Here is a 133,442-nt window from a genome sequence, read left to right as displayed (position 1 = left end):
CGACAGATTTTTGCGACCGTCATCAATACGTAAATTGTTCGCAAAGTGGCACAGCTCGAGAACTGTTCTACGGATCGTGACATATAAGGTCTTGTCGGAAAAAGAAAAAGAGGCCAAAGGGGCATTTCATTAGATCTGCGTTGTTATTGGTCATATTGCAGCGTGTAATACATTAAATAAAAGAGGATGGGATAACGATTATATTAAGATAAAAAACAAACAAGGCGACTACCAAAAAGGCACTGCACAGTATCTTGATTATTAATGAACTTATAATTACATACGAGATATAGGGCACTACGGATGAAAATTGATCTACTAAAAACCTACTAAAGTTAAAAAATTTTGATTTATTGTTTGATGATTTGACTACAAAAAGTGCACTAGACAGTATATTCGATCTTAATGAGTGCAGAGTTATATACCAGATATCATATGTCACTATAAATAAAAATAAATTTACTATATAAGACAAATTTTGATTTATTGACTTAAGAAGGCCTCTGACTGAGCACAAAATAATCAACTGATCGAATCTTAATTTGCGACATGGGATATAACAAATATATTAAGATAGCAAAAACAAACTAGGCGACTACCAAAATTGCACTACACATCATCTTCGTTATTATTGAACGTATGGTTATGGTTATGGTAGATCGGAGCAGGGCCCAATTGTGAGCCCTTCAGACATTTAGACCTGACTAGTACTAAATTGTTCTCCAATCACAGGTTTAAGTCCCACATGCAGAGTATATGAGCCCTGTTGTAACGATGCTTTAATCGTTTAACAGTTCGAACCGTGGGAGTGTCAATATTTGCGCATCCACTTCTACAACCTGACGGTGAAGTGGGATTCAAACGGCTATTTAAGGCGCGTGAATAGCGGAATTAGACAGTCTTGTAGCTAGCGCTCTAGGCTCCCTGACTCGCCGGTGTAGTGAACCAGCGAGACATTCTGGACAGAGATAGTTCCGTATTGAGGATCATACTCTGTCCCTAACCAAGCGGAACCCATCGGTATTGCGTATTGAGCATTACCGTGGATCTGCACAGAACCAACCGGGACAGAGATTTCCGTATTGAGGATCATACTCTGTCCTTAGCCAAGCGGAACCCGTCGGCATTGTGTATTGAACATTGCCGTGGGTCTGCACAGCTAAATATTTTGTTTGCGAGCATATACGGAGCTTTCTCTGAATTGAAGCGAAAGCGAGTATATTAGTAGTACTAATTAGTTTCTTTTCTTTTATAGACGTTTGCCGGGGAATTCATTTTATTTTTGTTTTATAAGTATACAACGTAGGATTCCTTTTTTTTAGTTTTTATTTATTGTATATATATACTTAATAGATTTATTTTTATTTCAAACCTGTGTTTTACTGAGTCTGTTGCCCCGAAAGAGCTACCCATCACAAACTGGCGCCCGAGCAAAAATTAATAACATGCCGACAGATAAAGACACAGACTCAGTAACAGGTACGTCGTGGATAAATCGACTTTGCAAAGAGGAATTGCAGAGTGAGGCCGAAAAATGCGGCTTAGATCCCAAGGGAACCGTCGACGAATTGAGAGCACGACTCAGAACCTATTTTAAAAATCGTGAGGAAGCTACAGGAACAATCCCAAAAGAAAAAACTTCCAAGGGAACAGAATCCGACACACTGGCCCAGGAAATTTCGGGCATCCGAAGACAATTACAGGAATTAGCAATAACGAAACAAATGGGGCAACCAGAATTGCTAAATCAAGTACGAAAGTGGAACACACACTTCGACAAGAAACATTCGGATGCAATAGAATTCTTAGAGAGGATAGACGAATTAAGCTTGGCCTACGAGATCGATAAACAAGATCTACTAAGAGCATTACCAGAATTATTAGGAGACCACGCCTTGTTATGGTACAGAAACAATAACAAAAATTGGAAGTCATGGACAGATTTCAGCGAAGATTTTAAAAAAGCTTTCTATCCCAGGGGATATTTGCTACAACTAGAAGAGGAAATCCGAAACAGAAAACAGAGACAGAACGAACCAGTAGATAGATATATCACGGAGATTCAAACATTAATCAGACGAGAAGGATCTTTTTCTAAAAACCAAGAACTCGAAAGGATATACAAAAATTTGTTACCAGAATATAAGCTTTATGCTCGCCGCCGGGATTTCGGAAACTTAGCCGAATTACAGGATTTAGCCCAAGAATACGAAGCTCTAGAAGACGAAAAGACCCGAGCAAATCAGATTTGCCGTGGAAACTGGAGACGCACGGACCAAGCAGAGTACGATGTGAAAACGGCATGCTTTAGATGCAAGATGCCAGGTCACAGCCGTAAAAACTGCAAAAACCCATGGAAAAAGTTTTGTTCGCGTTGCGGCAGAGAAGGAGTTTACAGCAGCGACTGCTGTTTCAGGCGTCAGGGAAACGAATTACAGACTGGAGAAACAAGGAGTCGTCCCAGTCTGTAAAACAAGATTCGACTCCATTCGTTTTCGCCGTTACACAGCCAGCAAGCAATGACATTCGACTGTTCGCATCACTAAAAATAGGGCAAAGAACATACAGAGCGCTCATCGATACAGGAACTACTAAAAATTACGTCGGGGATAGAATAGCTCAGATATACAAGGACTCTCTAGATAGCTACAGCGGGAGAACAAGACTAGCAAATGGAGCGTCAATTGAGCTTAACCAGAAGTTGACAATTGAATGCGAGATCGATAAGTTACAAACCCGACAAACATTCATAGTAATGCCAGGGTTGACGGAAGATGCATTAATAGGAGTGGAATTCCTCAGGAACCATTCTATCGAACTTAAATTCGATAAACATACGAACAAACAATACATACAACATCAAGAAGAGACTTGTAACACTTTAAAAGACTCCACTCAAAATACGGAGTTAGAAAGGTTCCTAAGAAAAGAACTAAGGGAGTTTGAGAACATAACAGGACCCACCAACTTAATAAGACACGAAATAAAATTGAAGAAAAAGTGCGATCCAGTCAAGCAGCCTTACAGGCGGCACAATCCCGCAATGCTACAGATCATCAACCAAGAAGTGGACAAGATGTTAAAAGAAGGAACCATCGAACCCTCCACAAGTGGTTGGAGTTCACCGATTGTACTAGTTAGGAAAAAGGATAACTCGTACAGATTTTGCATTGACTTTAGAAAAGTCAACGAACTATCAGATAAGGACGCATATCCGTTACCCAGAATATCGGAAATTCTGGATAGACTTAAGGAAGCAAATTTTATATCGACCCTCGATTTGAAACAGGGATATTTTCAAATACCCCTAGAAGAAACAAGCCGCCCAGTAACAGCATTCAGCGTACCCGGAAAAGGCCATTTTCAGTTCAAAACCACCCCATTCGGACTGCATTCCGCAGGAGCCACTTTCCAACGCCTACTGGATAAGGTAATACCTACCGATATGGAGTTCGCGTTTGCCTACTTGGATGATATCGTAGTAATATCTAAAACGCTCCAAGAGCATTTAAATCACCTACATGAAGTTTTCCGAAGACTGAAAGAAGCCAGATTACAGCTGAACTTCGAGAAATGCACGTTTTGCCAGTCAGAACTCAGATACTTAGGACATGTGGTTGGAGCAGAAGGAATAAAAACCGACCCGGAGAAAACCAACGCTATAACCGGACTTACAGCACCGAGAAATGTGCGTCAACTCCGCCGGTTCCTAGGAATAACATCATGGTACCGCCGATTCATAGAGAACTATTCGACAATAGCAGGACCGCTAAACATGCTTCTGAAGAAGAAGATAAGATGGAAATGGACCGATAAGCAGGAAAACGCGTTTGAAGAGCTAAAATCAAAACTTACATCGGCCCCAGTATTAGCATGCCCCGATTTTTCGAAAACATTTTACCTGCAAACAGATGCGTCGAACTGTGGACTTGGAGTTGCACTAACACAGAAATACGACGGCCAGGATAAAGTAATTGCATATGCTAGTCGAACCCTCACACCAGCCGAGACAAAATATTCCACAACGGAAAAAGAATGTCTATCCATCGTGTACGGGATAAAGCAAATGAGGCCGTATATAGAAGGATACAATTTTAAGGTCATATCAGACCATCAGTCCCTCAAATGGCTAAAGAACCTTAAAAACCCGTCAGGTCGGTTAGCCAGGTGGAGTTTAGAACTGCAACAGTACGATTTCGAGGTAATATATAGAAAGGGAGTCCTCAACAAGGTAGCAGATGCTTTGTCACGACAACCACAAGAAAACCAGAGCGAAGAACCAGAGTCGGAATTATTAGCATCAGAACTGGAATCATGCAGTTGGTACGATAATTTATATAGGAATGTACTCCAGAACCCAGACGATTTCCCGGATTTACAAATATCAAACGGGAAATTATATAAACACGTTTGGAGCAGCCGTAATTTAGCCGACCCAGAGTTTAATAACCCATGGAAATTATGCGTACCAAGATATAAAAGGAAAGATATTTTGGAGGAAAATCATGACTCGACCACAGCAGGCCACTTAGGAATTGCAAAAACAATTTGCCGAATAGCGCAAAAGTACTATTGGCCTAAGATGTTTAAACAAATTGCAGACTACGTTAGAGCCTGTACGAAGTGCCTCCAATATAAACCGTCTCAAATGCAACCAGCCGGGAAAATGCAACCGTCCACTGTAGAAAAGCCTTGGCATACTGTCTCAGTTGATTTAATGGGACCATTCCCAAGATCTGCAAAAGGAAACATTTTCTTAATAGTCGTGCAAGACCGGTTTACCAAATGGGTCGTCGCTCAGCCAATAAGAGCAGCATCTACGAACTCAATCATCGACACTCTACGATCAAAGGTAGTCATGCAATTCGGTATTCCGAAGAAAATCATCTCGGACAACGGCGCGCAATTTACAAGCGGAAATTTTAAGGCGTTCCTAAAATCCTATAACATAAATCACATTCTAACACCGCCGTACTCACCTCAATGCAATCCAGTAGAACGAATGAACAAAGTACTGAAAACGATGATAGCTACTTACGTGGAGGATAACCATAAAGACTGGGACAAATTCATACCAGAATTCTGCTACGCCATAAATTCGTCAAGACACGATTCAACAGGATTTTCACCAGCGCTTCTTAATTTCGGAAGGGAATTAGACATAACAGAGGCAACAAATGGACAAGATATACAGGGGTATGCAGAAAACTTAAACAAGTTAGAAGCGTTAAGAGAACTAGCAAAAGTGCACATGGAACACGCTTTCGAGGACCAAAAGAAACATTACGATCTAAGACGAAGAGACTGGCAGCCACATCCAGGAGATCGAGTCATGAAAAAGGAACACCATCTACACAAAAAAAAAGGTATGTTACTTTTTTTTTTTTTTCAAAGAGAAGGGGGTGTAACGATGCTTTAATCGTTTAACAGTTCGAACCGTGGGAGTGTCAATATTTGCGCATCCACTTCTACAACCTGACGGTGAAGTGGGATTCAAACGGCTATTTAAGGCGCGTGAATAGCGGAATTAGACAGTCTTGTAGCTAGCGCTCTAGGCTCCCTGACTCGCCGGTGTAGTGAACCAGCGAGACATTCTGGACAGAGATAGTTCCGTATTGAGGATCATACTCTGTCCCTAACCAAGCGGAACCCATCGGTATTGCGTATTGAGCATTACCGTGGATCTGCACAGAACCAACCGGGACAGAGATTTCCGTATTGAGGATCATACTCTGTCCTTAGCCAAGCGGAACCCGTCGGCATTGTGTATTGAACATTGCCGTGGGTCTGCACAGCTAAATATTTTGTTTGCGAGCATATACGGAGCTTTCTCTGAATTGAAGCGAAAGCGAGTATATTAGTAGTACTAATTAGTTTCTTTTCTTTTATAGACGTTTGCCGGGGAATTCATTTTATTTTTGTTTTATAAGTATACAACGTAGGATTCCTTTTTTTTTTAGTTTTTATTTATTGTATATATATATACTTAATAGATTTATTTTTATTTCAAACCTGTGTTTTACTGAGTCTGTTGCCCCGAAAGAGCTACCCATCACACTGTATTACCAGGGCGTCGGCCCGTTCGTTCCCCTACATGCCTGTGTGTTTCAGTACACATACCAAGTTAACCCTATTGGTCAGCGCATTATCAGTAAGTGCTCTTGCACTTTCTGATGATGGTTTTTGCACTTTAAAACTCAAAAACCAGTTTAGAGTATCCTAAATGATGCTAGAATGCATCTAATACATTTCTTCATGTTTTTCAAGAATTTAATATGGATTCTTTAAAACTCGTATAAGGCTGTATAGAACACTGATAGTCCCCGTTCTCACATATGGATCAGATGCATGGACGCTAACGAAAACAGATGAATCCGCTCTATCCATTTTTGAAAGAAAGGTGCTACGCAAGATATTCGGAGCGGTCTGTGAGAACGGAATATGGAGGCGTAGATATAACTTTGAACTGCAGAATATCTACAAGAATACGTTTGGTGGTAAAGATATTACCACTATAATTAAGCGAAACCGCCTGCAGTGGGCAGGACATGTAGCCCGGGCCCCTGAGTCAAACATGATAAAAAAGATACTAACAGCGCAACCCATGGGAATGAGAAGACGGGGTAGACCAAAGCTGAGGTCGGCAACTGGAAAATGCAAGCGAGAGACAGAATAGAATGGCGTAGAAAGCTTGAGAAGATCGAGGCCCTCTAAGGGCTGTAGCACCAAGATGATGATGATAATATGGATTCTTCGATAATTCTTTGCCTTAGCTTTGCAACACTTGCTGGTTTAGTTTTATAAATTTTACTTTTTTCTTTAGCATAAAAACGAGTGAACGAGAAAACATCCGGAAAATGCCTGATCTAAAGAACGCCGAACAGTTACACCAAAATAAGCTAGAGCTTCGTTTTCTTCAAACCGCATCTCATTAAAATTGGCTCCAAACTTATTTTTCGGGGCAGATACAATTTCACTACTAAATAGCAGTTCATAATTATTTAAATTTCCTTTTATAAAAAATGACCCAATTAACTGAGTACCTACTATTTCCGATCATACATTCAGTTCTGGTGGTCTTTGAATATTGTTTTCACGTTTCCACTGTGGATTTACCTCACTTCAATACTTTAAATTTACCCGATTTACATTCCCACAGAGTGTAAATATTGCTTCATCGAAAAAACATTTTTACCAAAGTTCTCATTATTATTACACCACTAAAATGTAGTCTTCAGTCGTAGTCAACTTCATTTAATTCTTGCAACAACTGGATTTTCTAGGGTTTAAATTAATTCTTATGTAAAACACGTAAGTCTGAAGAATGACCTACATCATGTATTTGTGCAGTTTTGCGTGAGGATGTATGTGGATTTTTGTCGAAACTCTGCATTAAATCTAATGTTTTTATTATTTAAATGGGAATAAGCCACAATTAAAGGTTAAAGTAAATTTATTGACGTTTCAATTTCCACTTCGAAATCGTTCTCAAAATACAAACATTTCTCAAAACTAATGTTTTAGTTAATAGTTAGTAATAATTAGGTACTTTAAAATGTCACAAGAAAATAGCTTCAGAACAATATCTATATAATTCGCTCTTTTTTATTAAAAACTTTCTTTCTTCTCTAAAAAATGTTTTATTCCGGCAATAGTGCGCGAATTGTCAGTTCTTTATTTAGCGTAAGATATCGCAATAAACCAATTTCAAGTCATTCAACAATTCAAAGGATTTTACAAAATTTTGAAAATACTGGGACCGTGATTTCTAATTGTACCTGTACAAACAATATTGCTGAGATACCAAGAAATTTAGAAAATCAAAATTAAATAAATGTATTAACAGCAGTTGTAGAAAATCCTAAAATAAGTTCTCGGACCATTGCAGACCAGTTTAATATTCATAATTCCACGGTCTTAAAAATTTTGAAAATGAATAATTTCCGTTCATATAAATGTCAATGTCTTCAAGAACTAAGAGGAGATGTTGAGTGACGAGCGGAATTTTGTTATGAAATTTTAGAGAGGAGTAATGCAGACAGACAATTTAAAAAAAAACATTTTGTTTAGTGATGAATGTACATTTACATTAAATAATGAACCAAATGTTCAAAATTATAGGATTTGGTCGACAGGAAAGCCTGAGGATATTATTGAAAGCCATACTCAATACCGTCGAAAAATAAATGTCTGGTTAGGAATATTTGAACACAATATTATTGGACCATTTTTCTATGAAAATTTTAATTCAAAAAAGTTTTTAGACTTGCTACAAGAAGAGATTTTACCCAGACTTGCAGAAATAGCTAAAAATGAAGAAGAAATTTGGTTTCAAATGGATGGATGCCCTGCGCACAATAACTGGGTGGTTAAGGAATTCCTTAAACACAGCTTTAATAATTGTTTGATTTGACCTGACTGTAACATTAAGTGGCAGCCGAGATCGGGAGATCTAGCTGCAAACGATTATTTTATCTGGGGACATCTAAAATCAAAAATTAATTCTGACCAAAAATTTACGGAAATAGAAGCATTAAAATTAAAAATGCGAATTATTGAAGAGTGTGCAAAAATAACGCCACGTGTTCTGGCTAATGTTAGATGAGAATTTTACAATCAATTGGGATACTGCTTAGTACAAAATGGCTTATTGTTTGAACATTTGTTATAGTTTTATTTTTAGAAATTATCATAAATTATTTTTAGGAAGGATCACAGTAAAACTATATTGAAATTCTTTGAATTGTTGAATAACCTGAAATTGAATTGGAGCGTATTATAATATCTTACATTAAATAAATATCTGGCACTATTGCCTGAATATAACATTATCGCGATTTTTCGTGAACTCAGTACATTTCATCAACTTTATTGCTTTGTAAACAATATAATTTATTGCCTACAAAATACTATTTATTATTAACTAGTAGTAGTACTATTTGCGAAAATTTGTTGTTTATAATTTAATCATAAAATAAAAATATGAACAATTCAAAATTCAAATATTGTCAAATATCAATATGATCAAACGCAACATGTCATACACATTCTTGTACCGCCTGTGGCCTGACTTTAAGGGATGGCCTGTAAAGTATATTATTTTTTTGCAAAATTTTGGATTACGCTTAATTCGTAGAACAATTTTAACACTTGTTTTTAATGCAGATTTCACTTCTCTATAAAATGTTTCTTATAACTTTTGATGTAAAATAATTGGGGAAGCAGGAATTCAACAATTTAGAATTTCCCATTGAGTTTCGTATAGCCGATTTGGCGATTCACCACCCGGTATATATATATATATATATATATATATATATATATATATATATATATATATAATATATAAAATTAGTTTTTCTTGGGTTTAGGTTCAATAAATTATATTACATGTGGAACTAGATTTTATTTTCCATAAAAATCAACGTTTCGGCAGGAAACCCTTGCCTTTGTTTTGTCAAGATTCTAAAATGAACAAGATTAAGAACAAACAGTTATTGTAAAATATGTATATATATATATATATATATATATATATATATATATATATATATATATATATATACAGGGGTGGTCCTTAAGTAATTGTACAAAAAGAAACCGTAGATTCTACACTTTAAAATATTACGATTTAAGCCAAATTGCTTTATTAAAATGTTGATATTAAGAAAGATACAGGGTGTTAAAGGGGACATTTAAAATATTAATTTTTGCTATAACTTTTATGTTTGTGAACACTTATATATCAAAATTCATAACTGGGTACTATTGAACATCGTAAATTATAATTTGATGCATGCTTTAATGTAGCTAATAGAGGGCGCCACATATGCCACATATGTGGCATACATTTGCACTTAACATTTTTGCTCTTTAAGTTACCGGTGTTTGTGATATAAAATATTAAAGACACATTATTTTAACAAAAAAACGGTATACTTGTTAATAACTTCAAAACTCAACAGTTTTCGAGATAATCGCATTTTACAAATCAACTACATAGTTCAGATTTAACGCAATTACTCCAAGCCATGAAAGAAAATTAGACAAAAACATCAATACTTCTGAATTTTGGTATAAAATACATTTAATAAAGTTAATAGTTAACGAAATATTAAATAAAATAAATATATTAGCAGGATAGAATAGTAGGATTTGACAAAAAAACAGAATAATTGGATTTTACATCAAACATTTTACGTTTTGTAATAAATTAAAGTCATAATCAAAATATTTTATTTATAAACCAAATTAAGAAATAGTCAAACTTAATAACATTAAACTTTTTGTCCACCACATACACCAGTAAGTGTTCGATATGTCCACCATTTTCTTTAATTCATTTGTCAAAACATTTCATAAAAGATCGTCTCATATTAAATAGCATCATTGGTTCTAAAGAAACTGTTGCAGTATTTATAATAAGTATTATAAGTATAATATATAATAAACATAATATAATAATAAAGTATTCATTTGGGAATATCTCACTACATGACCAAGGAATATGACTACCACGAACAATACAACGTTCAGGAAAGTTGTATTTAATTATGTTCTCACTGCACTTTTCTCTATAATGTGGTGGTGTACCACTCAATAAAATCATTTAATAAAAAAGGTAAATAAATCTCACCATTCAAATTACAAGGTAATTCGCATGTCCGTAAAAAATAATTTCCAATTATTCCAAACCATACGTTTCTTTAAAATTCATGTTTAAAATGCATATCGTATGGTTTGGTACCATTTGTAATTATTTTTTATGGACATGCGAATTACCTTGTAATTTGAATGGTGAGATTTATTTACATTTTTTATTAAATGATTTTATTAATTGGTACACCACCACATTATAGAGAAAAGTGCAGTGAAAACATAATTAAATACAACTTTCCTGAACGTTGGACTGTTCGTGGTAGTCATATTCCTTGGTCATGTGGTGAGATATTAATATAATTATTTAATTCATAAAAATCCCAAACTAATTCTTTATTATTATATTATGTTTATTATATATTATACTGATAATACTTATTATAAATACTGCAGCAGTTTCTTTAGAACCAATGATGCTATTTAATATGAGACGATCTTTTATGGAATGTTTTGACAAATGAATTAAAGAAAATGGTAGACATATCGAACACTTACTTTGACAAAAAGTTTAATGTTATTAAGTTTAACTATTTCTTAATTTGGTTTATAAATAAAATATTTTGATTATGACTTTAATTTATTACAAAACGTAAAATGTTTGATGTAAAATCCAATTATTCTGTTATTTTGTCAAATCCTACTATTCTATCCTGCTAATATATTTATTTTATTTAATATTTCGTTAACTATTAACTGTATCATAGGCATTTTATAAAAAAATTCAGAGGTATTGATGTTTTTGTCTAATATTCTTTCGTTGCTTGCAGTAATTGCGTTAAATCTGAACTATGTAGTTGATTTGTAAAATGCGATTATCTCGAAAACTGTTGAGTTTTTAAGTTATTAACAAGTATACCTTTTTTTTGGTAAAATAATGTATCTTTATTATTTTATATCACAAACATCGGTAACTTAAAGTGCAAAAAAGTTAAGTGCAAATGTATGCCACATATGTAGCATATGTGGCGCCCTCTATCAGCTACATTAAAGCGTACATCAAATTATAATTTATGATGTTTAATAGTACCCAGTTATAAATTTTGATACATAAACGTTCACAAACATAAAAGTTATAGCGAAAATTAAAATTTTAAATTTCCTTTTGAACACCCTGTATCTTTCTTAATATCAACATTTTATTAAAGCAAGTTGGCTTAAATCGTAATATTTTAAAGTGTAGAATCTACGGTTTCTTTTTGTACAAATACTTAAGGACCACCCTGTATATATAGCTTACTAAAACGTAAAAACGGACACTGACATTAATGAAGTGACAAATAAAAGTTGATATCTGATATCTCATGGTTTCAGGTCGTTAGTAGGTAATTATTTTTATATGGGCGTATCATTGATGTTTTCAAAAAAAGTAAAGTGGAGATATGTTATGACTTTAAGAGCTTTTTATGGTGTTATATTTATTATTATTTAAATCAGATTGAAATATATTTTATTTAGGTTTTGTGTATCTTTTTTGTCATTTATTGCGTTGAAATTTCTTATTATTTCTATTGATTCGTGTATCTCACTCTTCTTTTTTGTTTTGTTCGGTTTTTAAAATTTTGATGTTTTCGAAGTCAAATTTATGCTTCTTCTCATTTTCATGTTTTGTGAGCGCAGTGACATTGTTCTTGTCATATTTGTGAGAACTAATTCTGGATTGAAGCAGTTGACTGGTTTGCCCGATATAGACACCTTCACAGTTAATACATGGTATCTCGTAAACAACATGTGATTTTTTGAGTTTTGGAGTTTGTGTTTTTAGTTTAGTGAAATATTTGTTTAAAAGGTTGTTGCCTTTGTGGGCCACTGTTATGTTGTGTTTGGCTAAAAGATTTGTCAATTGTTTGGATAAACCTTTTATATATGGAAGAGTTGTATAAGTAGTTTTAATACTGCTGGGTTTATTGTTATTTGTATTGTTGTAAAATTTATTAAGTCCTGATTTGAAAATAGTTTCGATTAGATGTTCGGGATATGCATTCTTTAGAAGGGCATTTTTTGCTTTTTTTATTGCAATTGGTCTGTATTCTGGGTCTGTTAGTTGTATAGATTTATCAGCAAGACTTACCACATGGTTTTAACTGTATTATTAATGCTATGTAAGATGATATTCAGAAAATTTATTTTATTATTTAACTTTGAAAAATTTTCGAAGGGTGATTGAATGCAGGAAACGATAGGACGTAGAGGTATATTCGAAATCTTTCAAAGTTCTTGAAAAACATTATCTCTAATATCACAAATAAAAATCCTTATTATATTAAAGATTCCAATGACCTTATTTCTAAAATTAAAAACATTCACGTACCAGATAACTATAAATTAATATCTTTAGATGTCATTGCACTATACACTAACATCCCAATAAAACTTGCCACTGAAATCATTAAAAAGAAGTGGAATGACATAAAAGAGTACACTAACATCCCATTGCAAGAATTCCAATCATCTGTAGAGTTAACATTAAGCTCAACATACTTTTTATATAAGGACGAAATATACCAACAAATGGATGGATGTGCAATGGGTGCAAGTATTTCTAGTGGCATTGCTCAACTGGTTTTGGAAGAATCTGTCATGAGTTATTTAGATTTTAATGTACCATTCTTCTACCGCTATATCGATGACTGTATCTGTGCTATTCCAACAAATAAAATGAACCAAATTTTAGATAAATTCAACAGTTACCATTCAAAACTAAAGTTCACTATAGAAATTCAACAAAATAATAAAATAAATTTTCTGGATATCACCTTACATCGCATTAATAATACAGTTAAAACCATGTGGTTTGCAAAAGAAACATGGTCTTCACGATATCTCAGCTACAATTCTCATCATTCATTCTCCCATAATAAGTCTGTAATTATAAGTCTTGCTGATAAATCTATACAACTAACAGATCCAGAATACAGACCAATTGCAATAAAAAAAGAAAAAAATGCCCTTCTAAAGAATGCATATCCCGAACATCTAATCGAAACTATTTTCAAGTCAAGACTTAATAAATTTTACAACAATACAAATAACAATAAACCCAGCAGTATCAAAACTACTTATACAACTCTTCCATATATAAAAGGTTTATCCGAACAATTGACAAATCTTTTAGCCAAACATAACATGACAGTGGTCCACAAAGGCAACAACCTTTTAAACAAATATTTCACTAAACTAAAAACACAAACTCCAAAACTCAAAAAATCACATGTTGTTTACGAGATACCAAGTATTAACTGTGAAGGTGTCTATATCGGGCAAACCAGTCAACTGCTTCAATCCAGAATTCGTTCTCACAAATATGACAAGAACAATGTCACTGCGCTAACAAAACATGAAAATGAGAAGAAGCATAAATTTGACTTCGAAAACATCAAAATTTTAAAAACCGAACAAAACAAAAAGAAGAGGGAGATATACGAATCAATAGAAATAAAAAGAAACACTAAATCAATCAATGACAAAAAAGACACACAAAACCTAAATAAAATATATTTCAATCTGATTTAAATACAGTATACTCCCTTTATAACGAACACGGTTATTACGAGGTTTCGCTTATAACGAGGTACATTAGATGTCCCGTGAAATTTCTATTGAACTATAACCTTTTATAGCGAGGTAAATTTGCTTATAACGAGAGAAAATAAGATTGAAAAAGGTGTTTTTTACGTTTTGGCCCGGCCGTAGCTATAAATAAATACCCTTTTTAACTGCGGGCCGCCCGCAATAAACTTCTTACAATTTATGATTCTTAGTCGGAAATGTAAAATTTATGATTCACAAGTGTCATTGTATTGGCTTGACCATTCACGCCTAATAATATGGGTCCTAATAGACAAGATGTGGAAAGTGTTTTAAAGGTTGTCAGAAACTATCCAAGCACAAAACGCAAATGAAGAAGCATAAAACTGTTTCACATCTTTAGAAAATATGATAGATAGAATACTGGACAATTTAAAGCAGTCAAAAATGACAAAATAACTTTATACGCTTTATACATATTTGCAGAATACAGATTTTTTGTTTTAACGTATATCATTGAGAGTAAAAGTAAACAACTCTTTTTGACAATAAAAGTAAACAACTTTGTTTTAAAAACGCCATTCAAACAATATTTATTAGCATCTTATATTGCTCCGAATGGCTTCACTATAGAAAGTTAATGTTTTAGAAAACTACATATTCATATGTATGCACAATATTATAAGCGTCTATATTCTTTGATATTATTGTTGTTGGATATAACGAGATCCGCTTATAACGAGGTAATTAGTCTGCCATTTCAGTTCTCGTTATAGAGGGAGTCTACTGTAATAATAAATATAACACCATAAAAAGCTCTTAAAGTCATAACATATCTCCACTTTACCTTTTTCGAAAACATCAATGATACGCCCATATAAAAATAATTACACACTAATGACAGTAAACCATGAGATATCAGATATCAACTTTTATTTGTCACTCCATTAATGTCAGTGTCCGTTTTTACCATGAGTTAAAGTCATCAATTAAAAAATGGTAAAAGAGAGAAAACATTATTGCTTCTAACGCCCCAACTCATCCATCATCATGTGACATCTTAAATGAAAAAGACGATTTTATAAAAGTCATGTTTCTTCTACCTAATGTTACTTCATTATTACAGCCCATGGATCAAGGCGTTATTGAAACTTTCAAACGGTTTTATAGAAAAGAATTGTTACGTTACTTTTGGAGTAAGCTACTTTTGGAAAAAGAAGAGGAGAGAGAAGAAAGAAATGATAAGAAATCATGGAAAAATTGATTTGAAGGACGCGTCCTACATGATCGGAGCAGCATGGAACAGTGTAAAACAGCAGAACTTGTAAAGAGCGCGGAATAAAGTTTTGTGTTTAGTGGAAAAAAGAAAATATGTAAAAGAAAACAGGAAGATAAGTCTGAAATGATAGATATGCTAACAAAACTGAATTACGACGGATGTGATGAAGAAGAAGTTCAAAGATTGAGGGATTTCGACGATGATGATTCCTGGTACTAAATTATGCAAGATAGTGAAATTATAGAGCAAATGAGTAATAAAACTGACACCCCATCTAGCACCTCATCAACTGCAAGTTCAGATAATGAAGATGAAAACATAATTGGTGCTTCAGAAGCTTTTACTTGCTTAGATATGGCCTTGCGTTGGTTTGAAACACAATCTGAAAGTGACCAGTATCAAATAACTGTCCTTAAAAGTACGCGACCTAGCCGCTGTAAACGGGTAGGCTTGCTTCGGCATACGAAAATTGAAGATTTTTTTAAGCGTTAGTAATTAACGCTTAAAATATCTTCAATATTGTATCTAAAAATATGTTGTTGCAAAGACTGCACTTTTTTGTTTAATTCCTATTTGTCGTTAAAGATATACTCGTAAATAAATATGTGGGTATATAAATATGGCTTTCCTTCCCTTGTTGATAAATATGTATGACTATAATCAATATGGGATGCAAGGGATAGTGATGCGCAACGTATAGCCTCTCCTATCCAAATGTCAACCTCACCTGCCCGCGTGATGATCTTGATTATGGTCATCCGGTGCATCCTGCTAGATAACAAATGAGGTTTTGACGTCCGAGTGATTGCCGGTATAAGCAATCCTCCACTTACTGACCAACGGCTTGGGGCGGATGAGTTGGTGAGTGGTAGGGCATTCTTTTGTCCTGGGGTTGAGAAATCGGCCCCGAAGGCGGATGAATCAACAAATAATGGTCAACGGCATAAGAATGCAGAAGGCAAAGGGGAACCACTGCATTAACGGCTCATAGAGCACTCCCAGGAAAATCACCGTAGAACTGACAATCCAATTGCAAATCGTTACAAATCATGGAATGCGGAGGCCAAGATTCGGCAGGAGAGGAGAAATATATTTATACCACGAGGCCTCTCAGGTCGTAAACATGCGAAAATCTCGTGAAGAAATCCTAAAAATAAAGAAATCTTGTTTTAGAATGCGCACATGGAATGTTAGGTCTATTTGCGGCTGGGAAACTTGACAATGCAATTCAAGAAATGAAAAGAATGAAAATAGACCTACTGGGAATCAGCGAAATGAGATGGCCAGAGTCAGGATCATGTAAAAAGAACGGAAGTGTATTATATTATTTATTCCGGTAACAGCACAGAAGAATGAAACAACGTCGACTGATAAAATTTAATGAAGAACACCTGCAGAGAAGAATAAAAAAGGAGATCAAATTAGCCAAAGAAAAATGGATGAGAAAAAGGTGCGACGAAATGAAGCATGTAATATCTAAACACGACTTATTTAATGTGCACAAAAAACTAAAAGAAATGAGTAACATATTTAAAAAACGAGTTCCCTCTGTACTCGTTGACAATAATAACAAAATTACTGTAAATGAGCACGAAATAATTATTTTAAATGGCAGCTCTACATATCAGAGTTGTTTGAAGATGACAGGAATAATATTGCCGAATTCTACCAAAACTGTACTGACGGCCCAGAAATTATGAAATGCGAGGTGGAACACACTATAAATAATGCTAAAATTAGAAAAGCTTGTGGTCCAGATGATACACCAACTGAGTTGCTGAAACTAATAGAGGATGATAACATAAAAGTAGTAGTAATACTTTTTAATTCAATATATAACACCGGAGTGATTCCCACAGATTGGCTCAAATCCATCTTTATCGCAATACCTTAAAAACACAATGCGAGAAAATGCTCAGAATATCGATTAATTGGCCTAATCAGCCACATCCTTAAAATTTTCGTAAGAATACTTCACAACAGAATTAGACGCAAATGCGAAGAAGATCTCGAAGATACCCAATTTGGTTTTAGAAATGCTATGGGAACCAGGGAGGCACTTTTTGCACTTAACATCCTATTACAAAAATGCCGTGACCAAAGAAAAGATGTATTTGCATGTTTCGTGGACTTCGAAAAGGCATTCAATAAAGTACAGCATGTAAAATTAATGCAAATACTGAAAAATATCGGAATAGATGACAAGGACATTCGTGTCATTAAAAATTTGTACTGGAATCAAACTGCTATCGTAAAAATTGGAGATAACTACACCGATAAAATCTCCATACAACGAGGAGTCAGACAAGGTTGCATTTTGTCGCCAACATTGTTCAATGTTACCTCGGACCAGTTATTTAAAAAGGTACTTGAGAGACAACCATATGGAATAAAAATCAATGGGGAACTACTTAATGTGATTAGATATGCAGACGATACAGTAATTATGTCAGATAATATTGAAGGTCTCCAAATTCTGCTTGATCGTATTCACGAGGTAGGAGAGGAAATGGGCATTAAAATAAACTCAAACAAAATCAAATTTTTAGTGTTTAGTCGTGACCCACATCCCGATACAAAGCTTCAATTAAACGAAGTCCAAGTTGAGAAAGTCCACAAAATGACATATTTGGGAACTGTGATAACGGACCAAATAGATCGAGACATAGAAATAAAACGTAGAATAGCAATGACTAAAACTACTTTTATAAAAATGGAGTCATTTCTTTGCAATAATCATATCAGTTTAGAACTAAGACAAAGAATGGTTAAGTGCTATGTTTGGTCCGTACTTTTGTATAGTGCAGCTAAACGAATGCTGAAGATATCTTGGACAGCAAGGAAAACTAATGAAAAAGTACTAAGGAGCGTCAACAAAGACAGAGAACTGCTAAAGAGTGTTAAACATCGAAAAATGTCTTATCTGGGACATATAGTAAGGGGAAGTCGATATAAACTATTACAACTGATCCTTAAAGGCAAAATAGAGGGCCATAGAGGTCTAGGAAGAAAGCAAGTTTCTTGGTTAAAAAACATTCAAAGTGAATGGACTCAGATATCAATCGCAATGGTGATCACCAAGGTCGGATAATTCTGATATGGCACGCGAAGAAGAATAATCAATATAGTTCGATTATCCGAACAAATCGGTTTTCCGAACACCTATGTCCCCCAATTAGTTCGGATAATAGACGCTCTACTGTATTGTATTTTACCCATTTTATGTATAACAGATTATCAGAACCTTTCTTTTTTTTGGAACCTTTGGAAAACAAAAACAAGTATCTGCACGAACATTACTTTTAATAGATAGGACATCACAAAAATATAGGAAGAATTATTTGTTTTGTATAAAATTACACATCATACATTATAAAATTGTTTTAGGTATTAGAAAAGAAATAAAAATTACTAGTTGGTGTTTAATCGATTAAAGTTAGTCAATAGCATAAATTAACTAAAAACAGTTAACAGAGAACCTCTAATAAATGCAATAGTCTATGATGATTTCGGTAAAGCGGCGGCAACAATATCGTAGTAGTAGTTGCAAAAAACGGTGCTGTTGTGTGATACTATTCTTAGAAATTGACCAGCAATTTCAGTTAATTCTTTTTGTAAAGCTGATAATCCTGATGGCACCTTCTGGGGAGCAGCTGTCGAGGATTCTATTATATCCAAAAAGAAATCCTTTACCCTTTGTTCTAGAACAAAAAAAAAGCATAAATATTAATAATTTCACCAGAAAGTTAAAAAATATTATAAATTATTATCATTCACATAAAAGAAAAGGGTAATTTTCATTTTTTTTCTTTTTAAATATATTTAATCAAAGAGGTACGATATGCCATCTCGATACAGAAATATGGCAAAGTCGTAGGAGGCCATGAGGTACATACCGAAACACTGAAACTCTTAAGGAGGGCGCGCATTAGATCGGCTCAGACCTGTCGGCACGGAACGGTACGATCAGATCAGCAAAAAGTACCGCGCACTGTCTCGGTCTCCTCGGCACCGGCAGTTTCGTATACAGACTTAAATTATTATAAAACTGAGTTCTAGTTCATCAGAAGATGATGGAGAAGATGTTATGATTGCATTAGCGTGCAATGAAATACAAAAACAGAAGCCAATATATTGGATTCATAACATTAATTTAAAACTAGAAACTTATGGGGAGTTAAATACAAAAACAGAAGCCAAGATATTGAATTCATAACATTAATTTAAAACGAGAAACTTATGGGGAGTTTAATCATTTGTTTCCCGACCTACTCGAAGATGACGAAAAGTTCTTCAAGTATTTTCGAATGTCTAATGTTAAATTTTATGAACTGGTCGTGCTATTACCCCTTAGAAAGCAGGATACAAACTTTCGAAAATCAATATCTTCCTGAAGAAAGGCTAGCGGTAACTCTAAAGTAAGTATCCTAATTTTCAACTAAAATAAATAGGTAATACATAATTTACAGAAAAACAATTTATTTTTTTAATCAAATTATAATTGATAAATATCGGAGTTTAGTGGTGGAAGGATGAGATGCAACAGAAGGTTAGAGAGAAGAAAGAGGCTAGAAAGAGGTATGACAAGTCTAAACGAGAGGAAGATAAGGATATATACAAGGTAGCAAAGAAGGAAACAAAGCGCGTTGTAGCCACTGCTAAGGAAAAATAATCATCTGTACAGCTTTATGAAGAGTTGGAAATACGCGAGAGAATGAAAAGTTTATAAAGCATTGCTAAAGCAAAGTCATTCATCAAAGGACTTGACCCACGTGCGGCAGATAAAGAGAGCGGATGGAAGACTGTTAAGAACCGATGTTAAAATAAAGAAAAGATGGTATGAGTACTTTAGTAAGTTGCTAAATGAAGCACACCAGAGGAGAGACAGAGGATGCGGGAATGAGAATGTATTATTGGGGCGTTAAATAGAGCGAACAACAGTAAGGCAGTAGGACCTGATGGAATACCTGTGGAGGTTTGGAAGGCTCGAGAAGAGGAAGGGGTTGATATTTTGTGGCAAATGATGAGCAGATTATATGAGGAAGAAAGGATGCCCAATGCACGGAGAGAGAGTATGATGGTATCATTGTATAAAGATAAAGGGGATATTCAGGACTGTAAGAACTATAGAGGGATAAAGTTAATGTCGCACACAATAAACATTTGGGAGACAGCTGTAGAACGAAGGCTAAGAAGAGAGACATCGGTAGGAGAAGAACAGTTTGGGTTTATGCCAGGAAGGAGGACAACGGATGCCTTGTTTTCGTTGAGACAATTGATAGAGAAGCGAGAAGAGAAGAGAGCTACATTTGATATTTATAGATCTTGAGAAGGCGTACGACACAGTGCCTAGACAAGAGCTATAGAGATGCCTGAGAGAGAAATGCGTTCCTGAAAAGTACGTAAGGCTTGTGAAGGATATTTATGAGGGGGCGTACACCAAAGTAAGGACTGCTGTCGGATTGACCAAAAGTTTTCCAGTAACGGTTCTTTTGCATCGAGGCTCTTCACTGAGTCCTTACCTGTTTAATCTTGGTATGGATGTACTGACAGAGAAAGTAAGGGAAGAGGCTCCTTGGTCAATATTCTTTGCTGATGATATCGTGTTAGTAGAGGAGAACAAAGAAATGTAGGAAAAGTTGGAGTGCTAAAGAAGGGCTATTGAAGAGGCAGGGTTAGCAGGTCAAAAACGGAGTATATGTGGTTGGGAGGAAGAGGAATAGTTGGGGACGTAGAATTGCTTGGAGAAAAGCTAAATGGAAGATGGAAGAACTGTGTGGCAGAGGACTTGAGAGAGAAAGGTTTAGATGAGGAAGACCCGATGGACAGAAATGAATGGATGGACCCGTAAAGAGCAGCAACCACTGAAAAGGAAAAGCTGAGGAAGAAGAAGAAAAAGAAGATAAGTTAGTAAATTGGAAATATATACTTACGAACTATTCCTTTTACTTTGTGATCTGTTTTTCCAATATCTAAAATTTGTTCCCTGAGATTAGATTCGGCTGCTTGTGGCATTTGTGTAAGGTCATACTTTTTCTGTGCCTCTTTTAAGTCTATTATTACTTGCTCACAGATATTAGGTAAAGTAGATTGCAGTTCACTGAAAAAATTCAAAATCTTTAATTTTAGGTTTCTAAAGCTCTATCAATTATTTTCCAATTATTTTTTTTATAAGATTTCGTAATGGCAGTCAGTCAGAATATGTTATATTTACTGCTTTTGAAATCTAACCTTCAACGCTTGACGTAAAAAAAACAGAATGTGATACTCCAGGAGTGACCGAGGAGGGGAAGCATAGCTTTCTTATCGTCTAAGCACGAAACGGTTTTTAATTTTATTTAACTTCATATATATATATATATATATATATATATATATATATATATATATATATATATATATATATATATATATATATATATTTTGATTCGATTCGATATTTGATTTGATTCGATATTTCGATAGTAGTTTAAACAACTTCCCTAGCACATAAAAGGCTAAAAATGAAAGACTAGCTACTCCAAAAGATATTGCTCAGCTGCTTTCCTGGACATGTCTCAGTCATTCGATAAAGTTTAAGTTTAGCTTGAGGTTTTAGGTTTAGGTTTTTTTCCGTGGCCTCCCTTTGGATGTCGCTCGTCCATACTATTGGTCCGATAATAGTTTTGTAGACCCTGATTTTCGATATCCAGTGTGTGTTTTTGGAGCGGAACACATGGGAACCCTTTACTATTCTTCTGGGGTGTAATCTAGCTCGCGTCCGTAAAAGAATTTTACACGTGCACCCTGGGTGCTAAATGAGCTAGCGCGATAGTTGGCGACTAGTCTATCTCTTAAGATCTCCTAATTATCGATATACATGGAAACAGCTACAAAAACTAGTTCTTCTCAGAACTATATGACAAGAAGCATTGGACCAATCCTCCGAATATGCCAACTAAATATAGAGGCACTTAGTAGATCAAAGTGTGAGGTACTATCTAAAATCCTGCTAGAAAATAACATTGACGTGGCTACCATTCAAGAAACTCATGTAGGTGATGAAACTGATCTAAAACGTAGGGGCAAAGTACCAGGATATGAAATTCTTGGTGTAACATATCACCATATATACGGCTGTATAACATACATCCGCATCAGCATAGAAAATGCCCATCTAGTGGACACCAGTACCAATGGAAACATTCAAATCATTACAGTAATAATCGAAGAACTTACAATTGCTAATATAAACAAGCCTCCAGAAGTATTGCCTCATCTTTGCCATCCGGCAGTTTATGTGGGAGATTTTAATAGCCACCATACGATGTGGAAATATCACAGCAATGACCAGAACGGCGAAGCACTTGTAGAGTGGGCAGAAGAAAACAACCTTAGTCTAATATTTAATGCAAAAGACAGGGGAACACAACCCAGTCCTCTGTTTCTCAACCCAAAACTCTCAAAATCAAACTGTCAATATAACAACAAAAGTCCTGAAGAATTTCTCACACAGCCAACATCGCCCAATAATATATGAAGTAGGTATCCAGGTCCCGATAGTCCGATCCACTCCCAGACCAAGATGGAATTTTCAGAAGGCAGACTGGCAAACATTCTCTATTGAACTTGATAAAGTTATAAGATGGGTTCCAGCTACACCGGTAAGCTACGATAGATTTGTAGGTTCAGAGATATCAATTGCAAAAAAGTGTATACCAAGAGATTACCGCAAAGAGTATATCCCAAGCTGGAATAATGAATGTGAAGAACTCTACAATGACTCTATAGAGAATGGTGACCCAGATGTAGCTAATGACCTATTGCAAACATTAAATGAAGCCCGGAGAGATAAATGGATAAAAACAACGGAGACAATCTTGGAATCAACTTAGAAAGCTAGGGGGAAGTGAACATCTGTGCTAAGTTTGGTTTATTCTGTGGCAGAGTACTGTGCACCGGTCTGGCTAAATAGACGTCATGTGAAAATAATTGATACGCAGCTTAATATAGCAATGAGAATGATTAGCGGCTGCATCAAGACTACTCCACTATATTGGCTTCCGATCCTTAGCCATATTCCTCCGTCTATTCGACGAAGACAAAAGGCCTCGATAAAGGAGTAATCGAACGTAAGTAGCAACTTGCAACTACCAATCCATGAAGACATCCCGAATTTAGCAGCAAACCGACTCCCATCCAGAAAACCACCCATAAGAACAGCTCAACAGCTAACAGCAGATGATTTCAATGTTACCTCCAGATGGCGCACGCTGTGGACTAAGGAAGCCCCACCTGAAGTATCCAACCTTATTGACCCAGTCCAAAAGCCTGATGGCTTCGACCAGCCACGAAACATATTAAAGAGCCTAAACCGAATTAGAACGGGACATGCAGTAAGCGCACACAACCTACATAAATGGGGAAAACAGCCTACCTCCAGCTGCGATTGTGGAGCTCCAGATCAAACATCCAACACATAATGGAGACATGTGAATTGAGGGCATATCGAGGAGACCCAAAAGACTTTTTCAAAATTACGCCTGCAAGCCTTGAATGAATAGCTCAACTTGACTTAAAGATATAACCTTATCTGTTTGTATTATCTTGTATTTTATCTGTATTTTGTCTATGTTCGTTTTTATATAATCTTATGTTTGTATTTTTGAATTATGTACTTGCGTTTTTTACAATTATTACTGTATTTACTCCATGTATTGAGCCATACGCTAAATAAATAAAATAATACTATACTTCTTTGAATTTCTAGTTCTTCTGTTCCATCCGTGTTTAATCACACTCCTAAGTATGTGAAACTTTCTACAGTTTCCGTCTGCATATCATATAATTTTAATTTCATTGGTCTCCATTCTTTCTTTATTGACGCTCTTTATGACTTCATTCGTGACTAGATTCAATAGCAAAGGGCCTTATTTTAGATAAGAAATATTTAGTATTAAAATAAAATGAGCTTATATGTTTCAAATGATCCTTATTATCGGAAATGCTGGGTATGGCCACCCAATTCGTTTGATATTATTGAAATTTTAGTGAAAGATACACTGTTGCAAAAACTACAAAACCAACTAATCAAACTGGTTCACGAAACGAAAATAATTTTATTTTATATAACTTATTATGATAATGATAAAATACTCCCTAAGGAAACTTGACTTAAATAACCAACACCAACAATTTAACACAATATGTACTTGGCGAAAGCCAAACTAAGACTCGAAGAGGTTACGGTTAAAGTTCACAAAGCAAATATCTATAAATACGAATACCTAAGGAAGAAAAAGAAAATCCGTTAAGAAATAAAATGTCAGAGTTCTGAATTGTTTTCAAAACTTAATCAGTAACCATATAAATAATTTATTACTTTCACTGAATTGTATAGGTAGCTTAAGAATTTTAAGATATATTCTCTGATATGTAACAAAAATAACTTTATATGAATGTACATCTTCAAATTACCTTTCATTGTTAACGTTTTCTAGTAAAATGCAAATATGATCCTTCAAAGACTGCTTGAATGCTGCTATAGATTGGAGGTCGGTTCCTACGTTGCTAATGGTGACTAGAAGAATAGTTGCAACGTATACTAGACGAAAACACCTTACCTGTAAATCTTTAAGTCTGTCCACGTCTAACATAAAGGTCTAAAAAATGAAAATACATATAAGAATTAATAAATTATTAAAAATAATAATAAGAATAAAATAAGAATCAATAAATATTAATAAAAAAAATTTTAAGATTAGTTCTGGTTGATGCTCATAATTTGAGCTCTGTATAAACCATTCTTCTATTTTTTCTACTAAGAAAATGTTTTTATTAACTCCAATTAAAATTACAATCTATCCAAAAATAAAGAATATTAAGTAATTTGTTTGTTTAGATGGCGTGTAGGATAGAGACTGCCAGTGGAGAGTTCCTTTTCTTTATTTAGCAACTAAAAGGTTACTAATTTATTATAAGTAGTTTAATTAAAAAGTTAAAATAAAACAATAAACACAATCACGATTACACATAACTAAGGTAGAATTTCAAATACAGTTGGTTTTGCTTAAACATTAGATCTGTTTGGTAGATCATTTGGTTTAAAACGTTTTAGCCTAGATACTCCACTATTGTCGTCCAATGGCAGCTAATCTGAAAAGCTCAACGTAGGTGGCGCTTGTGTAGTTGGAGGTCACGTCAACTCTTTAAATCAATTTACTTGTAAGTAAATAGTGGGTTTATTTGGCTGTGTGAATTTAATTTGAGAAAATAAAATGCCTCAATATTGTGTTGTGCCTTTGTACTCATCGAGAACATCAGGACAGAGGTTTCCCAAAAATATTCTGATGACAAAAAAGTGAATTCTAGCAATAAGAAGGGATAAATATGTGCCGACAATAAATGCACGTATTTGTTAAAATACTTATGTTTTTCTGGAATATTTAGTTGCAGCCATATTTACTAAGAATTTAACAGGGAAAACCCTGTAGTTGGCTCTATGCCATAGGTATAGCATATTAAAATGAAGTAAAGACTTCTGTTGTATGTTTTTATATTAAATTAATTTAATATACTAACATACAAAAGAAGTCACCACTCTTACGTTACATGACTGTATTGGCTCAAACCCAAATACAAATTCTTCACTATAAAACTCAGATGAACATAAATATTTTTATTTTGGTCTGAGCTATAGAAATAAAACATTCAGAAGATGATTAATATAGTTTACCTTTCGATAAGGGCTTCCTTTTTTCCAGTAATTTTGGCATTCCTTCTCCTTAATTCGTTTTTTAACACACAAACAGTCCAAGATCCGTATTTTTCTGCCATAATTTATTATTTTATTATTTATTAAATCGTAAACAAAAACACCATATACAAACTTCACGAACTGTCATAACGTTAACCATAGATAAATAATATTATATGACGTTGACCCCCAACTACACTAACGCCGCCAAGCGGGAGCAACGGCGTACATAGCTGCCATAGCCGCTTCGCGAGTGTATTGGGATGTACTTTTATCCGTTCACCACATTTGACACTGTAACTTGTTATAACTTTTATTGCCAAAGGTACTTCCAGATCTTTTTCTATAGAGGAAGATGTAACATGCAATGGGGTATTTACTATAGACCTCGGCACTTTATTCTGAAAGCGTTGGAGAATTGCTAGCTGTGCGCCATAGCTGAATACCATATGTCCATATGGGCTTGAGGATCGCCTTTAGCATATATATAAGCCGTATATAAGCAGTTTGTTATCCAATGTTAATTTAGAGTTTCGACCAATCAACCAGTATATATGTCTAAATTTAATGCCCAGTTGTTTACTTTTGGTAAAGATGTGCTTCTGTCAGGTTAGTCATTTGTCAAGATGGATAAATATTTTGTGTCGTTTACCTTACTTAATTGCTTGCCATTGAGTGTGACTGGTGGGCATTCACCTCGTTTCATTATGAAGGTTACATGTGTTGACTTGCGTCTTATTTACTCTAATTCGCCATTTTTTTAGCCAAGTTTCTATTTTATTAAGGTTTTTTTGTAAATTTTTTTATGCTTTTGTGGGACTAGAGTCCGTGGTCAGTATTGCGGTGTCCTCTGCAAAAGTAGCAACTTCTGTGTGGCTGCTGAATGGGAGTTCTACAGTGTACATTAGGAGGAATAAAATAGGTCCTAGTACACTTTCTTGCGAAACACCTGCTTTGGTAGGATGGAGCTGAGTGTATTCATCGTGCTGCTTTATTTTTTGATTTTTTTAGTGTTCTGTGGACCTGTTGGATTGTCCCATGCTTTAACCTGAAGTCGAATTGGTGGTCCGGGATAAGTTTATTTTTTTTCTGAGATTGGAATCAATCTTATCAATAGAAGTTTTTCGAATAGCTTTGATAGAATCGGCATCAAACTTATAGGTCTATAGCATTTTAGATCTTCTTGTTTTTTTTCCAGGTTTTGGTGTCAAGACAATCTGTGAAATTTTCCATTGACTCGGAAAGTAGCCTGTTCCGATGAGGGCGTTGAAAAGGCGCTGCTGATATTTGTACCCTTTTATTGTACATTCTTGCAACTTGCCTGTTATCAGATCAAACCAAGGGGCTTTTTTGAGTTTATATTTTTCATACATAATTGTATTCTCAATTCGGTAAGCGTGAAGTTTTTAATCGGTAAGTCCAGTTTAAGTGGGGCTTGTAAGAAGTTATGAATCTAGCTATAATTGTCGTGGGTATCTGGTTCGTTTGACTGCGGCTTTTTCTTTGTTATTTCTGTCCCATTTACCCGGCATGTCTCTTATCGGAGGACAATATTGCTGTGGTTGTATTTGGCCAAAGTGAGTAGTCTGTATCTTCAGAGGCTGCAAGAGAACCTAGGTAATCCTGGATACCTTTGTTTTTTATATTATTTAGTAACTTTGTTAGATCTTTGGTAGTTCTGTTTAGTTTTGCTTTATCGCTTGTGGGGTCAAGATTTTTTCCGGGTTTAGTCAATAGTCGGGGTTACTGCACACGCTGCTTTCTGTATAGCTATTGTGAATTATTTTTTTGCATCTCCTATTTCTTGTGGCGTTTTAATGAAATTTGCAGATTGACTTGTACATCTACGTGTTCCCTAAATTTTGCCCAGTTTGATTTATGGTTACATAGAGTTTTTTGCCTTTGTTTTTCACTAATTTTATTTGACAGTCAAGTTATAATTGGCGAGTGATCCGAAGATAAATCTAGGAAAGACTCTACCTGAAAATACTTTTTGCTGATTCCTTTTATGATCCAAAATTATAATAGATCGGGCAGTTTTTTTGGATCGCTGAGCCAATAAGTTGGTTGGCCAGTACTTAAGTATGTTGACTTGTTATGACCCTAGAACCCCATTGTGTATGTTTAGCGTTCTAATCTCCACCAGCTATATATCTATTACCTAACGATCTAAAAAAATCTTGGTATTGTTCTATTTTGTTGTTATGTTTTGGAGCACAGTATATGGCAGATATTACTATTGGTCCCGTGAAGTCATGAACACAAACTGTTGTTGCATGTAGATAATTTCGTTTATATCCTTTCATCGTATGATGTTTGATATTTCGTTTAATTATTGATGAAGTCCCTCCGTGCGCGGTCCCATCTGGATGTTCGGTATGATATGTATCATAACCTGGTATTTTAAAGAAGCTTTTATTTGTACAATGTGTTTCACTTCAAGCATTATGTCTAAATTATTAGTTTGTATAAAAGCACGGATTTATTGAGCGTGCTTGCATAGGCCGTTTGCGTTCCATTCAGTAATTTTTATTAGGTGAGTCATAAGGATATTTTATTGAAGGCAGTAGAAATCAGATTTATCATTGTACCAATTTGATTTCAAGTTCTTTCCTCATGCATTTTAATTCTGTCGTATTAGTTTGTTGTGCAGCTAGATTAGATGTGGTTTGGTAATTTATTTCGCATGTGTGTTTGTGTTCTCTGGGCATATGTGATTCCCGGCTGAATGTTGGGTATTCTATTGTTATTTGGTATTGACTACATTTTTTCTACTAAGAAATGAAATAACAAATTTATATGGATTCTACCAGGAGCATGTAGAGTATTGCGAATATAAAATGTATATCTTTTTATTGTTCTTTGCAGTAAATGATTATTGTTATTTCATCATTGCACTATAACTGGGGTATGGCGGTAAAAATAAATATTATATCAAAGAGCATAACGTTCAAAGCTAACAGATGCAACTAAGAATGTTTGTCTACAAATCAAGTAAAAGAGGGACTGATTAAAGTACTTGAGCTGGAAACAGCAATTAATACATGTATGTACCTACATGTAAGTTGTATCCTTTATCATAATAAAGAGCTCCATAATAAAACAACTACATCATCAATACAAGCAAATTCAGATTCTAATTAAGAAGGACAACGAATAGATGGCGGAAACATTTCTAATGTCGAAAAGTCGAAAAGAGTCTTTTCAAAGACATATTGTAGAATATGGTCCTTTAGACATCTTAACCCTTGGGGAGGAAAGTTCCTTATCAAAACTGTAAGCAAAATACTACCTATGGTATCGATCGAAAATGTCACATTTCTATACGACGTATCAGTGATTCTTCTATGTTTTCACATGTTTTCTACTTTGTACCCAGTAAAACTTTCTTTAATTCTTTATAAAACTGATATCTCTATGTTTAGGTTTAAGTCTTCTGGAAGAAGAGTTTGTATGGTCTTGCCTTATAAAAGATATCTTTATAACCGATAAAACCTTTCTTATTTATATATCTACATATATACAGTACAGTATATATATACGTACAGGAAAACATACGTAAGCCTCATATTATGTTTCTCACTGATTTATGGATGTCGAATCCTCAGATCACTATTTATTCTGTATTCGCTAGTTAGTGACTTAAATAATGAAGTGGAGTGTATACACGATTATATACTATTTTTTTAATCGTATAAAATACATTAAAATACACCCTTTTAGGTTGGTTAGACGGAAGAAATATATTTAAGCTGGGAAAACATGAAGTCTAATTTAGTGGAAATATACTTACTTCCGGATATTCCTCGTCACTTGGCCAATCGATTAATTCTACACAGGCTTGACAGAAAGACCATTTGAAAACACCTTTTATAAATTTTTCATATTCCACATTCTCCGGTACAGCTTGGCCACTATTTATATATCTTAATAACCATTTGCGAGTTTGTTCAAGACCATCTAAAACAGACGATTTTTTATGGTAAATCATAAAACAAGATATCAAAAACAATACGTTACATACATTTTAAATAAGTATTAATGTTTATTTTTCTCAACATTCATTTCATTAAAAAAATATAATGAGAAAACTGGGGTAATGTGTAACTGGTAGCTCTAGTAGACACTATACTCAGTAAAACGCAAGTTTAATATAAAATATATTCAAATAAATAACAAAATATATGTACAATAAAATAAATATACAAATCCCAGTGAATAAAATCGACGGCGCTACGGTCCGCTGTTATATCAGCGAAAAATAAATATTGGCGATACTAGGATGGTTGGAACGCAAATGACGATATATTGGTCAATACCCAAACTCCGAGGAATACTATTTAATAACTAGACTCGTTAGAGGTGGCCGATCGTTCACTACTCGATACGGACAAGGAACGGAAAGCAATCAATGAATACTTGGTCGCCGACGGGAAGAACGTTTTTGATCAATACACAAAGACGCGGATCTCTTACCAGATCAGCGCTCCAGCTTGAACTCCTAGGACGGTTGGCCCTTGATCGATACTCAAAGGCCAGGAGTTGGAGTTCTTACCAGATCAGTTCTCCGGTTCGAACTCGGTTCTCTGTTACGGTGTACGGCGTTTTATATAGTTGCCGGTGTTCTATCTCCAGCGTGTGTCGATGGTAGTGGTAGCTGTCAATGGGAGATGACAAGTCGACGGCGAACGCTGGCTATGCCATTGTTACAAATGTTAACGTGGATATCACTCTTGGTGATATAAAGATTAAAAATGTAGAATATGTGTAGTGGGGCATAAAATAAAGCAAGCGCAACACAATCAAACTGCAGAAATTACAACAAGAATACGAATTACTCGAAAAGCAGTAGGTAAACTAAGCTTTATTATAAAAGATACAAAAATCACAATTTATTTAAACCAAAGGTTTTTGGCACATGTATCCTTCCTGTCACGACTTATGGAATGGAGATCATGACACTTACTAACCAATCTCTCAATAGACTTAAGAAAATTTAAAGATCTATTGAGAAAATCATGGTAAATGTAAGTTTTAAGAGATTATGAGGAACCAAGGTCTAAGAAAAAATCTCAAATAGAAGATCTTATAGAAGAGATCTCGCAAAATCTAAGTGGAAGAAATGGGCAGGACATATGGCACGACAGCAAACAGAAGTGGACAAAGAGACTAATACTAGCACCAGATAGCTCAATATAGACGAACATGGAAAACACACGGAGAGGCTATGTCCAGGAGTGGATCAGAAGAGGTTACTAAAGTAGATTATTGTGTATAATCATTATTCTTTATATTAGATTACGGAAATTATTTTTTATCGAAAATTTTACGGAAATATTTGAACCAACCTAACTGTGCCGTTTTTCTTATCAGGGACAACGTAAATCTCTCTTCCCTTAATTAATTTTACTTCTAACTCTTGCTTTTCTTAGCCTCCTGACATCTTTGTGCTTTGCTAAACGTGAAGAAGATACTATAACCTAAGAATACTAAGTATTTTAAAACTTCTAACGGCTAATATATTTTTTAAATTAATCCGGCAGAATTTCCACTGATGTAGAAGTTAAATGAAAACACCTCGCAACGTGTTCTCTAGGTTTCTTTTGTGAAAACTTATGATCACGCTCTATGTCCTGGTAAGTCAGTATAAAGATAGACTAATGTTGACTGACATATAGACAGATTGTTGATCAGGATTTCCTTAGTCTTAACTACATGAATGCACATTTAAATATTATCAACTTCGTCCTCCTTATCTACTAACGTAGCCTATATGCCTTGAAAACTCATCCCAAAACACATGAATAATATTACGATTATCTGAACCATATATAATCGGCCTGCTCGACTCTTAATTTACCCGTATCTTACTTTCCTATCAACATGGTCAATTGTGCGGTTCGGAATAAATGTCGAAAGGATCTTGTCGGGCATGGAAAATAAGTTATACCCCTTTTCTAACAGTTACAGTAGATCAAATCTCCACTTTTACATAGCTAATTTTTACATCAAAATTGTTCTATTCTATTTTGCGAGTAGAAATTCACTGTTCGAGTTTGCTTCAAAAGGGGTTTTCACTATTAGCTCTAGATCTACATTTACATCTACCAAAACAACAAAATAGAAGTCAGAATAGATGGACGACTTACAAAACCTATAGACATAGGCAGCGGAATAAGACTCATTCAGCCCTAGGCTCTTCAATTTAATCATGGATAAAATAATCAAAACTGTCAACAAAGGAAGAAGATACAGAATGGGAAAGAAAGCAGTTAAAATACTCTGTTACGCAGAGGACGCAAAGATTAGTCCACAGATTTATCGGAATAGCAAAACAATTGAATATGACAATATAGGAAACTAAAACAATAGTAATACGAAAAGAACCAAAGTACTCAATAAAATATAAAAATAAAAAGCATGGAAAAATATATTGGATATATGAGGCGTTCAGAACCATAGTGGATTAAGTCCACTTTTTACGAAAATTAAGTTAGCGGTGTATCTATGTTCTACAAATAGAAATCTTTTCGGTGCTATAACAAACCACGTCCAAAGTTACCGCAATAATAAACAGATGACGTTAGTTTCCTATGTCTCTGAACAATGTGTCATATTATTTCGGGACAGAGTGGATCAAGTCCAGTTGACTAGTCAGATTGTGCTCAGTGTATTTACCGTGATCGTTTATGATTAAAAATGGATTCAAATGACGACATTAGTAATTTATCTGCATCATCATCTGATAATTATCTACCTCCAGAACAACAATCGTCTGCAGAATCGGAATTAAAAGGTAAGTTTAAGTAGTTATGAATTTAATAAATTTATTTATTCTAACCTAATTTTTAATAGTGTGCTTTGTCAAGAGTTCGTAAATATAAGATTGTTTATTATTTTTTACGACGTAATTAGGGGTAACTTTACATTGGTATCAAGGCGTTGTTGCCAGATCTATTTATAATATTTGTATTTAGGTATTTATATATTGATATAAATCATTGAGTGAATGTGAAGTAGGTTCTTTGCATACGTTTTTATCTTAAAATTCGTGTGGCGCTTTCGACACCGGACCCTAATTCTGTTTATTGTTTACAGTGGACACCCCACAAGAACAATCTGCAGCTACCCCTATAATACCACAACCAGAACCAAGCGAAAATCGCGGAAGAAAACGTGCTAAGAATCAAGACAGTGGGATAAAGAATACTAGAAAACGTCTGAGGAATAAAGGCGAAGCGTATCGTTCAGTTACAGGCAAAAATTTACCGAAAAAAATTTTCAATAACATAAACTGTGCAAAAAGAAGTGCTATCAAAAATTTGAGGAAGAGGAAAGAAAACGTATATTTCAATCTTTCTGGAATTTGGGCGACTACACTAAACAGAATATTTATATTCGGAGCTCTGTGTTGGCTGTGAATGTGAAACGTAAACGAACCAGGGATGGAACCGGTAATGCAAAAACAATGTCATACGAATACATCTTACGAGATGGTAGCAAATCTGAAAAGGTTTGTAAAAAGTACTTCCTAGACACGTTCCACCTTACACACGGTAGAGTTTATCGGTGTATTTCAAAGCCTGATATTATAAGTGCTGTGACAGATCTCCGTGGTAGACACTCAACCAATAAGATCGACGACTCTGATATCGTTGAACATATAAAATCTTTCCCAGCGCATCAAAGTCATTATAGTAGGACAAAGAATCCTGAAAGAAAGTATCTTAATCCTGATTTAAACATCAGAAAAATGTATGACCTGTATGTAACAAAATCCAACAACGAAGGCAAAGTATCTCAGAAAAAAAAACAATACTATCATGTGTTTACAACTAAGTTTAATTTACATTTTAAAATACCATCCAAAGATACGTGCGCCAAATGTGATCAACTGTCCTTAAAAATAGCTGCAGCAATTGAACCTGAGACATCAAATTCCCTTATTGTTGAGAAAAATGTTCACCTAGCAAAAGCAAAACAAGCTCGAGATGTACTAAAATCGGACAGTGATGACGCATCAGATGAACACTATGTTGCTACTTTTGACCTCCAAAAAGCACTGCCATACCCGAAATTGTCTACATCCATTGCATATTACAAAAGAAATATGTATGTCTATAACCTAGGAATTCATTCCTTCAACAAAAACAATGGCTTTATGTATGTGTGGGACGAAACAGATGGTGGTAGAGGATCTCAGGAAATATCTTCAATATTGACCATGCATCTGAGAAAACATGCCAAAAATCATAACCACGTAACTCTTTTATCAGATTCATGTATAGGACAAAACAGAAATTTTAAAGTGGCTGCCACGTTACTAAATCTTGTTCAAGATCCTTACATAAACATAAGAACGATAGATCACAAGTTTCTTGTATCTGGCCACTCTTTTTTGCCAAACGACCGAGATTTTGGGGTTATTGAAAAGGCTGCCAGAAAATCTTCTCACATCTTTGGGCCAGACGACTGGATTGATGTAATAAAAACTTCAAAATTGACAGTGCCTTTTGAAGTAACCAACATAAAAAAGAGCGACATTGTGTCGACAAAGAACATAGAAGATGTGCTTGTAAATAGAAAAAAAGATAGTGATGGAGCACCTGTGAAGTGGTTAGAAATGAGATGGATGAGGTACGAGAGAGAAGATCCTTGGGTTTTGAAGTACAAACCTACGCTGAATGAAGAGTTTCCGTTTTTTACTGTCTCGATGGCCAAAACAAATGTCTCAAAATTCATTGGTAATCAAAGTCATCTGTACTCCACACCAAGACTCGTGACAGAAGCAAAGAAAAAGGACATGCTGTCTCTCCTCCCGTATCTGCCACCAGTCACACACTATCATTTTAAAAATCTCTGCATCAACACAGGAAGCCGTTCACGAATCCAGCAACAGGGTGAAGAAGACGACATAGACGATCATGAACTGGTCTATGATGATTAAAACTAATGCCACTTAAGCTGTTAGAGTATTATTCAACATTGTTGTAATAAGTTTTTTATTTGTTATTATTTTTTGTAACTAAAATTCCAGTTTTGTCATACTTCGCTTTTTAATCCATTTTTTTCCACCAAATATTTCAGAGTAATAATGGATCAAGTCCAATTTTTTTCAAGAATCTCCAATTATTTCCAAAAAGGTATTGTATATAAGTACATATTACATAAGAGGTTTTCACTTAGATTAGATTCGTTAGTGTATTATGTAATACTGAAGAGCTTGTTAACTTTAACTCTAAATATCTCTGACTTATGTATTATGGACTTGATCCACTATGGTCCTGAACGCCTCATATATCTGTGGTACTTTCATACATTACCATATTGTACAGCAAGATAATCGGCAAACTTCTTTCTTTCCAATTCCACACTACACGCAATAATGTCTGGTCGAGCCATTTGAAGTGTAAAGTTAGCCATATCCAACTGCATGAGGTCTAACGTCTAAAAATTCATGTAATAATTTAAATTATTTATTATTTTTATTTATCATTTTAATTAAATAAAATAAGGTCAAGTCATTTTCGTTGAACACTATATAGTTGCTGCATTGTTGAGTTCTTTAGTGTTAGTTCTTCAGTTGATATGAAAATTTTAAAAACATGAAACAAATTACCTCGAGTATACCTTGGAAAGTCTCTATGACATCCACTGTCTCTGATAACTCAAGTATTTTATCGTCACGTACAGGTGCACACAATTTTGCCATTACAGATACCACATATTGAGCATAGTTCTAAAAATAAAAATATTCCAAATTGAAATGTAAATTAATTAAATACGATAAAAAGTATATAACAATGATTTATTAAAAAAAACTCACCTTAAAATCCAAAGTACCATTTTCTGCTTGTTGTTTTATCAAATCAGAATCCAAAACTTCCGAAATTTGTTGCTTAATTCTTGTGTGTTGTGGTAATAATACAGCAAACAATCCTTCTTTAATTTCTTCTAGAAGATTAAATGCCTGTAAAATAACTATTGATAAAAATCTAAAACAAACGTATGTATGTACTATGCTGTAATACTGAATACAGTCTATACAGTCTAGCCAAATTTTTTCTGTGTTTCTTGATACCCTAATTGATAACCTAAACAAATTTTACTATATATATATATATATATATATATATATATATATATATATATTTGTTTGTTTAAAATATTTCAAAGTTCAAAAAAACATTAAAATAATTCAGAAAGAATAACCAACAAACATTTCGAAGAAGGAAAGTTTTTAAATTCTTGGATTACCTGTATTAAACAAAATGTAAGCTATGCATAAATTATTTCTTTGTTATACTTGAGTGACCCGCATAATTTTAAGTGAAATCCAAAGACAATTGAACCGGGTTTTCCAAATACATTAATGCAGTGATTAAAGACAATAGAAGAGATTTTAGAAAGAGGTTTTTGTTAGTTTTTAAGAATTATAGAAAAATATTATTTGTAAATAAGTTTTAGGAAATTTTATAATTATAGGTAAAAATTTGTTTGTTATCGAAATGAAAAAATGGGGGAATTGTGACGAGTTTTGATTGGCGGAGATTGAAAAAGGTGGGATAGGTATGTAGGAATGAAAGTTTAGCTAGATTTAGGGGAGAGAAAAGATAAGAAGTTGGTTTTCCAAGTCTGTAAGACGAACAGTGATTGTTCTCTGGCGGTTCCCGAGAAGTAGTAAGCAGTAGTGTTGAATGTTAGTGAGTTTTTGTGGAGTTAGTGTATCTGACAGAAGCTGAAGCAGAAAAATATTGTAAGTCATATTTTTCTACTTATATTCCAAGAGTCACTGTTCAGGCCAACGAGAGATTCAGTTTATCGTAAAGGGAAGATATTCCAAGAGTCATTTTTCACTCGGGCCAACGAGAGATTCAGTTTATCGAGAGGAGAAAGGCTATCATAATTTGAATGATTTGTGCTTTTGAAGGAGATCATTAAGGACGATATACTTGCAACAATCTGTTGTAAGATTGCTGATTACATAGGGAGCGGTTGAGAGGAGATAATATAGTCTACAAGGAACAAGGATTTGGACCACTCATCATCAGAGAGAGATATTTTTGTTTTTCTGCAGTTTTTTCTTTTATTGATAACACAATTTTTACACTTAATTTAGAAAGGATATAAATATTTTGATTAGGAGAGTTAGAATAGTTTGGGATTTTGAGATTTCAATTAATATTGTTTGTACCATTAATTTTGATTGTTCACGTACGTAGAACAAAATTTTGAGAATCATTATATGAGATTTGTTTATTGAAAACTTTTGAGTGTGAATTATTTCATTATTTTTATTTCAATATATAGTGTTAGATCATATGTGTTTTTTATTATTCCGGTATTCTTTGGACCTTACCTTTCACATAGATAGCATAGATATTGAAGCACGAATTTAACCCTGAGATAAAAGAATTAAAAATTGTGATAGAGTCATAATCATATCATTTAAATAATTTTAATTAATCAAAAAATTAATTAGCTAATTATTGCTTGGCGCACCAAGACTTTAAATATCACAATAATATATATATATATATATATATATATATATATATATGAAAGTAAAAGATTGCATTTCATTTCAATAGGAACTCCACCATTGCTCTACACGTGTTTTGAGTTATTCAACTCATCAGGAACACTTGTGGAAGTTCAACTGAAATGAAATGCAGTCTAGTATTTGGTCATTATAACCAAAATAACAGCCAGGTACGCTAGCAGCGACATCTATACGAAGTAACAAGAAGTCCAGAGACCTCTCTCTGATAGTAAATTAGGTGAACCGCAAATTCAAAGCCTCTTACTAGAGACTTTTAACGACGCTAGAAGTATCCTTTTACTTCAACATGCATCTACGATTCACCTTTGAAAATTACTATCTTTTTCGCTCTTTACGTAGAGAAAAACGTTTAAATGAAAGTAAACGATTGCATTTCATTTCAATAGGAATATATATATATATATATATATATATATATACTATATATAAGCTCTCCATCGACACCAGATGAACTTCTTATTTGGCCCTAGTATGGTTATATCATGGTTCTTGTTTTGGAAGTTAGATCAAACCTTCTCATAACAACAGTAAGTACTACTGAAGTTTCCAATCACCCCTGTTTCCAATTACCCTGTATTATTTTGTGATACTCATGAAAAAAATAACAACTGCTTGGAGAACAATTTTTTATGCCTGTTGGCAACTAATTAATGAAAGTATTCCAAGCAATGCAACTCAAAAAGCTCAATACAACCAATAACAATAGTTTAAAATCATATATGTGTATAATATGTATTATATACAAGTGAATGTTCACCTGGACAATATAATCAGGTTAATTAGTTTACATAACATCTTTATCTGTATAAATTTATCTGTATAATATGTCATATATATATAATATACAGTGATGAGTGCCTTAAGAACCGGCAAAATAACGCAAAAGATAGAAAACATAATACGTTGTGAAATAAAAAGAGATGAAAGTAGTAGAGGTGGGAAATTATCGATAGAAACCTCTAATTTATATTAAATTACATTAGGACTATCGATAGTTTCCCACCTTTAGACGTTAGCTTATGAGCTAGTTGACATCAGTCATAATATTACACGTATGACGTCGAACATTTACATTTTTTAAATTTCGCATAAAGTAAAAACTGATTGAAGGCAATAAAGCAAATGTAAGTAAACAGTTTAATTTGTAGTAATTTGATAATTAATTCTGTGTTGACGAATACAGAATAACAAGCTACGATAATTCTGTATTGAGAAGAGTGTATGCGACGTCTCAAATCATAGTTTATTATTGATCAATATTTTAATTTTGGATAAAAAAATACTCCTACTTAAACTGTTTTACTTACATTACGTGATACGTATTACTATGACTGAAGTCAACCAGCTCATAAGCTAACGTCTAAAGGTGGAAAATTTTCGACAATTCTAATGTAATGTAAAGTAAATTACGGTTTCTATCGATAATTTCCCACCTCTACTACTTTCATCTCTTTTTATTTCACAACGTATTATGTTTTCTATCTTTTGCGTTATTTTGCCGGTTCTTAAGGCACCCATCCCTGTATATAAATTTTAAACTTTATAAAATACCTGAGTATAAACTGGAGGGTTTTCATTTAACTGTTGTTTTAAAATATCCCAAAATGCTTTGTGCATTGTATTCTTGATTATTCCCTGGACACTATTAGGTTCTGGTTCTGCCCTTTTTAACCTAAAATCCTTGTCAACCACTATTTGATGTACCAATGCCATATCTCTCATACCATTAGCTGCTTGCATGATCTCCTCCAGTGAAACAAATTTTGGTGGAGATGCAGCAGTCAACCCACTAGCAACCATGAATTGATGAGAAGTTGTACGTTGACTGTAAAAGATTGAATCAGTAATCTAGTTAAATGAAATGTTGAGCCATATTTCATATATATTTATTAATACATTAATTATTATGCAGTTTGCAGGTCATGGTTCAAAGATGTAGGGATATAGAACAATCAGTATATATGTGTTTTATTTTATTCGAAAAGGCCTTTGACCAAGTAAACCATGACAGACTTATAGGTGTCTTGCAACAGGTGGGAATTGATGACTGAGACCTCGGTATTATCAAAAATTTGTATTGGCATCAATGTGCAAACATACGACCTGGACACAACACGACGGAAGCAGTGGAAATACAACGTGGAGTGAGGCAAGGATGTATTCTATCGCCCCTACTGTTTAATATCTACTCCAAATTTATTTTCAAAGAAGTCTTAGTTGAAGATACAGGCATTAAAATCAACAGAATTAATGTCAACAATCTCAGATATGCAGACAACACGGTACTTATTGCCTCCAATGAAGAAGACCTGCAACAAATTATAAACAGGGTAACCGAAGCATGTGATGAATATGGGCTAAAACTTAATACTTCTAAGACAAAACTTATAGTTGTCAGCAAAACGGAGTTACAACCAACGAACATCAGAGCGTATGGAATAGAGTTAGAAAGAGTCCACAATATGACTTGGGTGCAAACGTTAACGATAACTGGGATATAAATAAAGAAAAAATAAGAATACGCATTGAAAAAGCCAGAGCCGCCTTCTATAAATTAAAGAAAATTCTAATTAATAGAGACATTACGTTAAACCTTAAAATCAGATTAATATGCTGCTACATATTCTCCACATTGCTATATGGTATGGAAAGCTGGACCCTTACAGAGACATTAATGAAAAAATTAGAGGCCTTTGAGATGTGGATTTATCGACAAGTATTGCAGATAAGTTGGGTAGATCAAATAAGAAATGAAATAGTTTTACATCTAATGAAAAAGAGCACAGAAATAACAAAAACGATAAAAATTCGAAAGTTACAATATTTCGGTCATGTAATGAGACATCCAGAGAGGTATAACCTTCTACACCTCATAATACAGGGTAAGATCGCCGGAAAGAGAGGTCCAGGCCGATGAAGAAGATCCTGGCTCCGAAATCTCTGAGAATGGTATCGAGAGACCACCGTTAATTTATTTAGAGCCGTCGTAAACAAAGTTATTATTGCCAATATGATCGCCAACGTTCGATAATCAGACAGGGTACAGAAAGAAGAAGAAGATTAATTATTATTCATCAATAATAAGTATACATTTATTTATATATAAGTGTATGTACAGATATATTTAAAATGAGTATTAAATGTGTATTAAAGTCTTTTAAGTAGCAATTGTGGCAAATGGATTTAGTGTCCAAAGTCATATAAATCTGAACAAACAAGTAGTAACTTAAGGGTAATGATATACAGTTATATGATAATTGTATATTAATTATTCCACTATAAACATTATTAAACAAAAAGTTCATCAATTCAGTGTGTGTAACCAAAAATATGAACAGATAGAAAACCAGTGTAAAAAGAACAATATCATTATCAACCAAGCAACACCACATAAGTAATTTTCTTCAACTTTACAGGAGAGCAATAACAAAACAACTTACTTTTGTTGACAACGAAACCCAGCAAACCAGCCCTCAATAGTTTTGATATGGGAACTGAATGAGATATGTGGTGTTGTGGTTAGAAATGTTATATGTGGTGTTGCTTTATTGTGATTACAGAGAAATCTGTTGAGATTTTTTTAAATCTAAACTCATTAAGATATTCCGTGTGAGATTTCCCATCAAATGAAACAAAAACCCCATTAGTCAAAAAATTGAGTTATGTGGTGTTGCTTGGTTGACGAAGATATGATCCCTGAAAGAACATCAACATTGGGATGTTTAAAAAGGGTGAACTAATATTTTAAAAGATAAGATCTACATTTGCTGTGAGCAATAACTTCTAAATCAAGTCACACAGCCTAACATATTAGCAATCATATAACAGTTCATCAAAAACAGCATAAACACCAGCATTTTATTACCATTCTCAAATCTACAAATCATTTATTGAATTTTTGATGTGTTTTAGTTGATGTTATAAGTTTTTAATAATTAACAAAAATTTTTACTTTGTTCTTAAAGGTGTGAGGTAATTATAGAAAAAGTTCTGTTATTATAACTTATTAAAATAATTATTTTTATTTAAAGCAGTCCTAGTCCACCATGTATTAATATTAAATAATAATTAATCATTTCTAATTAGAGTTAAGATGGTAGAATGAAAATTTATATATTTTAGATTAACCAAAAATGTTTCATTGACTTATTAAGGCAGTTTAATAGTAAATTAAAGAAGTTTAATATTTACCGTTTTCCTGTAAATCCAGACGATCCATCGTCACTTGTATAAGAGCACTCACTGGTAGTTCTAATTCTAGATGAGCCTTGTCCCTCATTGTTACTTTTATTTGGAATATCTTTATTTTCACTCATAGCACCAATTCTCTTTAAAACTAAAAGAAACAATGATAGTAATGATAGTTCGAACCCAGAAATGTATTTTCAGCTACACAATGAGCAATGTAAGGAACAAGGAAGACAACAAGGTTAATAAGCTATGCAATGCAACAATGAATCATAGGTTTAAATAACCACTTTCTTTTGTTGTAGAAATGGCATGGTTGGTAGGTGTTAATTTCACAAATTACATAATAGAACAGTATTAATTTGTTGCTTACATTTAAGAAAATGTTTCACAAAAAATTTGAATTTCTTTATCCAAAATATTTCTGTCAATTTCAGTTATTTCTTTAATCTCAGCTGTTTATTGTTTACCAACAAAATCCTTCTCAAAAGTTGTTTGCATTGAAAACTAATTTGTTGTCTGGGGAGTTTTATTTTCCTAATATGGTAATTCAATGTCAAGTCAGTTCAGTATTATTCATGGGCGTAACATTTTTTTTTACCTGCGTAACTTATTTTATTTGTGAAAATATTTGTGTATAATGTATAAAATTAGAAAAATTTGAGACTCAAAAAAATAAAAAACAAGCAATATAACTTAAAACTTTTATGTCAAAATTTTCAAACTAATTGTTTTTCTCCGAAGATATAATTAGATAAAATTCTTTGCGTTGAATAATGAGATGAGTAATATAGGAAACCTGCATCCTATGAGACTAGTCGGTCTAGTTGAAATGCTAAAAATAGCAGAATAAGCAGTGAGCACGCAGTGAGGGCAGGAACCGCTTCGAAATAGAATTCACAAACTATAAAGCAGCAAATAAGTTCCGCAAAAGTGAGGTAATAAAAGAACAAGGATGGGAAACAACAGTACCATCAAGTCTAGTAAGAGTTAGGTAGGAGATTGGTGAATGGTGTAATCAAAACCCTAATGAACGAGCTAATAGAAGAGACGCAGGCAGTAAAGAAGAAAAAAATTACGATTAATTAATTAATTAATTACGAGCAATTTAATGAACGACATGTTCACCTAGATCGCATGTTAAGTACGAGGCAGCTAGCAGCTTTATCTGGAATCAACCGAACTAACGTCCACACAATTTTGAGAAGAACCAATTCCATCCATATAAAATACAATTAGTGCAAGATCTTAAAGAGGATGATTATGACCGCCGTTTACAGTTTTGTGATATAATGAGTGAGCGAGCAGTGACCGATCCACAGTTTCTCTTTAATATTTGTTTCTCAGATGAATGCACTTTTTTCATAAACGTAACTGTAAATCCTCACAATTACCATTATTGGTCTGATTCAATGATGAGCTGGTGGGATTATTTGTTTACATATCAATTTGACTGGCGAAATGTATTTACCCTTACTTGAAGACGTGATTAAACGTGCCTTAAAAACAGGACGATGCTTCTCCTCATTGTGCCTTACTTGTTTTTTACTCGCCCATATTCATAGTGATCTTGTTACTTTTATTTGATTTCATCAGATCTTTGCGTTGGTAACAGAAACATCAACGTAATACTTGTATTATTTTGATATTCATAGTGGTAGCTTTTAGCTGTAAAAGAAGCATTTGGTCTGAATAGGCTATAAATGATTTTACATAGTGTTTAATTTACTTTGTAAATTTGATATCTACAACCGTACTGGGTCTTCTTCTTTATGTGCCGTCTTCTACCGAAGGTTGGCGACCATCAAACGATAGGTTTCTCTGTTTTGTGCCGCATGTATTATGTTCGCAGCTTCTGGTATTTAAAACCATTCTCTCAAGTTTCTCAGCCAGGATTTCTTCTTTCTGCCCATACCTCTTCCTCTGTCCTGGGTCTGGGATCAATATTACCCGAGTCGTATACTTTCAGTTGAAAAGTTGAAACATGGGTCTTCATACAAACCATGAACGATGCTCGAATAGATTCTAGATATACAAACCTATTAAAACATATATACAAAAATGCCACATTCCATTTTAAAGTCAATGAGTTAAAATAAATAGATGTGTACGTTAAGAAGACACTATATCTCCAAAGTTATTTACCCTGGCGCTGGAAAAGTCTTCAAATCATTACAGTGAGAAACTAGGGGCATAAATATTGACGGCTGCCATTTGACTCATCCGATTTGCCGATGATATCATCCTAATAAGCAAGAATACATTCTTGAAGTGAGAATGTTAAAACATTCATGTCGTAAAAATGTCAAAGACAAAAGTGATGAGTAAGGACGATGAACACATATACATAGACGTCACAAAATTGGACAACGTAGAAAAACATGTATATTTAGGATATACAATTAAAACAGACAAAGAAAATCAGACAGCTGCAATAAGACGAAGAATAAGACAAGTTGGGAAGCATTTGGGAAAATTTAGTATATACTTGGAAATAATAATTCCCTACAAATCTGAAAAGTTTTGTGATGCCTGTATATTATCAGTATCAACCTATAACAAAAAAGTCTGCAAATCAATTTAAGAGTTATGCAAAGAGCAATGGAACATACAATGCTCGGTATTAGTCTTAGAGACAGAAAACAAATGAAGAAATCAATCAAAGAACCAAAATTGCAGATGTGTTAGAACGTATTACAGAATTGAAATGGTAGTGGGTAGGAGATGTAGTTTGGCAAGATCAAACCAGATGGACAGCTAAACTGGCACACTGGCGACCAAGTCAGACAAACCGTAGCGTCGAAAGACCCCAGAAGGGATGGAAGAAGCTTTATGATATCAAAAGTATGCAGAAAATAGGTTGTTTCAAATAGGACAGCATCGAGAAATATGAAAGAGGCCTATGTTCAGGGGTGGACAGAAAGTGGCTGAAGAAGAAAGGTAAGTATACTTCAATGTTTTATGTTTGGTTAAACATCATGTTTCGCTTAAACTTATTATTTGACAACAGCGTGTCACAGCATTTCTCTGATAATATTGTGGATCTTTCAACTATCATACGTGATTTGTACTTTATAAGTTGAAATTTGAAACATCCGGAGAATTTTAGCAATCTCTGTGCATTACATGGCTGCCGAGGACTGACGACCATTTCGACCGCTGACATGTTACGCTAATTATTGTACTAGGCAGTTATATTGAGATGTTTTCTCGCTGTCTTCATCACTACAATATTTGTTTGAATCGCTTCGACATAATTTGCCCCACGCTTCAATGTGTTTCTCTCGCATTGAAATATAGCACTGTTTATGCCTATTGGTTCGAGGTAAGGTATTTAATTTCCCTCCTACCACTCATATCTGAAGGGCTCTTCCCAATCTGCCATCTAAAGACGATTTGTCTTTCCATGCTTTAATGTTGCTTAAAATATTATGGTATTGTCGTTATTACTAATTTTTGCGTTTTGGGCATTCTTGGCTTTGGAATTTATGTCTATTCATCAACTGAATAATTAATTAAATCTAAGAATTGCTTCCATTTAACCACCGAGCCTATGGTTAATATTTATGTTAATGAACATTAAACTACTATTAAATTACTACTATAAGTTATGACCATTAAGAGCATTCATTAATATAATTGAAAACGTTTCATTTTAATGATTATTTCTATTGTTCAGTTATTTTTTTACAGATCTATCAGATTCTTTTTAACGACATAGTATCATTCGCGAATCGAATAATACCTGAGCCTCGAAGAATTATTTAATAAAGAAAATACAAATAACGTTGATATTATTATAAATCCATTCGTCGTTATCTTGAGTACTTGCAAGTCATTTCGCCACATAGATGTGAACATTTGGGCATATCACATGTTTAAAACAAACGATTAAAGCTACGGACAAAGGATATTCTATTAGGAACATGGAATGTACTAAGTTGGTACAGACCTGGAATTGCCACGACAGCGATAAAACAACTAGAAAACTTGATCTATGATGTAGTAGCCATTCAGGAGATGAGATGGACAGGGTCTGGAACAATACACATGGAGAAGTCATTAGTACTGTGGTCTGGACATGAAACTCGACATGAAAGAGGATGTGGCTTTGTAATACATGAAAGACTACAATCAGAGTTATTAGACTTTAAACCAATAAACGAACGAATCTGCATCATGAGATTAAGAGGTAAATGGTCCAATTTAACTATATTTTCAGTGTATGCACCAACCGAAGACGCATTAGAGGACGATAAAAATGAATTCTACGACTCTCTAAATCAACTCTACACAGAAGCTCCTAACCACGATATTAAAATAATACTAGGTGATCTAAACGCAAAGGTAGGCACAGAAGACTACGTAATACCGGTGGCAGGAAGATATAGTTTACATGAAGTTACAAACGATAATGGATCACCTTTGGTCGATTTTGCGACAGGCTGCAACTTAGCCATCAAAAGCACCCAGTTCGCTAGCAAAAAAATCCCCAAGGCAACATGGAGATCAAACGATGGAAGAACAAATAATCAAATAGATCACGTATTTATTGATGGGAGACATTCTAGCAGCATAATAAGTGTAAGAACTATGAGGGGGCCGGACAGCGACACACGCCATTTTCTAGTAAAGGCCACGCTCAGAACAAGAATTTCAACACAAACAACAGATAAACACACAAAGATCGAACGATGAAATGTGGCGAAGCTGAAAGAAAAAAATAATCAAAGACAGTAACAAGTAGAATTAAGAAATAGGTTTTAGGTTTTGGAAATAAATGAAAATGAAAATATAGATCAGCGATGGAACTCTATAAAAACAACTATTATAGAAGCAGCAGAGAAATCTATCGGAAGAACGAAAAAGACAAAAAAGAAAAAATGGTTCGACGACGAATGTGAAAGAACTCTAAAAGAAGCAAACAAAAGATGAATTGATTATCTGTCGAATCCATCAGAAGAAAAACGTATACGATTTCACAGAGAGAGAGCCGCAGCTAGAAGAACAGTTAGACAAAAAAAGAGACAATATATGCAGCAACAAATTGAAAAAGTAGAAGGAGAACACAGACGAAATCAAAATAAAAATTTCTACAGAGAAGTAAGAGAACATAAGAGAGGCTCGTACATAAGCACACCCAACTTCGTAAGGGATAAAAATGGACAAATGCTGGCTGCCGAAAACAAAATAATAGAAATATGGGCTGAATATTTTGAAGAGCTCCTGAATATCCAAAATTTTACTGATGAAAACAATGAAAATGGTGGAAACAACGGAGAACATGAGTATCAAACGGTCGAATTAGAAATACCCCCACCAAGCATGGAAGAAATTACGCATGCCATAAAAACGCTTAAAAACGATAAATCCCCTGGTCTGGACAATATTGATGCCGAGCTAATTAAAACAGGCGGTCATGAACTCATAAGTAAAATTCAATCAATTACTAGAAATGGCCTGGCAACAAAAAATAATGCCGAAAGAATGGTGTGGTAGTATTATTGTACCAATACACAAGAAAGGAAAAAAGGAATCATGCATGAATTACAGAGGAATCTCACTAATCAACACTACATATAAAATATTGGCTTCGATATTATTAAAAAAGATTAGTACCATACGCCGAAGAAATAGTTGGTGACTACCAGTGTGGTTTCAGGCCTGGCAGATCGACTATTGATATATATGAATATTTACAATAAGACAAATGCTTGAAAAGTATTGGGAATATAATCAGGACGTGCATCAGATTTTTATATACTTCAAACAGGCTTATGATTCAATTAATCGTGCAACATTATGGAAGGCAATGATCGAGCTCGGCGTACCCAAGAAACTAGCTGCGTAACACAAATGTGTGTAAGTAACTCTTTTGCACAAGTTAGAATAGGGGGAAAAATATCAAATGCTTTCTGCGTAAATTCCGGACTGAGACAGGAAGATCCGTTGTCCCCATTGTTGTTTAACCTTGCCTTAGAATGTCATGCGAAAAATATATCCAAAAATCAAACCAGACATAACTGCTCGGGGAGCAAAAATCATACTCGACTTTGCCGATGACGTAGACGCAGTAGCACAATCAATATTAGAAATTAAGGATATTTTCTCGAGCTTTGAAGAAGCTGCATTAAACATCGGTCTAAAAATAAATGAAGACAAAACAAAATACATGGTCGTCTCAAAACAAGAACGACGGCGAATAAGGCAAAACATTACTATAAATGATCACAACTTCGAAGTGGTTAAAGAATTTAAATATCTAGGAGCAACAATCACAAATGACAACAAATTAGAGCGAGAAGTTGAACCGAGAATAATGGCAGGAAACATATCTTTCTTTGCAATGCAACATCTAATAAAGTCAAACCTTCTTTCACGAGACAAAAAAATCCGGATATATAAGACCATAATACGACCAGCAGTCGCGTATGGAAGCGAAACATGGACGCGAACAAAAGGAGAAATAAATAAATTGCTGGTGTGGGAACGTAAAATTCTTCGAATGATATATGGCCCTTGCAGAGACAGCGTGACAAACGAATTGAGGGGCAGATACAATAACGAGCTAGAGTCTCTATTCGGAAAAGAAAATCTAGTCAGATATATAAAGGCCCATAGACTCAGATGGGCAGGGCATGTGATACGCAGTAACGACAATCGCCTTATTAACAATGTGTTCTGGGAAAGACCAGAGGGAAGAAGGTCTGTAGGGCGGCCTAGAAAAAGTTGGAAAGATGCAGTCAAAGAAGATCTAGAGAAAATGGGAGTGCGACAATGGGAATTACTGGTACAGGACCGACAAACATGGAAGGCAATAGTAAACGCGGCAAAGACTCACGAAGAGTCTTTCCAGAGTTGAGATCCATTTAATTTCATACCAATAATTCCATTTATAAGGAAATCAAATAAAAAAGCAATTAAGAATTTAATTTTATTGATTATCACATATTTTTTATTATATACAAAAAAGATTATAACAAAATAAAATAATAACAACATATCCTTATATTTACGTTTTTATATAATGGATTCTATATAATCACGAATCATATTTTACATTATATCAGATTGGGCATAATACAATATATAATAAAAATATTTCGACAGGCTGTTTCGGTTATGTAGTCCAATATTTCTATACATAGTAGAAATAAACAATTGCAAATTTATTTTAAACCTTGTAAACGACATATCATTTTTTGTCTTGACAAGAGTAGTGAACCACATCTCCATTGGGATACCGTACCAAAGCACTAAAAAATTAAAAATTCTATCAACATTTTAATTCAATAATATATATATATATATATATATATATATATATATATATATATATATATATATATATATAAGAATAAGAAAAAAGAAGTACTTGTGACTCGTTTGGAACAAATATATAACTGTTTTGGATGGGTTGGAGTCAATAATAGGGCTATTGGTTAACTATTTTTTTATTCTCGAGCTTTCAATTGTGTTTACAATTATTATCAAGAGCTAAAAAAGACAAAATACTTACAAGGTTGAACTAAAAAGAAAAAACAATTTTTGTTAACTTACCAAATAAAAATTAGTTTGGTAAGTAAAAATCACTGCTTACATGTTCAAAATATTTAATATAAAAATGTTTTGATCTAACAAATGTCTCTCCGAAAATTTCTATAATTTTGAAAACATTTTTTTTTTTTTAATATAAAAATAATTGAATTTATAAATAAGTTCAAATAGCAACCAATTACAAATAGCCTCAATGTCATAAATGCCAACATAAAATTTTTATTTTTGACAATTATATTGCCAAAAGTAAAACTTCGTTTAAACATTCTTTTTTGTTTAGTAACAAAAAGAAGAAGATTTATTCACCCTTGACAGATGTCTGAAAGAATGTGATAGATATATGGAGAATTAAATATGACATTTTACAAGTTTTATATATAAATCATAAAGAAAGAATATAATTATAAATTTTACTTAAATTTTGAATTTCAGATCTTTTGTTTAAACTCTTATCATTTTTGCTAATACAAACCATTTCCAAAAAAGTCCTTTTAAATTTATTACTTTCACTACATAAAATTTTAATGTTATCAAAATCCATAATATGGTCTTTATCGATTACATGTTCTGCCAAAGCACAAGATGGTTTTTTAATTCTGCAATCACTTTTGTGAGAAATAATGCGATTTGAAAGATTTCTTCCGGTCTCACCAACATATTCAGCCTCACACTGAGTACAACTAATGCTGTATACTAAATTCGTTTTTTCAAATTTGTCTATAGGATATTTAGTTTTAGAATATAAAGATGAAATAGTTTTGATGTTCTTTGTTGCTATTTTTATATTGTCAATAACCTTTAGTGTTTGTATTAATTTAGGTGTTAATGATGGTATAAAAGGTAGTGAATGATAATAGATGTTCTGATTGTTAGATACAATGTTTTGAGATTGAGCAAAAAATGGTGTTAAATTATTTATATTACCAATATTAGAAAAAAGCATCCTATGTAGCATATCTGGAGGATAAGAGTTTTCAATTAGAATATTTTTTAATAACTGAAGATCTTCCTGTAGATAATCTGGATGAGAAAGTTTTAAAACACGTTCTTTTAATCCTGTTATAAGGTTCATTTTCATCTTATTTGGATGGTGAGAGTAATAGCTTATAAATCTATTACTACATATGGGTTTTCTGAACCATCTGGTTTTTAACATATTGTCTGTATTTCTTACAATTCTCATGTCAAGGAATGGTAGAGAATTATCTACCTCTTCCTCAACTGTGAATTGTATATGCTGATTATGACTGTTGAAAATGTTGACTGTTTCATGAATTTTGTGTTTAGGAAGTGCCAAAACTAAATCATCTACATATCTCTTAATAAAAGGAATGAAAAAAGTGCAATTACTGATACAATCACTGATAACATCATCCATGACATAGCTACTTAGAATGGGTGAAAGACTAGATCCCATAGGACTACCAAAAATTTGTTTATAAAATACACCATTAAATATAAAAATATTAGAATCAAAAACAAAGTTGATAAGTGTTTTGAAATGTAATAAGTCAATATTAGTGTGTTGTGAAATCTCATTCCAATGTTTTTCAACACTACTTATGATTAAATCTAAAGGCAAATTAGTAAAAAGAGATGTTACATCAAAACTAACTAAAACATAATTTTGTGGTAATTGGAAATTATTAATGAAAGAACTAAAATCAAATGAATCTTTAATGTAAAAATTGTTGTTTAAATTATAAGCATTAGTTAAGATGTCAGTGAGGAGCTGTGCTATTGGTCCATTAGGAGGGCATAAAGATGAAACAATTGGTCTCATAGATAAAGTTGGTTTATGTATTTTTGGCAGAGCATAGAACCGTGGAGCAATAGAATTATAAATTTTGAGCTCTTTTGCTTTTTTATTATCAATAAATTTCTTTATGTTTAATTTAGATACTAGACAATTTGCTTTTTGTTGCAAAGTACAAACAGGACTCCTTCTAAGTGTAGTGTAATACTTAGTATCATTTAAGAGTTCTCCAGTTTTTTGTAGATAATCCTCTTTGTACATTACAACAGTTACGTTACCTTTATCGCTTTTAACAATATAAATTTCAGGATGGTTTTTAAGAAAAAGTTTAGTTTGCATATAGTATTTATTTAAAAAATGATCTTTGACTTCTTTATGCAAAAAGTTTGTAATAACGTTTGTACATTTAGATCTAACAACATCCTTTTGACTATCATTAAGTGGTCTGATTATTGATTCAATATCAGAAAGTAAATTAGGAACTCTAATATCAGATTTGGAAGGACATAAAGAAAATTTAGGTCCTAATGCTAAAAATTTTTTAATTTCAAAAGGAAAATGAATAGATGTTAGATTTTTAAACCATTTTTCTTGAAATTTTATCTTATCAAAAGCTTCTATTTTTAATTTATTGAACTTATTAATTTGTATTTTTTTGATTTTATGAAATTCTGTGTTGTATTTAATTCTTTGTCTACGATTAAATTCATTAAATGTGTGGAAATTTAAGATATTGTAGGCCTTGGTACGTAACTCATGTAATTTTCTTTCAAAAAAGTTTATATCAGCAAAAGCGATTTTAATTTCTAAATTAATAATATTTCTTCCTAGTTAATGTAAATTCCCTTTTACATCATCGGACTGGGAATATTCACCATGATGCTTGGAAATTATGTGACAGGTTTGCATCCAAAACAGTTATATATATATATATATATATATATATATATATATATATATGATATTTCCATGTCCATACTAGAAACGCTGGATGTGGAAATTTGGCATCTGTGTAACTGATTTCATCAAATGACCTTTCATCAATGCGCTGTTACCGATCGAGGTACAAAATCAATTGAGAAACGGGGTAATTTTCGTCGAGTATTCTTATAAGTTATTGATAAATCAGTTATATGTATAGTAATAAATAAATTGTACAAGTATTGCAAATAGTTAAATACCTTTGATTTCCAAATCGTTTCCTACACACTGGACAAACATTAAACTCAGTAACTAATACATGCTGACTCTGCAGTTTTAATTTCATTTCTTGGCATTGTAAATGTTCAGCGTATAGCAATCCTTTCATCAATTGCATATTCCTTCTTTCTTGGGTGACCTTCTGCATAGCGACTAGTAAAAACTTATGAATTCTAGAAACAGGAATATTGTCAGGAAGTATAAAGAGAGCTTCCAAAGGATTCATGTGATTTGCATTTTCTTGTAATAGTCGTAAAGCCAATTCGACGTCAGGCTGGGCAGTTTTTGGAGACAGAGTTAGACCGGGAAGTGAAAGAGGACAACTGTCTGGATCCAAGATAAGTTTTATCAGAGATACGTACACCTAAAAACGATAACTGTATAATTTAACATAATCTAAACAGATTAGTTGAATATTTATTTGTGGGTAACTTTTATTATTTGTTATTTAACGGAAATGTCACATCAACGAGGATTACTAGCGGCTAAAAAAGTGTTACAATTTACAACATACTACTACTATATAATATTTATACATTTATGATAGTTTATAAGTTTTTTCGGGGCATATTTCACCTAGGATAAGTTGTTGGGTAGACCATGGCAAGATCTTAATTACCAGGCAAAAATGCCTAATATTCATTACTTAGGAGGTATACTTAGTACACTTAGGAATGTTTGCAAGTGACGTTTGTTGATTTTATTATTCTCCAAGGCACTTTTTATGGTGGATTTGCAGATTGGTAAGTAATTGATTACAATTGAGACCACTCGCGCTCCCACGGACACTATTTCGACTGGAACCACGATTTTATGTCACATAGTGCGCATTCACCCTCTATTTCGCATACCGTGCACTTGTCTGCTTCTTTTTACCGTATGTGCTGGAATTCACAAAAATTTCCTAGGCATATAGTTGCTCCTGTATCTTCTTTACGACTGGAGGCTTTTTTCTTTTTTGGAAGCCGCCTGTTTTACACCGGTCGTACTGTAGTACACTGGCTTACTTTACTTCTTTTTCAGCCTGTTTGAGTTGCACTGCACTATTAGACAAAGGCCTCTCCATGAGTTCTCCACCGAGAACTTACTGTACATCTTCCATTAAGTATTATATAAGTCCTCGGGACTTGAATCCAACACCCGATGGACCTTTTATTTGGCTCTACTATACCTAGCGCTTTTGTAACAAGGCGACATCAAACCCTCATAGCAACAGTAAGTTCTGCGGAAGCTCCGTGTGCCGAAGATTCGCCTGTAGGGCTCTGACTCTCCGTTCGGCTCGCGGAGATAAGAATACGGCCGAGGTCAGAAGGCCCTGCCTGTCGTAAGAGGCGACTAATGGGTAGGAATTGAGAGGTGGAGAGCCGTCGCTTGAGGTGTCGGGTTTGTAGAAACGCACACGGACGCTTAGGCGTCACGGTCACCGGTCTACACTCCTAGTATCCGAGACGAGACTCTCGTGGGACCACTCTACTCTCATTCCAAGCGAACCAGGCGAGGTTGAACGAGCTGGGTCCGTACATACCTTTCTTGGCCTTGTGTCAAGCGTGGTGTTGGTGTCCCGGCACGTACCCGCCAGGAGATTTAAGAGTGGTAGAGGAGAGATCCTCGGCGGCGACCTGTCTACGTGCGAGGTGAAAATTCCTCTGCCTGCGTCATCTATCCGCCTGTGGGAGGGGATAACGGGTAGGTGAGGTAATCGCAACACAGGTACTACGGGGAAGGTGGAGCCCCACGAAACGTGCCTGGCGTACGTGGCGTGGTACCTTGATTTTGGTGTCGGACTCGTAGGGGCAGTGGATTCGGTCGTATAGCCGAAAGGCCAGGAAGACCAGGGTCCTGCCAATTTTTAAAATTGGAGGGCACAAAGCATAGCAATGTAGGGCTCTGACTGGTGTCATTAAGACCTATTTGAGACAGAGATAGAGTCAGCGACCGTCGTTCCTTTAAATTTTTGGTTGAGTTTACTGAAAATACAAGCTGTTTATAGCTGCAAATGTCAAACATGGAACAAAAAATTTCGGTTTAGTAGTGTTGGCATGTTTTTATAATGTAGATGCTGTATGCTTCAAATATACAAAGATAACGCTTTAGAAAAGTACATTTTGTTTATATTATGTTATGAATTCTGCAACTTTTGATTTATATAAAAGAAGAATGAGTAAATATTTGTTTGTTTGGAGATTAATTGCAGTTAATTATTAGAAATTTTTTTGGCAATTACCCTTTGATAGATTAGGGAATAGATTTGGCAATCGTTAAATCAGCAGTTGCCAGATTGCAACAGATCATTGCAATTAATCTCGAGAGAGACAAATATTTACTCGTTATTGTTTAATATAAATTAAAAATTGCGGAATCCGTAAAATAGTATAATCGATATGTACTTTTTAAAAGCTTTCTCTCTTTATATTTGAAGCATTCAACAGATGCATTCTAAAAACATCCCAACACTGCCAAACCGAAATATTTTAATTCTTGGTTGACATTTGCAGCTATATTCAGCTTGTACTTTCAGTAAACTCAATAAAAATTTTTTTTGTTAGTATGAATTCAGATGTATTCCTCAGATAACGCTGAAAATACTTTAGAGCTCTTAAATTGGCTATTAACTTATTGTTTTAATTCATTCCACTCCTTTGGTTCCTTGCAGATTCTCAAATATATTTGTTCTGGTCGCAGAACTGTGAAAAGTATTTTTGCAAATCTTTGTTCTCATAAAGCTTCTTTCTTAACGTGTTTTTGAACTCTGTTTTAACGTGTTTTATTAAGTAGATATATGAGTGACACGTTGAAAGAAATTTGAGGTAGTACAGGGTTACCAAAACGATATACAAGAAAGCTACGCCGAACACGATACGGCTACTATGAGTGACATACCAAGAACAAGGAGATTTAGAAAAAACCACTGGTTCGATGACAAATGTAGAGCAGAGTTAAAAAAAGATCAGATTGAAGATTAAAAAGTTTGAGATCGCAAAAACAAGACGATCTAAAAAGGCATGTCGAACAAAGAAAAAAAATACAGAAAATCCTAAGGGCGAGAAAGGAAAGTATATGGATGATAAAGTAAAGCATACTGAAGAAAATTACAAGAAAAACGAAATGAAAAGTTTCCACAAAGAGGTAAAATACATTACTAGAGAAGAAAATTATAATGTTCCTGAACTACAAATAGTAGTAGAAGAAATACCAAATCCCACAAAAGAAGAAATTGAAGAAATAATAAAAGATATGAAAAGTTAAAAAAGCCCTGGAGAGTGCGGTATTGGGACAGAGAACTTAAAATATGGAAACCAACTTCGTGAGTTAATAGTACAAGTGTGGAAGGCCAAAGAAATGCCCCAAGACTGGAACAAGTCCATTATAATACCTATACACAACAAGTGAGATAGAACTACATGCGCAAACTATAGAGGAATATCCCTGTTGGGAGGTAATACACAAAGTGCTCGACATATTAATTTAAAAAACGACTAGAAATATATATGGAGAAAAATCTAGGAGAATATCAGATGGTATTTCGCAAGGGAAGATCAACAACCGATTAAATTTTTATGTTAAAATAAATCCTGATCAATTGCTATGAACGCATTTCAGCACAAGTATCTTTCATTAATTACAATGCCGCCTATAATACAATAGTCAGAAACAAATTAATAGAAACGCTAAAAGAATTCCAAGTACCAGAAAAAATAGTAAGATAGGTAAACATGACAATTAGAAAAATCATTTGTGCTGTTAAATTCAATGGTAAAGACTCAGAAGAACTCGAAATGAAAAAAGGTGTTTCTCAAAGAGACCCGTTGTCTTCCTAGCTATTCAATATAGTACTAGAAAAAATTGTAAGGAATAGTGGGATAAATAGGTCTAGTAATCTTGTCTACAAAGAGCACCAATACTTAGAATAGGTTGGATAAAACCATATAGAGTGGAAGCATGAGAAAGAAAGATAATTCGCAGAATGTTTGGTGGAAAAGTAGTAGAGGAAGAATGGAGAAGATACACTAATGTAAAAGTATACCAATTGTATGGCAATAACAAAAGTAGTGAAATAACGTAGATAGAACGACTCGGAGATCTAGAAAGAATGCACGGTAATAAACAAGTCAAGAATATTGGTTGGAGAGTACCTGAGGGCAAAAAAAAGAGAGGAAGGCCAAGAAAAAATGGAGATATGTAGTGATGGAAGATGCCAGAGAGATGGGAATCAGAGATTGAAAGCTGACAGCTAAGAACAGAAAACGATGGAAATTATCCATCCAGCAATGGGCCTTAAAGACCTGTTAATGGTATACATACATGTAAAATATTACGATTTATTTAAAGAATACCTAAAATCATATACACAATGATAATTGGAGAAAATGTTAATTTCCGAATTGCAAATCGACACGTCAACTAACGATTATAAAATATTATTTTCATTACAATAAATAGTGGCTTAATTCTATATAAACACGATATTTAACTTACACATGACACAAGAAAACAGTTTCAGAACCTTTTTAAAATAATTCATTACTTACATTTTGGCTTCCAGGTGCATTATTTTCAAAAACTTTTTTGCAGTATTTCTCAGCCTTTTCTATATCTCCTAAAGCTCTAACGTAAATTGTAACAGCTTGCTCGTGTTTACCAAGTCTTCCGAGAATAACGGCTCTCTCTTCTAACAATACATCAGTAGGAAAACTGCTCAGTATGTTCTCAGCAGTGTACTGCTTACTATTTTCTAAAAATTGCAACAATTTTTTTCTTGTAGGCTCGGAAGCTGTCGGGCCTTCAGCAACTAACTTTTCTCGATACTGGTGAATCAATGCGTTGTGAAATAATGGATTAGTATCTTTCCAAATATGAACCACGTGTTCTAAATAAGGAATAACTACAGACTTGTGCGATTTAAGAAGAAAGTCTAGAATACGAGGTCGAGGAAACGATTCTACTTCTGCTACATCCTCAGTAAAGATCTAAAACAATGTTTATTTAGACTATATATACTGTTATGATTCATTTTATCAGCCAAAGAGAAAAATAAAAATTAATAAATAGACCATTTAAATAAATTTTCAAGACATCCTGGTAAACAAAATTTATGTATTATATTAAGATAAGATTAGATTAACGGAAAGTTTTGCCTGTCAACAACTGATTTTTAAACACTCGCAGGTAAAATATTTTTATATAGAATTAGAAAGCCCATACTCATTATAATATTTTCATTGTTTGTATATGACCTAAGATTAAGATATTGTAATTAACCTTTTTGTTATAGGAATGAATTATGTATTTGTAACCAAAGAGAATCCGACACCCTGTTAGGGTAAAAGGAAGGGGAGAAAGAAAGTAACCAAAGAGAAAGCCAGTTTTAAAGCAAAAATTTTAGTTTCTCTGGAAACAGTAATGGGGTTTTTTCTTAATGATTGTAAACAAAATAAAGCTTTTTGATTGTACACTTTTTTTTTAATGAGAGAATTGATAGTCGATGAAAAGATATCCTTGGATCTAAAGTGGGCAGTTTCTGGAATACGTAGGAAATAGTTTGGCGGCACCAAGTTGACAGAAAGAGGTCCTTGTGTCATTGAGAAGTAGCTGAGTGTTTTGGAGAATTAAATTTCAAGTGTTAATTGTTGGAGAATTGAGTATGGTGTTTCGTACAGTCGCTGCAGGAGGATTGCAGATACGAAAAGAAGATAGCCGAGAAAAATAGTGGCAGAGCACATTGCTGTGGAGCGTAAACGATTCTGGGTATGGTTCAAATACAATCTACGAAGGAAAGGTCAGTGATTTTCTGTTCAGAATTGAAAATTGTGTAACTGTGAATGAAGTTTGTTGACATCATTGTCGTTACCATTTTAACTCAAGAGTAGACTTCATTTGTAAAACGTGTTAAAGTTTTGTTTTTGTAATAAAGTAAATATTGAAAAATCAGAAAGATAAATTTTTTTAAAGATATTCATTGAAATTGGCTTTAAATTGGTTTTGTCTTCAAGAATACTTAAAATATTCTTTTTGTGTAAATTTTATTGAATTCATTTACGCTGATTGATAAGATAATGGCAAAATTTGATAATTGTTTTATTCTTCTTTAAATAAAATTAAAGAATACCAATTTTTTGTAACATACTATTTTTATTATTATCCTTTTTTCTCTATCCCGATAAAGGACAACTAGGAAATCTTTGGACCCACACAATATAGGTTAATATAAGAAAGATTTTTTCACCCTGAGAACAATTAAGTTATGTTTTTGATTTGCTCAATTAATCAAGTAAAAAAATTAATAACATAATACTACATTACATTGACAACGCTGACACATATAAAATATTTAATTCTTTACTGAAAACATTCAGCCTAGATCATCATCTGAGCTATAGTCAGGTTAAAATATCACTATATAGAATGTATCACAAATATTAAACCTCCTATAGTCTGTCCCTCCTTGACTTTACAGTACACGAACATACGCCAATGCAATCCTTATGGGAGTTTTTAGCGCGGCGATGCCGATTTTCTTCAATAGAATTTTCAATCGAACATTACTAGGATCCTAAAAATGTCGGGCCCTAAAATTGTTAAATTAAAACTAACCCGTTACAGTCAATAGCATTGTAGTAAAACAATATTTTTCATTGTTTTTTGTGAGTGATAGTCATTTTCGAAAAGTAATCAGCAATTTTATAACCAATATGCGTAATAACTTTTTTTGGTAAAGAATGTTAGACCACAGAATAAATAAAAATCAGAATGCCCACTCTCAGATGCCGCCTTTGAAGTTTGTCAGCACGCGATCGCCATATTTTAGACGGAAACATAGACTCGCATTGAGAAATTTGTGACAAGCTACGACAGAACTGTAATTTAAATTTTTAGAGATTAATAATTTAGTACATTTGAAATAATTTAATCTATTCTTTAACTAAAAGTACGAATAAAATAGTGCATATTATGTCTATCGTTGCCGTAAATAAATTATACCGGGTTAATTTTTCTATGCACACTAGATAAAATGTCACTGCACAGCACTGGTTCCGTTTAAAACATGGCTGATTCCGTCTGCGCAAACGAGATGCGCGTACTTATTTTTTCAAGCAGAGTGGGCATTCTGATTGTTTATTATTCGGTGGACTATCCAACATTAAAAGTGGATGTTGTTCTATGGTTGTTAATTTATGTATTGACAGTATTCATCAAGAAGATGGCAGAAAGTCACGAGCAACGACTTCATAGGCACGAGAATATTGAGGCATTCCAGCTCCTCGATACTACTGGACAATCTAGAAGATTGAAGAGGACAAAGCCTTTTGAACTAGTTTGAGTGATAGTAAAAAGCAGAGCATAGTGCTTGTGCGTATGTGCATGTTAGAGTAGTGCACTATCTTGTTAATTTAGATAAGAGACGCTATGGGGTAAGCTCTTAATTTTAAGGAACAGTAGTAATTTAGGTTAAATTAAAATTGCTCATTGGTCACTTATGACCAGATTGTAATAATCATCATCGTAGTGATGATTATGGAATAATAAAAAAATATATTGTCGTACAGTTGAGAATAAATAAATTATAATTGTTGATGGTCAGTTCACCTAAATTAAATTATAACAAACAATATCAAATAAGCTTATAATTATTACTGATAACATTGTATTGAGTAACTCATTGCTTATTTGGAAAATTTGGATCCTAATTGCAGTTTTTTGTTATTCTTAACGAGTGATTTCCAACCTGAAATTAATCAGTCAGTTTAATGTGTTTACACCCTCATTAAAATTTAGTATAAATTCTAAACTTTAAATTAATTTTAGTTAGTTCATTTTTTAGTTAGTTCATTTGATTTGTTGAAGTTCATATCGACTATAGTTATTATTGTGGTTTTTTGTGTTATAACGATTGAATTTACTAATGGAGAACAGTATATCTGAAATATCCCCAGGGCAAGGCATTGTCACTAGGGGAGAAAAAAATCTTAGTCAACATGGTGAATTATCGTGTAAATCAAGGATATGATTCACTTTCAAAAATAATACAAACAGTGGCAGTAGAAACCGGCATTTCCGAAAAAACAATTTACTCTGTAATAAAAGAAAATTCCTCTGCACTTGCATTACAACCAACAAAGAGACGATCCAAAAACAAGCTAACTTCATTATCGAGTGATAAAACTTACAATGAAGGAACAAAGAGTACCATTCGTCGAATAGTGCATGATTCTTTTCGAATGATTCGAATACACCCCCAACATTACATTCTCTATTAGCAGTAGTAAATAAAGACGAATATCTACCTAATTTTTCTAAAACTACACTGCATAAACTAATTAAGGACATGGGATTTGTGTACACAAAACGGGACAGAAAGTCAATGTAGATAGAAAAACCCGAAATTTTTTCTTGGGGCCATCGATATTTGCGAGAAATTCGTACATTTCGGGAACAAAACTACAACATTGTATATGGACGAATCATGGGTAAATATTGGTCACAGTCTCAATTATGAATGGAAGGACACTTACGTATCGTCACATAGGGATGCATTTGTTCGTGGACCCACTTCAGGCTTGAAACCCCCTACTGCACGTGGCCCACGCTTCGTTTTACTGGTTGCAGGAAGTAAAGATGGTTTTATTAATGGAGCCGAACTAACTTTTTTAGCAAAGAAAAATACAGTAGACTCATGACGAAATGGATGGACCTCTTTTCTAAAATTGGTTTAAAACTAAACTTCTTCCAAATATTCCCGATAAAACTGTAATAGTAATGGACAATGCGTCGTATCACTCCAGGAAGTTGAAAATAATTCCGAACAATTCTGACAATAAGGAAGAAATAAAGGAGTGGTTGCGTTCAAAGAATATTTATTTCGAAGAAGATTACCTAAAATCCGAACTGTTGGACGTTGTATCTCATTTTAAATCGCAGTATGATGAGCGTATCGTAGATGAAATTGCAAAAAGTAAGAATGTTAAGTTGCTAAGATTATCACTGTGAACTAAATCCGATAGAGCTGGTATGGTGTGAAATAAAAAGATTCGTGGCAAGACATAACACAAACTTTAAGAAGGAACAAGTAGAAAATCTAATACATGAAGCGGACTCTCAAGTTACTCCACAAAAATGGAATAATTACGCGCAACACGTACTTAGAATAGAAAAAAAGACGTGGAATATCGATAATTTACTGGAAAATATCGAACCAGTTATAATAAACCTTAATGACGACAGTGGCAGTGAACGTAAGGAAGACGGGAGTATCGAAGAAATGTAAAATACACAGTTTAAATACATTTTAATTATTTATGTAGGTACTTACGTATTTATTAAGTTTTAACATATTTATGCGCTTAAATACATTATTATACAAATGTTTTATACCAAATTATTTTTATTTTTTTCACATAAAGGTATTTTCAAAAAAAAGATGTTTTAGAACCCCTGACAGCCACAAAATGTCAATAATATTAATTCCTAAGTGTTTCATAGTTATCCTATAGAACAGAGTTTACCAAACTTATCTAAACCGCGACCCCTTTTTGCTAAAGAATTTGTTCGCGACCCCCCAATTTCCCCCCACTCATTTATTCAATATTATTTGACAGAAATAGCGTGCCTAATTTACAATTATCTGATGGTTTCTCAAATTTAATTTTACTTTACTGTTTAAGTTTAAATCAAAAACAATTATTTTATTTTAATACAATTATTTTAGTGATTGCGATCTGTCCCACTAGTAATTAGTAGTAGGTACTTCTGCCAGAATAGCATTTACAATAAAAATAAATAATAAGAAGTCGACTGCACATTGTACACCGCGACATATTAGCTTGTGTCTACATCGCAAAACTCTTCCATGATAATCGCGAAAGCGCTCGCTACTAGATGGCACTCTGGAACGTTCTCGTAGCTTCGTTTTGGCTTTATATAAGCGGCGATGCGCAACGAAACCTCAGTTCGAATCCAAACAGCCTATGGTGGCGAACGCGGTGTTGAGTAATGAGTAAATATTTTACGACTTACGTATTCCCGTTTACGTATTTACGTCTACGATAAATTATAAATTATAGATAAGTTTTTAAAAAGAAGTGCAGAACCATCTACGTCTGAAAGTGGCAGTAGCAGCAATAAAAAGAAAAACAGATTCTACATTGATGAATATCTTAAATATGGTTTTACCGTTATTTCCAATAAACCACAATGTGTTATTTATGGACAAGTCTTGTCAAAAGAAAGCATGAAGCCATCAAAGTTACTTCGACATTTAAATAGCAAACATCCAGATAAAAAAGACAAGCCCGTAGAATTCTTTGAAAGAAAGCTGAACGTCCTTCACAAACAGCAAGACAGTTTCCCCTTGGCAACCACTACTAATACTACACTACAATACTAAAGTTGCTTATCGTGTTGCCAAAACTAGTAATCCGCACACAATTGCTGAAAATCTGATTTTTCCAGCAGCTGTTGAAATGGTACATATAATGTGTGGGGAAAGAGAGGCTGCAAAATTAAATACAATACTTCTGTCAAATAATACTATCCAAAGAAGAATTAGTGATATGGCAGAAGATATTCAAGCGCAAGTTGTGGAAAATCTTAATAAATGCACGTACTTCTCTCTTCAAATGGACGAATCCACAGATATATCTAACTGTGCCCAATTCATTACGTTTGTAAGATATGATACAAATAATGGCATTCAAGAAGATATTTTATTTTGTTCCCCATTGGAGACCAATACCACTGGAAAATGTTTACTCGACACTTTTGTGAAACGTACAAGTAAATATGATATTGACTGGGGTAAATGTATTGCTATATGCACAGATGGCGCTAAAGCTATGACAGGACATTGTAAAAAAGGATTTAGAAAAAAAAGATAATGTCAATGACTCAACTCCGTTAGTATTAATCCAGTTTTCATAAAATAGTGTTTACAATCGGTCCACAAGCAGAATTAATCTCAATAGACCAGGACGTATCTGTGAAAAAGTCTACATTTGGATTTGAAAGGTGGGTTTGAAATGGGGGAGGGGGGTGTAAACAGTCCACCAAATTTCATTAAAATCAATTTAATATTTTTCACATAATAATGTTACAACCTATTTTTTTTTTAATTTAGCAAATTTAACAAATAGAAGTGTGCCAATTTTTTTACATATAAAAAAGCACTCTACCTATCCAATGTACTTATAATAGAATTCAAATCGGATTATTTGGGGGGCGGTCTCAGGAATTTTTTAAAATTATAAACAATTTTTTGGCTTATAAACAAATATAAATCACGGTAACTATTAGTTTAAATTAAATACAGAAGTCAACATTGGAAAAGACTCGGTAAGACGCTTCTTTTAAAATAAATAAAGTTGAATTTCGGACAATGGTTCCTGAGATACAACTGAAATTATAAACAATAGGATGATAATCATTGAACCATTACTTTTTTTTTCGTAGCTCTTTTCTGATAAAAGTTTTCATATTATCAAGATATTTATAGCCTATATTATAATAATAAAAACCTGGCTGTTTAATTTAAGAACGCACACGTTAATACAATAAAAAACTCTAGGAAGCAACCTATAGTTAAAAATGTTACCTTTAGACCTTCTTCAGGCGACTCATTTAATACCCAATCGGCAATATCGAGAATTAAACCCATATTCTCGGATCCTAAATGTTGTAAATATCCAACTATACGTTCTATGCTACCTTCAGATTGAAGCAATTCTAAGGCTCTTCTGTGTTGTCCTTTTGTTTGATATAATATGATTAGTTCGTTATGTTTTCCCATTTTCTTTAGTATCTTTTCCGTCTCAACAAAGTGACAACGATTTAATCTGATCAAAGGCACAACTAATGCGTCATTTGTTTGTAGATAACATTTTAGCAAAGTTGTATCAATTATCTGAAGCAACTGATTAGTGGATTTGTTGGTGACTTTATCACTGAGGTTGCCGCTGGCATTAATATTTGCCTACAAATTAAAAAAAACATGAGATTAGAGAAAATTAATTTGTTAAATAAATGTTGCATAAAAAGACTTGTAGTCCAGTGTACCATGGCAAAGGACAAGAGCCGCCCCAGTTGTAATTTGTATCTGTAATATTGAAGCGGTATAATTTGCCTACCACATTAGGAATCAATTATAGGGGGTTGAAAGTGGGGACTGAACAATTACTGGGCTGGAGATAGGGTAAGAAAACAAACCGAAACGTTTGCGAACAGTTGAATAAAAGAAGAAGTGAATAAAAGAGAGACTGTACTATAGAGGGCTATACTAATATTAGGAACATTTTTGAATATGGATATGACAGAATGAGTTAGACCATTAATAAAGGGAAGTTTTTTATATTTGATTGATTTGTTGTTAGAATCATGGACGGGACCGTCATAGAAATTAGTGCTGTAAATCAGTTCTTTTAAAATTTGTTTAGAATATCCGTTGTTACGAAAAATTTTGTATATTATGTCCAGATTTTTTTGTAAAAAGTTGTCATCAACTAACTAATAAGTTGTCTAACTCATTCTGTCATCTCCATATTCAAAAATGTTCAAAATGTTCAAATGTTCAAAAATGTGTATTAGTATAGCTAAATATAATACCATGAACAGCAAACAACTATTTTCAAAAAATCAAAGACCCAGTACCAACCTTATATAAAAGTAATGTCGTTTATGAAATACCGTGTTTAGGATGTCAAAATAGCTACATTGGTCAAACATCACAATGGCTAAAACAACGCATCACACAACATAAAAGTGATTGCCGCTTGGGAAAAAATACTTGCGCAGTGGTTGAGCACTATGAAAACACTGGTCGTATGCTAGACTATAACAAAGCTCACATTTTGGCACAGACTGATAACTACAAAAGTAGATTATTTCTTGAGATGTATTACATTAACAAAAATAAAAACACTTTAAATTATAAAACGGACACTGAACAGTTAAGTAACATATATTGTAACATATTGAACAAAATTTGTAAATATTCAATATAGCCAACATTCATCTTAATAACAACTAACCTTAATAATTCATCAAAGAAATATCATTCTTTTAACGTTTCTTTTATTGTTATTTTTACATTTGAAATAATTTTAATTTTTTATCGTATAGCTGTAACGAACGTGCTTAAGACAATTTAATCTTGACATCCAATATTTCAAATACTTCAATGTCAGTTTTATTTGCGAAATCTTTTAAATTCTGTGAGTGTTTTAAAATGTATTTGTACGCCATTTTTTGTAATGTTCAAATTGTTTTAGTTTACTCCTGAGGAAGCTATTAAATAAATGGCGAAATATTGAGTATCTCAGAAAAAAGAAAGATTTTCATTACAGACCACTTTACCCGATAATCACGAACGTATATATATCTATATATATATATATATATATATATATATATATATATATATATATATATATATATATATATATATATTGTGCAAGTTGTACAGTTGTGCCAAATATCGATAATAATAAAACAGAGAGGAATCTATCGCATTGCATTATGGTTTCTTCTTCCACCATGTATTAGCTATAAATTTAATTGTTATCAGAACACTTACCTGTACATCTGTTGTCTTCAAACCATGTCTCATCTCTGTCAAATAATCAATAAGAGCTAAAAGACTTGTTTCATGTTCCGTTTCTGTTAAATCTCTAGCTGGTTCTGGAACCTCGGTTCCTTGCTGTTGTTGTGGCAATAAATCCGGAAACAACCGAATTACGTCGTAGGCATCGGTTCCTAATTTCAGAAATTCTTTCATGCTTTCGTGAAATTGTTTCTTGTGAAATAGATCATACGCCAACAATGTTTGGATGTGATGAATTTTCTCTTGCTTTTCATCTTCGGATTCTTTCGACATTTGCTGACAAAAAGAGAAAAGTAGTAAATAAAGTAATAATGTAAGGAGTATTAATAGTATTAATATAAACCACAATTTCAAAATCGAGAACCGGTATTGTTGGGAAGTTTTGTGGGGATCTCTAGATGTAAAAAAATTTAGAAAAATAAAAGCACTGATATTATTGGGTAGGTTATCAAGATGACGAAAAGGAGTGATGTCAGAATGGAAAGGACCACGAGTATTAAAAGGATATCAATTTTCTACCTGTTTTTACTCTTTATGGTCATTTATTACAACTTCGAGAAATATATTACAAACATTTGAAGTGTTTTATATACAATTTGATATTTAAATCATTAATGTGTTGCTTGTGTGAGTCCATTTCAAATAGGTAAAAGAAATAAAATAAGACTTACTCACAATAAATTTAATTTTACTACCAAAACGACCGGTTTCGCTTTTTACACTTTGCAAAGCATCTTCAGGTCAAACGGTACAAAGTAAATTAAATGCTGAAATTATAAAAAAGCCCATATTAGGGTGCTGCCTTATAACGATAAAGATCAAAAAGGTTATAGTAATTATGCCAATATTACCTGTCTGTGTATATTAATATGCATAAAATTGATTTAGCAGACAATGTGAAAACCCACAAATTGGTAAGAAATAAACTATTGCATTGTAATAAATTAGTAACAAACAAAAAAACAAAATACTACTTACATTCCGGTACAAGAAGTTTTAGTTATTGATTCGTGATACATAGTTTAAACTATCCTGTATTGCTAATGTTGAGTGATCTTCGGTTAATGTTGTAACTGTCTGACAATTAACGAGGAAGTTTCTTGAGGGGAAAGATGTTAACAGAGAGGAGATTGATTGTGAGTAAGTCTTATTTTATTACTTTTACCAATTTGATATTTAATTAGTCTCTAATAAAATTCGAGAGCACAAATTGTAGTATAAAATCGCTGACATCAGCACGTGGTACCATGAAACAATACAAGCAATACAGGTCGTAGCACCTTTAAGGCAGTTAATGTGGGCGGACCTTTCCCAAAAAATAAAAAGAAAATCGGTTTATGCTGAGAATAGGCGATTACTTTAGGAAATGAACCGAAGCCTTGATAATCAGGAAACAGGTCAAAAGGTCAAAGCTTTAATTGATAATCTGTTCGCCCATTTTCGAGTTACTATGGAGTTTCACGTCCAAGGATTTACCGCGGATTTCGCCAGACCAACATTGGACAAACTTGGACATAATTGGACCGGCATTGGATTATACTTGGACATTGGAATTATGTTTAGACATTGGACCCTAATTAAACGAGAAAAAAAAACAAAGTGCAATAGGCAAAATAACAGAAGATAAAAAAATAAAGGAATTCGAAAAGTATCAAAAATATCTTACCTTTTGACAGGGGTCTCCCAACATACAATATCGAACTTAGCTGCATACTGGCTCAGCAGAAAGTGAATTTAGATAAAAAAATATTTCTTTTTATAGGGAGCATGGTCAAAAATGGATACCGTTATTTTTGGCGTGTGGCCAAAATAGACGAAAACATTAAGGTAGCTATAACGGGATATTTTCGTACGGAACTTCTAAGGGACCATAATAGATTAAAACAGACCTACGGTACTATATTTGCAAACAAAAAAACTACCGACAACCTTAGTCAAAACAGCGACGGTTGTAGTAACGGAAAATTATATATATTGTGAATTCGACATCATAGCATTAAGTGAAACATGGTTACGCAGTGATGTTTCGAGTATGGAACTCTTTCCGAATAATTATGTCGTATACAGAAAAGACCGAAAATTCCATGGGGTGGACAAGGTGAAGGGTGGTAGTGTATTGCTCGCGTTAATTGATCTTATTATTGTCAAGTGCCGGATTGGTTACAAATATTTTTATATAGTTGTTGTTCATTTACCTGATAGGTTAAGTTTGGTAGACTTTGAATATTTTCTCGATTGCTTAGGGCCATTTGATTACTTAAATAATGACTGCATAGGACTAGCGATTTCAATGTTTCAAGGTTTATAGATAATGTCTGATTTCAAAACTTCTGTAGTTTTAAGTTTTGCGGGCTCTACTGGCCTTAGACAATTTAACAATGTTGTTAATCATTTGGGTAGACTGCTAGATTTGGTCTTATCGCATTTCAGTTGTGAAGTGAAGCATGATGACTCACCTTTGGTCTATGAAGACTCTAATCACCCAGCTCTTCTAATAACATTTACGGATATATTTGTAAAAGAGCCTAAATTTAGGTATGGTTTGGAGCAATTAACTTACAAATTTAAAAAAGCAAATTTTCCTACTTTATATCGAGAACTGTATGAAACGGAGTGGAATTCTCTGGATACTTCTAATGACGTTAATGAAACTTTAAATAACTTTTATGATAAGATTTTTTCTGTGTTTAATAAATATATTCCAGTTTTATAAAAACTTTGGCCATAAATACCCACCCTGGTTCGATGCTGATATCATTCACAACATCAAATTAAAAGCAAAGTTTAGAAAAAAGTTGAAACGATTCAAAAATCATTGTGATTTGCTTTAGTTTCAACGGTTAAGACACCTTGACAAATCAAAAATCAGTTTAGCATACAATGTATATGTCGAGAATATTCAAATTGCTTTATCCATCAACCCCAAGAAGTTTTGGTCGTACGTAAATTCGAAAAATAATAGTTCAAGAATTCCTGGTGTGATGAAATATAATGGCACCTCCGACCCACAAAATATTGTGAATGTGTTTGCAGAATTTTTCAAGATGTTTTTCTGTCATCAGATATTAATTTCAAGGCTAACTCTTCCTCAGTTAACGCAGATTTCTTAAATTTTTATCCTATTTTAAAGCCTGAGATAATTTTGGCTAGTAAGAAATTGAAAGACAAAATGACGTGTGGACCTGATAATATTCCATCCTTTTTGGTTAAGGATTGCATAGGTGCCTTAACTGTACCACTATTAAAAATATCCGAGTCTCTGGAAGGAGTCAAAAGTGTGCCCAATATTCAAAACTGGTGAAAAGGGTCAGGTAGAAAACTACAGACCAATTTCCATTATTTGCAATCTATCGAAAGTCTTTGAAATAGTTTTGTATAATCGTATTTACTCACGCACTCGTAATCAGATGTCTCAATATCAACATGGATTTGTCTCTAATCGGTCCACTGTGACAAACTTATTAATGGTCACACAATATATCTCAGCGGCCCTAGATAATAGAAGTCAAGTTAACGTCATATATACTGAGTTTACGAAGGCGTTCGACAGAATTCACCACGGCCACGGCGTATTACTTTCTAAATTGTGTCTCTTTGGTCTTTCTGAGGATGCCGTGACTTTTATGAGGTCTTACTTGTCAAATAGAACGCAGTTTGTTGCTTATAATGGTTACAAATCGGAAAAGTACCTAGCTTCTTCAGGGGTTCCACAAGGTTTTAATCTAGGTCCATTATTGTTCTTGTTATTTATTAACGATCTGTGTGAATCAATTTCTGCACCATGTTTATGTTATGCCGATGATTTAAAGATTTATTCATTGATAAGCGACCTTAATAATTGTCATTTTCTGCAGAGTGAACAGAATCGTGTTCATTTGAATCATTTGAATCTTAATGCCAATAAGTGCAAAGTAGTTAGTTATTCTAGGAAACAGTCTAATATATACCATCCTTATATTATCGACGGCAATGAACTTGAACGTTTAAATAAAATTAAAAACCTTGGAATTACATTTGATTATAAACTCACCTTTGTTGAACATGTTAATTTAAAGGTTAAAGAAGCGCTTAAATCTTATGGATTCATAATTAGAAATAGTCGAAATCTCACTAATATTAAGGCAATTAAATTACTTTATTACACTTTTGTACGCTGTAAACTGGAATATGCCTCTGTCATTTGGTCACCTTTTTATGATGTGCATATCCAAATTATAGAGCAGGTGCAGCGTAAATTTTAAAAATGTTTGTCTTTCAAAATTAACGGCATATATCTCAAGAGGGACATCAGCAATAGTGAGTTGTGTAGCGGTTTGGATGTAGTATCATTAGAATCTAGGCGAATTAATGCCTCCCTAATATTCATGTACAAGCTACTACATAATCTCATTGACTGCCCTAATATTCTTCGACAAATAAATTTTAACGTTCCATCTTATCCAGTGAGAAATTCGATTACGTTCAGAAATACACAAGCTAGAACTAATCTTATGTTAAATTCTCCTCTATTTCTCATGTGCAACCATTAGAATTCCTTAAGTGCTTACTGCGATATATTTCACTGCAGTTTAAAGCAGCTTACTAGGATGGCTGAGATCTACCTAGGTGATTGAGTAGTTTCTTTATGTTAAGGTAAAATACTCGAAAAATGTGTTATTTAGTTAGTACCTATGAATTTTTAATATTTCATTTAACTTTAGTATTGTATTTTGTCCTATAAATGGATTCTGTTGGACAATAAACGCTATTATTATTATTATATTATGGCAGTCCAGCGGTAGTTTTTAAAAAGGTTTATTACGGAATAAGTACTGATGGGCCTAACAGACTCAGAATAGATAAGTGGGTGGTTTTACGAACTGATCTCATGGGAAAATGTTTACTGAAATTTAAAATGATGTACGGGATGATTTGAAATTTCCTAAAAAAGCAAAATTTGGACAAGATGTCACGTATCGCAATTTTGACACGTTACAATGTTGTTATTTGATAAAGGATAAATAAATACAAACCACGTCTTTATTTATTTACACGTAATTACTAATAGCGTATAATATTATGTAATATTTGCAAGAAATTAAAGTTGTTAAAAGGTGCTAAAGATAAACGTAGTGTAATAAGTTTAAATAAGCGTTTAATCGTCGTACATTTAAATATAAATACTTACAGTCAGTTTTAATGCAAGTTGAAACTGTTTTGCAGCAACGAGGCTTTCTCTTTGTTTCTCTATATCCACTGCTTGAATACTCCATATTTGACTTATGGAAGCTGCATACAATACGCCTTGTTGTGCGGCAACGATAAATCTTACTTTCTGTAGATCACTTAAAGTTTGGACTAGTCCATTAGGTTCCAAAGTAAGCACCTAAAAAATTTTGTACAATTTACTATAGATTATTTAACTAAAGAAATTATTACTTTGTTATAAGTCTATTTGCAAGTTGCTGCTAATTACAAAGGTAAATCTTCAAATTAGGTTAAGGGTTATTGTCAAGTCCTCACACCATTGCTGTAAGGATGTAGTTGAAACCAATACGATTTTTTTTGAAAAATTACGAGTTATGCATTAATTTGTTTAGTTACATATATTACTTGGTATAACAATATACACACAAAAAATACAAAAAAATACAATATGCACACAAGTACAAAATAAAAACAGAAAGTAAACACATTAAAAAAAAAAGAGACAAGTTAATAAAATTTAAAATTGAGTCCATTACTTATCTATTCATAACATTTTTTAATATCCCTTACACTACAGTTAAAGAGGTCTATATCAAAGATCTTTATTAACGCATTACACTGATATTGCATATAGTTTATTATTGCACAAGAATTATATGGACTACAAGAAAATACGTCATTACTGTTTACCCTTAGGTTGACCTTTGGCACATGAAACCTAATAAAGTTGATCAAACCACATGTCTTATATTTAACATTGTTAATAATATTATGAATAAACATAACACAATGCATATTTCTTCTTTGCTCTAATGACTGCAAACCAAATATTTGAAGCAACTCTTTTGATGGTGTAACGTGAGTATATACATTGTATTTTTTAAGGTATAAATACCTTAGAAATCTTTTTTGTACCTTTTCTATATGATTAATATGAACTTTGGCTTCAGGAGTCCATACCACTGATGCATATTCCAAGTTTGGTCTGACTAAAGCGTTATATAGTCTAATGGTTGTGTTTATACTAAAGTGTTTGGAATTTCTTATTACAAATTCCAATATTTTGTATACCTTATTAACAATATTTATATAGTGTTCATTAAATTTCATGTTAGCCTGTAGGTATATTCCCAGATCTTTAAATTTGGTTTTCCTAGATATTACACAATTGATAATTCTATAATTATTTTGAATGTAGTCGATTTTGCGAGTAAAAGATGTGACCCCACACTTCTTAATATTCAAGATCATATTGCTGTCCCTAAACCATTCTACAACTGAGGTCAGGTCCTCCTGTAGTAACTGACAATCATTTGGAGTATGTATAGTCTTAAAAAGCTTAAAATCATCAGCATACTAAAGAAAATTTAAGAGATTGTGGTAGTGAGTTGACAAAAATTAAGAAAAACAAAGGCCCTAAGTTGCTCCCTTGGGGGACACCAGATGTAGCCTGAAATTTATCTGAAAAACACCTACCAATTTTGACTCGTTAAAACCTTGATTCCACATACGATTTTATAAAGGTACAAGCATCATGCAAAAAACCAAACTCATTCAATCTCGATAAAAGAATGCCATGGTCAACCATATCAAATGCCTTTGAGCAGTCAGTCATTATTAAATCTAATTGGAGTTTATTATTTATTGCCTCACTAGCAAAATTAGACAGAATGTACAGATTACTAGTTGTGGATAATCCAGGCAAGAAACCATGTTGTTCTGGAGCAAATTCATTTTCAAAATTTTTCAGTATATTCATATAGAGAATAGATTCAAATATTTTAGCCAGAGAATTAAGGATACTTATAGGACGAGAGTCTTCTATATTGTTTCTATTACCTGATTTAAAAACTGGAGTAATGGTAGCCTCTTTGAGTTTGTCTGGAAAGGTGTTAGTTTTAAGAGATAGATTAAATAGATGTGATAATGGTTTTTGAAATATATCAGAACATGCTTTAAAGATATAGGCAGGGATATTATCACTACCAGTGGCCTTTTTTGGCTTTAATTTTTTTATACTAACCTTCACATCAACTTTAATTTTTTCACGAAGCAACTTCTCTTTTAATACTAGTACTATTTTTGGATTTATAAGACATACATTACATTCAACCACCTTACACCTCTAAACGATTAACGGAATTCGCAGAAAGCCTTTCGTTGTAGTAAAAGGCACAATAAACTGCACTGGTGTTGTCCATAATGTTTAACACTTTGCTAAATTTTAGGTATAAAATAAAGATATGTATCATTAATCCGCTGTTCATAGTTTTACATGTTACATTACTTCTTAACGTTTGTTACATTATTTCTTAATAAATAATATTCTTGCATAATGTTATTTAACGTAAATTTCTTTCACCTACTTGTTTAATAATTTTTTTTTAAACAAATACTACCCTGCTAAGGATAATTTATACTCAAAGTAGATATACAAAGTACTAAAATATCACTTCGTGATACTTCGTGATATACGAAGTACTTCGGAGTAAACTAAAACATTTTGACAATTTAAATAGTGGTGGTTAGATTGACCATATGTCTATGTCTAATATTCTATTAGAATAGACCGTTTTTGAGACGTCTGCGACTACGGGTTAAAGTTAGGGTTTTGGTAATATATTTAACTTTTTATTTTCAAATGAAAATACTTGTACTAAAAATAAAATAATTGTGAGAAACATTATTTTAATTTGTTTATGTACGGTTTCCACCATTTGTAAACTGTTTATCAAACATAATTAAATTACAATCGGCATTCCTAATGATCATTAGGCTAATTCGCTTAATGTGTTTAGGATCTTTGTAACCGGTTATATTATATTTTACCTCTGAAGCCCAACAGTTAGAAAGTTTCTGTCATATTGATCTAAACTCAGTATATTGTAATTCAAACGTGTAGTTTCAAGTGACCATCATGTCTAGACGTAAGTTGGATATTGATGACTTAATTGCAAATGTGCATAAATACTTTACCATGGAAAGAGACAATGGTGTACCTTTAAAGTCATTATTATGTATAAATCAACGCGTTTGTAACGCACTCGGGATAAGTGAAAGTAAGCTAAAAACTGTAATGAACACTGTCAGAGATTCTAAAGAAGATCTTACTGTGACTGAGTATCACGAAGACAAGAAAACAACTCGTAAACATTCTAGGAGCATTGACTTACCTAATGGAGAAAAATTTGAAATTCGCAATATTTTGTATCAAATACGTGAAAACAATCAACATGTCAGTTTAGATACTTTACTGGTCAAAATAAGAGAAAGACAAGTTTCTGAAATTAAGAGGACTAGCCTTTGGAAAGTGTTGAGAGATTTAGGATTTAAATTCAAAAAACAAAAAAAAAAAAAATAGGTTACTTTTATTCGAAAGGAGTAGTGTGGTTCACAAAAGAATTAAATTTTTGAGAGAATATACTAGACTTAAATCTAAAAATGCAACATTCGTATACTTAGATCAGACATGGATATTTACAAAGGGTGTAATTAAAAGAATTTGGCAAGACGACAGCATAAAATCAATAAAACACACAGATAGCGAAAGCAAAGGCACATCACTCTTCATGCAGGAGGGAAAGAAGGCTCAAAATCTGCTGATTACCATGAAAACATGAATGCAGATATGTTTGTTAAATAGCTTGAGCAGAAACTGTTACCTAGTCTGAGTGAACCATCAGTTATAGTTTTAGATAATGCACCTTACCATTCGGAGGTTTTGGAGAAACAACCAAAACAGTCGTGGAACGTAACGAGCATAAAAAATTGGTTAGTTAAAAATAATATCAATTTTCCAGAATACGCCTTTCAATCAGAATTACCAATCATCAGTTAATCAGTAGTTACGGAAATTTGGAAACATAATGAAAAACCAACAGTTTATGTAGTTGACCAAATTGTATCAAGTTATGGACATCAAGTACTACGGTTACCGCCATATCACTGCAAGATTAATTCCATCGAACACATCTGGGGTATATGTAAAACGTATTATGATAATCACGTTGGATGCAGTACATACAGTGGCGATGCAGTTAGGGAAATGTGGCAAGAAGCTCTTAAAACTGCAACTTCAGAAATATGGGCCAAACTGTAAATAAATGTGAAAAATTAATAGAAGAATGGTGGATCCGGGAAATTAATCCAGTGATGGGCGACTACGAACTCCCACACGCTACCTAGATTTTAATGGGTTCAGTTTTATAGTACGATTAAAAGCGACTACGAACTGCCCCACGCTACCTAGGTACTTAGATAATATTTTTGTGAACATATAGTTTTTATTTTACTTTATTGTATTCAAAAAGGAACGCAATTCCCAAAGCATGAGCGAAAATTTTAAATGATTAAATAATGAAACTATAACAATATAATCGAATAAAGTTTATTTATAAATCTACATTAACTTATATACAATAACAAAAAGTACAGTTAAACTATAACAATGCTTAATTCTAATCTCTGATTAGTGATTAAAATAAGTAAGAGTGAACACTATATTTTATATTTAAAAAGTTAGCTGCATAATAATTGCAAACTGACTTAATGAAGTCTAATTTAGTAATGTTTTGATTAACGTAATATTATATAATATATATATATATATATATATATATATATATATATATATATATATATATATTTATTTATTTATTATATAATATTTTTCGTAGATAATAAAAAGTTTTCACCTGTATTTGTTTTTAAATTTAAGTTCACTAACACTTGTAGAACTACTTCTATGTAGAACTAATCGCTTCTTCCTGTGACTTGGGCAATAATGGTGTGGATTTTCGTCTTGCAGCATAGATATTTCTTCAAACGCAAGAATTGTCTTTCGTCGTCAGCGGTAAATTGCTGAAATTTTCCTTCCTCAATTCCTTGTGGACAATCTTTAAAGGTCTTTCACATATATCTTCTACAGCTTTCCCATTAGTAGAATTACTAAAAATTTGCCGGTCAACGTGGATATCTGGAGCATGATTATGCTCCACCGATGATTTTTTAAGAATAACGTAATTTTCATCACTTTTTGTTGACACCCTTTTTTGATGCATCGCGATCTAACTTTTCCATCTTTGGGCATTTGAATACATACATGGGCATTTGAATATTTATATTCATTAATTATTAATAAAAGTTCTCCTCTTTGACTAAACATAGTCGTTGGATTCGCCATTTAAAAGTTAAAGACTAACGGACAAAATTATACCGTAATACTTGCAACTGAAGTGAATAACTGAAAACGCCGCTAGGGATTTGTACAACTGTACAATTTTTAAGCTGGTAAACAAATACAATGAATTTTTATTTAATTAAATTTTCAATTAACATTTTTTTTCTAAACTTGCGTCGAATGTTCAGCAAAAGACGCGTATTTTAAGAAAAAAGTTCCACATCCTCATCGAAGAAGTGTGTTCGAAGAAATGGCTTCGAGAAAAAAATATTCCATATACTGCTTATATGTTGAAGCCTGATCTGTATAACATAATAAAATTGCATAAAACCTCGTTATGTAAAATATGCAATCGATAAAATTATACGAGCACAAGGACATGATGTATTTAGACTCCCACCGTACCATCCCGATTTGAACCCTATTGAAATGGTTTGGGCAGCTTTGAAATCCTATGTGGGAGCCAAAAATGTAGACTTTACATTTAAGTCAATACAGCAGCTATCGGACGAATTTTTTTAAACATTTCCTGTGGAAAAATGGAAAAAATAACTAAAAAAGTCATCGCGACTGAACGTGAGTTGATATCAAAAGAGCCATTAATTGATGTAGTCGTGGACATTATGGTTATCAATGTAGACGAAGGTTCAGACACCGAAGATTTTCAATCAAATTCTGACAGCGAAAATAGTGATTTTGATGAAATTTGAATAAAAACTGGTAAGTATATTTTTATAAGCTTTTACGACTACCGTTGAAAACAATATATTTTACCTAGATATCTTATTATTAGCTTTCTAATTTAATAGACTTTTGTTCATTTTAATAATTATGACGAATACTTCACCTAATAGCATATTTTATCAATTACCTAATTTTACAGTTGAAAAAGAAACCTCTAAAATAATAATCGATTAGGCAACACCGCATAAGTGACTGGTGGCAAGACCGCAAATTATAGTACTAACTTAAAAATTAAAATTATCGTACTGTAACTTAAAATTATAAAAGTCTCACCTCTATAGAATCGTTTAAAATTCCTAAAGCGTAAGGTTCGTCCCATGCTAACGTAATTGGAATATCAGACCATCTTAAAGCTTTATTTCTCTCCGTTTCGCCTTTCACATTGACTAGAACTGTTTGAGTTTCTCTGCACAGTGCAAATGTTGTATCAGAAACTCGCGTCATACACGGCTCATTCAATCTAGTACTGCTCGTTGGAAATAGTGAAGATTGTTTACCATTTAGCTGCAAAGTAAAACATTGTATATTATAAAACCGTCGCGTCTATCTTTCCTTAGTTATTTAAATATTTTTTTATATTCCATATTATTTTATATTATATAGTATTTTTTGCAAAACTTTATGCTAGATTGAAGCTATTTTCTAGTGACATCCTAATACATATTACTATTTTTATTGAGAATAAGTCGTAATATTACTTTAAAATAAGTTTATTATGGTAGATATGGAGAATATTGAATAGAAGAGATATAGAATTTTTCTTATAAAAAAGAGTGCACGTCACACAAACACACTGGTCAATTAGATTTTTAAAATGAAGAAAAAAATCACATTTTTAAAATTTCTTTTTTCACTTTTAAATAATGTGAAAAAGAGTTTCTGTTTTAACTGAATAAGAGCACAAACAACGCGACTATTCAGAACTAAAAAGAGGAGCTACCTAGAACAGCAAATCCGGGAAATGGACGGAAGTGGCGAGAGGAATCAAATAAGGAAATTCTTTAGTGAAGTGAAGTCAGTCAGAAAAGGTGCAAGTGTTGGAGTAACACAGCCTATGAGAAATGAAACAGGTGAACTTATAATGATAGAAACGGAAATCGTCGAACGATGGAAGGAATACTTTCGGAATTTACTAAATATTGAAAGTGAGACGGAGGAAGCAGATAATACGTTTAATTCTGCAGATATTGAAATACCAGCACCAACACTTGAGGAAGTAAGGAATGTGATCGCGTCTCTAAAAGACCATAAAGCACCAGGAAATGATGGCATACATGGAGAGTTGTTAAAAAAAGGAGGAAACCTTTTACACCAAAAATTGTATGACATTATTCTCAGAGTATGGCAATAACAGAAAATGCCTAAAGAATGTAATGGAAGCGTTATAATTCCCATATATAAGAAAGGAAACAAATAACAATTCCGAAACTATAGAGGCATATCGCTTATTAGCACATCATATAAAGTGCTCTCAATTATCTTGCTAAAGAGACTCACACCATATTCGGAAGATATTCTAGGCGACTACCAATGCGGCTTTCGTGCTGTAAGGTCAACTATAGATCAGATATTTACCATACGATAAATATTAGAGAAAAACTGGGAATTCAACCGCGATGTGCACCAAATTTTCATAGATTTCCAGCAAGCATATGATTCCATAAAAAGAAGCAAATTGTGGATAGCAATGTTAGAAATAAGAATACCAAGAAAATTAGTTGAATTAACGCAAATGTGCGTGACAGACTCATATGCACAAGTAAAGATAGGAAGCAGAACATCGATGCCATTTGGTATAAATTCAGGACTTAGACAGGGGGACCCCTTGTCACCGTTGCTGTTCAATTTTGCTTTAGAATATGCAATAAGTAAAATATCGTCTGAGCTGACAGGAGGATTTGCTGATCAAGGATCAAAACTGTTGCTGGCCTTTGCTGAAGATATAGATGCAGTCACGCATTCTACAAGAGACGTGAGAGAGGTGTTTTCACAGCTCGAGGAGGAAACAGGTAGTCTGGGTCTCCGAATAAATGAAGAAAAGACGAAATACATGGTAGTAACCAAAAATCCAAGACCAAGAGTTAGGCAGAACATCAGTATTAATGATCACAAATTCGAAGTAGTAAAGAAACACATAGAAAAAGATGTCTCAGCACGGATAGCTGCGGGAAATAGAGCATTATACTCCTTTTCAACATTTGGATTAAGATCGAAGCTGATAAAAAGAAAATCTAAATTAACGTCGATTATTCGCCCAATTATTACATATGGCAGTGAAACACGGACTCTCAACCAGCGGGAAATCAATAAGCTTCTAGTATTTGAAAGAAAGGTTCTCAGAATAATATTTGGCCCTCAAAGAGATCAATTCACAGGGGATTGGAGAAGACGCCGCAATGCTGAATTGGTGACTCTGTATGGAACTAAAAACATAGTTAGACATATCAAGGCAAACCGAATAAGATAGGCAGGTCACGTGGTACGACCAGAGTGTTAAAGACAGTGTTTTTTGAAAGACCAGATGGTAGATCAGTAGGCCGACCGAGAAAAAGATGGAAGGATGATGTTGAGGCCGATTTATCTAGAATTGGGGTACAACAATGGGAAATAGAAGCGCAAGATCGTAGAGGATGGAGGGCGATAGTGGATGCGGCGAAGACTAACCCGAGTTGTAAAGCCAGTGAAGAAGAAGTATACTATTACTTGTGTTTTACATGTCGTAAATAACATCACGGATACCACTAACATTCAACTCTTCTATATTCGTTTTAGTCTTTTTGTGATACCATTTTTTAAGAGGTGATTTTAAAAGTTCATTATTTTTAACAGCTTGAGAAATAATACTAACAGTAGATAAACTTAGTTTTGAGGCTGCTGCAATACGCTAAAGTACATAATAAAACATTGTAATACAAAACTATATATTTTAAATTCTTTAAATTACCTTTCTCACAGCATTCAATGGTAAAAAAGTGCCGTCATTATTTCGCTCTTGTTCAAAATAATCTATTAAACAAGCAGCCAATTCTCGACAACGATTATTTAGTTGTAACAAACATATAGGTAAACAGACTTAGTATGGTTATAAAGTATTGACAACACTGTACTGTGACTATCCCATGTTTGCCACCCCACCATCATATTATTGAAAAGTGAAGTATTCCCGTATCAATGGCGTACGGCTGTAATCTATTTAATTAACATGATTATTTGTTGAATAATTAAACTTAAACAATTGTTGCATAAAATTTAAATTATTAATAATAAGAAATAATTTTGTATATTTATTCAATATAATTCTAAAATTCTGAATGTAATAATGTCGTATTTTTAGCTTTGTTAGGGAAATTTTAACTCTAAGGTTGATGTTCTGGAAATTTTAAATACAAGTGACGTCACTTTGTATAAATCATGACGTGAAACGTTTTTACTTTGAAAAATGGTATAGTTTCTAAGAGTAGGAATTCCTGAACAAAAGCTAAGTATTGTTAAATCTTAGATTATTATACTCTTATTTGAACTTAATGAACTTAAAGCTAGAAAGAACAGGTTAATGCTTCTTCACAGAAGTGTCTACTACCAAAATCCTGCTGACATTAGAACTAATACCAACAAGCATGAATATGTAAGATGCTCAGTTTTGGCATGTAACTTTGTAACGCTGATTCATTATACTTATTTGGAGATAATACAATTTGCCTTTGGCATTATAGACTTCACCTAATGAAGATGGTTTACTAACGCACTGTGCTGTGGGTTATCATGCTACTGTTATAAATGAATATTTCTTTTTTTTAGATTTAAAACAAGGTAAACCCATTCATAACTCTCATAATGCATTCTTAGATTTATTATTTTGTAACCATCCTCAGTCAGTAACGTTGAAGCGTCTGATTTAATATTGGAGAATAATTTTTCATCACAATGCAATTGAATGTGATATTTTGTTTAGGTACTACCTATAACCGGCTCTCATACACAGAGGGACACTTGGACTTGGAAAAAATTCTAATGTAAAGGAATCCCATATTCATCGTTCACCGAATTCATCGTTTTCATGAGACTGAACGTTGTCGTGTATCATTGAAGCTTTTGCAGAAAAGGCTTGAAGAGGTGTACGAGTGGACTGGAAGTGTGAGTTTTCTCTACAGAATTGTGAAAGATTTGAGATTTAAATGGAAGAAAACGAAAGATAATCCACGTTTATTAATTGAACGGAATGATATTCGTGCTCTACGCATTAAATATTTGGACAAAATTAAATATTACAAAACCGAAGGTAAGTCAATTGTATATGTTGATGAAACCTATGTACATGCAGGACACACTACGCCAAATAGCTGGACACATGACAACAATGGCAAAGGATTGTTCAATAACATTTCAAAAGGAAGTAGGTTGGTTATCGTACATGGTGGTGGGGAGATGGGAATTAATACAGAATGCCCTTTTGATTTTTAAGTCAGGTGCTACGACAGGAGATTATCATGATGATATGAATTCAGACAATTATGAAAAATGGATGAAAGAACAGTTAATCCCCAATTTGTCTGTTGCACTTTGTTGGATCTGTTGTTGTTACTGATAATGCGTCATATCATAATGTACAAATTAATAAAGCACCCACCAGTAATTTTAAAAAAATTGATATGATATCTTGATTGACAGAAAAAATTTACCATTTGTAACGTCAATATTAAAACTGCAATTGTATGAAATCATCAAACGACACAAACAAGATCATATTCAATATAAATTTGACAAAGTGCTGCAAGAATGTGGTTATGTTTCTTTAAAACTTCCGCCATATCATCCAGACTTGAACCCTATAGAAATGGTTTGGGCACAAATAAAAAATGAAGTTGCAAAAAAAAACGTTTATTTTAAGTTAGAAGACGTAAGAGTGTTGGTGGAACAGGAATTTGATAGAGTAACTGTAGATAACTGGAAGAAAGTGTGTAAACATGTTGTCAAGGTTGAAGATAAGTGTTTGGAAAGTGAACGTAGCATAGAAATAATTACTGAAGAATTAAGGATTGATTTAAATGATTCTAGTGACGACGACAGTGCATCTGATTATGAAAATGAATAATATAATTTAACATTGCGATGTACCTATGTAATCTATGTGAATATAAGTTTTCCAAACTGTCCTGTATGTATGTATTATTTTTTTTTTACTTTATTACAATTATTTCGTATATTCTTCTATTTAACTTTGTGACGTTTAAGTGAGTAATAATATAAATAATAAAGGTTTTAAAGTTAAAACAATCTTTGTAATTAATATTTATTAATACTATAATCTGTAATACGTATCTACGGTTCCACATACAGACAATATATGTATGTGATATATTATAATAATACGTATTAAAATGTAGTACAATATTGCCAAAAATATAATCTAATATCATTGTTTAATAAATTGTGTGTACCTATCTTTAACAATTTGATTTAAATCATAAGTATTTTTTGGAACGCCACTGCTCTGTTTGGTGAGGTTTTACTGTTCCTAGAAATTTCCGCCACTACAGTTGAAACATATTCTACCAAAAAAATAGGTACACATTTGTGAAAAATTTCGCTGGAATTATCTAGAAATGCTTTAAAATTCTTGAACCGTACTCTAATTCCTAAAGAAAAGCTCTGTCTTAATTGTAGTATTGGGCATATATATGATATTAATATAAAACAGATGCGAGTGGCATCACAGCATTCATCGAAAGAGTCCACAGATACACTACATTTTTTTCAGAAGTGTATTATGTATACTAATACACCAACTTTGAAAGAGAAGATTGATGAGTGTTTAGACAAATTTAATCTTTCACCTGTCAAAACTACTGTACACGGACATAAAAAAGTGAGTGTAATTAAGAAAGTATTTGAAGTTGGATTGCAGCTCAAATTTTCCTTTAAGCAATACAATCTAAAATACGAAAGAAAAACTAAAAAAAAAAAATACTTACAGAAATAAAAGATGCATATAAAATATTCTCTTGTGATAGACAATTACAAATCCCCAGTTTGTTTGTTAATAATCTTTCAAATCAGGAAATAGAAGATTGTTTTCAAGCTCCTAGATCTCAAGTTGAAAAAGCAATTTTCATATTCTTCAATGATTCGCCTTTTTCCAGGAGTTTATCTAATTCGGTTTTAATCACTTCCTTCTTTGCAGATGATATTCGGTTTGGTGGCAGTCGATTGGTGCGTTATTTACAGTGTTATGTTATGTTAAATAAATGAAGATCAGAGAAGGAAGTCTGAAGAGAACCGAACAAACATCTCATGAGCAACGTGTACGACAGAAAATGTTAAGAACGAGAGCTGCACGTGAGCAGCATATAGCTACATCCGAAACACAAGAACGAGAAAGACAGCGAATCAACCGAGCAGTTAACGTATATCATTGAATATGCCCCTTGCCATTAATTATTCTGCGCATTTTAAAATTGCTATTGGTGCAAGGACACAGTATGCCAGTATTGTCAGGCATTAAAGTTTCACAATGAAGCAGTTGGCATCTGTTGTGCATCAAAAAAGTTGTGTTATCACCTGTTACCAATCCACCAAAACCTTTAAAATTACTTATAACTGGTGATTCAGAAAATTGTTAGGTGGTGGGCGAACAGCACATTCAGTACTCAAGCTACCATTAGACGTTCATAGAAATCAAATGCAATGTGCAACATTAAAAAAGAAGTGTAATGGTTGCAGTGATGCAAACGAGTTCAGTCTCTGGGAGATTTGAACTATGACGCTTCTTCTTCTTCTTCCTATGCCGTCCCCATTAACGGAGGTTGGCGACCACATTTCTAAAAGTTTCTCTGTCTTTTGCAACGCGGAATAATTCGTCTACAGTCATGTTTGTCCAGTCTCGAATATTTCGCAGCCATGAACTTTTTGGACTCTTTCTACCTATTCCCTTTTTGCCATCGACTCTACCCTGCATGATGACCTGAAGAAGACTATATTTATCATTCCTCAGTATGTGGCAGTCTTGCGTACTTTTATTGTTCTCAACAATTTTTAGTCTCGACCCATCCTTCTCAGCACTTCCTCATTGGTGACCCTGGCAGTCCACGGAATCCTTAACATTCTCCGGTATATCCAAAGTTCAAAGGCTTCAAGCTTCTTAACTATTTGCGCTTTTAACGTCCAATGTTCTACCCCGTACAATAGTTGGGACCAGACGTAACATTCAACCAACCTCAGTCTCAGCGCAGTATTCAGATTTTTGTCACAGAACAATTGCTTAAATTTTAAGAATGCTACCCTTGCCATTTCTATTCGTACCCTGATCTCTTGGTCTGGATCTAATTCTGTGTTGATGTAAGCTCTAAGATATTTATATTTTGTCACTCTCTCTATTTGCTGTCCATCAAGGGTTAGTTGTTCATTATTTATTGGACTCCTTGATACTATCATAAATTGTTTTCACTATTTATTGCTTCTAGTAAATTTTGTAGTTCTTCTATACTCTCAGCCATAATTACCGTGTCATCTGCAAATCTCATGGTGTTTACGATTTCTCCACCAATTCTTATTTCCTCTTTTCTTTCCCATAAGGCTTTTCTGAATATGACCTGTGAGTACACGTTGAAAAGCGTCGGAGACAAAACGCATCCTTGCCTGACCCCTCTCGCAATCGGTATATTATTTGTTTCTATATCGTTTACCTTTACTACTGCTTTCTGGTTCCAGTATATAGCTTTAATAAACTCAAAGTCTTTTTTGTCTAAATTGATGTTTTTTAATTCATCTATTAACTTCATGTGCTGCACTCGGTTAAAGGCCTTACTAAAGTCTATGAAGCATACATATGCACTCTTGTTATATTCCCGACATTTCTGCAAGAGTACCGTCAACGCAAATAATGCCTTTCTTGTACCCATGCCTCCTCTGAAGCCAAACTGCGTTTGATCTACCTGCTCCTCACATTTCTTATAAATTCGGTTTTGAACAATTTTCAAGAGAATCTTTAAAGGGTAGCACATTAGGCTTATCAATCTATAGTCATTACATGATTGGGATTGTTGTTTTTTGGTAGATTTTAGTAGAAAAATATCGATTTAAGCCATTCCTCCGGGATGTTGCCTTCTACATATATGTAGTTGAGAATTCGGGTGAGTCTCTTTATATTACCGTCGCGTCATCTAAGGCTTTTAACAGTTCAACTGGAATTTGATCAGGACCCGGTGCTTTTCCTTGTTTTGCATTCTGTAGGGCATTCTTTACTTCTGAGGGTAAAATTTGTAGCTATTGTTCTTCTTCACCTATATCTTGTTCATTTTCCCTCTTGTCATCGAACAGATGGATTATATATTGTTCCCATACTTCCTTTATTTTGCTCTCTTCAGTAAGTATTCCTCCATAATTATCTCTTGTTATGAGTGTTCTTCTTTGTGTGGTGTTGGCTGTAAGTTCTTTTATTTTTTTTATGTAAGTTTGAGGTGTCATGTTTGTTGCTGAGTTCTTCCAGTTCCTGGAATTCCTTGTTCATCCATTCCTCCTTAGCCTTTCTGATTTCATATTTGATTTTATTCTTGATGGTTTTATATTTATTTTCATCTTTATTTTTGTATTGTCTTTTTTCAGTTATTAGCTCAACTATTTCCGGTGTCATCCAGTCTTTTTAATGGTTTTCTCTTCTTCGCCTAGGACCTCTTTTCCCGCTTTTCCTATGGCTTTTTTCATATCTGCCCATTCCACGCTTCCTTCAGTTAATTTATTTATCTCTGCGTTTAGTTGCTATTGGCAATTGTCATCTTTTAGGTTTTTGATGTTTATTTTGGTGATTTTAACTTTTTCTCCGGTTTTCTGAGTTTAATATTGACGTTTGATAGTAATAGATTATGGTCCGTATCTGAATCTGCGCTTGGATAGTCTTTTTCACTTTGTACTCCATTACGAAACCTTTTGTTAATCGTTATAAAATCTATTTGGTTTCTGATTATATTGTTGGTGTTATCTTTTGGAGAAGTCCACGTGTATAATCTTCGTGAGAGTAGGTCGTAGTATGTATTTGTTATGACTAATTCTTTCTCCTGGCGGTACTGGACTAGTCTACCACCTTTTTCGTTTCTTTTACCTAACCCAAAATTTCCTACTATATTTCCAGTTTTTCCTCGACCGACCGACTTTAGCATTAAAGTCGCCCATAATTATTTTTACCTCCTGCATCTATGGCTACTAATGGCTACTATGGCTCTAATCAGGGATAAATGTACTATGGCTCTTAAAGATTCACTTGAAGCATTATCGATTATTCCTCTCTTTACATAATACGTAAATCCGCATAGTATGCGGATGAAATTATTGCATGTTTAAGACAATCGTTTTTATCGACAGTATTGTTAATGAAGATGAAGCCGTAAATTATCCAAAAGATTTTCTAAATTCTCTCGATATACCGGGAATGCCATCACGGATTTCATAATATTTACTTAATTTTATTTATATTTTTAAGAATACTAAATATGTACTTACGAAAGTAGATGCAAGTTTCTGTTAAAAAGACTTGAGATTTTCAAAACATTTTTCCAGCGATTTTTTTGTATATAACATCAAATTTGACAGAAATATAAAACTGTCAGATTTGAACAAATTTTAATTAAATAACTAATTTTTAACCGTAGTTTCGACAAATACATATGGAAAATAAGGAAGAAATTAATATTGAGAGTGATAATAATTATAACAAAGTGAATATTGGGTATTATACACGATCCAAAAGAAGGAAACTCGAAAATGGAGGAGAACAGTATACAAAAGCATCCTATATTTCCGTACAAAAAAGGAAGCTATCTATATTATGTCTTCCAGATGAAATTTTGAGTGTCGTTTTTAAAAATGTGTCTAGAAGTGATTTGAGTGAAAATGTGCGTTTAGTCAATCACAGATTTAAAGAATTATCTGAACGTATTTTAAATATTTCTTTTAAAAAAATTGGCACAACAATTATTAATCTAACATCAACCACTGAACTATCGTTACAACGCACTGATGATAATATGGAAACCAAATGTATTTTAAAATTGTTAAATATGTTAGAGATTTTAAAAACGCAATATGATATGGTTGTTGCTACTGTTTGGAGATATGTTTACAATGAATATTACATAACTAACAAATCTTGCATTTTTGCCGGAAAATTGATTGATGTATATTTTACCTTTATGGATAAATTTTTACAGTGTCCATATTTACTTTATGCCCCAGCTGTGATAAGAGAATATGATCTTCCTCGTGAGATAACAATGATATTGCAAATGACAAAGAGTTTTTGTGTTCATTTCGATAAGGTAGTGGAGGAACCAGTAATTAATTTTTCGAAACAATATGGCTGTAAAATAATAGACTTAGTTGACTGTACACAGTTCGCAAAAAGAACGATTATACATGAACAAATCGTTGGTAAAGATCGCTTTGTTGGAGAATACTACTATTATTTCCGAAATTCATGGTTTATATCTTTTCCAATAGAATCTGCCAAAAACTCAGATTGGTATCAATACATACGTATGATGCACATGCGACTTAGAAGAATTGTGCTGGCTCACAACGAAATGTTTTTGCAACAAAATCAGTATGAACGAGAGTTACAGTTCAGACCAGATACAATGTTTAGTAAAACGCGAAAGCCTGGGAATAACAGCTACACCGGTTACGGCGATATTGGAAACAACTTTTTTTATTACGGCGTGATGAATGATGGTGCCTATATTCAAAAATTCGGTCCAGTAGAAGACCAAGATCAGGAACAGCAGATCGAATTCGATGAGTTTCTCGATCAAGAAGATTTTCCGGAGGATATATCGGAACATAGCACATTGTACGGAATCCCTTACTTGGGATTTCATATGCACATTAAAGTAAAATGTCCTCTAGCTTGTGCACCATTAAACTTTTTAATCACTTTAGATGAACAGCTCTTACAGGAAATGAAGCGCAAGAAGCATACAGATGGCGTAGTCGATATGAAGGTCCTGTTTGATTGCGAGAGTGCTTGTTACCCCCGTTTACCTACTACCTATGAATACCATCAAACCACTTAATCGCTACTTTTTATTTTCATTTTATCTATTTTATTTTTTCATCAGTTATAATTTTATTTATTTGGTCGATAAGACATTTTATAAAATTTTTCAAATGTTAAAACTTATAGTATGTCATTTATTCTAACTGTTAAATAAATATACCTACATGTTAAAAATATTATTTAAACAAAAAACTATGACAGGATGTTTCTTCTTTTAAAGGTGTCTATATTCTTGTGATACATTTTTAATAAATCATCCCAAATTTTGGCATATGCAGATGATGCCGATGTAGTTGCCCGCACAACACGCAAGCTAGAAGAAATGTATACCACCTTGTCAAACTCCTCAAAAAATATGTGCCTGAAAGTAAATGAAGATAAAACTAAGATAATGGCATCAACACCCAACAATAGAGCCAGAAACATCGGCCACCAATTCACGGTTGATAATTCTACCTTTGAAGTGGTGGACAAATTCACATACTTAGGCTTCCTGATCACCAAGGAGAACGTCATGACGGAAGAAATCAAGCCTAGCAAACAAATGCTATTTTGGACTGAGTAGACATATGAGAAGCAGAAACTTAAGCCAAAAAACAAAAATAACCATATACAAAACCTTATACAATCAGTGTTGACATATGGGTCGGAGACATTTCCAAGGCAGATGAAAATCTCCTGCTTATATTTGAACGAAGGATCCTGAGAAGAATATTCGGTGGCATCTGTGAAAATGGTATTTGGAGAAAGAGGTACAACTACGAGATATATCACAGATATAACATATATTTGGTGGTAAAGACGTAGTATCCTTTATAAAAATAGGAAGACTAAGATGGGCAAGACATCTGGCAAGATCACAGCAGAACAATCCTCCTAGAAGAATCCTTATGTCACAACCTGTGGGAAGTAGAAGTAGGGGTAGGCCAAAACTCAGATGGAGGGATGGTGTAGATGAGGATGGTAGACAAATAGGCGCAGCAAACTGGCAACAGTTGGCAATGGATAGAACTGACTGGCGTAATAGACTTGGGAAGGTCAAGGCTCTTTTATAGGGTTGTAGCACCAAGGATGATGATGATATTCTTGTGATGTTGGCGATCAAATTGACCCATCTTATTCTATTCACAGCAGCTCGAAATAGATCAGTTGACGTTAGACCAATCCATTTTTTAAGATTGGCCAGCCAGGATATACATCTACGTGTAGACCCTCAATCTTGCCTTGTAGAATCTACTGTGGCCTAAGTCAATTTTCTGTTCTTTACAATATTTTCTTTTTCTTTTCTTAATCTCTGAAGAATAGTCATGTTATTTGTGGTGTATTTATAAGAACCTAAACATACGTCGGTAGCACCACATTTCAAATGTCTTTAACTTAACCGATTTATGGCATCTTCTATAAGATGACATAAAATCATGCCATTCTTATGCGTATATTGATCTTATTTTAGTGATGACTCCATTAATGAAGGATGACTATAACCATTGCAAATTCGTCTCTATTTTCTGCTTTTGTTAAAAGCGTATGTGTGTTTAATCCGATCCAGTCGCGAATGTTTTTCAGCCAGGATATTTGTCGTCTACCAAGACCACTTTTTCCTTCGATTTTTCACTCCTTTCTCCTTTTAAGGTACTATTACCGTCTAGAATGCTAAAAATGTTATATTTTCAACGTTTTTTGTCTCTTATCTACCGTATTTAGGTGTCCAGAAACTCTCCTGACAAACGAAAACCGGAGATTCCTCAGATAATTTTAAGACGATTTAACCCAATTCACCTAGTCCGAAAAAACTTCTTAAGGGAGCTAGAGCTCTTTGAAGAAGGCGCCTTGTAAGTAGTTTTTTTTAATAGCTCCAAGACGCCTTTATTTAGGAAAACAGAAACTGATACGATTTTTTATGCTCCAGAGTTAAATCGATTCAATTAATTGCAAATCTCTAGTACTTTTCATAGGCGTCCGTTTTGGGTAGGACGGTTATTTTAACACATAACTTTTTTGTCTTTAACTTTTAAGCATTTGTGATACTAGATTATTAAATTTTCAGATATTCTAGTACTAAAAGTTATTCTTACTTTAAGCCTGTAGAATACACCGTTTTCTAGAAAAATCGACTTGAAAATTTTTCGTTTTTTCGTCATAAAAGTTAAATTAATAAGTACCTTAATTAATTTTATAAATTACCTTTTGTTTCAATAAATGCAGTACACAATTCGTAGAAAAAGTTTGTGAAAAAAACCAAAAAATTCAATTTGAGAAACTTAAAAAAAATCAATTTGACACAAAAATGGTAAAATTGTGAGTAACACCAAAAGAACAACTATCAAAGGTAGATAGAGGTCCCGTCATTTCGGAAGGCATCTAAAAGCGTATTATGAGGCATGTCAAAATTGTATAAGAACCGCCTGTGAAGTTGGAGATTGGTTATCGAAATTTTAACTAAACGACAGTGGTGCGCACTATTTGGTAAATACAGCTATACTTGAGAATCAAATTTGTAGGCAGTAAATTTTCCGAACTGTGAATGCGATAAACCAACAACATCGTTGCCAGTTTGTAATGATAGATATTCTAGCAATTTATCATTTAATCATTGACATGCAGCAAAATTATCATATTAGTTGTAACGCCATTGATAATGATGATGATGACGTAAATATTAATTCAAAATGATTGGTATGTTGCTGGAATAATTCTTCAAATTTTAAACAGACAACATAAAGAAACAAAAAAGTACATTGAGAAGTAACTCAAAGCGATAGTAGAAAATTAAAAAAAAAAATAAGAGCTTTCTATGAAAACAAGAGCCTATGAACTCTTTGTCCACATATGAAAAATGATGACGATCTATTACTAAATGAATTAGCTAGGGGACAATTTGGCAAAATTATTTTACAGTAAATGTGGTTATTATTTTACAAAAAATTATGGTAAATAAAAATGAAGTAGTAATGGAAACACACCATGGAATTGTAGATGATCACATTGTAATAGAACCTACAGACCAAGAAGTAGTAAACAAAATAACGAGGTAAAGGTAATAATAGCTAAAAATAACGACTGTAACGAAAGTGCAGAGAATACGATATTTAGGACACATCGAAGGAATGAAAAAAGAAATATGTCAAAAATGGTATTCTCGACACACCCAATACAAAAGAGAAGCGAAGGTAGGCAAAATGGGGTACAAGAGCAGAGTATAAAAGATTGACAAATAAGTAACATTGAGAACTAAAAGTAAAAAGTGTTGGAACTTGAATTTGAATATCAAAAATTAATACTTAATGCATTGAAACTCCTTACCTGTTGCTTCAGCAGTCTTAGTTTTTACCATTAATTATACACATTAGATATTATTTGACGACCCTGCTCTTTAATAAAGCTACGTTTTTTCCGTCCATTTGTAGCAAGATTGTTTGAAAATAAAATTATCTAATATTTGACACACACAACTTGTTCTCAACTGCACTGCTGCGCTACTGAGTATTGAAATTTTGACCTCTGCCCACTTGCCCAGTGCGATAATATGCAAATTAGATGCCTTCCGAAATAACGGGACCTCTAGTAAAAAAGATGCTTAATGTGATGAGCATTAGTCTCTATTCATAAATTTTTCATTTTGTTTAGAAAACGCCGAATTCTTGCAAAAATTCCAAAGTTATTTCTAAATTCGTTGCAAGAATCTTGTATCCTTAGCCAGAGTTTTGCACAATTTTGAATCGGAATAAAATAAACAAATGCTTTTATATATGCTATACAATAATCGCAAGGATTCAAATCCGGCGACCTTGCTGACGAAGCAACTGGACTACCTCTTCCAATCCAGTGATCTTAGTTATTATCAAGAAAGTCTCATACATTCCTGCTAAAGTGGGCCGGACAGCCGTCATATAGAAACCATAAGTTTTGCCGATTATTTAAAAGCACATCATTTAACAAATCAGGTAAAACATTTTGCAGGCAATGTAAATAATCAGTACCATTTGAACGAGCAGGCAAGTTTATGCTAAACCTATACTGATGCTTAAATTCTTGAACAACATGGGGATTGTCAGCAACGTAAGAATAATAATGTGCATTATGTACATTAAAAATTCCATTTTTTGTGAATGTAGCTCCGTCGCAAAACAAAATGTATCTGAAACAATCTTCATTTTGATTTTTCTGATTTTGTAACCATAACCAAGCAGGAAAATCTCCTTGTAGCAGTACTTGTACCTTTGTACAATGAAAAGGATATAAATTTTCGTTGTGTAAGATATTTCCTGCGGAAGATTTTGAAATTGTGGGATACACGGCAGATAGTCTTCGAACGCTAATTTCTAAATTTTCATCAACTTCCATTAAAATATCATCTTCATGTGTTGCTGTTACATCATGATGTCGCCCTGTTTCATTATTTTTTGGGAACTCTGAATTTGTTTCTCTTAATAGGGACATTTTTCCCGATTTAGTGGGGAAATGGGAAATGTTAGTATTTATTGATGTGAAGTAAATGGTAAAATAATATGTTTGATTTGCAATAGTACCATTAATGTACCGAGGCTATATAATATTAAACATTATTACGAAAAACATCAATTAAAATATGATAATTACAAAGAGTTGATGAGACAAGAGAAATTGAAAGAGCTCAAGTTCGGAATAAAAAAACAACAGCCAATAGTAAAGTATTGCAAGAAAATGAAAAGGCGGTAAAGCAAGTTGTGTCTTTTCTGACTTTATAGCCAAATGCTTGAAACATATTTTAGGCTCCAGTCTACTTGTAATATTGACATTCAATCGCTTATCTCCTAAATATTTTATGGTAGATTGCAGAAACTACAAGTCTAGCACCCCTAATATATACACTAAGATGCAAAAAATGCAACGGAGAAAATTGTGGTCAAATTCAAAGTATTTAATTTTTTTATTTTTAGCCCTATTTTGATGAATTTCTTAGCACACTGTGTATAAATTTATAAATTTTGATTTGGTATAGTCAGTTTTTTGATAAAATTTTATATTTGACTTATTGTACGGGGTTAATTAAAACGTGGTTTTATTATCCGAACTTTGAAACATCCTGTGGAATAATTCCGTTTGCGAATTTTTGTAAAACCTTATTTTTCGGTTGCGACCATGTCTTCTAAGCATTGCGTGTTTTTTGTTTCATGTCAAAATATGCCTTGGTTCATTTTTTAGACCCAAATAAATTTGCTACCCACAAATTAGGACTTTTTTAATTATGAATATTTTGGAGTTATTTTGTAATACTACGAGGTGGTTTTGGTGACTGTTATCATTATATCATATTGACAATTACATTTTGTTTACCTATGATTTATTATGGTTCTTAGTGTCGAAGATTGTGCGAAAGCCGTTGCTCTGGTTGAAGATGGGCGAAATTATGAATATGTGGCTAGAGTACTACACACTCATCGCTCTACCATCCAAAGAGTAGTGGAACGTTTTATATGAACTGGAACAAACAAGCGTAAAGCGGGAAGTGGGAGGAAGCGCAAAACTACCGCTTTAGATGATCGTTTTATACGAGTCAACGCTTTGCGGGATCGTCATTTAACAGCGGTGCAAACAAGAAATCAGCTTCAAGAGGTTCGAGGCAATAATGTAAGTGTATTTACAGTTCGTCAAAGATTACATGAATTTGGTTTGCAAAGTTGCAGACCAGCAACGGCCTAAATTACTTCCACGGCACAGAGTGGCTAGACTACAATTTTCCAGGGAACATTAACATTGGAATTTAGGACAATGGAGTAATGTTCTTTTTACGGATGAGTCGAAGTACTGTCTTCACTCATCAGATGGGAGAGAACGAGTATGGCGTCGAACTGGAGAGAGATTTGCGAAGTGCGCTTTCGGTCCCCGCGCTAGCCATGGAGGGGGTTCGGTGATGACATGGGCAGGAATTGGTATTTATTGAGGGTTCGTTGACTGCACACCGGTATATTGAGGACATTTTAGCGAATCACGTAGTACCCTTTTCTCAATATATCGGCGATGATTTTCTATTAATGCAAGATAATGCGCGACCCCACTCTGCAACGTGTATCAAGCAATATTTAGAGGAAATTGGTATTAATAAAATGAACTGGCCAGCGTGTTCGCCAGATCTGAACCCAACAGAGCACGTTTGGAACATGCTTAGTAGAAATATTAGAGGTCGCGAAGTCGCACCAGCCTCAATTAACGAACTTCGCTTTGCTCTTGAAGAGAAATGGCAAAACATCCAGCAAGATTATATTCGCAACCTCATAGGCAGCAAGAGCCGACGTATACAGGCAGTTATTGAGGCTAGGGGGGGCAATACAAAGTATTAAGTTATTTTTTAGTAGTTTTTCTTTGTCATTTGCGTACTTAGGTTAAGTTACATTTAAGTTGTTTTTTATGTTTTGTTATTGTTATCATTGTTCATTAAAACCAAGATCATGTCGTTGCTTTTAATCATTATTTAAATACAGTACTTCTGAGATATCGATATGACATTTCTTCGATATCAGTCATCAAAGCCCCCATCGTCGTATTACAAATTAATAGAAAAGATAATGGTAATAATAGGAAAAGTCGTAAATTGTGGGTGGCAAAGTCATTTCGCTCCTAAAAATGAACCAATCTATATTTTCACATGAAACAAAAAACATAATACTTAGAAGACATGGTTGCAACCGAAAAACAAGGTTTTACGAAAATTAGCTTACGGAATTATTCCACGGAATGTTTCAAAGTTAGGATAAAAAACCACTAAATTAAAATTTATAAATTTTTACAGTGTGCTAAAAAAATCATCAAAATAGGGCTAAAAATAAAAAAACTGAAATACTTTGAATTTGACCAAAATTTTCTCCGTTGCGTTTTTTTTTGCTTCTGATTGTACTATTAACCCTAAACAAATAATTGAATATTTTGTTACTGCATATTTAAAACCTAACAATTTTTGAGGAAGTTGAGTATAGTTTAAAATATGATATAGTCCTTTTCCATCATATTGATAGCACATTATGTATGCAAATCCTCAACAGGTCAAAAAACCATAAGCGTCGCCCTATACCTGTTTTGAAATAAATAAAAAAAATTAATATTTTAAGATGCCGTCAACAATTCATTATCTTTTAAAAAATCTTCTGTAAAATAAGTGTCCACTAATCTCACTATACCTTTTTTGTGCGTAAAAAACGTCGGTATATATGCCACACGATTATTGTTAATTATACACGGGTGATTAACGAGAGAATTCAATGTTTCACGAAATAAATTAATGTAAACAGTAATTTAAAGGTGATTATTGTTTTCTATACAAGTTATCGCCTGACACAAAAAGAAAACCTTCTTTGTACGATTACCTGGAATTACTGATAAGGCTTCACTAATGGTAGTTTAAGTAGTTTTTATGCCACATTACAGCTTATGCCAATAATATAAATTAGAAATTGTTTGCATCTTCCATTTAGTTTGTAGATGTACATTGTTCATGTCTTACCTACCTACGTTTTTGGTGTCGATATTTTGTTATTTGCATTTAAAAATGACGTCGACAACAGGTTTTATACCGGTTAAGTGTAGTTTTAAAGGTGCCTTCAGTCTAAGAGAGAAAAATATAATATTAAATGTACACGATGCACTTGTATATCAACGCCCTTTAAGTAATGTTCGTGAAATCGTTAACATGTGTTCAAATATGACAGGGGTTGGAGAAGCAACAATTTATAGATTCCTAAAAGAAAGAAAAGGAGGAACTGTTTCATCTCCCAAGAAGAGTGGAGGGAGTAAACCCTTGGAAATTAAAGAAATACATAAAAACATGATAAGACGCAGCGTCCACTCATTTTTTTTTAACAAAGAATTTCCAACATTGGACAAAATCCAAACATGAATTAGAGAAAACGAAGAGTTACCAATCATAAGCAACAAGAAATTATGGGGACTATTGAGAGAGATGGGATTTCGTTAGCAAAAGAATAGAAGAAAATCCGTTTTAATTGAAAAAGATTACATTGTATGTTGGAGACGAGATTATCTAAGAACTATTAAAAAGTACCGAGAAGAAGGGAAAACAATTTTTTATTTGGACGAGACTTGGCTAAATGAAGGTCATACTGTACCATATCTATGGGTTGATACAAATGTAAAAAGTTCTCGTCAGGCATTAATCCAAGGTGTATCTACTGGAATAAACAATATTCCCGTTGGAAAAGGACGCAGACTCAGATAATAACCCATATTGGAAACGAATACGGTTTTGTCAATGGTGGATTATCAAGTTTTGCCTCAAAATCAACCAAAGATTACCACGAGGAAATGACTGCTGACGTTTTTGAAGAATATTTTGAGCAAATGTTGGATTTAATTATAAAAAAGGTGAGATAATCGAATGGTTGGATAAACACGCAATTGAGTACAAGGAGAATTTGACAAAAAAGGAATTATTACCTATTGTAAGGCAACATAAAGCAGCTTATAAAAAGTATATAATTGATGAAATGGCATTAAACCGTGATGTAATTATTTTACGTTTACCCCCATACCACTGTGATCTGAATCCGATAGAAAATATATGGTCTCAAGTAAAGGGTGAAGTCGGACGCAACAACAAAACTTTTAAATTAGAAGACTTACAACAATTATTAGAACATTCCTTATCAAAAGTAACTCCAGAAAATTGGAAAAATGCTGTTAGTCATGCTCACAAGGAAGAAAATAAAATGTGGAATTTGGATAATATGACTGATGCAATGCTGGAACCGGTAAGAATTAACATTGGAGTTGAAGATTCCTTAGATTCTGAAGAAAGCAGTGAATCTGAAATGGAATTTGATTAAAATAATATTCATTTTTTTACAAATAGGCCCCTGTTACGGCCACAAATTATTTTATATATAACCAATAAAATAAACATCTTACATTTCTTGCAAATTCATTAGTACCTGTTAATCTCCATCACTCCGACACTGGCAACTTTATTTAGGGATTAGTAACCCTCAAAACTATTGTATTCTATTCTGCTTCAACCTTTATACCTGGTGGTCATACTCAATTTAAAATTGTTTTCCTATATACTTCTGTAAACTTGTTGACAAATATCTATTTTTCATTGAGTCACCCGTATCAACAGTTTAGGGATTTGCATACATAATGTGCTATCAATATGATGGAAATGGACTATAGTTTGAATGAAGTCGAAAATGACTAATGAACCTGTCTAATGTTACTTCAGTTGTTTAAGAATGTAACAAACATTGATGTATGTATGGTCACACTAGAGTCATAAATACAATACATTATTTTTGCAAAATAGCATTTGACAGTTTTTGCAGGACAGTGTTGATTTTTTATAATAATTGACAATAACACAAGAAAGAGCATAAGATTTAAAAAACAATTTTAGAAAAACATCAACTTTTTAACTTACTTCCAGAAGTGCATATTCTCCTTTGTAGCCAATACAAATAGCTTCTTGACACCAAACCATAGATTTTGGTATATCATTTAAATTGATGTCTTCCATTAATTGCAAAAACTCATTATTTTTTAAATAATACAGTTGTATTTTTCTTTTCACAGCAACAGCCATACGAACTAAATTAACTACCTCCCCAGTCATTGATTGCTCCTTCTAAGAATAAAATGTGTCAGTTAATATAAGTATCATAAAAACAGATAAAACATGCAGTAGTTATTTAAGAAACTGAAATTACATTTGTTAGATCATATTTGTATATGAAGCCCCTAGAAGTCAAGGGGTCTAAGTAACAAAATCAACATTTTCAGAAAACTTAAGTCAAAGTCGGAAGATTATTGTAAGCGGGAAATTTAAAATTGCATTTTGACCATGTAAGAAGGACAATCGCGTCTTTGGGTTTTTATTGCCAATAGCAGAAAGTATTACAATATTCGGTTATTGTTTTATGTATAAAAAATAATTGATGGTGCGCACATGGATCCCTTTACCTCTCATTAATTTTGTAAGAATGAAAATGCTTAATGTACACAAAAATACATTTATGATTATTTAAACAACTATTTTGTATGTAACTTTTACATGACAGTTGTTTGGGAAAGTATGTACTATTTCTTTTCATATTTTTACTATTAATATTTCTGTTACGGTACTGTAATGTGATCTAAATTCAATACTGTATCCTAACGACTTTGGTAAAATATATTGCTTCCTGTAAAATTGTTAAACTGGTTGTCTCATGTATTATGTTATAAGTGCGGAGAATTTGACTTCTCTTTTGTATTCTGTGTCACAAAAATGCACACGTGTGTACGGTTTCGTATTACAGTCTCAATTAACTTAAAGTATCGCATTCTAAATCACAATACAATAGGGTGATTTATTGATGTACCCTCTTCGACCCAACGGCCAAAAGATTCTTTTCTGACCTGCAATCTCAAGACTTCATCCCCAGACAGCGAACGAAACAGACCTAGTGCGTGATAGGTTCTCGCCATCGAGCATCGGCCGGCGCCCCGACGCGGTACCAACGAGATTTCTTTGGCTACGATTCCAATATTTCAAAGGGTAAGTCTTTCTTTGTATAAACATCAATAATGAGTAAGACCAGTTAATTTCTTAATTTATTGACAGTTATATTTGCTATTTTTCACTAACTGATCTACAAACAAATTATTTCATTTTTTCGTTATTATTATTTATCGAATATTATTTAACCAGCGACCTCATTAAGTTTTATACAAAACAACAGTATTAAATCAGAAAATATTTAGCTTAAAAAGCTATTTAAAATAACTGGCACTTAAAAACTATTTGTGCCATAAACGTTGTTACCAAAGTGATTATCATCATTTTCATTGCCTACAAAAGTAAAGATAATTCAAGAAGAAACAACGAAATCAGATATCAGTTTCTGATACTTTAGTTTGGGCTTATTTAATTTAAAAACATTTTTTTAGTTGTTTAAGTCCCTTATCACAACCTAAAAATGGATTTATAAAAAACGGTTTAATAAATTAGGAGCACTTTTTATCCTGCAAGTTATGTGATGAATTTGAACTGAAAGAAAATAGATGAAGCCTATGTGATTACATTTGACTTACAGAAAGCGCTACCCTACCCAAAATTAACTACTTCAGTAGCCTATTATAAGAGGAATTTATACATATACAATTTTGGCATACATTGCATGAACAACAAAACAGGATACATGTATGTATGGGACGAAACTGAAGGTGGTCGTGGATCGCAAGATATTGCATCATGTTTAGTGAAACACCTAAAGCAAGAAGGTTCTTCTTATGAGCATGTAATTGTGTATTCTGATTCGTGTACGGGTCAAAACCGTAACATTAAAACAAGCCTATCGTTGTTAAAACTTGTACAAGATCCAGACGTAAGAACTAAAATAATAGATTTGTTCCTAGTTTGTGGTCACTCCTACTTGCCGAATGATGGAAAATTTGGTATTATAGAGTGCTAGCAGAAAACATGCTCTTATTTACAGCCCTCAGGAATGGATACAAATAATACAAAATGCTAAAAGCAAGCAACCTCACTGTGTCGTCACTGAAATGCAGCGAGAAGAATTTTTAAGCACAGAAATGTTGGAAAACGAAGTAACAAACAGAAAGAAAACTATCTGAGGTTATAAATTCAATTGGTTAAAAATTCGATGGCTCCGTTTTCAACGAGATCGTACGTAACAGTACGATAAAGAAACATTGAACGAATCTATGGAATTTTACACGGTGGATATTTCCAAAAAGTGATGCGGTAGACCCATGAAAAACCTGTGCAACGTACAGCAAGGTCCTCTGTATCCATCCAGAAGAGCACTCACTGATGCAAAAAAAGAGACATGTTAGACTTATTACCTTGCATACCTCCGATATTTCATCACTACTACAGAAATCTGCCGACGCAGATAGCAACACAGTCTTCAACTATTAATGAAGAAAATCGCTCTTCAGCTGACGAGATTATCTTTCTATCGTAATTATACGTATATAAAGTTCTTCAAATAAATAATTATTTGTATTACTGTGCTTTATTATATTATTATACATATGTATATGCAATATCACAGTTAGATTTTTTTTAAATTCAGAAATTATTAACAATGACAATAATTAAACCTCATTCAAATAAATTTGTTCCATATTTTTAGGATAAGAAAAAAAATCAGTCATATGAATTACTGAAATATCTCCTTCATCTGCCACAAATTTTTGTAATGTTGAGTTATTTAATTTAAACCACATGACTTTTATTTCATTGTCATTATTTTGCTGCACACAACACAGGTATATAAATCTTGAAGTATTCCTTTTTCCCCATATAAAGGTAACTAGAACGAAGTCCCCTTCTTTAATGTTTTTGCCTTCGTCAATTGAAGTTCCCATGTCATTCTGGTCATCGTCATCTTCTTCTTGCCAATCAGATTCTACCGAATTTGGTAAGCTGGCATCACTGTCATTCGATGATGATGATTGAGAAGTGGGTTTAGTTTTTCTCTTTGCAAGCTTTAGAACTTGATTTTTTTTCCATAGGCCAGAAAAGAGTTCTTTTAAATGGAGATGAGATAAACTAGTAATTTTGATTTGACGGACCCTGACTTGAAGATAGACCTTGATTAAAAGCCCTAGTGTCAATGAATGTTCACTAGAACATTTACGTGGGGTAGCTTGAGGGGTTATTGAGCTTCTGATAAGATTAGATGGGAGGTATGGTCCACCTCAATTTAATTTTCTTGACTTTGCTCATTTTCATTGGTTTCTAATGGCTTTTGTTGAGAAAGAAGATGTTCTTCGTTCTTCAGGATTCAATCTATTTTTGATACTAAACCAAAGTTCATATAAAGATGTATCCTCAACCCATTTTCTGACCTTCCTATTGCCTATTCCGGAGGCATATTGCCAATTATTGCTTGTGGTATCCAAACGTATCTATATACAATCATAGGAGGTACGAGCTCACCTTCAGCGTTTGATGTCAATAAAACTGTCAAATTTTGTTTTTCGTCGGCTCCTGCTGCAATGTGCACTTGTACATTGTACAATGTACATTGTACAATTTACAATGTACATTTTTGTTCCCTTTTTCTGCAAGTACTTTACCATGTTTGGGATTAAGGAAGAATTCTGTCTCATCATGTTAAAAACTTGTCTTGGATCTTGAAAAATTTGTTCCAATTTTTTGGTTTTCATGTACTCGCCCATCTCCTTAAACCATTCATCAATCTGATGTTGAGTCACACTTCTTCGCTGTACTGTTTAATTTTGACCAGTTCTTTTAACTATCATTGGATGCCTTTTTATAAAACATTCATACCATTTTCTTACTGACATAGTTCCATTTGGGAATTTCACATTGCATTTTTGAGCAAGTTTTTCAACACTAAATAGGAGAGACTCTTTAGAAACAGGAAAACCTGATTTTGACATAGATTTTATCCATTTTACCAGCATTTCTTCTTGGTCGGCAGTAAACACACACATTAATTTTTGTTTTAAATTTTCTCATTAATGTAACTCTGGGAATATCATACTTTTTTGATGCTGCTCTAAACGCTAGACCATTTTGGATGTCTCCTAGCACATTTTTCAATGCTCCATGGCTACGTTTTGTGGTCATTCTGTAACTAAAAAAAAAATGAATTAGTTTCAAAATAATGACACCAATTATGGACCATGATTGTTCCCATTATGGACATAGTGGTTCAAAATTGGTACTGATCATGATATCAGCATTTATAGATTTCTTACATTAAATAGAGCTTAATGGCTCCTAAATAATGATTTATCACTGAGCACCTATTATGAATATAGTGTCCATAAATGGTTGTAACACATATGTTAGGTCCCTAATTTGATCCACCCCCACACAATGGAGAATCAATTATTACTTAATTAATAAATTTTCATAGCCAATAAGATTTAATTATTAATTTGGGTGTATGCAAGTATTTATATACAATAAAGAGCCCTAAAAGTAAAGATATTCAAAGATTAAAATAAAACTTACCTGTTAATTTTCAAACACTACTGTGGTAAAATGTACACTAATACCAGTACCACTGTATAAAATATAACTGTTCACATCGATGCTGTTACTGGAAATGACCAAAACTAATAACTAATGAATATTCAATATAGCCACTCAAAAGGTTTAACTTTATATAGGCCTCTACCTAAATACAATAGCAGCCAAGTTTTTCTTCTCTTTGAATTTGAAATTTGATGGTCCATATTAGGTGTGTGATCCATAATTGGTACACTTATCTTAAGTAACTTATTATTTAATAGATTTAGAGATATTTTTAAGAAATTTACAATATACAGTGCAGCCTTTAATATAATGAAACTGGAGAAGATTAGAAAATATTTGTTGTACCCAGTAATTTGTTATATTAGCAAGAATATTGGCAATAGTATGTAATGCAGCTATAAAACTAACTCATATATGGAATGACTTAGTAATATTCCAATAAAGTAAAACACTTTATTCTTCTCTTTGACACATATGTTAAAGTCATCAACAGAAGAAAAATAGATAAACTATGGGCTTACTGAAAATATTAAAATATACACAGAACATCTTACCAGCATTTCAATTATAAAGAAATTAAAGGTCAACTAAAATAAATCAGTCTTACCTCAGAAACTTCGAAGATAGTGTGAAAAACAGAAGTCCTAGAAAAACTGATCAAGGGAGATAAAATCAATAGCAAACAATAGCCAGGAAGATTTCTCACCTGCTGGGTAGATCAAACCAGAAGAATTGCAATGACGTGCATGAAGCTTTCCTAGTAGCCCAAGACAAAGAATGATGGAAATCCATGATCTGAGTGATCAAGATATAATGTCACTATACTCCTTTGAGAGTCAAAAGAGTAAAGAAGAAGAAAATGGAATGTAGGTACACAAAAAATTCTTAATAAGATTACTCCCTCATTACTACTGTCCCAGTCATAGATGATATCCTGTCCAATAAAACTGCAGATATGAATTATTTTTTAATATCAACTTTTTTTGAGTCTCAGTTGTTGGTATAAGTATTGATAAATTTTAATCATCTTTACATTGTTCTCTAATAAATGGCATATATAATATCTTCTATTGCAGTAAAACGTAGAAGTAATGTTGCTGCACCTTATGCTACATTAGAGAAAACAGAAAAATAAAGCAGAGAATACCCAGTGAATAATTCAAAAAATGAAAAAGTTATCTGAATGAATGGTCTTAATTTAGAACAATTTTTATCCTTTATATTCTAAAGTCTAAAGTTAAGTTAAATGAAATATTAAAGTCATACCATACCATAATATTAATAGTAAAAACTGTGGCTCCTTTGGATTTTTGCACTTGGTGTAGAGTGGTGAAATGAATAGCACCAAGATCATGAACTTGTATCAAATTATCTGTAAAATGAATAAATCTGTGCGAAAAAGTATTATATTTCAACAATAGTAATAAGTACCTGAAAGGCTAACAAGTAAATTCTGGTCTTGAATGACTTCCAACTGTTGAACTGGCTTCTTACTAAAGGATTTGTTATATCTCATCAATTGAACTTCGCAATTATCATCATTACGAAGTACACTGTACATGCATAAATGGCCCTGCCTTGTACCAACAAGTAGATTATCATCTAAAAACAGATTCAAAGAAGGAAATTCTTGGATTTTTGTATTAACTTACCATACGCTGCTATTGATTCAACTTGATGTGTAACTTTTAGTAAAGATGAAACTTGATATGCTTCATGCATTTTTAAATGTTATGGAAATAAATTTTAGAAGTAACTTGTTAATACTTTATCATAAACAATTAAATGTCAAAATATTGAATACCTAACCTTAAAATACATGTATATATTATTTGACATAACTCTGTTCTTCTCAGGTACACTAGACGTACTCTTGACAGCCTGTTCTGATAGAAGTTCTTATTAGAAAATATTAGAGTATTCACTCACATCATAGCTCGTAGTATTTACTATAGTCGGTTCGCTATTCCCAGTCCAAACTGTCTAGTGAATTTAGTAATTATTTTTTTGCGAAGTTAGTTACTTTTCGACAGACTAGAAGTGTCTGGAAATTACTATACAACCAAAACCAAACACACGTACTCATAGACAATATTAATAGTGAACAAACTAAATAGTAAATAAAATGGAACTTTACGAATTACCGACAATCAATGTTTATTTATTTGCACCATATAATAAATAGTTATGTTAAATTATAACAACTGAAATATATTTTTTAAATATATAGGTACTACCCAAAATTTTATGGGTTTAGTATACACTTCCACTATTTATAATAATTCTTTTTTCAATGAAAGAAGTCTGTAATAAAAGTTTATTTAAGCTGTTAATACTGCGAGCAGGAACGTTTGTGTTGTAAGTTTCCAGCTATGAATCTGTCTAAGGCCCATATTTATAGTCGGTACTCAAGTATCGGTCGATGCTTGAGGTCGACCTTGAGTCGTTTTTGTGTTTTATAAACGAATCTCAAGTACGAAATCGGGCTTGAGTACACAAAAATGACAGCTCGTGCTCAAGCATCGGATCGACCTGCCTTGAGCACGGGATCCTAACCTAACTTGTTTGTTTATTTTTATATTTTTTTCAATTCGCTTCCAATACAATATTTTTTTTTGTTTTTTGCGATGATTTATGGATATTGTTGTTCAACATCCAGGATAAAGTCATGGCAGCTTAATATTTGATCAAAGTTGATAAGAGTTAAAATGGAAACAGGACAAATTCCAGTATTATTAATAGGTGAATTATTATGAATAGTGAATATGCATGCAGCACAGGCACTATCTACTTACTCCAGTATTAAAGCAAGGTATTTATTGATAATAGGCTAAACAAAAAAATAGGTTATTTGATAGAGATATATTTTTAGCTAATGATCAACAAAATAGATATAATAGTGCACACATGTAAGAAATGTTACCAAAAGGCTATTTAGAACCTGGAAAATATGGTTTCCCTGTCTGCAATGAGGCCTACAAATGAAATTAAATACATATCTTGCAATAATAAGTGCTACAGTAGTACTCTGCAATATATCTTTACAGGAAAATATTGATAGTGATGATGATTTTCTAGAAAATACTGATGTGCCAGTAAATAGAAATGTTAATGATGTGGAACAAGGTTTAAATTTTAGGAGACTTTTATTCAACAATGTTATGCATGAGAATGTGAATATATTATTGAATACTTATATTATGTTAAATGTAATTCTTTTTTATTTTATTTGTCAAAATGTATTTTTTATATGTAATTTAAAATAAATGAGAGTTATACTATACTCAAGTATATCTTTTAAGCAAGTATATCTTTATTGATTTCAAGTTGTCTCCCTCCTTTTAAATAAGTGTTAATTCCTTTCATAAAACCTTTCCTTATCAAATTTAAAATTAATTACACATTTAAAATATTAATATTCTTTATTTAAAAATATATTTATAAACCTTCACGATAAGTAAATTTGAAAGTAACAATTTATAAAACTAAATGGAATATCATGCTTGTTAAATATAAAATAATATAATAATCGCTTTACAACCACCATAGTATACATTAAATAAAATGAGCAAAAAATATACACACAACTAGTATTTACATTTAGAATTTTTAACAGTTTTCAATATAATACATACATTAAGTACAAAATAAGAATAGTTATATATAAATGATTGTTTTAAAAATCCATAACTGTAGATTACTATTAACCTTTGGAATAATTCAAACCTTTTTTTGGCAAATGTTTTTTATTTGCAATTATAATAGCCATTACTTCATTGATACCTAGTAGTGTTTATTATTATTACATATTGCCATAAGTACATTTAAGATTACTTGCCATTTGAAGAACATTGACATTCTCTAGGAACAACAGGTGTCATATTACAAGTATTACTTGAAATTATTATTAAATGTACAGGTAAGATTTATCAAAATTATCATACATAACAACTCTTTATTTTGAACTGGAAAAGCAATGGAGGAAGTCAGATACTTCTGATGTTATTGTAATTACACTAACATGTCCTCCTAGCTGGTGGGCATCCTTTTGTCCTGCAATTATACTAAGTGTGAGTATATAGTAAATTTACCTCCTCCAAATATTGTGCTGTCCCAGGGACAGTCGATGCTTACATATCTATATGTCGGGAACAGCAACTTTCACAAACTCCAGCACTACATCAGGCTTTGGTTTTTTCAAAGGGTCATCACCTGTAGCCAGCATGCTGTTGTTTCTCTGCATTTTCTACGACAAAAACTTTGCTTAAATAAATAAAAGTATTTTACCTCTGTTTCAATTTGTTTTACATTTTTCGTAGCTGTTCTGAAGTCCTTAATATATCTGCCTCAGGCTGGCAGTTATATAATAGGCTGTATTTGTACTCACAACCCTTATTTTTTCATTAAGGAAGCACCGTCTATCCTTTTATTCTCTACAGTATTATTTTCTTTACCAGCTGGATTATAAACACCTTTCCTTTTGTTGAATAAACTGCATATTTAGTACAATTTCCGCTCATCTAAAAATGCACATAACTGAAATTTATTCCCTCGAATGCATATTTTTTATAATATATTACATATCTTAAAATAATTTATTAAAAATTAATTTTTTTTAATACACAACATGCCTCTTCTTCAATAAAGTTAAATTTGGCGCTAAAAATCGTTTAGTGACAATGATAATAATTGACAGAATCTTCTTTTTGTTGGATGTTACCAATCAAATTTACTTAAAATCCCTAATTTTCGTGCTTGAGATCAATCTTGTACGAGAATACCCGAAGTATCGTTTATAGAACACAACAAATACTTGAGCATGACTTTGACGTAAGTTCGACTTGGCGGAGCACGTGCTCAAGCACGAGCTTGAGTACCGACTATAAATACGGGGCTAAATATGCCCGAGTACGAGTAGTGCCCGAGTTGAGCGAATATTCACTATTCAGCTTAACGTAAGGTCGTAAGGGGTAATCTTTAACCAAAAATATATCCATTTTGTCCATTGATTTGATTAAATTGAGACTGATTTAATCCATCATTGGTTACGTAAATCTAAAACTATATATTGTTTAATGCATAACTAATTTGATATTGGGATATTAAATCTATAAATATTGTGTCATGATGGATGAAGCAAGAGATTAGAATTTAGAATTAGAGATTAGAAGTTAAAAATATTTTATCATCGTTAATCACAACTAACGCAGCTAATCTATCGACAACTGTGTTACGTTAACTGGAACTATATATAAGAACAAACTGTATTTTAAATGTGTTTTTAAAATTTGAAAGTCATTTCTAAAAACATTTTAATTCAAAAATAGTATTTCGACGATTTTTCACACCACTTCCATAGATAAACCACGTCTTAATGGCAACTGGTTCAGTATACGACGCTGCACATAAGGGAGATTTTGACTATGTTTCAGAAAAGATTGAAGAGTTTCCAATAATTTTAGAAGCACCAGACTCTGTAAGTTGTAATTATTTGTATATTATTATCTAACGTTAATCTCTAGACGAACCTTTATTATATCCAATCTCTACCGTGCAATACTAAAATGTACCACGTACGGACGATTTTCACATTTGGTCCCATTGAAGATAGCTACAAAGGAGTTACATTTGTAGTTCCTTTGATTTTTTTAATTTCATTTTTTTAACAGGTTTTGCAAATGTATACATTTTTATTTTGGTTACATAGTCAGGTTATACAGTCCGTATAATTTCAATAATTTCTCTATCTAGTATAGAACCCATGTCACCTTATCAACCTATTATCCTGCATATTTAAATGCAGTAAAACCACATTTAAAAACATATTTTCTGGTATCTCATAGCCATTTGTATCCTCTAATGGATGTGCATAGGCTTCTTCTAAAGTTTTCTAGTTTCTATGAAGTTACAAAGTAGTTTCCTGTTATTCTCTTGAGAACATTTGTTCATATGATAGGTGGTTCATATTATCTGACAGTTTCAGCTTACAAGTGAAGCAGTAGCATCTCCAGAAGATGCCAACCCCTAGTGTTGGTGAAACGTCGAGAACTACTTGACAGTCTAAGAGCCCCAACAAACAGTTTAACAAGTTGGTGTGCATTTAGTTGATAGAATTCTGTCAGGTTCTTGGATACTCCATTGTATTGGTTTATTTTATTTAACTAATTTCCTCTCTCTTGGTTCTCTTTACTATTCCAAACCTAAAAATTTTTTATTGTATAGGATTTTTCATTTTGTTGTGAAGCTTATATATTGTGCTATTGACCAAGAATCAAATACTTTTTAGAGTAAGAGGCTTGTAATTCATTGGGCAGTTCTCAGCGGAAATGTAAAGCTTGTTACCTATTTACTGAAACTTGGATCTCCTGTGAACTCCTCAGATGATACAGATATGACACCATTAATATTAGCTTCATCAGCTGGCCATACCGAAGTTGTCAAATTGTTATTAAAAAAATGTGATGATGTCAATCATAAAAATGCACAGGGCCATTCATCACTTCAGTATGCAGCATCCAAAGGTTGGACCGAGGTAAATTTCTATTCCTAATAAATTATAAAATTCAACTGTAACAGTCTAAGCAATAATACAGAACATTCACGAATTAATACAATTATTGTACTACTTAATTGTTATTGAACGTTACTAAAAATAATTACAGTTTACCAAAAACTAGAAGTAGGCTACTTTTTTGCAATTGATAATAAATAGTTTTTTTTTACTTTGTGTACAATTTATATGCCTAAAAGTTTTATTTCTATTAGTATTTTTTACTTTTATTACCATTTTTACCTAACTAAATCTCCTTAATACAAATTAGAGACATTAAAAGTACTATTGATACCTCCCAGCTTCTATTTTCTTGTTTACAAGTCTGTATTTTAAAGATGGTAGTTCAATATATAGGCTATTGATTATCTTCAAAAAAAAAAGAGAGCTAAAATGTACTACAACGTTAAAGGGGTTTTATTGTTTCATATGGTAAATGAATCCCCAAATATGAAAAACCGTACTACCATTTAAAGTGGTGCGTTTTTGAGAAAATAATGAATTAGTCCCTATGCACTAGGGTGCATTTTGGGTGAATTATATGCACTTTTCCTACATATATTACATGTGCAAAAAGTTGTTTAAAATTAAAATTCCCATAGAAATGTCACCTTAAGTCAAAAATAATTTTATTTGACAAAAATATATTCAAAAAACAAAACAAAAAATATTCGAAAGATTTTTTTGGCGACATAACTTTTTTCTACAGGGGTATAGGTATTATATGCATTGATTCACAGAAAAAAAACTTCTATCCTTCCTCTTCAAAATGAAGTTCGGTAGATGTCTCTAGGATCCATATTATTCAAGATACAACTTTTTAAAGTTCTCCACTCACACCATTTTTGGGCCATTTTCCCTATTTCGTTGCAAGTATCACACTTTGACGAACCATATCTTGGTTTGGGTTATGCCTAAAATATTTTACAATAGACTATTTTAAAGTACAGAAAATAAGCTTTCTTTTTTTATTTAGTAATGCATATACCTAAATACACAAATTTTCTTTTTGCAGATAATACCAGTATCACTTGGAGGAACTGTAATATTGCAACTCTTCATGCAACTATAACTTATGATCTACTTAAAATAAAAACCTGGTCCGACTCAAAGTTACTCTCTTTTAACGTGGATAAAACAGCAGCATTATCCTATAAAGGAGCTCTTCTTAATACCGGCCAGATCAGTATCGTTGATTCTGTAAAGTTTCTTGGCATTTTTATAGGCAGCAACCTTAAATGGTCCCTTCATATCGTGTGTCTGCTGTTGGTTTCTTTGGACTGTGGACTTAATCCATTAGCCGAACTAAAATTACTCTTATAAGATATCTCTTATACTCATTATATTTATGAATATTTATAACCTATTTGATAATAATGATTTACAATAGTAATTCACACATATATTATACAGGTATCTACATACAGATTGAACGAATTTAAAACGAAACATACGAAATCAATGTATTTCGGCTCAACTCCGCTCTAGGTGGTTGGCCAACAAAAGGTTGTCAAATAATTATATTATAAAAATCCAATACTTCAGCGGGCTGCTGGATTCTGAATTCATTCAAGAACAAGTCAAAACTCCACCCAAATAGGTTGCCTAGAATCACTGTGAAAACTAGACTAAACAAGCAGTTATTATGCTGTCAAACCACCTATGGCTTCCTTATAGTCCAAGAGATAGAGCCGAAATTTTGAACTGATCAGTAATATGACATTTCTCTATTGGAATATATTCATTGTAACTGGGTTAAGACTTTGCCTTACAGGCGGACGCCCCTCGTGGTACAGGGGGTGGCTATACAGGGATGAAGTTGTAATTTTTTTCGGAAAAATTAACGATCGAGTGGTCAAATGTACCACTTGACTGCGCATTTTAGGTCTCGGTAACAATTTTCAAACTGATTTTATTATGATATTTTTATACCGAATGATTTGAAAATTTGTACGATCACTTCTGTTACTATTCTGAAAAGCGTCAAGTAGAGTTTTCCTCAAAATTTTTCAAAAAAAATTCCGTAAATGAAAATTTTCGTAATTTTTTGAGGTAAAATCTAATTTGTAGAATCCTTTCGATTTTCTGTAAGTTATATCATGATTTTTTTCCAAAAATTTTCAAACGATTTTTCCGATAAGAAAAAAAAATTTAGAAAAACTTTTAAAATTTCGTCATTTTTCTCACTCTCATTGATGTCATCACATTCATCATCTTCGTCACTTTCACTTTCAATAATATCACATTCATTATCTGCTTCATTTTCAATCACTACTTCTCGAACTGATTCTGGCATCTGAGGTCCACTAAACCATTTGAATTTATATGTTTCATCTTCAAGCTCCCAACCATGTTCTTCAACAATCAATTCTGTTGGTACTTTTTTATGAGCATTTGTCCAAATATTTGAAATATAATGAGCTCGCAGTAGATGTTGGTGTAATTCATCTTGACATGGTGGTAAGCTTAAAGCATCGAAATTTTTTAGTTTTTTTTTTAAAGGCTCGTTCACATCATGCAACTTATACTCCGGTTAAATAGTGAAAATCTGACATCGTTTACTTTTCTTTTTGGAATTGTTCTCGTCAATCCTGTTCCATATAAGTGACATATGAAAGTTTCTAAGGTTTCAAAAACTTCATTACAATCGAAGTCAGTTTCTCCAAGTTGGATAAAAGCATCTTGATACTTATTATATTTAGCGCATGCGTCTAGAATTACTGATCTAAATGGAACGGGCATCCTTATTATTTTAATATTTTAAAATAATAATGATGCAAAATTAATGTCCAATCAGAATTTGTAAAATTAGAATTAACTAATGAAAAAAAAAATATCAATTTGAAAGTTAAAAAAAATATTGAAAATATCTACAAAGTAAATTTCAAAACTTAAAAAATTGATAATTCCACTATTAAATTGATTTTTATTAATAATTATTTGTAAAATGTTAAAGGAATTCTACAAATTGAATGTTACCTATTGATAAATAGAAATAATATATTTTCTATTTGATTATTAATGTAATAATAAATCAAATTTTTCTTATATCTGAACAACCATTATTTATGCAATATAAATTTTCTTTCTTTCTTTCTTTCTTTCTCCCCTTCCTTTTACCCTAACAGGGTGTCGGATTTGGGCTAGCTATTTTAATTTCCATTTACCCACCTCTTCCATTCTTTTCTGTTTCTTGCCATTGTTTTCAATTCCTCGAGTGATTTTTGTTTAAGTTTTCCCGCCTCTACTACTTGCTGTATCCATTTTTTTCTTGGTCTGCCTCTTTTTCTTTTTCCGATGTTTTTTGCTTCATAAATTTTTCTTGTTATTCTATTGGATTGCATCCTCATCAGATGCCCATACCAGTTCATTTGTCTCTTTGCTATTTTGTTCATTATCGGTTCCTGGTTGGCCATTCTCCTAATAGTCTCGTTGCTTAATCTATCCCATTTTATCTTTCCAACTATCCTTCTTAGATATCTCATCTCCATTGCGTTTATCCTGCTCTTATGTTTTTCCAGAATTGTCCAGTTTTCACTTGCATAGAGCACAGTCGGTATCACTATTGTGTTATATATTTTTATTCTTGTTTCTCGTGCAAGTTCTCTTTTTCCCATTATTGGGGCTAACGCATAATATAACTTGTTTGATTTCTTTGCGCAATATAAATTTAAAAACCTTTTTATTGTAATAAAAAATAAGTAAAATTACTATTTGTTATACTGAAAATATTCAATAGTTAACATTATAAAATTACTTTAATTTAATAAAATTACTTAACCGGTTTCATAATTAATTTTTATCAATCATCAGATAATTTCAATTGATTATTATATTGAAAATATTTTTTTTTGTTTTTCATTCTAATATCAAACATTTATTCAATTAAAAATTAATTCGTAAAATATTTATATTTAAGAAAAAAATGTGATTTGTAAAGTAAATATGACTTTAGTTTGAAAAAAAAAACATTATCCTAATACCATTTTAAAACTACAAAATATTCTATAAAAGATTCAGAGATGACGTAGAGTTTTATCAAATGTTTTAGAAACATTGTTTTATTACTGATCAGTTCAAAATTTCGGCTCTATCTCTCCGACTATTAGGCAAGCTCCTCTTTCCTTTATCTAAACCTAAGCAGTCAGATGGATATTTTGAGCGGTGTTGCCAATCTCATTCCTCTAGATGTTTTTCAAATAAGGTGTTAACCATAAAATATTTACAGGAAAGAAAGGAAATAACTACAAACCATTAAGTTTATTTTTGTTATTAGTCTGTTGTAGTAGATTGGTAAATACAATGAAAAATATAGGCAAATATCCGATTTATTTAAAGATACGAAGAAGATATAACTCTCAAAAAGATCCGCAAATCGGATTATTACACGGCGATTGGCAACATTGACTTTGGGCGGCGCTATAGAATATGGTGCGTCCTAAAAGGAGACAGATAGTTGAACGATATTTTATACAATGTCTATCACCGGGTATGGATTTATTTTTGTCCAAGTTTTATATTGGTCCACTCTTTCAAATGCAGTTCAAACAGACATATATTAAATTGTATGTTCCGTTTTAAACCCGGTTCAACACCTCAGAGGTTTAGGCTCTCTTTGTGTTTTTTTTTTATATTTTGTTTTATTTTATTTTTAATTATTTATTTTTTTTATTTTTTTCTTTCGTTTTTTTTTAATTTTTATATTCTAACTTATATAAAATTTCACAATTTTAGTTTTATATTAATAATGTGTTTAATTAGGATCTCATAGATATCTTTAGTAGCAATCAAAGCTTGTAGATTAAAAGGTTTTCTTATATATTGTGTAATATAAATTTGATCTATAAAATAATCGATTTCTTTTTTTGTTAATTTACAATCTATTATCATATGTTCTGCGGATCCTAACTCTCCACATTCACAACAGTTTGTGTCTGACAGTCCTATTTTATGTTTATGTTGTGAAACTAAGGAGTGGCCAAACCTAAGTCTACATATATATGATATAAGGACCTTGTTGTCTTGATAGCCACTAAACCAGCTTTCAGATGGGATCTCTGTTTGGATAGTTTTATAACACAGTCCCTTTTTGGAATTGATATACCATTCTTTCCAGTTGTTGATTTTATTAATATTGATATAAGCATAGGCGTTATTTAGTGTTAACTTATATTCATAGTTAGTATCTAATTCTGTAGCACTCTTTGCTAGTTTGTCTACAATTTCATTGTTTTTTAAATTGCAATGGGCTTTTATCCAACAGAATGATATTTCTTTACCTTTTGGATTTGAGTCCAATAAAGTTTTTATTATTTCTATAATGATATGATTGTAATGTTCTGTCCACTTCTCCAATTTAGTTAGAGCACTTTTGCTATCTGAAAGTATCACGAATTTATCATTATTGGTGATCGTTGCTATGTACTGCATTGCTCTTAATATTGCTATTAGTTCTCCTGTAAATACCGTGGTATCTGTATCTAGACCTATTCCTTCTCTGTATTGTATTTTAGGATCCCATATAGCAGCAGCAACTTTAGAGTTAATTTTTGAGGTGTCTGTATAAATGTAATATTTTGGGCATAGTGTTTCTATATCTGTATTAAACGTAGAGTTTCTTAGATTTGCTGGGAAACTCCAATAATCTTTCATGTAAATTGGCTGTATATTAGAAATACTATTTAGATATATTTGAAATATGGGTGATATTCTTGATGTGTATAATTTATTTTTAATTTGGCGCAAGTTGTAGGTTTCAACAATTAGTAAAGTAGGTTTTTTCTGCCAGTATTCACTCAGATCATGTATAAAAAGTTTTTGACACTTATCCACTATTAAACTCTCTTTAGCAATGGTTTTAATTATAAACTTTTCGCATAAAGTTTTTCTTCTTAAATGCAGTGGTGGTTCAGTGCACTCTATACTTAAATTAGATGTCGGGGTGATTATTAGAGCTCCGATACATAATCGAAGTCATATCAATGTGTTAAGTAAGAAACTTGCCTCAACCTGCTAAGCAATAAGATCTGTTTCGAAGAAAATCAATTTAACATCTTCCAAAATAACATATTTTTCTTTGTTCGAGTCTCATCTTTGACATGGTCTTCCTTTTTGGAGTTCCAGTACAGCTGCCAAATCTGATGTTATTTTTAAATTACAAAAAAGAACATTACGGTATCTTTTTGGCCTCAGTAGAATAACACATTGTAGAAGCTACTTCAAAAATCACGGGATTTTAACTCTTCCCTCTTTATATATATATTTTAGAAACTGTTTGCTTAATTAGTAAACATCTATATGTTTTTCCAGCAATACCCAATCATGACTACTCCATCAGAAATTCATTGTGTATTTACCGATCCCGTCCTTCTTGTTCTTCAAGTGCCATCTCTGCGGCGGAGGTCGGCAATCATAATAGCTATTCGGACTTTTGAGACGGCTGCTCTGAAAAGTTCATTTGATGTACATCCGTACCACTCTCTCAAGTTGCGCAGCCATGACATTCTACGCCTCCCTATGCTTCTCTTTCCTTGTATCTTTCCCTGCATAATCAGTTGGAGCAAGGTGTATTTCTCTCCACGTGTAATATGTCCGAGATATTCCAATTTTCTTGTTTTAATTATATTTAAAACTTTTATTTCTTTATTCATCCTTCTCAGAACCTCTTTGTTTGTGATGTGTTCTGTCCACGATATTTTCAAAATTCTTCTATACACCCACAGCTCGAATGATTCCAGTTTTTGTTTCTCTCCAGTTTCTTCGATCCCGTCCACTGAGTTAGTAAAGAAATCTATATTATATTTAACAAAAAAATTATACATCCATCTCCTTTGCAATTTAAATCTGCAACGTCTTTCCTTAAGTTCCATAAAATGACAAAAGCCTATCTATCTGAAAGACCATATTATTCAGTGGAAGAGTTTCTTAACGAATAACTGAGAAATGACAGTACCTTTATGTACAAGTAACTAAAGTATTTTTATATATATGTATCACATGCAGCCAATAGAGCAAGCGGGATTTCGTACCGAATTTGGAACCAATGATTACCTACAGAGCATTAAAACGGTAATAGAAAAGACTATCGAATACAATCGACCACTCGTTCTGGCTTTTGTAGATTTCCATAAAGCCTTTGACACGGTAAAATTTGATAAAATCCTGGAAGCACTACAAGCATGCCGCATTGACTACCGATATACAAGGTTAATTTAAAATACATACAAGAACGCAACTACAGTCCATCTAGTTTACTTACCGTTGCACGTCATTATCATTGACAGAGATCGAAGTTGACATAGTTGCCAAAGTATAAAAAAACCTGAATCCATTTTAAATCAAATAGGTCCCGTAATTATTGCAAAAGTGGATTATACAACAAAACAAATTAATATTTAATGTAGATAAATAGAAACAAAACAAGAGCTAAAAATAATCTTCTTAAAAACAATTTAAGCCGCTTGTATGCGCCGTATAAAGATGTTAAATGGAATACATAGATATTTATTTTATTTTATGTAAAATGTAAAATAATAAGTGTCAACACCGCAACTGTCAAATAAGTGTTACCAATTTATGCCAAAATATTACCTTCGTTCGATTACAATTACAGTGTGTTCCGAACAAATGTTCTTCATAAAAACGCTTTATAATGCATTTACACAAATTAAATGAAACATATTGTTGTGTATTTCTTTAAGTTAACATTAATAGAAATCTTTAAATATTATTTCTACGCGTATATAATAAAATATGTCTAGTGGCTGTAATGCCAGTGTACTCAGCAAAGTGATTCTAAAAAGAACACACCTACCGCCTAAATATTTCGTGTTGGTATCATGTGACCTCACGGGCTATGACGCGGATGACGTGCAACAGTAAGTAAATTAGATGAAGTATATGTCGGTGAAACTACATAAGAACACGGATCTTATCTCACGGACAGGGTGATATCTTATCGCCTAAACTGTTTACCGCAGTACTAGAATAAGGCCGGCTCCACACATGGGATCCAACGTTGCCGCCCACTTTGGAGCCAATGTTGGGTCAACTGTGTTTCCACGTTGGTGAGCCATCCACACATGAGTGCATATGATTATATTTTGCTACAAAAAAAAACGAATTTTATTCTACATTCATATCATTTTGTCTACAGCGTTACTTAATGTTACTAGATCTTTAGAGATGCCGTATTTGGCAACTGCAGGCTTAATATATGAGTGTAAACCTGACGTCGATGCTCTGAATCCTATTTATTCTTTTATAAACTAAATTCCCAAATTTCTTAGCCTTCTATTTTGGTTATATTCTGCATCAAACGTGACTTTAATCCAAAACCGATATATGTAAGTACATATTTTAAAAGTTACATGACCATACGACGGTGGTCTATTAGGACAAAATGATCTATATTTCAAAATTAAAGCATATACTTTTGTAAAATATTTAGATAAGTACATTTTTTTGGTGCCTGAAAGGTATTGAAGAAACCAGGTATGTATATTATTTGTTTATGTAAGAAATAGCCTTTTGAGCATAAACCCAGTTCTGATAGACTACCGACATGTATCGGAGTGTTAATTCTAAACAGCTCAACGGAGGTGACTCAGGTGGCCGAAGATCAATTTTTACATGTTGTAAATTTGTTTTTTAATGCCGTCATGGAATGGAAATTTTCTTCGATAAAGTAATTTTTGTTTTCTAAAAAGAATGCTGTGTAAAATGGCAGCATAAGTGTTTTGAAAGAAAAAAGAAGACGAGGACTCTTTTTATAAACTGTGGCTTGTCATTGGTTTATTTTCTTTTGATTTGCTAGATTGTGCAAAATTAAGTACCTAATTTTATGCAGGATGCGAATATTATGCGCCAACAACTAAATTATGCGCAAATAGCATAATTATACGCCGATTGGAACACTGCTGTAGCGCCAATGTCTGGTCGGCATCAACGCCAACACCAATATTGGCGCCAATCCCTTTGATGTGTACGCAAAAACCGACAGTCCACGGAAAACTCCCAACGTTGGAGCAAGTCATAAAAACGTTGGCGCCAACATTGGCTCCAACAGAGTTTTGTCGGTACACACATTGGACGAACGCTGTTGGGGCCAACGTTGGCCCTAATGTGTGGAGCCGGCGTAAGCTTATAAAAACCTTAACTGGGAAGTGAAAGACCTGAACATTGACGGTAAAAGATTAACAAATTTGAAATTCGCAGACGACATAGTTTTGATCTAGAACAACCTCAAGGAGATATGTATAATGCTACATGAACTTCAGTTAGTGTGTGCCAGTGTGGATCTTAAAATAAACATCTCCAAAACAAAACAAAAGTCATGACAAACCTAGTACCTAGCGGAAATATTAATATTGGAGACAACGAAGTAGAGCTGGTGGAAAAATACATATACCTTGGACACGAAATAAAGATCACAAGAGACAACCAAACATGCGAACTACGAAGAAGAATAAACTTAGCAAGGGCAGCCTATGGAAAACTTTGACATTCACAGCTACAACTTCTAGAACGTTGCAAATAGCTCAGTGGAAAATGGAAAGGTCAATGCTGAGTATATCGATTCGTGACCGAGTTAGAAATGAAGACTTAAGACGAAGAAGAGGAGTTACCGATGTAATTTCCCGAATTGCCACACTGAAAGGGAACTGGGCCGGACACGTCGCCCGAATTAGTGATGAAAGGTGGACGAAGAGATTGCTTGAGTGGAGGCTGGGGTTACACAAAAGAAGTTGAGGAAGACCCCTCCTCGTTGGACTGACGATCCCAAGAAAATGTCAAGAAATTTGATGAAAAGTGCTCAAGATAGAGCACAAACAAAAATGAGGGAGGCCTATGTTCAGCAGTGGATGCAAAGGGCTGGGTGATGATGATGATCACATTCAGCAACTTAAACTTATTAGTTCGTAAGGTTTTATTATACAATTTGCAATTTATTTAAATTTTGCAATGGATTGTATATTTTATTATCTTTTATTTTGTTATATTGACGATTTATGTGATTTCAGTAAATTTTAAATTGTTTTTGTTATTTTTTTGACTTTCTAAGCTTTTTTCATAAAATTGTACAATTTTCAGTGACAATAACGCATATTTCTATTCTATTCTAAAGAGGAAGGATACAAGTTTTTTTTCTGTGAAGCAAAGTCTATACCTAGAATTCCGTGGAAAAAAGTTGTGGGGCAAAAAAGAAAAATGGCGTATTTTCGTGTTTTTTTTTGCTTCGTTTTTTGAATATATTTTTATCAAACAAACATTATTTTTGACTTTAAAAAGTAACTGAATTTTGATAGGAAATTTAATTTTTCACAACTTTTCTCTCGGTGTATCTGAATTTTTCATTACGTTGGCTTACTTTTTAATTTCTTCTCTTGTTATTTCAGTTTCTTCGCGGTAGAAGATATATTTTTGGTAGCCAATATCTTGGATTTCTGCTCGATCTTCTGTCAGCATTTGTTCATAATATTCGACCCATAATTCCGGGGATATTAGAATTAACCTACTGCGCTCTTTTTTTTTTCAAAGAAAAAAAAAACTAAATATTGAACAACTGTAATAGAAAATAGAAGAATTGCACAATTAAATCGTTAAACATTTTGTGAAAATTAAATGTAGTTTAAAAAATGATCGGTATTATATTTGAGTATCTCATTTTTACGCTTACCAACTATGAATTCTTTTTTTTTTTTTTTCTCTATAATACATGTATTTTTTTCAGATCTGTGCCATGTTACTCGAAAAAGGAGCTGACGTCAACATTCAGGATGAAAGAGGAAGTACTCCGCTACATCGAGCAGCCTCTAAGGGTCTTCTATCCGTTCTAGGTATTTTACTGTCATGTCCTGACATTAAAGTAAATGTTAAGGATATTTATGGTAATACTCCTCTTCATTATGCTTGTGAGGAGGATAGAAAAGAGGCAGCTGTTATGTTAGTTGAACATAGAGCTGATGTTGAAATCAAAAATAGGGAGGAGAAGTCTTGTTTAGATTTGTGTACACCAGTTTTAGCTAGGCTTCTTATAAGTAAATCAAAATGTTAGATGATTACATAAGATTAATAAAGTTTTATTTTAAGATTAAATTTTGTTTTCTTATCATCCGAACCCTTTACCGCATTATGTGCTATAAATGGCACAAACCAACACTGCCTGGGGTGATTGCGGGGTGGATTGAGTAGCTCCGCGGTTACCACAGCCGGTCCCAAGCCCGGATAAAATGTGGAGGGTGATTGGCAAGGTTGGCAACCTACCAATCGTAAATAACAAATACTGCTCAAAGAAACAATGTACAACCTCGGAACCGGATTGATACTATGAAGAGGACTACGGCAAGAAATAAGAACAAGCGAAAAACATCCAAAACCCAGATGAGTATCAGATCGCTCAACTCAAGGGACTAAGAAATAAACCAAGTGCTGAAAGAGAAAGAAATAGACATTTGTGCTCTACAGGAAACAAAACAGGAAGGGAAAGGTCAATCAAAATTAGGTGAATACATACTTATCTACAGTGGAGTAGCAAAAGAAAACAGGGCCAAAGAACGTGTAGCCTTACTAATACACCGAAGGTACCAAAATCATATCAAAGAGTGTCAATACATATCAGAAAGAATAGTAACAGCAAAGATAAGAATGGAGAAGGAAGACCTGAACATCATCGGAGTATACGGTCCTGAAAATAACAAGCCTCAAACAACAAGAGAAGCATTTTATGACCAATTACAACAAGTAGTAGATCAAGTCAGAGGGGAGATGATAATGTTGGAGGATTTTAACGCTCGAATAGGCAATCAAGTAATACCCGGCATTAAACAAAAACATAACGAGAATGTTAAAAACGAAAATGGAGAACTGATGATCAACTTCTGCACAAATAACGAACTAAGAATAAACAACACATTTTTTGACCACAAAGACCAACACAAATATACATTTAATAACACCCGTGGACAAAGATCTATGATAGATTATGTTATAACCAACAGAGATATACATCCATCGAAAATAATCGACGTAAGATACCTCAACTCAGCAGATGTAGGTAGCGACCATAGCCTAGTATTATGTAAAATAAGAATCATCCTGAAATACTTCCCACCCAAGAGAGCAACGTCAACACAAACAAAAAGCAAAGTCGAAGGACCAAATACTGAATTCACGGAATACTTATACAGGAAAAGAATATCCGAGAAAATCACTGGGAATGAAATATTAGAAAACGATAACATCGAGGAAAGCTGGGAAAGACTCAAAAATAACATAATTACCGCAGCAACAGAATCACTTGGAGAGAGGAAAGTAGCGAACACTAACATATAAAAAAAGAAAACACCATGGTTTAGAGAGGAAGTAAAGACAAAATGTAAAGAAAAGAAGAAAGCCTTTTTAAAATACAGAACACAACAGGCATACAACCACTATAAACGAATCAGAAATGAAACGAATACTTCAGTTAGACAAATAAAAAAGGAACACTGGCAGAGTTTCTCAAAACAGATGGAACACAAAAAGAAATATGAAGAATGATCAGAGGTCAAAGAAAAGAGATAAACGAACTAATAAAAACGAAACATTCAGAAGGAAACATGGGTAGACTACTTTCGATCCCTATTTGCTAAAGGTGACGATAATGAACCACCAACACCAGAGGTGACGACAAACGAAGAAATAAATATTGAGGAGGAAAAGGTAAAGGAAGGTAAAGGAAATTAAAAAATAGAAAATCACCAGGAGAGGACAGAATACCGAACGAACTCCTAAAGTACGGAGGACCAGATCTGACCAAATAACTATTAAGACTAATCCAAAAAATAATTGAACAAAACAGAATTCCTCAAGAATGGATATCAAGCATCCTAATACTTCTCTTCAAAAAGGGAGACAAATCGTACCTGGAAAATTACAGAGGAATTAATTTATTAAACACAACACTAAAATTAACAACCAAAGTGATAACAAATAAACTGAATGAAATTATAACACTAGCAGAAGAACAACAAGGTTTTAGGTTGGGAAGATCATGCATTGACGCTATATTTTTAATGACGCAAGTGCAAGAGAAATCATTAGAATACAACAAACCGGCATATCTATGTTTCGTGGATCTTAAGAAGGCATTTGACCGGGTCAAATTAAAAGATGTTATCCACTTATTGTACGCAGGAGAGATACCTCTAGGAATAATCGAAACGATCGAAAATATCTACCAAAACAACACAATAAAAGTAGAAGAAGAACTAACCAACCCTATTGAAGCTGGCAATGGGATAAGACAGGGAGATTCCCTGAGTCCTCTATTGTTCAACCTGATTATGGATGAAATAATGAAAGTAAGCACTTAAAAATAATCTGCCATGCAGACAATGCAATACTACTCTCTCAAAGTGAAGATGATTTACAATGTATGCTGCACCAATTTAATATAACAGCCAGACAATTTAACATGTTAATTTCCCCAAAAAAGACAAAGTGCATGGTTACAACAACAAATTTACTAAGATGTAAATTGGAGCTGGAAGTACAGATAATAGAACAAGTGATGGAGTTTAATTATCTAGCTACGGCAAGCTCGAAACTGAAATGGAAGATCAAGTGAATAGAGCAAACAGAGCCGCAGGCTGCCTAAATGAAACATTATGGAGAAATAAAAATATCGGGAAAGAAATGAAAGGCAGAATTTACAAAACAGTCATCAGACCAATAATGACAAACGCGGAAGAAACAAGACCTGAAAAATTGATGGTAAGACACTATACGATGTATATTCAAGGTGGAGAACATCAAGAACTGGGTAAGAAATAAAAGAGTAGAATGGAACAATCATATAAGCCGAATGACAACCAATAGAGTAGTAAAGACGGCAAGGGACGGTTCCCCAATAGGAAGACGATCAGTAGGAAGACTACGAAAACGATGGAACAACAACTTACTGGAGGCACATTGAAAAACAGAGAGTCATGTCTATATAAAAAGAAGAAGAAGAAGAAATGGCACAAACCAAAAAAATACTATAAAGTACGTACTTATAGTGTACGGGAGATATGCGGCATAGTTCTGAAGTGCAGTTCGAATACCAGATAGTACTAATAGAGAAGAGTCAGATCTCTCCGATGAAGATGTCTTAAATGAAATAATATTGTGTCAAGATGGTAACAATGAAGAGCGTGAAGATTTACCAATCAATGTCAAGGAAACTGTGATTACTGCCACATCCTCAGATTCTTCAGATGATGATACACTCTCTTTGTCTGAAACACTGCGATATAAAAGGAAGAAATCTCATAATTGGGTGAAAGGTAATCTGAGATAAAATTATACAAAATTAGAAACTGCGGTCCAATTTTTTCAGCAGATGTTCGAGTATAAACGAAAAATAGGACCAATTAAAGAAATACCCCAAGAAGACATCCGTAAAGATTAGTTTGATCTTGTTCTCTATTGGGATGAGAGCACTATGTCAAGATACAAATTTCCAGGCAGTACACGGAAAACATATACAGGGTGCGGCAAAGGTAACTGAATCATGAAAATTGGAATGAAGGGGTTTTGAACAGTGACCTATTGAATGAAAATATTTTCATCTATTTGCTACTTCCGGTTATACCGGAAGTTGCTTATAATTTCGTTATTTTTATTGGGACACCCTGTATATTTTTAAATTTTAGGAATATTCACATTATTCTGAACATTTTTTTTAATACTTCCCTATACTTTATAATTTGAATAAAAGTTTAAATTTCTTATGAATTTATATATTAACCAGATACATCACTATCGTTTACAGTGTAAAGTAACCTTTTTTCATTATGTAGGCTGCTGTCAAAATTGGCATAAAACCGGCAACCTAAATTTTCACCTAATTCCTTTTTTTTCAAATGGGACACCCTATATGTGATTCTATATTTTAGAAAAATATGTTTTTCACTATCGACCTGTATTAGTATTCCCTATACCTATCTTTTGCAGTTTTCAAGTAATTTAATTTTATACCGTTGTGTCACAACAGCAGAGAATATTAATTTTGAGACCTCAAAAAAGATGCAAAAAAGTTACCCCGGCCTTCCTCTAAAACCCCCCTAGCAGGGGAGTAAAACCAAAAAAATCGATATACCAAGAATCTGTATACCTTAGAAAAAAATGTTTCAAATAAAAAATGTAAATGACCTCTCGACAAAAACTACGATGAGTTTTAAAGGTAAAGAGTTCAGCTTTTGTAAGCAGATTTTGTATTTTTCTGGAAATAAACTTAGATTGCGATCTAGATAAATCTTCCCAATTTTGAATGTGTTTTTAGACGATGTTATATTAGACAAAATTGTCGAGGAATCGAATAAGTATGCTCATTTGAAGGGTCATCATCATCATCATTGGCTTTTACAACTCTTCGTGAGTTTTTGCCGCGTTTACTATTGCCTTCCATTGATTCCGATCCTGTGCTATTATTTCCCATGGCCTTACTTCCGTCTTCTCCAGGTCTTCCCTGACTGCGTCTTTCCACCTTTTTCTAGGCCTTCCTGTCGATCTTCTACCATCTGGTCTTTCCCAAAACACATTGCTAATCAGTCTGTCGTCATCGCTCCGTACCACGTGGCCTGCCCATCTTAATCTATTGGCTTTTATGTATCTTACGATGTTTCCTTTCCCGAAGAGAGTCTCTATTTCATTGTTGTATCTGCTCCTCCATTCATTTGTCACGCTGTCCCTGCAAGGACCATATATAATTCGCAGGATTTTGCGTTCCCATACTAATAGCTTATTGATTTCTTTCTTTCTCAATGTCCATGTTTCACTTTCATATGTCACTGCTGGTCGTATTATGGTTTTGTACATTTGGATTTTGGCACGCCTTGAGAGAAGCTTTGACCTCATTAGATGTTGAATGGCAAAGAATGATTTATTCCCCGCCAGTATTCGTATTTCAACCTCCCGTTCTCCTGTGTTTTCACTGGTAATTGTTGCTCCTAGGTATTTGAATTCTTTGACCACCTCAAAATTATGATCGTTTATGGTAATGTTTTGTCTTATTCGATGTCGTTCCTTTTTTGATACGACCATGTATTTAGTTTTTTCTTCGTTTATTTTCAGGCCTACGCTTAGTGTTGCTTCTTCAAAGTTCGATACTATATCCTTAACTTCCAGTGTTGTCTGTGCTACTGCATCTACATCATCTGCAAATGCGAGAATAATCTTTGCTCCTCTGGCAGTTATGCCTGGTTTGACTCTGGTATAGATTTTTCGCATTGCATATTCCAATGCTAGGTTAAATAGTAATGGGGACAGCGGGTCTCCCTGTCTGAGTCCGGTGCTTATGCCGAAAGCCTTTGAAGTTTTGCCTCCTATTCTAATTTGTGCAAAGGAATTGTTGACACACATTCGCGCTATCATGGTCAGCTTCTTTGGTACGCCTAACTCCATCATTGCACTCCACAGTTTTAAGCGATCTATGGAATCATATGCTTGTTTGAAATCTATGAAGATCTGGTGTACTTCTTTATTATATTCCCAATACTTTTCTAGCATTTGTCTGATAGTAAATATTTGGTCGATTGTTGATCTTCCAGGCCTAAAGCCGCATTGGTAATCGCCAATAATTTCCTCTGTATATGGCAGTAATCGTTTTAGTACAACTGAAGCTAATATCTTATATGTAGTACCGATTAGTGAGATTCCCCTGTAGTTGCCACATGTATCCTTTCTGCCTTTTTTATGTATTCGCACGATAATACAGCCACTCCATTCTTTTGGCATTATTTCTTGTTCCCAGGCTTCTTTCATTAATTGGTGTATTTTAGTTCTAAGTTCATGCCCTCCTTTTTTAATCAGTTCTGCATCAATATTGTCTAGTACCGGGGATTTGTCATTTTTTAGGGTTTCTATCGCCGTGATAATTTCTTCCAGGCTTGGCGGGGGTACTTCTATCTCGGCCGTTTGGTACTCACAATTTGCTTTATTTCCATCCGCGTCTACCTGGACATTTAGAAGACTTTCAAAGTTTTCAGAACATCTTTCGATTATTTTATTTTCAGCTGTAATCATTTGCTCATTTTTATCTCTCACAAAGTTCGGTGTTCTTATATATGCACCTTTCTTATGTTGTCTTACTTCTTTGTGAAGGGTGCAGAACTAAATTTAAACGTAACTGAGCTCAAAGCTTTCATAGGTATACTAATTATAATGGGGATTCATCGACTTCCTAGTATCAGACTTTACTGGTCTGTGAATGAAAATTTCAGAGTAAGCAAAATAGCAAACTTAATGACTCAAAAGAGATTTCTGAAAATTCTCCGCTTTTTACACTTGAATTATAATCAAGCAATGACTAGAAAAGGAATACCCGGGTGTGATAAACTATACAAATTACGGTCATTACTTTCTCATCTTTCTAATAAATTTTTAAAATGGTTTTCACCGTCTCGAAATTTGGCAGTAGACGAAAGTATGGTGTGCTTCAAAAGTAAGGTCAAGTTTGAAGCAATATCTGCCAATGAAGCCCACCAAAAGAGGCTTCAAGGTGTGGGCCCTAGCATGTTCTGCCTCTAGATATATGTTAGATTTCAATATTTATGAAGGACGTAGCTACGGAGAAGAAGAAGGTACATTAAGCGAAAGAACAGTACTGCATCTTTCAAAATCATTTTTCAATAAAAGGTACTGTATACTTTTTGATAACTATTGTAGCGAGATTAAATAAAACGAGCGGTTCGAATTTATATAAGTATATTTATTTATAAGTTTACAGTTCGCTACTCTCTTATCAACTAAACTAAACTTCTAACATCGCATCATATATATACCAAAAGTATTAAGTTCCAGACATTCGGGAGTTATCCCACCTCTAATTCGTCTCATCGAAAGAACCATCGAAGACGGGCGGTATTGAAATGCCAATTCTTGTGTTCTCTAGATCTTTCCTTCTAAGAATTATGACGTATCGGAGATGGGCTATTTCGTTACACTATTTTTCATCGTTTAACTTGCTATCCACCTTCACCGCTACTTTCAGCTGGGGGACATTTAGGATCAATAGAAAGTATTATCCGAAACATCTTAAAAATGACAAGGCCTTGAAAATCGGGGAGTTCGATTATGCCACAAGCAATGAACTCTCTGTTTGCAAGTGGAAGGATAGAGGAAAGAACTCTGTTGTTATTGTAAGTTCTTTCCATGATCCATCATGCCTCATAACTGTATCACGAACCAATAAAAAATGCGAAAAGGAATGTATTTCAAGCACAATGCCCATATACGATTAATAAAAATATTGGAGGGGTGGATCATTTTGACCAGTACATGTCACGTATAATATTTCATGGAAATCCAGGAGATGGTGGATGAAACTGTGCTATTATCTAATCGACGCCTCAATTGTCAACGCCTACATAAGTTGAAGAGTGGAAATATATAACGGGCTAAGCAACAAAACCATTATTTTACAAAAAATGAGTTTTTTTCAGTAAACACAGTGGAAAAAGAAAAATGTTATAATCTTGTGTTTTATTGCAATTTTATTGCAAACTACAAACATTTTTACACAAGTCTATGGTTTTTTGAATTGTTTAGTTACGTACACACTGATAAAAATAATTTCTTTAGTTTAAAAAAATATAACGGGATATGTGCACAAGGTAATTTCTTATATAAAGGGTTATGTGTAAACATTGAGCCAAAGGATAAGTTAGTAGAATATGCTTAAATAATTATAAACAAGACAAAATTTATGAACCCTTAGAGTAAAGAAGTCATTATTAATTAGGAAATATCATTTTTATTCAATAGATCTGATTAACAAATTAAAGCCAAATTAAGTGTTTCAGTATTAAAGTAATAATTCTTGAAAAAATCTTTACTTTCTTCACTTAAGTATCCCATCATTTCGCCAAGGTTCTTCTTCTTGTCCGCCGTCAACCTGCTTCTACATTCCAACGGTAATAAGGACGATGCAATATTTTCCATAGTAAGCCTTTCTTAAAAACGCTCACTTCTTGCCATTCCTCCAAATCACTGAAAGTTTTACGAGTATGTACTTTTCCAGGTTTATTTTTCACTATCCTAATGCAATTAAGTTGAGAGATTTGGACACGTTGCGTATTAAGAGTTCTTGCAGATGCAGCATCGAAATCATAAAAATCGTTAGTCTCTAATAATATTGCTACGTAGGGGTGACCAAGCCGTGCAGCAACAATTAATTTGACTATATCTAAAGGGACCTCGCAACGGGACTTTCTCTATTTGTGCGAAGTCGCAATCGCAACTTAAAAACGAGTGGCCGGAAACAAGGTATTTTTGTTCTATTTTTATTTCGTCAATAAACCCTTCTGCGATCAGATAAAACCATAAGTAAAGCAACATCCGGTTTTTATTTTGTGCGCCGCAATTATCACTCCAGACTATCAATTTACGTTTTGGTGTAATTTTGCAGCAACGTACTGCTTTCAATATTGCAGATGCAATTTCATTTCCACCTCTACCTGTTTGTCCTTCATGCCACAAAAAAGTAAAAACGCCATTCTTGTCTCCGATGTGAATACCAAAGTTGTAAACACTCAGTTGCCTTGAGTAGTACATTTTACTGTGTGTTAGAGCAGGAAGACTAAAAACTTGTTGAAGGTCCATACTAAACGTACAAACATCACTATTGGGCATTTGCGACTTCTTGTGATCATTATCCATTTCTTTTCTTACCTTCTCAGCTTTACGATGGTGTAATTCTAAGCGATGTTTCCCATTTAGGTTTGTTGGATTGATCTTCATCGACGCATGAAGCAGATCACAAGTATCGCATGTGTCACTATGAAGCTTGCGAAAAGAGAGTTTAGGGAATTTGAGTTTAAGTATCTTATCAAAATATTTTCGGTCTACGTTATTGTCTGGATGTTTTTCATTAAAAGACCGGTGTAATCTACTAGTATTTAAATCACTGCTTAAATATTCTTTATTAGTCTTAGCCCTTGAATAGTGACTTTCGTCTCTGGGCAAGCCATTCACAAGGTCGACAATCCGTTGATCATCTTCATCGGTGTATTTTTTTACTTTACCTTTGTTGCCTCTTTTTTCATGTAACTTACTTCTCCAGTCTTCAGATATTTAACAACTGTTTCAATGCGTCGTTTGGTAACACCAAACAGGCCTTGAAAAGTCTTTTTACATACTCTTAAAACACTTCCTCGTCCATTTGGAACACTGAATGCTATAGACGTTTGCGTATGACGGTTTATAGGAAGAAGTAAGAGTGATGGATACCAGCTATTTTGTAAAAGTCACCAAAAAGTTTTAACTTCTGTTCATGCTCCAACTTTTTGCAGTTATAATTACACTTGCAAAGAACCTGAAAAATGTTTATAATTAGCTCCCTAATTTTAAACATAATAGGTAGGTATATCAATGTAAAAAATCCTATAACAATATGTTTTTAACGTGGTCTAGAATCTACATCAAAATTACAAGAGGCAAGAGGCTTAAGTCTTACGTTATGTTATTGAGAAAACTACGTAAAATATACATGCTCTAATAAAATAGGCTGGAATGGCCTGGAAGTGGTAGTTTGGTCTTAGAGCTCCGTGCGTTAAATATAATTCACGGTCATAAATCAAGAAAAAATATTGTTTTTGTAACTGAACTCAAAAATTTAATAACCTTATGCATTTTTAATATGAATTAATAAAAAAAAGTTTGGAGCCTGAAATGGAATTTTTTCTTTCTATTTGGGCAGCCAATGTGTTAAGTTTACCTGATTAGCACTTGCAGGTGCTAGCAATACGTTGGACAATATCTGTATGTTTTTACCAGAGAAAATATTTTGGTAAGATTTGTAACTAGAATCTGACTCACTTCCATTTATATTATCGTCGAATTTATTGGACGGCACAAGTGCATAATCTGGATCATTCTCAATTTTGGCTAAATACAATCGCTGTTCCGGCTAGGTGACACTGTATTACTAGTACTAATTTCTTTTTTCACTAAAATTATAAAATACTTGGCGTAAATTATTGACTTCCTATGATTTGAAGTTTGAAGAAATGGCGTATCATTTGCGAACATCATGTATTTAGAAATTCGATTTCGGTCTAAATTCTTAAAGGAACGTTACCTATTCTTACATGCTAGTACATATCTATTAACTTCGTAATGTTTGTCTCTTATCTGTCAAAATTTTTGATAAAAGATGAATATCGATACCCTAATGTTGATAGGTCGTAACCCAATTTTAGAAAATTTTACAAGAGGCACAAAAAACTGTATAGCATAATTATAAAAGATTGCTTGTGTAATGTTTTCTTAAATAAATAATTATGTAATGGCTACTAAGTGAGTTTATTGCAGAAATATAAATTTGTTTAATTTTGATCAGGGTACTAAGGGATACGACATATTGTAACCAACGTCATGGCGGCTTACGAGTATATCGAACTCTTAGAAAATGTAGTAAGTTATTATAACTCAAGGTGTTCTCATAAAAGTGTGGTTTACGTCATTTTAAATCATAATCCTTATTTTTTTATTTTTATTAATTTCAAATAAAAACAGATACAAATGTGTTACTTTAAATAAAATGTAGCAAACTAAGCGAATACCATTTAAACAACGTTACAGTTAACATTTTTAGGAATAATTAAAATAAAATAACTAAATAATAATTTTAAATCTTGGCTTTCTTTTTTTGATTTTTGTTATTGTCTTTGGTGATTAAGTCTTCGTGAGGCAGCGTATCATAGAAGTAGTGCACATCTGCAGGTAATACAGACTTTAGATCTTGAAGGTACTTCTATTTCTTTGTGGTTATTTTTAATCTATTCGAATAAAGTTGATCATGGGCCACTTTGTATAATATATTCCCATTTGGTAGGTATTTTAAGCCTCTAAGATCTGTTACCTTCAAATCTCCAAAGGTGCAGGATTCTTCCTGGCTTCTGATATTACCGAAATATAGTCTGAGGGTAGGAATATTTGCCGATTTTTTAGTCTTCGTTCAATTAGACTGTGAGTAGAGTCACACTCCATCTGAGTGTGGCCTCTTTCTAGAAATTTTTGCTCAATCTCGACTTCATACTTGGAAGCTAAAATCGATAAACCATTCGCAAGGACGACATTCCTATTCTGATAACCACAGCCGTCCGAGAATATTATAACATTTTTCTTTTCAAAGGTCAAATATTGTTCTAGATGTTTTATTAAACACGTAGTGAATACAGATGAATCAAGGTCTACCTCAGTCTCATTCCAAACGAAATTCATGCTGCGATGGTTTTCCAAGTTATATACTGTAAAGTTATGTACTTTTAGCTTTGTTTTATAGTACAAAGAACTAGCCTGTAACACTGGACACAATTTGACTGCCTGCACATCAACGACAAAACAGTAAATTTCTTTATGGATGGCTCTGGTTTTATCGGTTTCTTTTTCGACGCGTGCTAGGTCTTTTGCTCTAATGTGGGATGCGTATTGTTCATCTGTAACCTGTTTCATTTTGTAAGATGAACATATATCACATTGGTCCTTGCGTGGTTTAAACAATGCTAAATTCATTTCGTCAAATTCTGTAGAGAATTTACAATTTGATAATGGTACCTCCCTGTCTTTACATTGTTCTTTATAAAGATTATATACTTCAGTTTTCGATTTGAAATTATGTTCCAGGTATAACTTTCCAGTAGACTTGCGGCAATAGTGGCTCTCTATTTTAGGCAGCCTGTTCAGAAACTCTCGTAAATTCTGTACTCGCAAAATGTCCTGTTTTGCTTTTGGTGTAGACTCTTTTTTTCTTTGATCCTTGTTTGCATCATGTCACAACTTTCTAGAAATCCATCTTTTCGTGCCGCACATACCCAGTTCTGTACCATCTTTTCTCCTACTCCTAGTGTGTTAAGAAACATCAATTTGAAGACTTGTAATTTATCGCCTTTTACTGCCAGAAAGTATTCGTAGGTACCACTTCGCCTGGAAGGTCCATCTACATAACATCTTTTTTTCTTCTTGTATGTAACCATATGAGCGAAGAACATCCTTTTTTGTTCCCAGGACATTTCCCAAAATTTTAAAAATATTTCTTTTCTTAAGTTTTCTGATATTGTTTGGCAAAAGCGAGTCGGCGCGGTAGCGCAAAACTTCGAGACACAGGCTGGCTTCATTTTACGTTCAGGGCGTAGAATATCATGTTTCACAATGTTTTGTAGCCTTCTATAACCAGTATATTCCCTTCCTAACATTCTTGACTGTTTTGTCTTGTTTTTATCCCAGTTCTCCGGATTCGCAATTTTGCGCCTTTTCATTAATCGGGCTTCTTGATCTTCTGAATCTTTGATGTTTTCTTTGAGCCTCTCACTTTCTAAGTCAATATCTTCGGGTTCTTGTACATTTCTTTGACCGCCCAGCTCTGCGTCATTAGCTTCTTCTGATCCTTTATCTTGTAAGTGTTCATTGTTGATTTCTATCTCGTGTTGTTCGTTGTCTAAATTTTCATTGTCAGTTTTTCTTTTGGATCCTTGATCTTCATTTTTATAATGGGGTTTTTCTTCAAAAACTTCGCCAAGATTTTGGTCGGCTCTTTTGTTCTGAGGTACTTTATCTTCCAAATAGTCAGCAAGGAGTTGTTCTTTCAATCTTTGATCGTCTGGTTCAGTTGTGATATTATCGAGTTTGTCTACCGTTATATGAAAGTTCGTGTGATTGGATGTGCTATGCACGAGATTCAAGCTACACTGTGGGATAAGATGGGTTGGAAGTAAACAAACAACGCGAGCGGGTTAGGACTTGTTAGAAATCGCGGGAATGGCCACCTTACTATTTTATTTAGGTTACGAGAATTTAACAGCATATAGGGATGCACGGTTGGTTGCCTTTTACACAAAAATATGAATTTTCAATTTTTTGTGGGTTACGATCTGTCAGCATTAGGCTATCGATATATAAAAAAATACTAAGTTTTGACCTATGACACTTTATACAAATTTTGTCTAGAATTTTATGCAGAATCTAAAAATTCACTAATATATAGGATGATTCTTTTAAAATGTCAAAGTTGCTGTTCACTTTCGGTATAACCGGAAGTGGCATAAAACCACCAGTTTATTAGGGCTGCAGTCAGAAGGTTGGCCGAGATGTTAGAGAAACACTCTTTTGACTTTTTGTCAAGCTTTCGGAATTGTTTTATTCCTTTTTCAAGACATAGTCGTTGAGATTATTTAAAATAAACTTTGACACTCAACATTAACAACACAGATATAAAATATAATAATGGACAATACATTCTAAAAATTTTTCTCAGGATAGCAAAACTTAGTTCATTTTATGACATCTTTTGATAGTGTTTCATCACACTTGAAAAACTTGACAAAAAGTCAAAAGAGTGTTTCTCTAACATCTCGGCCACTCTTCTAACTGCAGCCCTAATAAACTGGCGATTTTGTTTATATCGACAGTCACAAATATCCTGTATTTCTTATATATATATATATATATATATATATATATATATATATATATATATATATATATATATATATATATATATATATATATATATATTATATATATATATATATATATACATACATATATATATATATATATATATATATATATATATATATATATATATATATATATATACAGGGTGATCCTTAAGTAATTGTACAAAAAGAAACCGTAGATTCTACACTTTAAAATATTAC

At 33.2% G+C, this 133,442-nt stretch overlaps 4 protein-coding genes and 2 long non-coding RNA genes across 7 annotated transcripts; 3 read left to right on the top strand and 3 right to left on the bottom strand.

The window, feature by feature from the left end:
* Nucleotides 1-18,749: 18,749 nt before the first annotated feature.
* On the bottom strand, nt 18,750-42,480 carry LOC140443799 (T-complex protein 11-like protein 1). Its single transcript, XM_072535254.1, has 10 exons — nt 42,323-42,480; nt 41,953-42,097; nt 39,313-39,586; nt 36,025-36,168; nt 35,818-35,937; nt 35,522-35,645; nt 29,992-30,158; nt 24,920-25,104; nt 21,397-21,563; nt 18,750-19,164 (listed from the first exon to the last, which is right to left on the bottom strand). Exons 2-10 carry the CDS (start codon nt 42,075-42,077, stop codon nt 18,962-18,964), a joined length of 1,509 nt encoding a protein of 502 aa, XP_072391355.1. The 5' UTR covers nt 42,078-42,097; nt 42,323-42,480; the 3' UTR covers nt 18,750-18,961.
* A 6,389-nt stretch (nt 42,481-48,869) lies between these two features.
* Nucleotides 48,870-104,039, bottom strand: Vps39 (vacuolar protein sorting 39). Its single transcript, XM_072535251.1, has 11 exons — nt 103,862-104,039; nt 103,641-103,811; nt 103,481-103,581; nt 97,611-97,814; nt 77,434-77,664; nt 71,218-71,415; nt 66,024-66,326; nt 64,047-64,424; nt 56,992-57,429; nt 52,444-52,826; nt 48,870-49,205 (listed from the first exon to the last, which is right to left on the bottom strand). The coding sequence occupies exons 1-11, from the start codon at nt 103,929-103,931 to the stop codon at nt 49,145-49,147; spliced, it is 2,538 nt and encodes an 845-aa protein (XP_072391352.1). The 5' UTR covers nt 103,932-104,039; the 3' UTR covers nt 48,870-49,144.
* On the top strand, nt 86,721-88,371 carry LOC140443798 (uncharacterized). The gene has a single exon (XM_072535253.1). The coding sequence runs from the start codon at nt 86,817-86,819 to the stop codon at nt 88,218-88,220; it is 1,404 nt and encodes a 467-aa protein (XP_072391354.1). The 5' UTR covers nt 86,721-86,816; the 3' UTR covers nt 88,221-88,371.
* A 559-nt stretch (nt 104,040-104,598) lies between the features above and the next one.
* On the top strand, nt 104,599-105,515 carry LOC140442803 (uncharacterized). Its single transcript, XR_011951147.1, has 2 exons — nt 104,599-105,021; nt 105,082-105,515. It is a non-coding gene; the product is annotated as an uncharacterized lncRNA (long non-coding RNA).
* A 149-nt stretch (nt 105,516-105,664) lies between these two features.
* On the bottom strand, nt 105,665-107,241 carry LOC140443796 (uncharacterized). Of its 2 annotated transcripts, XR_011951266.1 has the most exons (4): nt 106,790-107,241; nt 106,518-106,729; nt 106,344-106,455; nt 105,669-106,262 (listed from the first exon to the last, which is right to left on the bottom strand). It is a non-coding gene; the product is annotated as an uncharacterized lncRNA (long non-coding RNA). The 2 variants fall into 2 exon arrangements; XR_011951265.1 differs by having other exon boundaries at nt 105,665-106,262; nt 106,518-106,917.
* A 196-nt stretch (nt 107,242-107,437) lies between these two features.
* On the top strand, nt 107,438-119,856 carry LOC140443795 (uncharacterized). Its single transcript, XM_072535250.1, has 3 exons — nt 107,438-107,685; nt 108,496-108,741; nt 119,492-119,856. Exons 1-3 carry the CDS (start codon nt 107,584-107,586, stop codon nt 119,813-119,815), a joined length of 672 nt encoding a protein of 223 aa, XP_072391351.1. The 5' UTR covers nt 107,438-107,583; the 3' UTR covers nt 119,816-119,856.
* The last annotated feature ends 13,586 nt before the right edge of the window (nt 119,857-133,442 follow it).

Source organism: Diabrotica undecimpunctata, chromosome 6 (assembly GCF_040954645.1).
Source record: "Diabrotica undecimpunctata isolate CICGRU chromosome 6, icDiaUnde3, whole genome shotgun sequence".
Classification (NCBI taxonomy): domain Eukaryota; kingdom Metazoa; phylum Arthropoda; class Insecta; order Coleoptera; family Chrysomelidae; genus Diabrotica; species Diabrotica undecimpunctata.
Note: the sequence above shows the minus strand (reverse complement) of the source record. Positions and strands in the feature narration are given on the sequence as shown.

What these genes read in the sequence shown, in the direction of transcription:
- LOC140443798 (XM_072535253.1), top strand. Translation starts at nt 86,817, where the DNA reads ATGGAAAATAAGGAAGAAATTAATATTGAGAGTGATAATAATTATAAC.
- LOC140443799 (XM_072535254.1), bottom strand. Translation starts at nt 42,077, where the DNA reads ATGAGTGAAAATAAAGATATTCCAAATAAAAGTAACAATGAGGGACAA. An exon ending in TCTGGATTTACAGGAAAACG is followed by an intron (nt 39,587 to 41,952) that starts GTAAATATTAAA and finishes AATCTTTTACAG; the next exon opens with TCAACGTACAACTTCTCATC. An exon ending in CTTTCCAAGGTATACTCGAG is followed by an intron (nt 35,646 to 35,817) that starts GTAATTTGTTTC and finishes ATGAATTTTTAG; the next exon opens with ACGTTAGACCTCATGCAGTT.
- LOC140443795 (XM_072535250.1), top strand. Translation starts at nt 107,584, where the DNA reads ATGGCAACTGGTTCAGTATACGACGCTGCACATAAGGGAGATTTTGAC. An exon ending in TTTTAGAAGCACCAGACTCT is followed by an intron (nt 107,686 to 108,495) that starts GTAAGTTGTAAT and finishes AATACTTTTTAG; the next exon opens with AGTAAGAGGCTTGTAATTCA. An exon ending in CATCCAAAGGTTGGACCGAG is followed by an intron (nt 108,742 to 119,491) that starts GTAAATTTCTAT and finishes TATTTTTTTCAG; the next exon opens with ATCTGTGCCATGTTACTCGA.
- Vps39 (XM_072535251.1), bottom strand. Translation starts at nt 103,931, where the DNA reads ATGCATGAAGCATATCAAGTTTCATCTTTACTAAAAGTTACACATCAA. An exon ending in TTTTAAACGATTCTATAGAG is followed by an intron (nt 71,416 to 77,433) that starts GTGAGACTTTTA and finishes AAAATTTTTTAG; the next exon opens with GTGCTTACTTTGGAACCTAA. An exon ending in AACTTGCATTAAAACTGACT is followed by an intron (nt 66,327 to 71,217) that starts GTAAGTATTTAT and finishes TCTTTTTGTCAG; the next exon opens with CAAATGTCGAAAGAATCCGA.